This window comes from Malaclemys terrapin, chromosome 10 (genome assembly GCF_027887155.1).
Source record: "Malaclemys terrapin pileata isolate rMalTer1 chromosome 10, rMalTer1.hap1, whole genome shotgun sequence".
Lineage (NCBI taxonomy): Eukaryota > Metazoa > Chordata > Testudines > Emydidae > Malaclemys > Malaclemys terrapin.
In genome coordinates, this window is record NC_071514.1 from 80,385,270 (window position 1) to 80,507,165 (window position 121,896).

Here is a 121,896-nt window from a genome sequence, read left to right on the forward strand (position 1 = left end):
ATAATTTCTCCCAGGTGGGATGCAATACAGAACCCTAAGTATTTCATTAGTGGATTGGGGGGGGAGGGGGGGGGATTGCCCATTTCTCCGGCAGTGATTTTCTGTGTATCTCGATTTCTTCCAGTACTTGGGATTTGATACAGAACCACCTTGAAAGCCTGAGATTTCCCTAATTTCTGGAGTCATCAAAGCAGGGAAATCACTAATCATCTTGAAAACAGATCTTGATCCAATGCAAATTAAAGACAATGAGACTCTTTCAATGGGTTTTGGAGCAGACTCATGGCAGGACATTGTCTCCAGACAGACTGCATTTATTACCAAGATATTGTCATTTTGCTGGGATTTTTGTGGGGGAGGGGAGGGTACAGGGCCACTGCAAATAAGAACAGAAAAGAGGTTGGTTCTCCGCATGGCGCGTTCAAGACAAGGTGTCTCAAATTGGGCACTGACTGGCTGAGGGAGCAGTGCTGCTGATTCTCATGAGACATGGTCTGTTTCTTACAGCTCCAGCCGCTCAAGTCATGTGAAACTATGAGACTCTCAGCTTTCATTTAAAAAAAAAAAAGTTTCTAGTCCTGAGGGTTAGGGATAAAATCTTAAAAACAAGACCCTAGTGTAGCCTAAAGATGCAAAAACCAGAAAGTAAATAAAACAACCCACATTTAAAAAAAAATCTCATGATTTTTAAGACAATCTCTTGATTTTTGAATGTTTGGGGTTGGCAGTACTGAGACAGTGACTTCAAGGGTGGCCCCTCTAACACAGAAGTGGTTGAGACTGTCTGAGTGGACCCCAGCTGTGGGGAACAGGCTTTACACAGCCACAGAGAGGCACCCTGGAATTGGGGAACTAGACTCCAGAACTCTGTTTAGCTGGAGTAAACGGAGCGACTTGTGTCTGAGCTCGGCTCCTGCCTTTTGCTGCATCACACGATAATGTTCCAAGTGGATGGGAGTCGTGCAGATACTGCGTGCCATTCACCCACGTGTGGAAAGTTCTATTTTGAGGGGTTAAGCATTGGCTAGGCTCTTCATTGGCAACTAGTTCCAGCTGCTGCTTAACATTCCAGCCATGTGTACACAGACTGATTTCCTGACATCTCCTCCAAACTCTTCCCTACTGCAACTCCTGCCTTTTCCCCCAGGTTCCATGCAGTCTGGGTCCATTGTATTTTCTCCCAGCAAAGAATTAGCCCACTCCAGAAACTCAAACCCATCTTGGACTGCTCAGAAGTGGAAATGCTGTTTTCTTTCTAGGCTCTTCCTCTACTGACTGTGGGGCCCTTTGCTCTTTGGTGTGTGACAGTGAAGGACAGTCCCTTCTTTGATGCAAGGAGCTACATTATGATATAATCGAAGAGCCTGGAAGAACACAAGGCTAGGCAAGGAAGATGTGGAAGTACTTTGGAAGATACCACGGATGGAGATGGATGCACACTCACTCTACAAAGAAGCTTCAGAGTGATATCAAAAGCAGAAGTGCACTGTGTAGGCAAAACAGTGCCAGTCTACACTAGCACAGTCACAGTATTGTAGAGATAAGTTGTCTGCTAGAAAGAGGGCATTAGACATGCAGCATCCCTTCCAATAGCCTTCCAAAGCAATTCATATCTTCTTCCATAAAACTCCCTTCTACCACCTCCGATAAGTTCCTATTACATTTTGAATTCCCCGTCACAATTTCCTGGATAGGCCTCTTGCAAGCTGAGCGTTTTGCCAGCAATCCACAGTGTGCACAAAGCATCTGCAAGTTCGGCAGCCCATGGAGGTCATCCTCTGCCTGATTGAAACATGGAGGCAAGACCTTGCCCCTCATTTGGGCTGTTCTTCTAGCCCCCTGTACTTTGGTGACTCCAACCTGGCCACCCAAGACCTACTTTCAGTGAGTACTGCAGGTTCCAACCACCTTCCATTGGAGTCAATTCAAGTCTTGCTATTAATTTGTTGAAGGCTGGCTCTGGACTCTGCAAAAAAACCCACCCCAAATCTGCAGCAGTGAGTCTCAGAGCCTGGGGCTACAGACTCGGGTTCATGTTACAGTGTTAAACCTAGCAGTGGAGAGGTTCTTTCTCAGGCCGGAGACTGGGCTCTGGGACCCCCCACCTCCCCGGGTTTCAGAGCCTGAGCGCCAACTGGAGCAGAAACATCTACACTGCCATCGCATGAACCCCAGTCTGTAGACCCAGGCTCTGCCATGGGTCTGTTTTTGCAGCGTGGCTATACCCTGAGTGTTGGAAGACAGACACCTTGCACCCCACAGCAGACAAGTGCTAGCTTCCTGCATTGCTTATGCTACATGTGCAGGGTGTGTTGTTTCTTGTCAGCTCCCTGCTGTGTCAGTGATCAGACTGTGCAATGGCATATCTGCCTTGGGAGCTCACACGCTTCTAGTGCAGACCTGGGTGTCTGGGAAACAACAGAGCATCCACTGAGCATATGAGTTGCAAACTGACAGCTGCACCCCGCCAGGCAGGCCTTATTTCTTGTCTGAATTGGCAATTTGTTGTCTTGTGGCTTTCCAAGCTGGCAGTTTTAAGAGGCTATTGGCACCGAACTGAAGATTGCCACTGATTTATTCCGACTTACTCAGGCTTCGGTACAAGCAGCATGAGCTGCAAGTCAGGCTGCCCGGGAAACACAGGTTCAAACCCCAGCAGGGATGGCGGATCCCTCTAAGGCAGACAAAATGAGTTCTGTGTAGTTTACAGGGTGCAGCTCCTTAAGAACCAGGGTCCTGTCTGCTTTGTGTGAGCATTACAGAACCCCTGGCCCCTATTTGTAAGAGTATGGGGTTTGCCCCAGAACATTTTTCCTCTACCCATCTGCTGTGCTCTGCATCTGCTGGCCATAATCCTCCACCCCAGAGGTGGCTGCATTTCAATGATGATGGATGTATAGTTTGTAAAGCACTTTAGGCAAGGGCACAGGAAACTTTGTAGAAGTGTGTGTGTGTGTGGGGAGGGGGCAAAGCTAAAGTGCCTCCTCCCTCTCCATGGCTGGCTGCTCTGGCAGTGAGCCAACTGCCCTCTCTTCTGGCACCATGGCAGCCCCTGGTGGGCGAAAGGTGTAATTGCAGCACCTCCCCAGGATAATCAATTATTCTGCGGGGGGAGGGGGGCGGGAAATCTGCAGGGGACATGAATTCTGTGCTTATGTTTCTTTCGTTAAAAAGTGGGGGGGTAGCATGGCCCCCTGGTCCCCTTTCCCGGTTCCAGCACCAGTGGCATTGGGGTAAAAGGCACTAAAGTATTATAAGTTAGCATTTATATTGTGGTAGTGCCCACAGGTGAATGAGGTCGGGGCCCCATTGTGCAAGGTGGTGTACGTACTTAGAGTAAGAGTAAGCGCTTACAATCTAAACATGTAGACTCTTATTAAATTGCATCTGAAGGGACACACTCCTGGGGGGACTGTGTTTAGGACTCAAATAGGTCTTCTGCCTGGAAGCATGCTGAGTTGCTCTCTCTTTTGTTTATTGGTTCCCATCCGGGGAGTGAGGGATAGCGCTGGGTGTGAACAGGAGTGACAGTCACTGACAATTCAAAGCTCAGAGCACGACCCAAGTGAAATTCAATACACTTTTTTATCATTAACAAACACATCAAAGGGACTTACCTACTGTAGCTAAATGTTGGCGCATAAGGAAGTCACACATGCTGCGATCAATAGCTCAGTGCTTTTAATTTCCATAAGTAGGTAGGTAAACTCATGTTTATTAACAAAGCACACAATGCCGGCCACAGCTTTTGTGGGGCTAAACAGCATTTAACTCAATGGCATCCCCACAAACTTGAAAAATTATTCCGTGACCTTAGACTTGGGTGTTGTCAGCAGCAAAGGTCGGTTGGGGAATGTAGCAAAGACTCTACCTGTTGCCTCGGGTGATCAGATGTTCTGAAATTAGGGGCTTTGTCTTATATGTGCAATTATCCCGCCCTGCCCCACCCCCGGAAAAAAAAGTGTCCCAATTTTTCACACTTGCTACCTGGTCACGCTATCCCCTGGCCAGATGGGATACTGCAGAGGCTGGGAGTTGTGAAGGAGCCAGGGAGATGGGTGAGATCTACCTCGTCTTGCTGCGTAAGTCTTAAAAAAAATTGGCCTCAGCAGAGCTTGGTGAATTTTTTTGGTGAATTTGCCCAAAAATAATTGTTTCGGGGCAGTGAAATTATTCATGAATTTGGGTTAAATGTAGCCAATAGTTTTAGCCATAACCCCCCACCCCCACCCCCGAAAAAAACCAACCAACAATAAACCTGGAAACATTGAACTGTTTCATTCTGACATTTTCAAACCAAAACGCTTCACAATTTCACTTAGCAAATGTTGATTCGAATCGACCTTCGAAATGTTTTGTTTGACCAATATGAATTTGTTTTTCCATTTTGTTTTGGCAGGAAAAAAATGTGGGAAACATTTCAGTTTTGGTTCGAAACGAAGCGATTTTCTTTGTCCAGTTTGGCCCCCAAACCAAAAAATCAATTCTTTGCTCTCTCCAATCATCAGTCCTCCAGAAAACATTGGCAAGTAGGAGAAGCCCTCTTGGGTGCTTAGCACTTGGGTGCGACGGCCTCAGTGTAAGGTGGTGGATTTTTTCTTTGGCCCAGTCATCTTTCTAGCTGGAAAGGGACAGCTGATAACTTAGGTCACTGTCTAGCATCCTCCTTCCCAGCCCCCGTTTATCAGCGCTGCCTCCCTACCCTTTGTATGGAGAGGAAACACACGCCCACTTGTCCTGGGTGGAGAGCCACAGGTAACTAAAGAGTTTTTTAGGAGTGCTGGCGAGATTGGCGCCAACGAGACACACGCAGTGTGACTCACCACCGTCGGTTTGCAAGTGGTGGCGCATGGATGAGGCTGGGATATTGAAGGGACACCAGGTAGTACAGTGCGGGGCAGGAGCTGGTTATGGTAACGTATCTCAGCGTCAAAGAGATACGTTACCATAACCAGCTATGTTATGGTTATGGTATGTTCAGTATAAGAACGGCCACACTGGGTCAGCCCGGTGGTCCATCTAGCCCAGCATCCTGTCTCTGACAGTGGCCACTGCCAGCGCTTTAGGGGGAGTGTGCAGAACAGGGCAGTTCTGGAGAGATCCACTCCCATTTCCCCTCTCGGCTGCTGGCAGTCAGAGATTCAGGGTCCCCCCGAGCGTGGGTTTGCATCTTTTGACCATGTTGGCAATAGCAACATGAACGTATCTAATTCTCTGACTGCCCAAGGCCCTCTTGGAACTGGGACTCCCAAAGGGTGCAGCCCAGCTGCTGGGAGCTCTAGTGTAGACAAGGCCCAGATGCACTTAGTACTTTTCCCACTATGTTACCGCGCCCTAGGAACCTGCTCGTGCATGACATTGTCACTCAGGACCCTTTCCCATGAAACTGAAGGTGCAGAGACTGGCTCCTCATTTGCAGGAGGGCTCACCAACATGGGCCACGTGCTGGTATTAACGCCATAGAGACGCAACAGCACAGCTGTTTGCACGGCACATGGATAGCAGAAGCAATGTACCTTGATTTGTTCTGTCTCCCGTAACCAGAGGCTTTATACCTACCTGGTTATAAGCGATGCACTGAATGAAACCAGTTCACATGAGCCTCACCTAGTTAGACTGCTGGGACAGTGGTTATGCAGGACCGATTGTTTAGAAATAACATTCGCTATTGTGCTGTGGTGATTAGAAGAATGGCTCAGTGTCCGTCTGACAGCAGGGTGGGAGGCATTAACATGTACCAGAGCTGTACCCAGAATTGTCCCTTCTGTTTGCTTTAAAAGCATGGCAGCCTACCTGGGATTAGGGAGAAAATGTCACCTGTAACCAGAGACACCCTGAGCAAAGTACAGCCCTCCCTGAAATCTAGGGCATGGAGAGCAGGGAGCCGGCTGCCAAGGATTCAAGCAGGTTCCTGCGGAAATATCAGCTGCTACCAATGGAACATCTCAGAAACAAAGCCCTTCAAAGGACAGAAGTAGCATACCAGGGCGCATCAACCTCACCACTACGAGACAGTGCCAGGGGCTGCACGGGCCAGGGTCTCAGAAGACTATATTACAGACTTAGACGTGTCACTTGTCTGCCCCACGTCCTTTGCCTCGCCCCCCACTGCCTACAGATAGCTGAGGAGGTTGGAGCCAGGACAGGAGTTAGGCTTAAGCTCCGGGTTTGAGCGCAGCTTGCTGGTAGGGTTTGGGGGTTGAGTTCAAGGTCAAAGCAGGGCGAGAGTTTTGGGATCTGAGTTCGGCTCAGGGCTAGAGTTTGGGGTTTGAGTTTCGGTTGAGTCAGGGCCAGGGTTGGGGTTTGAAGAATCCAAATCTCACCAGCAGTTCTTGCAAGATTGGTAGCCCCAAAGGATGTACCTATCGCAACCAGAAAACTGGCCCCTACAGCTTGGAACCGCACCATTGGAACGGAGTCTGAGCTCAGAAGGTGGCTTCAAATTGTTCTTCCCCACTTTCCAAAGCTCAAAGGACTCCGGATTCAAGACACTGGCCTTCACCCAGCTCAGCTGGGCACGTGGCTGCTAGGAGGCTCCATCATTGCGTTGTGCTCGTTTTCCATCGGCGCAGTTCTAACTTACCAGCGTCTTTGCGGACTTTTCTGTGCTGTTGGCGTCAACCATTCCAGCAGCAACCTCTGTTCTTCAAAGCCCGCCTGCCATACCAGGCCTCCCCTTCTCATGGCCTTTGTAATGGAGCAAAGCCCAGCAACAGGCCGTGTTTAATCTCAAGACTTTCTCATGGAGACGGGGTGGCTGTGGTTTTAGAAAGGAAATAAAAGAGAGGGGACCCCCCCGCTTCTTGCTGTGACTTTCCTTCCCCAAACACACAGGTATGGAAATGGTCACGGTCATTCAGTTCCTCCATGTCTTTTCCATCCTCACCTACCAGCCTACTCAAGGCATCAGGATTTACAAAGTGTGTCTGATTTACTTTCCAGGGGTCAGCCACAACGTCCGTTCCTATGGCTGGGGCTGGGGAACGTCTTCCGCCAGCAGAGTGTGAGAATACCCCCATCAGTGCTGGGCAGGCCAGTCTAATGAGACCATGTCTAGCTTCAGTGGTACAGAGCTCAAGGCCTTGAAGGAGGAGGAAGACGGCACCAGCTGGACAGAGATTGGAAAGCAACTCGCCCTTCGCTGCAGTGGCTCAACTCAGTGGCCAGCTATTTGAAAGAGCAAACACATTCCAAGCTCATCCACCAACTCGATGAAACAGAAATTGGCTCAAATAAATAAACAAACCCTCTACGTGCCTCAAAACCCCCCAAGCCTCTCAACACTAGCGACAAACTAGGATAAAAGTCTGAAACGCAAAACCCTCCAACCTGATCTAGGATTCTGTCCCTTCTGTGCCAGCTGAAGAACAATCCGATCTCCATACTCTACCCTGTGTGTCTAAGGAGGCAGATAGATAAATCAGTTTATGGATTGATTTGGCCGGGCAGGAAACTTATCAGGTGTATTGCAATTTCACAGAGCACTGGGGGATTTGTGTTGTCTGACACATCCCGCTAATGCAGTGTTTCCCAAAGTGTGAGTGTACTCCTCTTGGGGGGGGAGGGGGGCATGAAGGACTAGCTGTGGGTGTGTGGCTAGAGTCTCAATTGTTCCAGAGTCACTTTAAAAAAATGAAAATTGAAAGTCTCTCTCTCTTATGATGGCAAAGGAAAACGTGTAAATGTGAAGCACGCGTAATGTGAAGCAGTGATGTTTGCTTGAGTTTGCAGAGAGCCTGAAACAACAGATATGAGGTGAGAAGTGCTCCATTCATCTCAATGGGTGTTGACTCCGATGCCAATGATGATAGTTAACAGTACTGATATTTAAAGTATTTCACTGCTCATCACAGCGTGTAAGAAAGGAGAGTAAGGATCATCTATCCCAGTAGCTCCTTAAGTGGAAGGAGCATGAAGGACTAGCTGGGGAGGATGATGCAGCAACTGAAATGCACAGGCCTTTAACAACACATGGCAGGGTTGTGGGATGGAGCAGGGCACTTCCCATCCAAGTACTGACCTACCCTGTTTCCCCGAAAATAAGACAGTGTCTTATATTAATTTTTGCTCCCAAAGACGCGCTAGGTCTTATTTTCAGGGGATGTCTTATTTTTCAGAAATGAAAAATGCCTTATTATCGGTGGATGCCTTATTATCGGGGAGGTCTTATTATCGGGGGGATGCCTTATATTACAACGAGAGGCAAAACTGTAAGTAGGCCTTATTTTCGGAGGATGTCTTATTTTCGGGGAAACAGGGTAGCCTGTCCTTACTTAGCTTGGCTGGTGAGATCAGAGCAAATGGGGATGTGGATGTGGGACTCAAATGGAACTTTCTGCTCAAGCTGGGGCGATTCTGGGATTTATCAGGTGCCTTCCAGGCACTCAGCTGATTCTCAGGGTAGGTGGGAGGTACAGAGGACAAGAACAGGGGATCTGAGGGGAACAATCTGTTCCTTCCCACTCTTGGGCTGCCATTAGACCGAGTCAGCCGTGCCCCACCGAGACCATCCAGTTGTGATAGGATAATAGGGCATGTCCCACATCAGTGGGGAAGGTGGTGGCATTTCTTGGCCTGTGCTGGATGGGGTGAATGGCTGCATTTTCTTCACCCAGCTGAGCTTCCCACAAGAGGGCATCATCTTGTACTAACACAGCTGGTGCTACTGGCCCCTTCGCTCCAATGCAAAGCCGATGGAACACTACCAAGGAGGAAATGTGGCGGGTCAGTTTTCTTCCTGAAAATTTCCTCTTTTTGTAGGTCCCTTATGACATCAAGGTAGGTGGGGGTAATGGTTCGTAGACTTCCACGAGCCCAACGCCTGTGCTGGAGAACGAGGAGTGATTCAAGTACGCCTTGATGTGGCTGCAGTCTGTGGAGTCCCCTTGCAGACACCTTGGCATAACGGGATTATCGTGTCCTGGGGAGACGAAGGATTCCCTCCGAAGCAGCTGAGGTTCCCATCTTTCGCTATTTATTTACAGCCACAAAACAATATCCCTGCATGTAGTTAACTGCGTGTCAGTGTTGCTACCGACCCTCTGACTCCAGTGAAATTCATCGGCAAGAGGCAAACATCCAGGCAGCTGATCTGCCAATGAATGCTACTTGGAAGATGAATTTCCTTCCTCTCCCAGACATTCCCGTGCTGATTTACACCGGTGCCTGTTCTTGACAGGGGACTCGGGGAGTTAATGGGAAGCGAAATGGCCAGAGCGAAGCCTGGCACTTTGATTCTTTCCCGGATAATGTACTGGCTGTGCTCAGCTGAGTGGGATGGCTGAAGAGTGTCTCAGTCAGAGATCCTTGGTGGCCTTTAATATTTAGCACAGAACAGCGCATAGAGCTGATGTATTTGCAGCCTCTAAAGGAACACTCTGTGCTGGGGGAGCTTCGAACAGCAGGAACTTTCTGAAAGTCTCTTGCTGAGTGTGGCGGGTCACTCCGGCGCATGCCACTGCCACCAAACTACCTGTGCTGGTAGTCCCGAGCCCCGGGACCTGCCCGTAACTCACAGCTGGTGGCACAGCAGCAACACAACTGCTTAGCAGCACTGCCCTGGCCGCTTGGAACTTCACGCCACCATCAAGGGTGGAATTCAGATCCTCCCGCTCCAAAAGCACTGGCCAAAGCAGAATCTGCAATAACTTGTGAGCAATATAAGGCCGATGAGGCATGACTGAGCAGTGCTTACGCCAGCCAACAGAGAAAAGGAATAGAACATAACATAAGAACGGCCCTACTGGGTCAGACCAAAGGTCCATCGAGCCCAGTATCCTGTCTTCTGACAGTGGCCAATGCCAGGTGCCCCAGAGGGAATGAACAGAACAGGTAATCATCAAGTGATCCATCCCCTGTCGCACATTCCCAGCTTCTGGCGAACAAACATGCACACTTGACTGTTTCAATACAGATTATACCAGTGGTTCTCTACCCACAGGCCGCTTCCCAATCAGCACACAGCTTCAGCCCATGTGACATCCTCAGGACCATACAGGTAGTATATATATTGTGTGGCTGCGGCCCATAGAACACAGAGAGAGCTGCATATGCGGCCCACAATGGTCAATAGGATGAGAACCACTGGATTATACCCTAGGTGAAATCCCAACACCGCCCAGCAATTTGCTGCTGTCCATTTACTTTCTTAATAGGGATTCAAATATGAACCCATTGTGCTGATCAGCCTACAACAACCACACCCCCTGTGAACAACAGGAAAATGGTCTCCAGGAATCCAGGCTCTGTAGTTATTGTTCTTTTTCAATCATTTTCCCAGGCTGGGATATTAGTTCTTATGAGAAAATTTAATGGACTGGGAAGAACGGATGGAAATCAAGGAACAGTGGATAGCAGGGCAAGCCTGGTTGGAATCAGATGTGGGAGTGACTGTTTCCTATAGATCAGGGAGCCCAAGGGTCTCCTATGAAAATGGTGTTTTCAGGCATTGATTAGGAGATGCAGGTTAGCCCAGGGTTTTAATTATGAGGTTCTGAAAGTTCCCACAACCAAACAAACCTGAGATTCCTGGCCACAAACCACTTCCTGTGCAACACTTAAAGGTGGCTGAAAGACACACAATGTGGGCCGGGTGTGTTTACACAAAAGCCTCTTTCCTTTATCCACATTTCTTTGTCGGTGTTTGTATAAGAAATTTCCCCTGTAGTTGTGGTCTGGGGCCCGGGAAACGGTTCATGTACAAAGGAGCTAAGTGGCACTGGCCTGCTTAGGAGATCATTAGTTAGCCAATGGGAGTTGCGTTGACAATGGAACGGCCAATGAAGGGTCCAAAACAAAACTGCAGATCTAGGATCCGGATCGCTCCCTGATGAGCAGAACCAGAATCCTAGATCCCTGCATTCTGGGACTTGTAGATTCAAAAACTGGATCCCAGTGTGAACCTCCCCGGCTTTCCCAAGTGGCAAACTCAGATCCGAGCTCGGCTCAGACCCAGGGTTTTGGTTTGGGCCCATCTCTGATAATGACTTTACCTTATGGTTCCTTAGTCGAGTGCATTGTCACTCCCTGCCGTGCTGGGGATCTTGTTGTGGGTAGAATTGTTCAGAACTGATCTCTCCTGGCGCAGAGAACACGCCAATACTTTTGCCTACGCAGGAGGATTTCTCTCTTAATAAAGCTGTTACGGCTGCATCTCCCTCAGCTTGGAAGCCGCGTGGTCTAGTGGACTAAAACACGGGTCACTATCAGGGACTCCTAATTTCTAGTCTACCACTGACTCACTGTCTGACCGTTGGCAAGACCTGTCACTTTGTTGTGCTTCAGTTTCCCCGAGATCCTGACCCACAACCTGACTCCTAGGGGAGATATAAGGAGGAATTAGCTAATGTTGGTGCAGAGTCTTGGAGCTAACATGCAGTCGAGCTGGGCAAACAGCGGGAAGCATTCATTTCCCTCTGGCCTCTCAAATACTATTACTGCAAGTACAGCCGTGCTGTGGGGCAGCACATGGTGTGCTGCAGAGTAAATGCTACTTCTTTTTAAACCATTTTCCACTCGTGCCAGTTCAGATGAGACGATCAGGGTTTATTTACCTTGAAGCCCATGTTTATTCTTCTAAGGTCTGCACTGGCTAACAGTGTTTGTTTAAGGTGGCGAATGCCTGATAGCCCTCCCTCCCAATGCCAGCTCAGTCTAAGCAATGCAGCTTGCGGGGGCAAAAGCAAACATTAGCAACTGATCACACGTGCCCCAGAGCTGATAGGAAGGGCTTGGAGGTCAGTCTTTGGTTTTCAGAACAACACGCCGTCACCTGAAGTGAAAGGACTGTAGGTTAGCGCCTCAGCAGATGCCAGGTGCCTCTGATCCCTGAATAAATAGTCACGCCGTAGCAGAGCTGGGCCCACCACGCCAGTTCAACCCTCAGGGGACATTCGGGCCAGGAATGAAACGTTGTGGTTCACCTTGCCTCTCCTGATGTTTGTTGTAGGGGAGAGACAGGAGACAACCTCACTAACTCTAATGGGGAGGCTTGTATTGAGGCTGCTGGACACAACCCAACCCTGGGTTGTTCTCCAAGACTTACTAAACAAACACCTCCTGTGCAGTTTAAGATCAACCACACAGCATCTCCCTAAGTCCTAGCCTGGCCTTTGAGGTCATGGAAGGGACTGGAGCCCACATGACACTTACCTTTGAGTGGCACGATCAGCTGCTTTGGTCGCTCAAATCTAAACAAATAAAGTGGAAGTTTCCACTGTGGGATTCAAGACTTGGAAAGACGTGTCTTCTTATGTGAGTAACCAGGTTGGGACTTTGTCACCCAGGAGCAATTCAATACTATTTCATTCTCTCAGACAAGCTGTATTACCCCATAGCACCCTTTTGTTTACCGTGGTAGAGGTTGTATCTGCACAATCTGAATGGTGCTCTTGGGGAGTAACAGAGCTTCAGTAGGGCTCAATCCAGCCCATAGGAGCCTGAGCAAACGAACCCTGATTTTTATGAGCAGCTGATTCAGAATAATTATGCTCTGAATGAACAGAACTGAACGGGCAGCTACACAGACGGCCTTTGCCATTACACTGCTCGCCCCAAGCTGAGGAGGATCAGGGCTCCACTCACGAACCTCTTTCTGACACGTGCGTACGTCAAGGTTTTTCTGTTGTTGCTGGGCAGCAAAGAGGCGTGGGGGGCTCTTCTTGTGTATTGCCTTGGAACTATCGTGGCCTATCGTCTCTGCTTTGCCAAAGGGCTCCCCTTGAAGGACAGTGTGCCCTGGTGCATCCATGCAAGATGTGTCCCATGCTGCTGGAATGGTTAAGTGCAGCCGCAGTAAAGCAGAACCCAGCTATACAAGCACCTTTCATGCAACCCCCACTCACCCCATCCTCTGGAAATGGGTTATGTCCCCTCGAGTGTCTCATTTCCCCTAATCGAGTCCATGCCTTAGTCAGATAAGTGGGGACACTGGGATCAGCCCACAGGAGTCCCATTAACGGCCATGGGACTCCGGGGCCCTTTCCCATGGCATGGGCAATTTATCCCTTGGGTGACACAAACCTACCCAAATCCAGCGCTCCAAAGATAAGGCTGAACCCAAGATCGGGCACCTCAAACTCAGCTTACCTCATTGTGCCAATAAACCATGCCAATGCTGTCCCCCTCCACCCCCCGCCCCATGGGAGCGAAATCAGCCCTGTTGGTCTCACTAAGGCTCCTATCTAGGCATCATTCATTTCACCAGAGTTGCATCAATTCGCACCAGGGTGGAGTCGGACTCGGGATCAGCAATGTTGTGCATGATTTCTTGGGGCTTCCTCATTCACTTGGTACCGAGGGGTCATTTCACTCGCTGATGCTCAGAATGAAATTTCATTGCAAAGCACAACAGATGTGCTGACCAGACGTTGGCTGACATGGATCTGTGCAACAAGGGGGCCATTCATAAATAGTCAGGCAAGCTTGTCAATTACCATCCAGCCAGGTTCAACGTTAAAAGAGACTCCTGGAAGTCAGCGATGGAAAAGACCTATTACCTACCCAGGGAGGAGATACCTGAGACTACACCTGATCTTAGCTCCAAAGAGCTGAGAAGCTCTTTAATCTAGCAGATGAAGGCAGAGCAAGGTCCAGAGGCTGGCCAGTAACATTGAAGCTGGAAATAATTAACAGCAAAGGTGATTAACCACTAGAATGAATTGCCAAGAGAGGTGTTGGATTCTCCATCATTTGAAGCTTTCAAATGAAGCCGAGATGTCTTTCTAACAGAGATGCTGGAGTTCAACCACAAATTGTTGAACTCCATGCATCCGACAAAGTGGGCATTCACCCACGAAAGCTTATGCTCCAATACATCTGTTAGTCTTAAAGGTGCCACAGGACTCTCTGTTGCTTTTTATAGATCCAGACTAACACGGCTACCCCTTTGATACTTGACACAAATTGTTGGACGCTCTGCAGGAGTTATTGGGTGAATTGCTTCAGCCTGTGTTATGCAGGAGCTCAGACAAAGTGCCCAAACATCTACCAAATCTATTAGGTGATCTAATCCATCCCCAAGTTATTGAAAGATTGTTCCCTTCCAGTTGTGTTTTCTAGCACTTTATCCAATCTAGTTCTAAGTAGGTTTCCCCACTGATGGAGGAAATAACTACTGGCTCCTACTGGGTGGTTTTCATGGCGAGAACTAGGCTGCCAGACGCAGAGATGATGTCAAACCAGTACTTTCAACGTCTTAGAAATACTGCGCTAGTTCATCAGAGAGGAGTTAAAGCTTTCCCTGAAAGTCAAACATTGTCCACAAATTCTAAAGGGAGCCTTTGTATTTTTTTTTTCCACTGTGGCCTTCGTAGTAAAGGATATTCCACCCAAGTCACACCTGAGTTTCCCATGCAGGTACCCATGGAATCTAAGCGATAACTTCTATGGAAAAAGAGACAAACCTTGGATCCCAATCAGAATTTTGTTATAACACAACCTTTAGCCTCATTTTTTTTAAAGGAGTAAAGCAGATGGCTATGAATTACCAACGGACTTTTGCAAAACCCAGATTCACAGCAGGCAAAACTAGTTCCAAACATACAGCAGAGTATATTAGTAGATGGCAACTGCCATTAGATGAGGTAGTAAAAAACAGGACACGTTTAGCATAAACCAGACAAATCTTATGTCCCCGTTTTTGGACAAAATTGGTGCATGACTGATATGTAAAAATGGGGAAGCATCAAAGTAGCTGGATTTTGATTTAAAATGGGCTAATGGAAGGGTGGAAGTAGTTTTGCAAAACCTCAAACAGGGCTGGTTCTGACTGAGGTCCAACCCCCTCACCCCAACTTTTAGAATATTCTGATTTTAAATCATAATTAAATCTGTTTGTAAACAATTTTCAAGCAAAACTAAAGTGAGAATGCTATCATTTTGCACTGTAGTAAAGGACCTTTTGCATGAATGGAGGGTAATGGTCAGAGTGGGGGTGAGCAGGGTGGTGTACACAATCACACTCTGCCCACAAACCCATGCTCCTCCCACGAACCTAGAGTAGCTGAATATTTCTCTTCAAGTAGTCAGCAAAAAAGAAAAAAAAAAAGAAAAGTTAAAGTGACATTATTAGGTTTCAGAGTCAACACTCCCAAAGAGCCAAATAGGACAGCTCAGCTCTCTCAGAACTAGTGTTTCAGACTGTTCATTAGCAGATTCAGGAAGACGGCACTGCAACAGATATCAGTACAGTAGCCTTTGCAACCAGAAGGATTTGTAACTAATTTAAGGGGGAAAAAAGGAGAGACGTAAGCTTAGCTTCTGCTGAAACTGATGGGAGAATCCGGTCCTTTGTAGCTAGCGTCAGCATACTTTCCCCATCGGACTGCTGCATGGGGGTGACACCACAGAGGGGTAAAGCAACAAAAGAAAAAAAAAATACAGAGAAGGAATGGTAAGGATTCCAGCCAGGATTTGTAGGTGAAAAACAAAATGTCTACCGTATATTTAAAAGTCAAGAAAGGGAAGTACTGGGTAATTGGTGTAAGACATCAGGTATAGCCTGGGACAGGAAAGATCATGGAAAGAAGCTGAATGTTAAATGTAGTAACAAAGCCATGGTGGAGAGTGGCAGGAGCAGTGCATTTAGACATTGGGTGGGGCTTGGGTTTTTGGGGGTTTTTTTTGGTGGTGGTGGGGTCAGGCCTTGAAGATCTTAGTTGTGCAAAGCAATCTAAGCAACTAGGGGCCTGATTCTCCACACACTGACTCTGGTGTAAGCTCAGACTCACGCTACTGAAGCTAACGGAGCTACACCACTACTACGAGATCAGACTTGGCCCTCGGGCTGTCCAACTGGGAAAGAGGTTTCATAGTTCAGTGCACAGACTCCAATTTTAACTGACCCAATGGTAGCGCTGGTCTCAAGCTGTAAGACTTGGCTCTGGGTCTTGAATAGCCCAGAAGATCAGGACTGTCAGGTATCATTAGCATCCCTGTTATTGAGATGCAAATGAGTAACCGGAAGCTGGCTAATTACGCACTCCGTCCAGGGGCCCTTCTGCTTCAGGACCTTTCCCCACCCACAGCCCAGCATCCCAGCTATGCCCCTGAGCCAGCCCTACAGCGCTGCAGGAATTCTCAGCAAGACAGGAGCAACTGTCCCCTCTCTGCTCTAGGGAAGCGCCTGGCGGGGGTGCTCGGCCACACCCTCCGTCCAGCACAAGCCCCACATCGTGGGAAGGGGTTCACCATCAACAGGGCTCTGTCTCCACCTCTCAGGCGCTGGCTGTTCCTGTCCCCCATTTGCCATTCTGCACCCAGGCAGCGCGGTCCCTTTGCTCTGCCTAAACTCAGACAAAGTCTTCCAGAGTGAGCGGGTGGGGGAGCAGCCCAGGCACCAGGCCCCTGCTCTGCCTTGTGCTCTAAGCTGGCCTGCACCCCAGCTCGGCTCTTTCTTTCCTTCCCTCTCACTCACCCACTCCCAAACTGTCCCTGTTCACGAAGGTCCCTGTTCTTATATGTAGCAAACTAGGCCTCATTTTCCCACCTAGTCCCTCCCCTGGCGTGCACAACTCTATGGAGTTAAACATGGAGCAGGCCCAAACCTCCTCTCTTTATAGCCTGCAGGTGTGCGGCACAGTCAAGGGGCAGGAGGGAGTGACTCAGTGAGAGGGATGGCCTCTCCTCAGAGCAATGGACCGCACCTGCCTGGGATGGGGGACGGCAGGCAGCACAGGTGGGGTCTATCGGCTCCGCCCCACAGTGACTGGTGGCGAGTTAATCAAGGCCTGCCCCGCTGTTGATTGCTATTGTACCTATCACACTGCCAGATGCCTCGCAAGAGTTAGCAAGCTTAAAATGCAGCTTGGTGCAATGGCCCAGTTCCACCTCCTTCCCCCAAAACAGCAAAGAGCCCAGCGCACTGCTCTTTGGCTTTCCCCGAGGGCCACTCCCCCTAGCATTTCTCTTCCGCCTCTCTATAAACCATGGTGCTCTCTGCGTGCAGATCTGGTCACTCCATCTCTAAAAAAGATATATTGGCATTGGAAAAGGTTCAGAAAAGGGCAACAAAAATGATGAGGGGGTTTGGAACGGCTGCCGTATGAGGAGAGATTAATAAGACTGGGACTTTTCAGCTTGGAAAAGAGACGACTAAGGGGGGATATGATCGAGAGCTATAAAATCATGACTGGTGTGGAGAAAGTAAATAAGGAAGTGTTATTTACTCCTTCTCATAACACAAGAACTAGGGGTCACCAAATGAAATTAATAGGCAACAAACAAACAAAAGGAAGTATTTTTTCACACAACGCACAGTCAACCTGTGGAACTCCTTGCTAGAGGATGTTGTGAAGACCAAGACTATAACAGGATTCAAAAAAGAACTAGATAAGTTCCTGGAGGATAGGTCCAGGATTGGCAGGGATGCAAAACCATCCTCTGAAGTGTCCTTAGCCTCTGCGTGTCCCCCACTCTGTTTTCATCTAAAGAAAACTCTGAATTATGATTCCTTGAGACTAAGCTCCTCTGGTTTCATCCTGAGCTTACCCCTGTTCTACCCAGAGTCTCTCCACTGACTGCTGCAGGGGGCTGTTGAAGGTATTTCTCTGTATGGAGATGCTGCCCTGAGGCCCAAATCAGGATCAGGGGTCCCACTGCGTGGCGTGCTGCACAAACACACAAGCAAGGGCTGCCCCTGCCCCAGCGTTTGTACTGGCTCAGAGGAGATTGTGCAATCCTGTCTCCCAAGGGTGAGCACTGACACGACCGGCCCCACTGACGTGACCCCAGGACTAGGGTAAGGGTTTGTCTATGCAGCAACTAGACACCTGTGGCTGGCCCGTGCCAGTCGACGGGGGCTCGCTGGGTTCGGGCTGCAGGGCTGTTTCATTGCTGTGTAAACTTCTGGGCACCCTGCGAGGTGGGAGGGTCCCAGCGCTTGGACTCTAGCTCGAGGCCCAAAGTCTACACAGCAATAAAACAGCCCCACAGCCCGAGTCGGCTGACCCAGGCCAGCAACCGATGTCTAGTTGCTGAGTGCCCAATGGCAAGAATAGAGGTTACGTGATCTAACCCTTCCCGGGGATGAAGTGACAAGAGGACAGTACAGCACTGAACACTCTGGGGCCCTGGTTTATCACTAAAGCTCCCGGGCACAATGGCCTAGATCCTCAAAGGGATTTAGGCTCCTAACTCCAGTGGTTTCAACAGGGGCTAAATAACCTTTGAGGATCTAGGCCTATGATGATACAAATAAATAATAACCAGGCCCTATCTTCATTCTAGTTAGATGTTTACTTCTTAGGAAGGAATCTTTTCATTTGAAAACACTAACAATCCATCCGCAAACGTGGGATTGTTTATATCAGTTACTTGAAGCCACAACAAGCAGCTCTGACATAAATCTTCTGCATAAAATAATGTATCTTCTCCTCATTGGTTGCTATGGGTACAGGGCCACTTTACCATCTGACTGTAAACATTAGCTGTGAAGGGGATGTGGAAACTTTGCTAAAAATAAAATACGATGCAAAAGTCTTTATAGAATATCAGGGTTGGAAGGGACCTCGGAAGGTCATCTGGTCCAACCCCCTGCTCAAAGCAGGACCAATCCCCAACTAAATCCCCAAGTCAAGGAGTGAACTCACAATCCTGGGTTTAGCAGGCCAATGCTCAAATCACTGAGCTATCCCTCCCCCTTTATAAAGAAGGTTGCTGACAAAGAAGAATCCCCCCGACATAATGGTTTTGAAACTCAAACAGAAATGCAGCGTCCGCAAGACAGATTGGATGCAAACAACGTTTTGATTCAAAAATGGATTTAATTCTCTTTTGGTAACATCAGGGCAGTGACGTATAAAGGCTGAACGGAGCAAATCACAACCATGCAAAAGCTACGGCACGGCCCACTATTTTACAGGGGTGGACTCAAGAGGAGGAAACAGAAGCACCAACAGGTGACACATGGTCTGGCAGAGTTTGGGGGTTTCATTTTATTTGCAGAAAAATCAGCATTTGTGCCATGGCAATTTCCCCCCTCCTTCCTGGCACCCGCGCAAAGGTTCCCGGATGCTGGAGCCAGTTCAGAAGGTAAAAGCGAAGAGAGGTGGGGAGTTTCAGAGACGTGAAGTGAAATGTGCAGAGGAAATAAATCAGGTGGATGTTGGACTGTTTGGGTGCAACTGAGAGAAGAAATCCAGGGGGGGAAACAAGGGTGGCGGCAGACAATACAGGGAATAAGAGGACGACTGGAATTTACTAAGGACAGTCTCATGCTCAGTTATACCAAGCGTTGCCGTTCTTTCCAGCCAACGATTTCAGTGCTTTACCAACACTACTTAATACTCACAACAATGCTGGGCTGTGGGTCAGATTATTACTTCCAATGCACAAATGGGGATGCGGAGGTATGGAGAGATTAAGTGACTTTCCTGAGATCATGGAGTGGGTCAGTGGTGTCCTAGGAACCCAGGAGTTCTAACTCCCAATCTCTAATTTTAACTCCAATTCCTTTCAATAACAACGCAAGCTCCCCTTCGCGCGGCTTTCCATTCCCTCGCTAAAACGGACTCTTCCCATGGCTTTCTTCTCAGAGTGCCTCTAACCATCACAGGAGTCCATAAACATCGTTCACTCAGGCTGGGAGCTTTAACCCTTCGCCATGCCCATTCAGAATGAATTCGAACCCTACTATCTTTTGAATAACTAGACACAAGGGCTAGGATTTCAATCCCTGGTGTGCAGAGGGGATGGCTGAATGGCTCAATGCTAATGAAAACAATAGGGAAGAAAGAAAAATAACCTAAAACGCCCGCAGCGGGAGAGAGATGAAAAGATCATTAGCATTGGCGACGCTTTGTGTGCAGTGGGGAAGGTGGTGAGGAATGCAGGCTCTCTGCAAAAAAGGACTGGAAGAAAAATGGAACATTCCTCATGCGGCACTGTGCTTCGGCAACACTGTCTGAGGTCATTTGCTTCATCCAGGGTACAACATTTTGTAGCAGAGAGGAGAGAGAGAGAGAGAGAGAGAGAGTGTGTGTGTGAGTGAGAGAGAGAAGGAAGAGGGGGGTCTGATGAGCTTTCACGCTGCACAGCAAACCCCGCCTGCGCTTTGATCAAGCACCAAACAAGTGCCGCTGTCCCTGCACCGCCATCAAATCACTCCTGTCAATAAACATGTAGCAAGTCAGTGAGTGGAACAAAAAGACATGGGGCATGAGCCAGTCGAAAGGCAGCTCAGTAGAGACTACAGTGAATCAGGGCTCGATTCTTTGCAGGGACCCTTGTTCGGAGAGACCCAGTGCCCTGCCATGGCACCTTGCAGCCCAGCATCTCAAAACACTTTCCGCACGTTAATTTAAATTAAGCCTCACCAAAGCCCTGTGAGGGTAGGGTCAGCGTTACCGATGGGAGGCACAGGCCACGATTGCACCTGCAGCTCTCCTAGACTTCAACTGGAGTTACGGGGGCTCAACAATTCTAACAACGGAGCCCTAAGGCCCAGATCTTCAAGGGTAATTAGATGCCTAACGTCCACTGAGCGAGTGGCAGAGCTCAGGCACTCAGGAGCCCCAACTGCCAGCCCCTTGAGTTACCCCCCAGACAACACTGCCATCTTCCCTTTTCGGAGGTGCCCGCATTATTTCCCCCTGGTGAAATACGCTCATTGCACGGTGCTTCCGCTCGCCCTGCTCCCCTAGGAACATGATCCCAGTTCACAGTGCTTTGCAGACACCTCCCTTCCTTCTCCGTGGCTGGTTCAAAGACGGCAGAGCGCCTCCTTCCGTGGGACACCAGCTGATCCACGAGGATGGAGCTTCTGCCCCCACTGACTGGTGGAGTCATGATGTATTTCACGCTCCTTCACAATAGAGGCTATTTGCAAAGTCACCACAGGATTCAGAGAAAGCGGGATGCCTGCCAAAGTCCGAGGTGTCGACTTTACAAGCAAACGGTGCAATTACAGCTCATGCCTAGATTAAATGCACCGTATTAAAAGTGCAGAGTGTTAGCTGAATACTTCGGACATCAATACTGTACAGCCTTTTGAAAGTCACTCTACTTAACAGTCTCATTCCAGGGACATCTGCATGAAAGATTAGGTGGAACAGGTGACTGCTGTCCTGAGAAACTATTTACAAATGTCCCCCCGGGGCCCTGTTTACTACTTCATGGGCCCTTTAATTAGAAAATACAGCTGGGCTTTGTTTTGCTGGGGTTTGTTTTGTTTTGTTTTGTTGGTTTCTAAAAACTGGTTTTGCTTCCTTCCAAGATGGGTGGGAGAAAGGTTGAAAGGTGCTGCATGGTAGTCCTCTGAGCTAATCTCCTTCTTCTTGGCTACTTTCTTTGTGTATCTGCTGCAGCTTTTGTGAGCCAGGGCAAAAGGAGGAGACACAAAGGGTAGACTGAGCCACACAGAACTCCTGGGTCCCGGCAAGTGCTTTTAGCTCTCTTATTCTGGCTGTTTCTCTGATTGTTACAACTGCCGTGGTATAATTCGTTGGCAGGATGGGGTTGGTTTGGCTAATTAGCAAGATACATTTCAAAGGGGAATTCTTTGGAGAACCGGTTCTTGCATGGTTCCTTTTGGCTGCGATGAGGCATGCTTTGTAGGACCAGTGGCAGGTCAAATCTGATGCGCATTGATGCTAGAGAGTAGGCTGGAAGCTTAAGAGGGCTTTGGCCAAGACTGGCAAAAGTGACTAGTGATTTTGAATGCCCAACTTGAGGCACTTTGATGGGGCCCGATGGCCACTCAGCACTTCCTGATCATTAGTCCTCTGAAGATGTCTCACTCTGGCCATCCAAAAATTGTGGCCTCCAAAATCATTAGTCACTTTTGAAAATCTTGACCAAATTTTGGTGAATTTAAGACTAGCAAAAGGTGCAATGGCAGTAACTGTGCGTGCAGACCAGCCAGGTACTTGCCCAAGCCTTTTTGCACAGGCCTTTACACGTGCAAGTCTAAAAATCAGACCGCTTGGGCTAAATTTTCATAACACAAGCATGTGCAAATGTGTGTCTGGAATGACCTGATTTCCACTTGCAATGAGGCAGTCAGGCATGGCTTTACCTGGTTTGCATGTCCACAATGCAGGCTCACAGAGCACGTGTGCACTTTTGCACAATCGCACCTGTTACATTTGAACCCTGGCCTCATGCAGTAGCCGGGTTTTTCTTGCGGCTTTATAGAGGTTAAACGTTTAACTTCAAGGTTCCCTGCCGGTTTTGCCTTTCTTTCACGTTCAAGCCTATAATCAAAACACTTTCGTCTTGGCTGTTTTGGAACCAACTGGGAGGTGGGAACAAAACTCATTGTGAAGAAACCCTCCTAGCTGGGTTTTGTGGGGGTTTGAAGTTCAAAATCTCTTGAGAACTAGAGAGAGGGATTAGAAAGAGTCAGCGAATGCAAAGCTTGGGGAAGGGCATAATTAGAAGTCAGGCTGAGTTCTCGTATCCCGTCAAAGCGCAGGTGGATGGCCCAGCAGACCGACTCCCCTTATTGAAATCACCCGGCTCTTGCGCTCTCCTCAGTACTCTGCAAACACACCATCTGCTGCTATTTGTCCTTTGCCGCCTTCTGTTTCTGCTGATAGATTTCTTCCGTGAAGGGTCTAGTGGGGGTGGGGAAAGGTAGAAAAAAATTCAAGACAACTATGTGCCATTCAACTGATACCATGATCTCTGCTCCTGTCCCCTCTTAACACCTCGAGATCAGGGAGACTCTGCTTTGGAACAAGAAACAATACAGCAGTCCGGGTAATTCCCATACCTCTCGGCTGGAATGCGGCTGTGTGGGTGGCACTCTCTAATGCACTGACTTTGTAGGTATGTGTACTATACTACTCACCCTTAGTGGCTGGGCCTGCGGAGAGAGTATGGGACCTGCTACTAGCATCAGCTAACCAAGTTCTCCTTTAGCCTTTGTTTTAGGAGCAAGATTCCAGCCCCTTCTCCCCGTGTGTGAGTCATCTAGTGATTGTGACTGTTGCCTGCAGCATGCAAGTCTGTGACAAAACAAGGCCCAGGGTGTCGATGTAGTTTTAAGCCCCCTGCACCCCCGTAGGTGCTTTGCAAAGGTGCCCCTCGCTGCCTTAGGGGAGGCTGCCAGCTCCCTCTGCAGCAGGCTCAGTTATGTCTCCCTGCAGCTACCGCTGATGTGTGCAAAGGGGGAATGGACAATGACAGCCAGAGACAAGACTTGGAGGTCTTTAAAATCCATCCAGCTTTAATGACAGCTCCTAAGACCACCCACCCTGGGAAATACCCAGAATCCCTGACTGTGGGGAGGCAGGAGGCTCACCCCGTAGGGAGACAAATGAGACTGGTTCCAAGCGCAGAGCCTGGGCTATGTTCTCACTGCAGGCATATTCCTGCCCTAAAGCCTGCTGTCTAGTCCCAGAAGGATCACCCCAGGGGAATGGTGATCCTCTGGTGGCACAGAGTGGGCACAAGGGCTCCTACACAACCCTCTCCCGACTGCTAGTGTAGCTTGGGAAGCAGGGTGTGGCCGAAATACTATCACGTGCTATGCCAACCCTGGGCTTTTCAGCCGCTTTGGAACACTGACTGCTGACGTAAATGAGAGCAGTCCTCAAGGCTGCTCTAACCTGGTGCAGGCGGACTGGCTCTGCCCAGAGCCGCAGCAGGATGAGGGCAGCTCAGAGGTGAGCTCTAAGCCCCCTTTGTTTGCACATACTCTGGCTCAAGCTGTGGGCAATGTGGCGAAAGGAGGATCTCGCCCTTTAAATCTATTCTCGCTCCCCTTCAAGACAAAAATGAAAGTAAAGAAAAATGAACAACTAAGTGGGAAACAAAACTTCAGGGCACTAAGCCCCTCGCTTTTCAGGCTCTCTCTTATTCATCAAAAGCAAACGCCCAACCTCCCATTTTCATCCTTTGCAGATCGCCTTTAAGGGCATTTGAAATATGTGTCACTGCTAAAGTACAATTGAGGCCTCTGGTGGATATTCCAGGCAGTCACGTTCACCATGTGCCTGGAGAGTGCAGTGCAAAAAATCAGAGGAGCCCAGAAAAGGAATTACAGAATGCAAACTAGTTTTTGCAGTGCACAGTCAAGTTATCCACTCTACTCCCGTGGACTTCTTTATTGTCGTTACCGTGTAAATTCAAGACAGAGACGGCCATTAAAAATATCTAATCTCCTTTTTCCTTAGGAGCCGTCTTAAAACCTGAATCTGTCCATTATCAAGGTGACTGAACAAAAATAAACATTCTTTTTCTCCATGGTGGGCTAAGTGGAATAACTTTTCCATTGGGACTCCGGCTTTATCTCGAATTATTTTATCCTGTGCTCTTGAAAAGCTACTTACCCCTCATACAGCATTGCAATCATATAAGAAACCGCCACTACAGCTGTCAGTAAAAGGCCAGCTGGGCTCGCATGCCTGTTTTCAAAAGAGAGAAGCGAAAGGTCAGGTAAGTCAATGGGTTTACGTAACGTGGTTTAGTAAGTGAAATGGGATGATGTGCTCCATGAGAGCAGGCCCGTCTTAAATAAACAACGGGCAAGAGTTATTGTTTTGTATTGAATGTAAACTTAGACAGATGTCACTTGGCAAAGGTTATTTCCTGACCAGCTTCTTTCAGGTCTAACTATGCCGGTGCTAATAGCGCTGCTGCTTGGAAGAGAAGTCCTGACATTATAAGGCCATCTGAGAGCTGAAAACTCCGTTACGTAAGACTGGGCCCGGCGCCCCGGCACCATAAAGGAAATGTCTGATGCACACAGACCCAGGAGGGAAGAAGCTCCTGGGAGGTGAAATACCGCTAGTGTGTACAGGACACGTGGAAATGACGGCCAGACCAACCTAAGGACATTTGCTCCCAAGGATGGCACTGAACTACCGAACTGAAATGGTTAGAACACAGGCTGATGGCATGGGTGTAACATAGGACACCCAGGGCCTTTCTAAACCCACTCTATTGTGTGGCTCTATTCTAGCAGTTACAACAAACTGTCATGAATTAGGAAGGTCCCATTCAGTCACTTAGCCCTGGTCTACACTGGGCGGGGGTGTGGGGGTGGGGGAACCAATCTAAGTTACACAACTTCAGCTACGCGAATAACGTAGCTGAAGTCGACGTACTTAGATCTAGTCACCGCGGTGAGTCGACGGCTGACGCTCCCATTGACTCTGCCTGCGCCTCTTGCAACAGTGGAGTACAGGAGTCGACGGGAGAGCGCTCGGGGGGTCGATTTATCACGTCTAGACTAGATGTGATAAATCGACCCCCGCTGGATCGATCGCTGCCCGCCGATCCAGCGGGTTGTATGACACATCCTTAGAATGGGATTTTCCAAAGCACCTATGTGACTTAGGAGCACAAGTCCCACGGAAAGGAACAAAGGTATTTGTGTTCCTAAATCACTTAGGCACCTTTGAAATGCCCCTCCCTAATCTCTCTGTGCCTCAGCCTTGCCCGTTTAGATTGTAAGCTCTTCAGGGCAGGGACAGTCTGTCATTATGTGTCCATACACCCCCAGCACAAAGGGGCTCTGATCTGAGTCTAGGTGCTACAGCAAAACACTTAAATGATAATAAAAGCAGAACCTTGATTTTACGAACACCAGTCTTACAAATGACCAGTTGTCTGGGCCATTTTTCCTGATGGTGAACACAAAAAAAGAAATCACATCACGAAAGTGGCGTTGGTGAAGAACAAGTAAAATCCCTTCACGTCCTGATGCCTTATTGGAAATCCCTTTGCAATGGTGTGAAGGACAAGAAGAAAGTGATGCTATGCACCAAACCTACTGTAATTCCATGGTGGAGTAATTCAAAAAACCTCTCCACTGGGACTCAGATTGTCTTTAAGTATTTTATCCTCTGCTCTTGAAAAGCTGTTCGCCACTCATACAGCATTGCAATCATGCTACAGCTGGCAGCTGTAATTTTGAGGTGTTACATGTTATGACCTTTCTGATTTTATGAGCTCCTCAATCCCCAGGGTATCAAATAAGAGTTCTACTGTCATATCCTGTCTGTGTGTGGGGGGGGGGGGGGGGGGGAGGGAAGGGGTGTGTGTTTAAAGATGCTGTAGTCCTGATGAATTTCAATCAGCCAGCTTGCCACAAAACCCTTGATGAAAGAAAGCCCAGCGAGGTAAGATTCTAGCTTTGCCTATCTGCCCTAACAAAATGGATGATCATATTCTGCTGGGACCCAACATTACTGTTTGGGATTCATCTCTTCTTTCATTACAATTGCTGCATCATGAAACTTCACGTCTCCTGGCAACTGACAATCTTATTATGATAACTGATAGAGGTGACAATGGCCCAGGGAGTTGTAAACAGGCTATTTCAAAATCCATGTAAGTGAAGACAGATCAGTCAACCACCTTTGTTCCATTGCTCCTTCAAGTTAAAGCAGGCTTTACAAGGGGACCAGTGGGTTTTGTTAGATCCCCCTTACTGCCACTTCTTTCTTATGCCCATCAAAATGGATCATGTGAGTACTGTACAGCCAGATGAACCTCACCTCCAAATCTGCCCACCCAAGAGTTTCAACCTATTGGTCCCCCCATCAAATAAAGGTTGATGTGTATTACAGGAGAGACAGCAGTGAATCATGGGATTCTTTCTAGCTGTTAAGTCACACGTGTAGGAGGGCAGAGTAGAGAGTAGAGGCACACTGTCACCACCCATATAAATTGCATGAGTATTCTTAAAGGATGTGAGACCTGATCTGGATAGATTGTAAGCTCTTGAGGTTGGGAGCTTAGCTTCTGACTTGTCTGTAAAACTCCTAGCATGCTTTTGGTACTACAGTAACAACAACATAATGTTTCAAATGTGATATTCTGCAGTTCCATCAGGGATCGGAAAGCTGTGACTAACTGCTGGGAAAGGACAGTGGTGGGCATGAAAAAGGCCAGATCATCAGCATAGCATCACTGACAGTCAACACGGCTATGGTGCTCTATCGCAGCGGGGGATCTGCCCCAAAGCTGAACCTGAGTCTTCCACAAACACGTCCCAAAATAAACGGCTCGTCAGTCTGGTTCTCCTCCGACACCGCTTGAATTTAAACACGGATGTTCGGAACTTTTTGTTTACCCTCAGTTTATCAGTGGGGAGCCTGTTCTTCTAGAAAACTCAGCTCCTGCCGGCATGTTGCAGATTCTACAGCCAACAGAGTTGCCGTTCAAGGTGGCTGTCAGCTTTGCTTTGTACGTTTAGTGAACGGGGACCAAGAAATGATTGTGTTTGTGTTTAAATCCATTTAGAAATGTTTTAGTTAAAGGAGAACACGGTCAATTTCCCCCTTCCAGCTGGAGCTGAGCTTTCTCCTTCAGAAATGGGTCACCATGCAGAGATAAATGAATGAATGACGTTCACAGCAGCACCTGATAGCAGCCAGTTATTGTAATATTAGATTGTAGGGCTGCACATGCCATTCAAACAAGCAAAGCTGGGTACATCAGACACCCAGCCCGTGAAAGGTGGTGGGGATTTTTTTTTTTTATATTGGGATCACGGATAGTGAGGCAAGAGAGTTGGAACTGAAGTATTCCAGTCACCTCTGGATCCAGAAATTTTTTTGCTGCATGTAGTGAACTGCAGCAGTCCAATCTGCGACTGTTTACTTGAACCTAGGACTTAAGAAGACAACGGCTGAAAGACCAGGCCCTTTGAAATCAATGGGAGTTTTGCTGCTGACTTCTATAGGTATGTCTACACTGCAATCAAGGCGTGACTGCAGCATGTGTAGATATATCCAAGCTAACTGTGATGGAACAAGCTTGAATCACAATAGACAGGAAGCTGCGGCAAGTGATTATTCCCCTCTGTTCGGCACTGGTGAGGCCACACCTGGAGTATTGCGTCCAGTTTTGGGCCCCCCACTACAGAAGGGATGTGGACAAATTGGAGAGAGTCCAGCGGAGGGCAATGAAAATGATCAGGGGGCTGGGGCACATGACTTACGAGGAGAGGCTGAGGGAACTGGGGTTATTTAGTCTGCAGAAGAGAAGAGTGAGGGGGGATTTGATAGCAGCCTTCATCCACCTGAAGGGGGGTTCCAAAGAGGATGGAGCTCAGCTGTTCTCAGTGATGGCAGATGACAGAACAAGGAGCAATGGCTCAAGTTGCAGTGGGGGAGGCCTAGGTTGGATATTAGGAAACACTATTTCACTAGGAAGGCAGTGAAGCACTGGAATGGGTTCCCTAGGGAGGTGGTGGAATCTCTTTCCTTAGAGGTTTTTAAGGCCCTGGCTGGGATGATTTAGTTGGGGATTGGTCCTGCCTTGAGCAGGGTCTTGGACTAGATGACCTCCTGTGGTCTCTTCCAACCCTAATCTTCGATGATTCTATGAACACAGGTGCTCCCATGGGCTAGCCACTCAAGTACAAACCCAGGGTCCTGGGTGGGCTTGTACGACCCGTGCTGCCACGTTTTCACTGCGATTGTCATTTGAGCGAGCTACATCAAAACTAGCCTGAGGCTGCCTACATGTGTTGCGGTCACAGGTCTGACTGCAGTGTCAACACGCCCTCCGCATGCTGACCCTCAGCAGAGTAGGCTGGCTACGGTGTTCAAAACAGGGTGGCTAACATTAGGCTCCCAAGTCCATATTTAGGCACCTAAATCAGTTACAATTGGCAGCTGCAGGGTGCGTGGCCCTACTGACGATCAAGCCACGGATTTAGGGGCTGAAATAGGGATTTAGGGGGCTAACTTCAGGCCCCCCCTCTTTTGAAAAATCACAGCCTCGGTGTCAATCAATCTGGGAGTAAGACAGCTGCTGTGTCCATCAAAACTATTCTTCGTGCTTGTCAGAGCGGGGTCCCGTCTCTTCTCCGTCGGGAAAGACACCACACTCGACTGCGTGTGCGTGGCACTACTGAATCTGAGAACACGACAGAGGTCAGGGAGAAGAAGAATCAAAAGCAAGGCGGAAGAGCTCCCACCGCTTCTCCATCTCACGTTAGAGACTGTCCAATGGTAACGATGCAAACTCAGCCTGTGGCAGTCTATAAACCAGCGTTATGAATAGTCAAACAGCCTCTGCACCCTGCTTGCTGTTCAGGGCTGAAGAGATAAGTGTAATTTACTCATCTCCAGCCTTGACTATATTTTCCTCCTTGTTGACTGCGCAGACAAGTGGCAATTGCTCCCTTCTTGTTAATTAAAGGGGGGAAGAAAAGGTCACGAAAGCAATTTGTCTGGCAAGCGTTCGTGCATAGAATCTGCAGAAAGAGAGACTCTGTCCTCAGAGAGACTGACAGGGACGGTGGGCAAACCAGGATCGCAAGATGCAGCGGTAGCCAGGCAGGATGTCAGCGTGACAGCTGCCCTCTTGGCTAACAAACCAGGGATTGAACCGGGGACTTCCAGAGCTAAAAGCACAAGCTGCTGCAGCTTGAGTTTAAGAGATCAGGCTTCACAGACTTCTATCCTCTGCAGGTCAGACACAACAGGGGGCCAGTAACACACACTCACCAATGGGCTAGGTGTGTCAGAAACACAGCTGCCTTTCCAGAAAGGCCAGCGTTACGCAGGAGGTCAGACGTAGGCTATGTCTACATTACAGAGTCCTGCTGGGTCGCTCAGGGCCATGAAGAGCTGTGATCTCTGACCGACATCAGTGTGCGGGCAGAAGTCCCATGGGCAGAGGCAGTTATACTAGCAAACTTTACGGGTGTAGCTTGTTTAGTTTGGGGGGCGGGACTGCCAAGATATCTGCGTCCACCCTAGGAGTGCTTTGCCAGGCTAGTATGGTGGTACTCCTCTACTGGTCAAGTGTCCTAGTGTAGACGTGGCCTCCATGATCACAATGGTCCCTTCTGGCCTTAAAAATCTATGAAACGCACCAGTCTAGAGGCTGAAGTCCAGGGCCGGCTCTAGCATTTTTGCCGCCCCAAACAGCGCAAAAAAAAAAAAAAGGTGCGATCGCGGCGGCAGCTCTACCGCCGCTTCATTCTACTGCGGCAATTCGGCGGCAGGTCCTTTGCTCCCAAAGGGAGTGACAGCCCCGCCGCCAAATTGCCGCCGAAAGGGCCGGACGTGCCGCCCCCCTCTTCATTGGCCGCCCCAGGCACCTGCTTGCTTAGGCTGGTGCCTGGAGCCGGCCCTGCTGAAGTCTCAGCCCCAGCAAAGCCACGAGTTCATTTATTGAACTGGGGACTGAGATACATGCTGGACACCACCCCAAACACAGTACGGTATGAGGAGGGGAAGGAGAGCTTTTGGCATCTGAGAAGAGGGAGGTGGCTCCAGCCCCAGGGGCCATTGAGTAAGGCCCGGAGAAGAGATGAGATGAAGACAGCAGTTAGCGAGGTGATTGGGGAGAATGCGGGTAGGAGGAACAGGAGGGAGTGAAGTGCAGAAAGCTGACACATCCCCAAAATACGGGGCTTCCCAAGACCTCGCTAACTGTCTATCTGGGCATTCATACCTTGCCCATCACCATGGCATCTGACCGCCTGCCTGGGAGCATAGCTGCAGACTCAGCAGTCATACAGATTCAGGACTGAATTTACAATGGTGGCCCGAAGTTCTAGTCGGGGGGAGGGTTGTTCTCTCGCAGGTTGGACAGACACCCCGATGCTGCTTCCAGATTGGCCAGCTACAGCCACACGAGGCTCAGGGCTTGTCTACAGGAACATTTAGGTCGTGGCAAGCTGAGGTGTGAATTGACCCTGCTCTAGCCAGCCACCCACTAACTGTCTGTGGGCACTCTGGTGACGCACATTAAGAGTTTGATAATGTGCTTTGATCTAGTCCTGGTTCAAAGAGGACTAAATCAAAGCACATTAACAAACTCTTAACACACACTAGCAGGGTTCACTTGGATAGTTATCAGAGTAGTTAGTGAGCAGCAGGCTACTGTGGGGTAGATTCGCACCCTAGCTTGCTGCGACCTACTTGTTCCTGTAGACAAGCTCTCTATCTCTAGCCCAGTGGTTCCCAAACTTTAACAACCTGTGAACCCCTTTCACTAAAATGTCAAGTCTTGTGAACCCCCTCTTAAAAATGAATATTTCCAGGGATTTTCTCCTTTACCTGAGTATAAATTATAAAAGGCAAATCTCAGAAATATAAAATGTGTTTTTGTGACATGCTTATTACACACTATGTATTATTAATTATTATTTATTATTACAGTATTTTTATTGCATTATGAAAACGGCTACACTCTTCCAAGATCTCACTTTCGTAGCTTGTATCACTTTGAATAAGCCTGTTATAAGACAAGGCTGCTATGTTTCATCAAGGAGTATGGGATGTGAAACAACATGAAGGATTTAAGAAGCCAACTCAAAGAGTTCCTCCTACACAAGCATTCAGGTCTTGAGCAGTCCAGGCAAACAACACACGTTACAACAAAGCTTAAACTTGTTCTTCATAATAATTTTAAAAACAATACTAGCTGCCTATTTAATTTTAAAAACAGCAAAAAATATCAACCTTCAAGACTCCTTATAAGAAATGGAAAGGGAGGTGAAGTCTCCCCAGTGTGATAGATCTGCTTGCTTTGATTTGCTTAGTTCTTGGAAGTCTAGGGGCTCCAGGCTGTTGGCCCCACGCTGCCTGGGATCCCTAGAGACAGCTCTGTCCGCGATTAGGGAATTTTTCCCCAAGAACCCCCTGTAACATTTCACGAACCCTCAGGGGTTCACGAACCCCAGTTTGGGAACCACTGCTCTAGCCCCATCCCCAGAATCACCTCCTCCTCTAATAATGCCCTGGGGGAATGAAGAGGCTCTTGTGATTCTGACTGTAAACCCTGGTAAAGCACTGGGTTGTAACCAGGTCTAGCTGAGGTCTAGCTCATTCCTGATTGCTATAGCTACAGATTGATTTCCATAGATCAACAGCCTTATATCATACTATAATATCATTACACTATCATACTTATAGCATTAGAATCCCCCCAACTCCCCCCGCCCATTAGGATTATGTGGCAGCTTCCCCACCCCTCAACCCCATATTAATACATGCTTGTTCAAGTCTCCTTATTGATTCATATCAGAGGGAACAAATTTGTATGATCATTTGTTGACAACGAGAGCTCTAATGGTATCAGGTGGCTGCAGTTCCAGCACTGATTTACAAGGCTTGTCACCATGTGTTAAAACATTTCACTTTAAAAGGATACACAAAACATTCCCTAAATAATTAACGCTTCATTTACATGGCTGCTTGACTCAGGCATCAAAAAGCTACAATGGGGAAGTTACACAGTTCCTATTGAAAGCTTAACAGATTTATGTGGTAACAGAAGGGTGAGATGCTATAAATATAGGTAGTATGTTTTGGCTTCTGTAATGTAGGAATTGTCACTTGAGTCCCTAGGCTGGACTGTACCCAGGGCCGGCTCCAGGGTTTTTGCCACCCCAAGCGGCGGAAAAAAAAGCCGCGATCGCGATCCGCGGCAGCTCCACCGCGCCGCTTTCTTCTTCTTCGGCGGCAATTTGGCGGCAGGTCCTTCCCTCTGCCAAATTGCCGTCGAAGAGCCCGACGTGCCGCCCCTTCCCCTTGGCCGCCCCAAGCACCTGCTTGCTGAGCTGGTGCCTGGAGCCGGCCCTGACTGTACCAACCTAATGTACTTGGGTTACTTTTTGAGCCACTGATTATCAGCAGTAACAAGACTTGTTGGTTTGAGCAACTTTAGAAAGAAAGCTAACTGACAATACTAAAAAAATCAAGCAGACTCTGCTAGTCACTCTATTGTACAGCTGGACAAAACCTTTCAGATTAACCCTTCCCCCCCCCACCCCCACCCCCCGGAAAAAGGAAGAGTTGGGTCAACTGAAAGATTTTGCAAATTTGTCAAATTGTTTCAATAAAAAAACCTAACCAATGAAATAAGCAAAAATCCTCCAAAAATCTAAACGACTTTTCATTCTGACACTTGGAAACCAAACGTTTCAATTTTTCAATTCAAAACACCTTTTTGTTTTAAAATTTGCTTTCGTTTTATAAAAAAAGAAACTTGAAAAATGAAACATTTCGTTTTCGGTTGGACAAAACGATTTGTTTGACACAAAATGATTTTTTCTCCCCCCCCAGTTTGCAGGGGAAAAAATGATCATTTTTTGTTTGGGGTCAACTCGAAACCATTATTTTTCCATGATTTTTTTGAGCAGCCAGCAAACCATAAAATCAGTTATTTTCCTAGCTCTAGCCTATTATGTCTATGATAGGGATTTCAATCTGCTGGGCTGTTATGTTATGATTTCTATTACACATCTACCTGAAAATAGTGGGTCTGTACTCAGCCATGTGTCCCCTGCCGCTCTCCGTGCTACCGCACTACACTGTTATTTATACTCTCGCTAGCTTGATGACAGCTAGTGCGTGTGCATGTACCTGAGCAGGGGAATCACACCCCTACCCTCATCCCAAGCCTCTGCCTGAGAGACTGGGCACAAAATGCCAGCATCCACCCACCTAAGCAGGCCGGGCTGAGGAGTCAAAGCAGAGCTGGTGGGAATTTTTCAACAAAACAGTTGGAAAAGGCCACTTTGTCCAAACCAAAACTTTATGCAGGACTGTAGGAGTTTCTTGGGTCCAGGACGGTATTTCTGGTCTAAGCCCCAGAGAGCTAACAGCCCAGAGTTAGGGCATTCCCCTGGTATGTGGGAGATCCAGGTTCAAGAGCAGGGACTTAACCCCCGAGTCTCCCATCCCCCAGGTGAGTGCCTGGAGCAACGAGCTGTTCTGGGATCTCTCTCTCCCCCCCATGGAAAATATCAGGTCGTCTCAGTTTTGTCCCAGTGCAGAACAGGAATAAGTTTAGAAATAACAAATTCTTTTGCAGGAAGGGAAGTCACCACCTGCCCAGCTCAAAGTCAGAGAGCCCCATGCTCTCCCCCAAGGGAAAGTCAGTTTGCATCGCAATCGAAGAGCTAGCTCTGAGAGGCAGTGACTGCGGCTCTGGACTGGGAGTCAGGAGGCCGGGGCTCTATTTCCAGCTCTGCTGCAGGATCTTGGGGGGGTCACCTGTCCTCCCTTTGCCCATTTTCCTTTATGTGCTGCGTCAATTTAGATTGAAAGCGCTTTGGGAAAAGGACCGAGTCTGATTCATGTGCCTCTCTATGGTACCTATCACAATGGAGTCCCGCTCAGAGTTTGGTCTCTAGGCACCGCTGTCATGCGAATAATAATTAAGGTCTCTTGCATAGCAACTCTTTGCTACAGATACCTCAGAATCTTGGACGGAGGTCCTAGGAGAAGAGAACAATCCGAAGATGGCCAAGTCTGTGTATGTAACAAGGACAGAGGGGAACGTAGACCCTTCCCATGGTGAAGATGGTTGTATTTCATGCATTGGGTTTGCACATCTTCAGAGACACCGTAATCAGCACAAAACGGAGGTGACGTTTGTACAGTGCTCTTCACCCTCATCCTTCAGTTTTCTGCAGAGCCTTGTACTCAAAGGGCCAAATCTTCCAAGGGCCTCCACTTCTGCACACAGGTTATCCGTGTGTACCCATTCGTGTGCGCAAAGTCTTCATGGGCATGTGCAACTCAGATAGCTGTATTTCAAACAGCCTGACGGTAGGGTGACCAGATGTCCTGATTTTATAGGGACAGTCCTGATATTTGGGGCTTTGTCTTATATAGGCTCCTATTACCCCTGCCCCGTCCTGATTTTTCACACTTGCTGTCTGGTCACCCTACCTGATGGGCATGTGCATTTTGCTTACACAGATCGCTACGGGTGCCATCTGAGGCTGCTTTGAAAGCTGGCATCCCCCAAATCCTCAAAAAACCTAGAAAAGGCCACGGGACCTGTCATGCTGCCTCTTTGGAGTGTTAATTCTATTTGGACTTTTCACTCCCAGTCTCTCCCAAACACTCCGAGGAGTCCATTGGGTTAACTGACTGCCCTGGCATCTCCAAAATCCTGAAAAAAAATGAGAAAAGGCCACTGACGGCCCTGGCTTCCAAGTCCCTCCATGTTCAATTCTGATTTCCATTTCAATGGAAATGACTGGGAGACATAATTTAGTGTGTGCCCAACTGGTGTCACACCAACAGGCCTGTTAACTGCTGCTATATTTCTAGGCTCCTCTTTGGATCCACATAGAGGACGCCTGCCATTTCTCCAGCCTTCAGAGAGATTCCTTGTCCCAGCTTTGAAATCCTGCACCCACACCGCTCAGTCCTGTGCCTGCTTCCATTTACTCCTCCTGGATACGCTGCACGGCTCTGTCGGCGCCTTATCCGTCTTTATTCTATGGAGTCATTAAGAAGCATCAGCAGCTTATCAAGTTCCCATTAGCAGCTAATTAAAAGAGCAGAAATTGTAACCGAGAAGGCTTGTGTCAGTGTGCGGGGGAGAGGGGGATGCGTCATATGACTGGACACTGTCGCTTTCTCAAAATTAAGGGCGTGTACTTGCTGGAAGATACGCTGACAATCATCCATGACACACCTCGTAAAATCATCTATAACTCAGGCACTCATAAATACAGTCTGTCTTATGTGACACATGCTGCATGTACAATCAAGCCCTTAGTCTTCAGGTTCCGGTGGGCCACCTTTTAAAGACCATACGATAGGATAATTAACCACTACCAAATATTTTTAGGAAGGTGAGGGTGTCTCCTAGGGTTACCATTCGTCTGGATTCCCCCGGACTTGTCCGGCTTTTTGAGCTAAAAATAGCGTCCGGGGGTAATCTGTAAATGTCCGGACTTCCCCCTCCATGCCGAGCGCGCGCGGCTAACAGGGCAGCCGGCCGGATGGTCCCACTTACATGGGGCTCCGACAGCCAGAGAGAGCCCCTCCTCCGCTTCCCCTGCAGCAGAGATCACTCCCTCCCTCCATTCGCAGATCGCCTCCCGCAGTCTGGAGCTCCTCCGCCGCTCCTCCTCCCCTGCTGCCCAGCGTGCCGGGACGAGCTGCAGGGTAAGGGGGTCAGAGGGTCGGAGAAGGGGCAGGGAGGTTCTGGATGGGGCAATCAAGAGATGGGGGGGGGCTTTCTGGGGGTGTGTGGATAAGGTTTTGGGCAGTCAGGGTACAGGTAGGGTCCTGGGGGGGCAGTTAGGGTGGGGGGGCTCTTAGAAGGGGGCAGTTAGGGGACAAGGAACAGGGAGGCTTAGGTAGGGGGTGGGGCTCTGGAGGGCAGTTAGGAGCAGGGGTCCCAGGAGGGGGCAGTCAGGGGACAAGGAGCGGGGGAGAGGGGTTGGGAGTTCTGGGGGCGGGGCTGTCAGGGGGCAGGGTTGGGGAGAGGGATGGGATTTAGATGGGTCGGGAGCTCTGGGGGGGGCTGTCAGGGGGTGGGGAGTGGTTGGATGGGGCGTGGGAGTCCCAGGGGTCTGTCTGGGGGTGGGGGGGTGGATAAGGGTTGGGGCAGTCAGGGTACAGGTAGGGGGTAGGGTCCTAGGGGGCCAGTTAGGATGGGGGGAGGGTCTCAGGAGGGGGCAGTCAGGGGACAAGAGGCAGGGAGGCTTAGATAGGGGGTGGAGTCCTGGGGGGCAGTTAGGGGCAGGGGTCCCAGGAGGGGGCAGTCAGGGGACAAGGAGCGGGGGGAGGGTTGGGGGTTCTGAGGGGGGCGGGAAGTGGGAGGGAGTGGAAGGGGCAGGGGCGCGGCTAGGCCAGGACGGGGGCAGGGCTAGGGCGGGGCTCCTCCCGTCCTCTTTTTTGCTTGCTGAAATATAACCACCCTAGTGTCTCCCTACATCTCTATAACACTCAGATTTCAAAGGCCTGGTCTGCACTAAAAGCAACTTGTTTCCATTCATCATTTATAGGGGCAGCCTTTTCAGATAGCCCTCAAGCAAACTACTGCTTCCACTTAGCAATGGGACTGCTTGCACTGCATAAGTAAAGCATGTGCGTAACTGGAGAATCAGGACCTACATTGCCGAGAATCAAGCTAAGCAACATACAAAACCGATGAGACTGCTCTCTGCTTCTGACAGACGACCACCCTGGAGATGGAGCCGAGGCTGCAGTAGCTCTGCAAAGTCTAATTCGTTTCCGAAGAGACCCGGAAATGTTTAAGTTGATTTTAAAAAGACTCTTTACAGCTGAGCTCTCTTCTCGACTCTGTCATGTGGCTCTCCCCTGCATCCTTTTCATGGGCTGTGCCCTGGGCCGTCCTTAGGATTTATGGTGCCCTAGGCGGGATTATTAAACTGGTGCCCCTATGCCCGACTTGCTCTTAGCAACACAAACATAAGCTTACGGTATTGGAAAACTTGCCACATGCACTTTATTAAAAACAGTTTAACTTAATTAAGCCCACTGTAATGCTGATGGACTCTACTTGCACTAACGAAGTAGCACTATAGAAAAAATTCTGATTTATTGACAGAATGATGCAAATAATATAATTTTTTAAATGTGTCAACATTTTATTGGAAATTTCTATGAAGAGGTATTGAAACAAGGATTTGTTTTTCATTAAAAGCAATCTTTCTGGCTTTTTTGGCTGCAAAATCAGTAATAATGTCATCGTATGATAAAGACAAAGCGATGCCTTGTTCGATTGCAAGAATAGCAAGCGTTCCTGACTCATTGTAGAACGGAGATAGTTTTTAATGAGCTTTAGTTTTGAGAAACTCCGTTCTCCTGATGCTACTGTTACAGGAATTGTCAGTAGAATACAAGTAGCCATGTACACATTAAGATATATGTCAATAAGTTTGCTGGTATGAATAAACTGTACAATGTCCATCACCGATTTTGCATGTGGCAACATTGATGACAATGTAGTCAATTCTTCGTACAGTTCAATCAAAACTATCACCGTGCTTCAGGAGGCTCTCTAGGTTCTTGCACTTTGTCATTTGCTGCTCTTGTTTTCCTATTTCGGTGAATTTAATTCTGTCATACAAAAATCCAAACTGTTCATGGTTTACTCGTAAGGTATGAAACCTTTCATCAACGGCAGATATTGCTTTATCCATCACAACAGTACAAAATTCAACCTCAAATTTCTTTTCTTGATCGTCTATGGGCTCATCTGCTCCTTCATATTCCGCTTGCTGTTTTTTCCTTGAAACTCATGTCACGTTCGGACATGGAAATTTTGGTTCTACACCGAGTGCCTGTGCAAGCTCTCTTGCTGTAACCTGTGCTTCTTTGAATCCATTTTCTCTGTATTTCACTAAAAAGTCTCGTGTGTTTTTAGTAAGGTAAGTTTTGAATCAAGCTGCATCATTGGACTCTGCATTATTTTGCTTACACTTGAGGTTATAACAAGAATGGCATACCAAATTACGACAGATATTAGAAATTTGAAACTGGATATTTCAGAGGCCAATGACTGTGCTTCACTTTTAGCTTTTGGATCTCTGGCTTCTTCCGAAACAGCAACCAGTGCTTCGTAAACTTCCTCACATTGATATCTCAACGTTTTTGCACTTTCTACTCTGCTTTCCCAGCGTCTCTCAGATAGAGGCTTAATGGTAATACCATTGACATGTGCTTTGAATATTTGCCATGGTTGAGTGGATGCTGAAAAGAGCACGTAAACCAAAAAAAAAAAAAGGAATAGCTTTTACAGAAGACTTGGCCATATCACACAAAATCAAATTAAGGCTGTGGCATGCACACGGAACAAAAAAGACTTGTTTTTGTTGCACACCAGAAATGCATCCTCTCATATTGGCACCACTATCATAGTCCTCTAATACTCATTACAGAGAATCCTATTCATTTTAGTTCATCAAGGAGAGCTTGAAGAAGTCCAAAACCTGTAGTGTCCTCTACTTCTAAAAATGTGATAAATGATTCCTTAATTGTAATCTGTGCTGAATCACTAATGTCAACAAATCTCACTACTAATGACGTCTGTTCTTGATGATTTATGTCTGGAGTGCAATCTAGAATTATTTTGCCAAAGTAACCAATGAAACAATTTTGTCTCTCACTTTATCACTCATTAGCATGATCAGTTCATTTTGAATTCTTGGTCCCAAACAGTGGTCACGTATTTCATTTTCAGTTACTCTTCGGAGAAGTTCACTCATCGCTGTGTCAAATTTTCCCAGCAGTTGTACAAGGCCCAAAAAATTGCCATTTTTGGGCTGCAATAATTTCTCAACGCTTCCTCTAAAAGCAAGATTGTTTGTTGATAGATACTCAACAATAGATAATAGAGTTTCAAGAACACGATGCCAATGCTGCTTCTCTGACTCCAGCAATTTTTGATTTGGGGCATCAAGAGTTGTCTGATTTTTTAACCTTACACTCAACTCACCCCACTTGTGCATACTTTCAATGTGGTGTTGTGCCTTTTCATGTTGCGGTAATGTGTGACCACGATTTTTCCAATCATTAATACCCATGGTTGTTATCTTAAAATTGCAACTACACCTCTACCTCGATATAACGCTACCTGATATAACACAAATTCGGATATAACGTGGTAAAGCAGTGCTCTGGGGGGGGCCCGCGCACTCTGGTGGATCAAAGCAAGTTCGATATAATGCGGTTTCACCTATAACGCGGTAAGATTTTTTGGCTCCCGAGGACAGCGTTATATCGAGGTAGAGGTGTACCGAAAATCTTGCATGGGAAACAAAATACAGCATTCTTGCATTTAGAGTACACAAGCCACCCTCTGTTGACAATTTCACTGTTAGAAAGTCTTTTGTAATAATTGTTTTCTGTGAATTTCCTACCTCTAATGTCTTTAGGATATTCAAGAGCTTTTATTCTCACAGGGCTTTTCTCAAGTATAATGGCAGGTAATTCATTGTTTAAAGATTGCGGCCATGCGCCAGTGTCATCTATATCCCATGCTAGTACAGTTTCAACTGTTGTAATTTCTTGTTTTGTATCTGCATCTGTTTCAAATTATTGTTCTGTGTGTTGTTGCGTTTCTTGAGCTTCGTCTGCATAAAAATTTTCTTCGGCAGTTACTTGATGATCTTGATCAGGGTTTCTCAAACTGGGGTCGTTGCTTGTGTAGGGAAAGCGGGCTGGGCCAATGGGAGCTGCTGAAAGCGGCGCGGGCTGAGGGACATACTGGCCGCTGCTTCCAGCAGCTCCCATTGGTCCGGAGCAGCGATCCGTGGCCAGTGGGAGCCGCGATCGGCCAGACCTGCGGACACGGCAGGTAAACAAACTGGTCTGCCCCGGCCTGCCAGGGGCTTTCCCTACACAAGTGGCGACCCCAGTTTGAGAAACCCTGTTCTTGATCAACTTTGTGGTTTTCATGACGTACAATCTTAAGTATAGAACCCTTCTGTGCTTGTATAGCTAATCCTATTTCATCTTTCCATTTCCTTTTTTGTGACCTGGAAAGTTGTTTTTGATAAGACATAACTTCTAAGAGTGTTTTCTAAAGAAATAACTGTTTACCTTATTGTCAGATTATCAGAAATATTATTTAAAATAACTAATATAGGATAGCTTGTGACCTTGAGCTAGTGTGAAGACACCTCACAAGACGCTCCACCCTGAATGAGACGCAGTAGAGTTGGAAACCCATGTCATTTTTACAAAGCCACTTTTTAGTTTTAAATGCATAGTGGGCATCAATGTTAGTTACAACTCTATATCAACCTTCTACTGTAAATAGATCAATAGCATTATCCAGTTTAATAAGGTGGGTTTCCAAGCAGTGGGAAAATATAACCCTAGTTTTATTCCTAGGTAAAGCACACAGTGACCAAAATGAAGTCAGCACAGAATCATCTCATCTAGATTAAGGTAGCACAGAAATGTTACAGAAGTCCTATTGTGCCTTATTTTTGTTTGGAAAGATGTTAGCAAGAACATTTTGGGCACTGCCAGAAAGACACGATAAATCACTGCCTCTAAAGTTCCATCAGAAACTGACATTTTCACAGCTCTAGCATGATCTGCTGCACAGATTCTTCACAAGGAAATGTCCCTGGCCTTTTTAACTCATATTAACCATGTATTTACTTTATGAAAGTTGGCAAAACATTGTGAAAACGTAAGACATTGGCTGCCCAACCTCTGGGCTGGCAAAAGCTATACTGACTCACTGGGGAAAAAAGCAAGAGAATCTTAGTACAACATATGGTCACTCTAGACACTAGTAAGGAGATGAGCATATTACATTTGTTGGAGGGCTCTATTCAGCAGTAACAGGGCTATAGGAAAGCCAGTCAATTTTTTTGTTTCTCTAATGAAAACTGGCCCACTCCCTGCCTCAAACCAAACCTGTCACAAATAACTGTCAACAACTTAATTTTCTGTTTTTGGCTCAGATATTGATTTTTTTAAAAATATATTGAAATTGGATTCAGGATTGTTAGCAAGGATTTTTGGCAAACAAAGTTGTTAAATGACAATCTAAATAGCAACACAGTCCTGCTTTCATGCTTGGGTCACCCCCAGCCTGCTGGTCCAACAGCTGCAGGAGAGGAGGAGATAGATAGAAAGCTGCGGGACCCCAAAATCCACCTCTTGGGGTCTAGAGTAGCAACAGCAGCAGCAAACCCTCAGGTCTGATCACACACCACTGGGTGCCACCGACAGCACCACAGACCATGGTGAAGTTAGCACAGCATCTGATCTCAGGGATGGGCCACCCACAGAGCCACAGCAACTCATCCTGCCCTGCGCAGCTCCCCCAGATGAGATGGATCGCTGCCAGCCCGGGGGAAAGATGCGCTCCCCAGCTAGGGTGACCAGTTGTCCTGATTTTATAGGGCCAGTCCCGATATTTGGGGCTTTGTCTTATATAGGCACCAATTACCCCCCACCTAGGATGACCAGACAGCAAGTGTGAAAAATCAGGACGGGGGGAGGGTAATAGGAGCCTATATAAGAAAAAGACCCCAAAATTGGGACTGTTCCTATAAAAGTGGGACATCTCTCACCCTACCCCAATCCCCTGCCCTGATTTTTCACACATGCTATCTGGTCACCCTATCCCCAGCCCAGCCAGCTGTGTGTGAGCATTCCAATCCAGCCCTGTTGCTTGGGCTGTCTGCTGAGGAAGTGAGACACTTTCATTTTCACTTCCTCCGCATACAGCCGGGCAGCAACTCACCCAACCAAGCCCTCAGGGGCGGCTCTATGTTTTTGCCGCCCCAAGCATGGCAGGCAGGCGGCTTTTTGTGGCGCGCCTGTGGGCGGTCTGTTGGTCATGCGGATTCGGCAGCATGGCTGCGGGAGGTCCACCGGTGCCGTGCCAGCGGCATCCCCACCTCTGAATTGCCACCGAAGCCGCGGGACCAGCGGACCTCCCGCAGACACGCCGCCGAAAGCCGCCTGCCTGCCGCCCTCACAGCGTCCGGCAGGCCGCCCCCCGCGGCTTATCGCCCCAGGCACGCACTTGCTGCGCTGGTGCCTGGAGCCGCCCTTCCAAGCCCTGCCGGAGGGGAGTGGGGAGAGAGGGGTGCTCCGTGGGGAGGTGGGGAGGAGAAACAGGGGGTAGTCCAGGGGGAGGGGGAGAATGCACGTTATGGGGGGCAACAAAGGATACTGCCAGAGCCAGCCAGCCTGCCTCACCTCACGCCGGGGGAGAGAGTCACACTCACAGGTAAGTTCCTTCCCCCACCCCTTCCTAAAGATCCCAGCAACCAATCCCTCAGACTGTGCTGCAGACAGCGCATTCGGCTCTCTCTAGGACCCAACCCTACTCTTACATGCTCCACTGCTTCCCCTCCGTCCTGGCTCCTGGCAGAGTGGTGCCCCAGACATACTGGTGCCCTATGCAGCTGCCTATGGCTAAGGGCGGCCCTGGCTGCGCCCAGGAGCGGCATCTGGGTTGCGTCTTCCTGTTGGAGCTCCTACCAGTGCTGGCTCTGTTGCATCTTCTGCACCTGGTCCCCCTTGCTAGCTCCCGCCAACGTAATTCCCATTGCATTGCGTGCACTGATCCGGTATGCAGAGCTCTCACCAACAACATCCCCACTGCATCACCTGTGGAGAGCGCTCCCTCTGACACCATCTCCAGTACACAGTCTTCACTCTTTTGAGACCCAAACCATGTCCCATCAATTTCAACAAGAGTTGGATCAGCCCCTCTGAACAGAGCTCTCCCTGATCTCAATGGGCAGCCCAGGTGCAAAATGTACAGTAGAGAAGCACACAAGAGAGAAGACTTGTGTCTCAGTTACACCAGTACAATGTACATTAAAGGCAGAAAATGAAGAAACAGGGCTTTATATAGTCATAAAATCACCAAATTAGTTTCTGTTTTGTCGTACTCCTGCGTGGCAGGTACAGTCACAAATAATAAATAGCTTGTGATGTTGTATGGATCTGAGTTCCCGATGTAAAGTTGTGGTGGTTGTCGTTTGCTACTGGGCAACTAAAATTAAATGCAATATTACACGAAAACCACTTCAAACTTAGAATACAGCACAGAGCATATCGTTCATTAGTTGCCAGAATACATACTATTCAATCCCCCCCCCCCCCAATCAGTCTATTAAACTTTGTTATGCTACCCAAGGAGTGTTCTTGCAAGGTTCCCCTAGTCCTCGTCATTTTTTTTTTAAAAGGTAATTATTGGACCATACTGATTCTCAGTGTCAATTGCTTGGCTTCTGTAGAGTTACGCCAGGAAGACATTTGGCCCTGGATGTTGATTTTTCCATTCTGCAGAGTCTGCCAAGGACTCCGCACTGCAGAAGAGCAGATGCCAAGGTTTTGCCTTTCTAGAATGTGGAGATTATTTATTTTGCTCAAATTAGTGCTAAATATAGCCACGGTTTACAAGTGATTTTTGTGATTGTGGGGTAATACTTGGCAAATTAAAAGCCAGAATGCATGGCATTTTCCCTTCACTGCCAGATCGTCCCCACAGTTTAGAACATTTAGATAATTTCCCGTCGTGAGCTTTTACCTATGCCACCTCTCCAGGATGTTGGGAGTAACTTTAATGAGCCACCTCCACATCGTCTTTCCGCAGAAACGACTCAGTAAATAGTTCCACCACTTTCATGTGTAATATATCCGCCCGGCATGGCTGCTCATGTCTCCCCCTAGTGGCTGGCCACAATACCTAGAGCCGCCTGGGGTTCTGGAACAATCCCACCCTGAAGGAGATCTCCTCTGTCTCCAGAGATAGTCTGCCATTGTGCTCCTGGTAGGAATACTGCTGTCAGTTTCAGCCCCACAAAACGGCAGCTGGCACAAGAGCCATCCAGCACTGCAAGGCAGGATGGCTCCAGGCGGGCCTCCTCACGCTTCTCATGGTTTTTCTGAGGAGCACAAGGCAGTAGCTAATGCTTGCTCCCTCTTGCATCATACATGCTCAACAGTTGGGAACTCCAAGGACATGGTGTGCATTGTCTTAGTGGACCTCCTAGCCCTCTCTGGAGAGATCCCTCCCTGCTTCTTACATGGGTGAAAGAGACTCCTCACATCCTTCCCTACTCCTCCCTGAGTATCAGTAACAGGACAAGGCAGGATTTCACCTACACACCAAGGAGCGTGTAATAACCAAGTGGCACTTATGGGCCAGATCCTGCAAAGCGGCAAATGCCCTCCCCAGCTAACTTGGCCAGCATGTCACGAGATCAGCCCTAAATCAGACCCAGTGAACACTGCCACTGAGCCTAGAGAACGATGAAATAACAGGGTGAAGGGGTTGTGGCCCACGACTGCCCGGAGCTGTACTCACATGATGGACCAGCCGAGGTAGCAGGCAGTGCTGCCCCAGTACATGGGATTGTCCATTACATTAAACGGGAAGCTTGTCACTTTCTCCTCCTTCAGGATGCCAAAGTAATCGCCTATGAACAATAAAAAGAGTTTCTTGTTAAATATTGATCAAGCACCCCAGAGGGTCACTGGGAGGCAGCAGGGTCTCCAGGGGAGCTGGGTCATTACACACCTCACTGGTCTAAGCTATCTGAGATCTCTCCTCTCCACTCTGCTGCCTTCTTTGCAGTTTGCACAGCCCTTACCCAGCTCCCTCACTGCCCAGTTTTTCATCTCCGCTCTAACAGAACCAACCTCATCACAATGTACTGAGCTGGTATTATTTTGGTAGGGGAAGGAGGCACTGGGTTTCCTCTGCAATCCCTTTTCCACCCTCTTGTCAGGCCAAGGAGGGGTGGAATTGGAGAAGGGTCAGAAAAGGTGTCAAGTATCATGGGGTAGCCGTGTTAGTCTGTATCTACAAAAACAACAAGGAGTCTGGTGGCACCTTAAAGACTAACAGATTTATTTGGGCATAAGCTTTCGTGGGTAAAAACCTCACTTCTTCGGATGCATCCGAAGAAGTGAGGTCAGAAAAGGGTAACAAAAATTATTAGGGGTATGGAACGGCTTCCATATGAGGAGAGATTAATAAGACTGGGACTTTTCAGCTTGGAAAAGAGACGACTAAGGTGGGATATGATAGCGGTCTATAAAATCATGACTAGTGTGGAGAAAGTAGATAAGGAAGGGTTGTTTACTACTTCTCATAACACTAGAACTAGGGGTCACCAAATGAAATTAGTAGGCAGCAGGTTTAAAACAAACAAAAGGAAGTATTTTTTCACACAACACAGTCAGTCAGTCTGTAGAACTCCTTGCCACAGGATATTGTGAAGGCCAAGACTATAACAGGGTTCAAAAAAGAACTAGAAGTTCCTGGAGGATAGGTCCGTCAATGGCTATTAGTCAGGATGGGCAGGGATGGTGTCCCTGGCCTCTGTTTGCCAGAAGCTGGGAATGGGCAACAGGGGATGGATCACTTGATGATTACCTGTTCTGTTCATTCCCTCTGGAGCACCTGGCATTGGCCATGGTTGGAAGACAGGATACTGGGCTAGATGGACCTTTGGTCTGACCCAGAGTAGCCGTTCTTATGTTCAAGTCCTCTAGGTTGATTATATATATATATATATATATATATATATATATATATTATACCCGACATTTATAGGATTAAGAATAGCATCTGCAGTGACATTACATGGGATGAAAACCACAAGAGCAATTAATGTTTAGGCTTCTGGGGATCACCAGCTGCAGGTCAGGAAGAACTTGACCCCCTTGACACAATAGTGCAGAACTGCATGTTTTATGAGAATTGTCAGTTCCTAGGAAGGATGCAGTATTAGTCACTGCCAGAGATATTGTCAGTGCTTAGACACCATGATGGTAAAATACCTTAGAAATGTGATAGATAGACAGAAAGAACAAGTCCAGATGGACCATTGAACTGTTCTGATATGGCAATTTCTGTGGTTTTTATATCACTAAACTTCACATCTTCATAACATCTTGAAATTAATAATTATAAAAGTGCATTAACAACCCTCAGTGATGTATTTTATTTCCTGCAGTTTATATGCGAGAAAATTAACGGACTAACTTTTCTCCTCTGAAGACTTGGTTACAAATGGTCTCAGATGAGTCCCGTCTGGATATTTAGCCACCCCACAATGTCATCACACAATGGGACATGGCGGACGACATTTGCTCCTGAGAGTCACCTGAACTGGAACAGTACTGGAGCTGCAGGTCAGTTTTTAGGTACATTGGTGAGGACCACGGTGGGGAGCAGGACAAGAGAGAATTTCGCAGCTCAGGCTCCATCTTAGGGTTTTATATTGCCACCCATCACTGAAATACCTGATGTGTATTGACTATGCATGAGTGCAGGGAAGCCTACACTGTACCTGTCTCTAGTGAGGGCTTAGCAGGCTCGCACTTGCATAAGCCACTACTATTCAGGAAGTCCACAAAGAAAACCCAACGCTCTAAGTTCCATTTTGCCCGGGATCAGAGCTGTAATACAGCATTCTTAGGGCTTTCCTTTCAAGCATCTACCATACACTTTTCAATGCCATGGCAGGACGGATGCATTGGGCCAAAATCATGCTGGATGTAACTCCACGAAAGCGTCTCAAGCCCTAACTGCAGCACCTCCCGATGCAAGTCTGACCCAGCTCTTGAAGCCCATAGTGAGATCAGGGATGATTCTGGCCCACTGAGATAGATGCTGGAACAAGGCGTGCTGCTGCGCCTCTTGGCTTGAAGTGCTTTTCATCATATACAGTTTACAGTTTAAAGAACGAGGAGTACTTGTGGCACCTTAGAGGCTAACAAATTTATTTGGGCATAAGCTTTCGTGGGCTAAAACCCACTTCATCGGATGCATGCAGTGGAAAATACAGTAGGAAGATATATATACACAGAGAACACGAAAAAATGGGTGTTGCCATACCAACTATAACGAGAGTAATCAACTAAGATGGGCTATTATCAGCAGGAGAAAAAAACTTTTGTAGTGATAATCAGGACTAATAATAATCAAACTATTTCCAACAGTTGACAAGAAGGTGTGAGTAACAGTTGGGGGGGGGGAGGAATTAGCATGGGAAAATAGAAGAACAGGAGTACTTGTGGCACCTTAGAGACTAACAAATTTATTAGAGCATAAGCTTTTGTGGACTACAGCCCACTTCAGAGCTTATGCTCTAATAAATTTGTTAGTCTCTAAGGTGCCACAAGTACTCCTGTTCTTCTTTTTGCAGATACAGACTAACACCGCTGCTACTCTGAAATCTGTCATGGGAAAATAGTTTTACTTTGTGTAATGACCCATCCACTCCCAGTCTTTATTCAAGCCTAATTTAATGGTGCCCAGTTTGCAAATTAATTCCAATTCAGCAGTTTCTCGTTGGAGTCTGTTTTTGACGTTTTTTTGTTGGCGTATTGCATCTTTTAGGTCTGTACTTGAGTGACCAGGGAGGTTGAAGTGTTCTCCGACGGGTTTGGTTCAATGGCTCTCAGCGCCCCCACTATACACATTGCTCCAGCACCCCCGCCCACTGATTTTAAAGCTGCATGTTCAGTAACAGCTGACTGGGAAAGGAAACACATGAAAGCAGAAATACTTAACTGGAAAAAAAATATTCCTGGGGGAGAATGGTCAATGTGTATCTCAAGATGCTATAATGATCAGAATAATCACCACCCAACGTCATCACACCGTGTCACGCTGATCTCTTAGCTCGGATAATGCCTCACGATTTCAACGATAACTCACTTGGTTAGGGACATGATTATGGTTGTGTGTGACGATGATGAAAAGCTTTCAGAGCTGTCAGATCCAATCAGCACAGGTGAGCACTGACACAGCTCTCTTACACCGCTATCTTATGGTGACTCCTCCATATCGCTTTGAAAACAGACTGGAAAGAAAATGGCATGCAAAGCAAAGCTTGAATTGCTTCTAAGTTTTATTTTGGGATACAGAAGGGAATGCAGGGTTATCGCTCATGTGGGACCTTAAAATGTGTGTGTTGGGGGGGGAGGGGGGAGGAGAATGTTTGTTGTATATATGGAAGCGCTGAAGAACATAATCTCCTAGAAAGAAATCCAGTGTTACTTGCCTCCAGAGAAGTGGGACAGAGCGATACTCCAGCAAGAGTGAAGTAGAATCAAAGCCTCAACTTGCATCACGTGCAGACTGCAATATGGGTTACAGCAAGATCTCCGCTTGGAGCGAATGAAGGACTAAATGAAAAAATGATTTCAGGGTAACGGGCTTGTCTTCCTCAGGGAAATTGACTGGAATAGTTATTGCAGAATAGCTTCCCATGTGGACCCTATTCCAGAATAAAAACGGCTTTATTCCGCCAGAATAATTAGCACACTGCCAAGACTCAAGGTGGGGAGCTATTCCGCTATAGCTGTTCTGGTCAATTTCCCCACGTAGACAAGGCCTAAGGGCTGGACAGTACATGGCAGCCTGTCTGATCACACATTGACCTCAGGCACATCCCAGAAACTTTAATGTAGGAATCGGTCAGATTTTGGAACCGGTATCTGAAATGCTTTGTTGGTTCCACCTCCAACACATCTCTCCTCATTCAGGGCCCTGATATGGGAGGAAATTTCACTCCTACATGGCTTAATATGCTTATTTGTTTTGCAAATTAAGGCACAATTAAGCTTCTGTTGCTGGCCATCAGGGCAGAGAAGCAACATCGTTAATCAGAATAAAACAGGCCGGAGCATGATTAGACCTGGGAGGCAGGACTCCTGTGTCCTATTCCCAGTGCTGTCACTGACTCACTCTGAGACCTTTGGCAAGCCACATAATCTCTGGGCTTTAGTAGAATAATAATAATAATAATAATCATAATACTTCCATAGCTCCCAAGAGTGTAGTGGGCTTAATGTACATTTGTAAAGTGCTTGGAGATCCTCCGATAAAAAGCACTATAGGAGGGCAAGCCATTATCATTATTATTGTTGTTATTACCTGGATCGTGCTGCACTTTCCTTGGCCTCACACAGTGCAAAACATTTGCTTCCAAGATTAAACAGCTCCTGTCCAATTAGATGGCTTTGGCTATATGCGACTAAGTGTAATAATTGCCTGGTACAAATGTTATACATTTGAGCTGTTCTCTTAGTTGCTTGGCAATCATCTTCTGAGTCACTTCTATAGACTGTGTTGAAATGCTCCGGGCTTCACCACAAATACCACTGATATCGTATGTCCTGCTACATATATGCCATGGACTCAATTCCTGCACCTTCTTTGGGTGTATCCAGGTGCAAAACACTTTTTCTTACCCTCCTGTCTTTGTACTTGGCTGTCAATGCCTCCATTCATTGCACAACGCTAGCTCCTCCAAAGGTCAACAGCAAAAAAATGCACCTATCTTGCTGGCACTGGCTTATCGGTAGAGTTATGCCTTGTAGGGGCCGCAGTGCATAGATCTCCAAGGAGGCAAATGCTGCATAATTTGCGAATCCCTGTTCCAAACAAATAAACACACACGCAGCCCCGTGAGTTTGAGGAGCCTGTTATTAACATTCCTCAGGCCTGCACCGCCGCTCAATGGGAGCTCTGACCTAAATCATCACAGTTAAAAAACAAAAGGAAAAATACCTTGAATACCCTTCTTCAAAAGCAAGCCAAGTCCTAGGAAAAACAAACAGGCATTCATTTTGGCCAGCCTGAATGATGACATCCTGCAGCAAAAAATACCACAGGCGTGGCTTTTAAAACATAAGAATGGCCATACTGGATCAGACCAATGGTCCATCTAGCCCAGTATCCTGTCTCTCAGAGCAGCTAGTGCTAGAGACTTCAGAGGGAATGAACAGAACAGGGCAACGCTTCCCTATTCACTTTCTCCGCACCATTCACGATTGTCTAGACCTCTATCATATTCCTCCCTTAGTCTTTTCTAAACCTGCCTCCTTTTAGGGCCTGCAAAATTATATCCGCCTTTTGTCTGGTCTGACAGCAAAGGCTGTCTTACTATGTGTATGTACAGCGCCTTGCACAATGGGGCCGTGATCGCAGATGGGACCTCTAGGCACTGTCATAGTACAGATAAATAATAATGTGCCTGCAAATACCCACGCATACAAATAAGGAGAACTAGACATGCCTTGAATCGGGGCATCTCTCTAAATCTACATTGGCACTTGCATCTATTTGCTCCCGCAAATTCATTTGTTTACCGTTGACTATTAAAGTAAATTTGGGCTGCTATTAATGGAGGCAACAACATATGCCGACTCCCTGCACAACTCTGCTAAGCAAAGCATGTTCTTTGTCACAGGGCCACAGCGAATCAATTCCATTGCCCTGCTTTCAAACTAATTCTTACTGCACTAAGAGGCTTGAAGCTTTGTGGAGAAAAGCCTCTGGTCTGCAGCTGAATACTTCATACAGAGGAAGGCAAAGGCAAAGAAAGCTTCCAGCAATGCCATGTTGCTTGTACTGGGAGCTTCTGGAGAAGGTAAATGCTTTTGCTGCACGGGTATGTTTTATCTTTGGCAGGGACAAATCACAATGGAGATGAAGTCTGAGTACGGAGGCTAAATCAATGGCAGCGCTGATAATGGGAAGAGAGCGAGCGTCTGCCGACCCTTGAAACAAGTAACAAATCAAAGATTAGAATGTGCATGGTGCAGAAAGGAAAAACAAATCTAAGAACACTGAATGGACCATTTCAGCTAAGAAGCTTTTAGTCAATATCAGTGATGTAGCAATCTCTGCAGTCCAAGATAGCCTTTCCCAACACAATACTGTCCTCCCTCAGCCTGGCAACACTTTACAAAGGGGGGCTCATGGGCTAAAATCTTAGATCCAAACATCTTCCCCCTCGCCCCCCAAAAAATGGGAAAGATGAACCTGATGGCATATGAAATTAATGAACCAAATGACATTAATAGGCAGCAGGTCTAAAACAAACAAAAGGAAGTATTTTTTCCACACAACACACAGTCAACTTGTGGAACTCCTTGCCAGAGGATGTTGTGAAGGCCAAGACTATAACAGGGTTCAAAAAAGAACTAGATAAGTTCCTGGAGGATAGGTCCATTAATGGCTATTAGCCAGGATAGGCAGGAGTGGTGTCCATAACCTCTGTTTGTCAAAGCCTGGGAATGGGTGACAGGGGATGGATCACTTGATTACCTGTTCTGTTCATTCCCTCTGGGGAACCTGGCATTGGCCACTGTCGGAAGACAGGATACCGGGCTAGATGGACCTTTGGTCTGACCCAATATGGCCGTTCTTATGTATCTCAATTTTATAAATGGCCCTGGGTCTTGCTAATGGGCTATATCTAAACCCCAGAAATTTAGACTCAAACTGTGGGGTGTTTAGGAGCTTGTCTGATCTCTGGCTCAGATACTTCCCAGATTCTAGGTAAATGTCATTTCTAATATCTCTAATAAAATAATATCTCCCCACATTGGAAATCAGTTGCATTGCCTCCAAGTCCCTAGGAAGCCTTCTGCTAGGGCTGTGCCAGTGTTCAATGGGGCTCAGATCTCAGGTTTCACTCCAGGTTTCTCCCTTTAATGAACAATAATAGGATGGTAGAGATTATGAGACTTGGGGGCACCAATCTGGATGGACGAAGAACTTGATGGAACCTTTTCCCAATCTCAGACTGAACTTCTTGTGACTATTTTGAGATTGGAAATAAGTCTGGTTTGTTGTTTTCATAGCTATGATTTTTATATATATTTGGTGCTTCTGCAGTTCCTGGTTTAAGCCAAAAGTGGAAGCAAAAATCCCAAGATGGGGGCAGTTTTTGCAGCATTTCCAGCTGGAACAATGCCAATATCACCTGGTCATCTCAGGGGCAGATCTGGTAAGATTTCCAGCCAAAGGGGAGTGGAGAAGCTTTACATAACAATAAATAACCCTAGTTCTTATAAAGCACTTTTCTTCAGAAGAGATCAAAGTGCATTATAAAGGAGGTAGGACATGTTACATGTGGGGAAACGAAGATGCAGGGAGACGTGACTTGTCCAAGGTCACCCAGCAGGCCAGTGGCCAAACTGGTTCTCTAACCACTAGGCAACACTGCTTCTCTTCAAGCCCTGAAACCTCTGGTGGACTGTCCACTGGAGCATCTCTTTCTCTGAGGGTGAAATTTACCCCTGTGCTGAGTGTCCGCACAAGCCCTGGGCACCACTTGAGTCTCGAGGAAGCCCCCAAAATTGGGAACAGTCTTTTCTCAGTAAGTTGGAGGTTGGGATCTGCAGTCTTGGTTGGGGCTTCCAGCTCCTATGTTCATCGGAAAGAATTCAAGGTGTCCGTCCACCCTATAGGGGTTATTTTGGATCTCTGTGGTTCAAGAGCAGTTTAGTATATACACCTCTGCCTCGATATAACGCTGTCCTTGGGAGCCAAAAAATCTTACCGCGTTATATCGAACTTGCTTTGATCCACTGGAGTGCGCAGCCCCCCCGGAGCGCTGCTTTACTGCATTATATCCGAATTCGTGTTATATCGGGTCGTGTTATATCGAGGTAGAGGTGTATATGTGTAGATAAATCTCTGATAATTTTCATATCACTTTACATTGTGCCTCTTCATATAACCTTGTGGTGGGTCTACCTACGTGTGACCTCTGTTTTCATGGGACTTTGTATCAAAGCCTCATTTAGAAACTTTGCATTGCCCTTGGTAGAATATTATAGCCCCTAAGGATAGAATAAGATAGAAGAAAAATTTCTTTTTGCTAGCAGTAGAACAAGAGCTCTCCCCCCCCACTCTTAATCAATTGCCCTGTTGAATGAATGAGGTGTGAATGAGCAAGGCATGGAAGGCAGCACCTCCAGACAGCCTCAACTGTTGGAGAGGGGCTGGAAGCCAGACCCAAGGACAATAAAACGTGTCAAGTGGGCTCATTAAAGACAAGCAGACATACCCACGGCCTCGGGGGTTAGAAGCAAGCACCTTCTTTTGGAAACACCCTCTTTGCAGCATTGGGACAACACTCAAAAGAAAGCAGCACAAAGGACCAATGGACACAGACACAGAGTTTGAATCTGGTATAGATTTGCATAAGAGGAAAGCTGCTATAAAAGTGAGGTGTCTTGCAGAGGACCCCGGGTCTCGTCTTGTCAACATGGGAGCATCGATCCGGATCGGCAGAAGCCCGGCTCCACCCCCTCCTCCATCTAACTCACCTGGCCAGTGAAGTTAAGGGGAGCAACTAATTGGTAACAACAAGACGGAGTGTGTTTGTGTGTGTGTGTGAGTGTAAGTGTAATATATTATATGCATATAATACAGTGTTAATGAATACATGTATTACTAATAAATGTGGCGTTCTGCCTTATTCCCCCTGAAAAGATCCTGTGCAGTACTTTAAGTACAACATATGTCAGGCTTTCTACAGCCTCCTCTGGAAACCTCCTCTGCTTTAGCTCGCTATAAAGCCTCACTACCACTGCTTCTCTGTAGAGACTAATAAGTTTCAATGTAACCCACCTGACAGCGTTTGGTCAAGTTGGGTTTACTTGCAACCATGGTCAATGCTTTCCTTGCTGGAAGGTATAATGCATAGACGGGAGAGAGATGGACTGAAAAATACACTCCTTCCCTCATGCAAAAAATCCCATTACCTCATTTAAGGCAACTATCCACCACTATGCATGTCAGAAAATAGGGCAAACCGCACTGGAAGCAAACATTAAACTAGAATTCCAGCAAGTGTTTATAGCTCTGCAAATTGCTCCAATTGTGAAGGCACAATGAGGAAAGGAAATGCTGGTGAGCCAACCCCAGTGACCGCTGAGAAGAATTATTTTGTGAGCGGGAAAGAAAATGAAGCTGCATGAACTGAAATGAACAAACTCAACAGCCACAAAATGGAGCCTGGAACCAACACTGCTGGGTGGAAAATTGGGTGGCACAGAAAAACTTGTTTAGTGACTCATTGTTGTCCATATGCTCCAGCAGCTTAGCCTACATTGAAAAGGCAAAATGCGTTGCCATTTCTAAGCAATTTAAATGTATTATTTGAAGAGGCCAGTCCAGAAGCTATCTGCCTAGCCAGACACTTATATGGCCCCCATCATTGTAACAGAAGACAAAAGGAAACTTGATTTTGCTGAAGGGTTGAATCCTACTCCCGTACGTTTTCGCGGCCGTTGGGTGTTTCAGGCTTTCCTCTCCCTTGGATGTAACGCAATGACCTCATTCTTACGGCTCAAACACAGCTTTCCTAACCCAAAGCAAAATGTAGATCCCACCAGCGCTAGGGAACTCACCCTGCTTCTTTCTCAAAGATAAAGGTGCCCATAGTTTCAAGAAACAAGCAGAAATGCACACTCAAAAGATAGCTCCATAACTGAGAGGAAAAACATTTCCTTGCTGTCCTGAAGTGCCATATTTGGGGTCAGGAAGGAATTTTCCCCTGGGTCAGATTGGCAGAGACTCTGGGAGTTTTTCACCTTCCTCTGCAGTATGGGGGCAAAGGTCACTTGCGGGTTTAAACCAGTGTAAATGGTGGATTCTCTGTAGCGTGAAGTCCTTAAATTATGATTTGAGGACTTCAGTCACTCAGCCAGAGGTTAGGGGTCTATTACAGGAGTGGGTGGGTGAGGTTCTGTGGCCTGCAACGTGCAGGAGGTCAGACTAGATGATTATGATGGTCCCTAAAGTCTATGAGTCTCAAAAGAGAATAGCAGGGCTCCAGCACTGCACTTGTTATAGCTGGGTCTGCAGTAAAGTTCAAGTTGGTGGCACATAGCAGTAATTCTACTGCAGAGGTGAGTTCAGGGCCCTATAGAAACCAGTCTCAAGTCCATTTCCCTTCTGGGATGCTCTGTTTCAGTGGCACTGCTCATCCCTTCCCTATTCTCCCCTTGGACGACTGTCAATTCTTCTCCTTGGATTGTTCAGCTTTGTACATCTGAGGTCACCAGCACAAGCGATGTTCCCTCCATAGTCATGGCTGGGCAAAGGGCTTACCGTCTCATCCATGTCAAGAGAGTGTTACACCAAGCACAGAAATCTGACCAATTAGGGGAGTGGGATGTTTTTCCCCTGCTGAGTCGTGATAGCCTCTAAACCATAGAATCTCAGCTAGAATCCAATTTCATGGCAGAGGGAGCTTCTGAGGGTAGAGGTGAATATGCAATATTTGATCTAGGCTAGCCACTAATGTTAATAAATCCAAGATCTTCCTTCTTCCCTACCCATTTACACACAGAAGTAGTGGTCTAAGGGGAAAATTGGAGCCATGCAGAGAGAGTACTCCTCGCATTTCCACTGAATCTGACTCCTGTTTGTTTGTTTTTCCATGGAAATTCAAATCCAAAGGATCCGTTGAGTCAGCCATGACTCAGGTTCGATGGAACTAATTTGAGACCTGTCTAAATATCGGGAGTGTTAAACCCATTTGAATTCTAGAGTGACACCTGCTGGCTGAGTACTATGGGTTTTAGAGAGACAAGATGGGTGAGGTAAATATATCTCTTCTTCAGAGTCCTGTTTATCTAGGGACCTGAAGAAGAACTCCGTGTAAGTTCAAAAGCTTGGCTCTATCACCAACAGAAGTTGCTCCAATAAAAGAAATTACCTCACCCACCGTGTCTCTCTAGTATCCTGGGACCGATATGGCTACAACAACACTGCAAACTATTAATGGGCTCATATTTCCTGACCAAATAACCATATTTACACAGCGCCTGGACACAGGGAGGAGGGGAAATAAGGCCCCCAGGACTCTGGCTGTCTGGTTTCAAGGCTCTAGGTATCAGGAGTCAATTAGGGTCCCTCCATCTGGAAGAGGAAATTGTGAAGGAGGAGCTATTCACAAGGTGGCTGTCAGACAAATGCTGGTGGGAAGACAGTGAGTGCTGGGTGACCAACAAACATGGAGGACAATCTATTAAGGAATAAGGAAGCACTGACTAGTGGCCAGACTGTGCATTCTGGAGCCCTGGGTTTTATTCCTACTTGCAAGACCTCGGGCGAGTCAATACATCTCTCTGTCCCCTGGCTTCCCCCTTTGCAAAGTGGGAATGATCATTACCTCCCTTCTGATGGGGGAGGGGGAGCGGGCGGGGCAAAGATTTTCCAAAATGACTAAATTGCTTAGGTGCCTACATCCCATTTTTTTTTCGGAAGTGCCCAAGGCATTTAGGAACAGAATTCTCCTTGGAAGTCAATGCACATTTGAAAATTTTACCCAAGATCTTGAAAACTGGTCTCTTGTCTGCTCTCCCTGGGTCAGATAGCCAAGGTCATTAGTAGTTTTGGGTGGCTCGCTTCTCAGTTGAGGCACCTGAAAGGAACCTGAATTTCAGAATTGGTTGAGCACCCGTCCCCTCCCGGCGTCTCGAGCTGGACCGCCGAAAAAACAACAACAACCGAGCCATCCAAAATATCCAATCACCTTTGAAAAATACAGGCTAGATGCCCCCAGGACCACTTTCTGTGGCTACATCTACACCACGATTTAGGGGTGGGGTTTTCAACTCCCAGACCCGCAGTAGCTCAAGGAGAGCTAGCGTGGGTATAAATAGCAGTGGACAGTCAGTCGCACAGGCAGCAGGAGCCCGGCTTAGCTGTGCCAACTACCTACCTACAGGGTTCCGGATGGTTTGTAGTCGGCATGCTGGGAACAACACCCCTAGTTCATAGGGTAGACATGGTTTGTGAAAACTGCATCATGCGTGCCTGATGGCAGCCTTACCCAAAAACGTCCCGATGAATCCCAGTGCTAAAAAACTGGAGATGACGAACAAGAACCCTATTCCGAGAACAGCCAAGCCTGCGTAGTAGACATAGAGGCAATCCAGACCTTCCAGCTTCGGTTGGCTCCTCATGGCTTCCGTGAAACTGTGGGGGGAGGGAGGAGGGAAATAAAATGGAGACCTTTAGTTGCAGCATCTCTAACAGCTTTTCTGGCATTGGTGGGGAATAGAACGTGGAAAATAAATTTGGTAGAAAGACTCTTTTTTTCCCTTTCTGGAGCTAAGCTCAGAATACAGCTCGTCGGACGTGCTGATTACTTCCCGAGAAAAGCCAAATGTCAGAGGTTTATGAGCAATGAGCGCTGTGGCCGACAGTCATTTTTACTTGGAACCCAACACAGGGCTAAAAATAGTCGCATGTTTAAATGCATTTTGTGTCACGCACGTGAGCTTCTGGGAAAAAAAGTCACCTGCCTTGTCTACATTTACTGCTTCAGGCTGTAAAGCCTGACGGGAAGGCAGGACTTTTACAAGAATTAAGAGCTACAAAAGACCTGCGGGGTTATCTTGTCCATCCTCCCCTGTATGCCCTCAACAAAACATTTTGCAGTGTTAGACACAGGCTCAGGAATGGTTCACAGCTGGAATGTAAGATTAGAAATTCAAGAGGGAGGGTGGGTCTGGACTGGTGAAAAGACAGTGGGAAAATTCTTCCCAGAATATACTTGATACATGTAGCCTACAATAACTTCAAACAAGCACAGGTTTACAATTACATGTTGACTTTGACATTTAGGGTCCAATCCTCTATTGACTTACTACTGAGTGTAATACTTATGGCCCGATTGACTTAAAGGCTATGCCCAGGGGTGGGAGTTGGCAGGATCAGTCTCCCAGGCAGTACTGATAGAAAACATTTACATTTCAACGTGAGATAGTGCTATTATTAGGAAATGGAGAAAAGGAAAGAGGACTTGCAAGTTTATGCACATTATTTCTATGAAAATTGTTGCCATGTGAGGTCACCCTGGCTGCTGTAGAGTCCCGAGTAATGATTTTTACAAAGTGGTCCCTATGAGCTGTGCATGTGACACTGCTCCTATTCTGCGTAACTCCCTTCACTAACATATCCTTATGGCCCCAATTTCTGTGAGCGGACCGAGTACAACTTTATTCTTCCCATTCACTCTGATGTGGCCCTTAAACAGTCTTGCCAACTCCCACACTTTTATTGTGAATCTTGTGACAGTGGTGTGTTTCTTAAAGCCTCAGCTTCTGGAGTCATGTGATTACATGAGACTCATTTTTTTATTAAAATGAAAGCTGAAAGGTTCTAGTCTTCAGACTTGAAAATGTGAATACTTGAAAAACCAGAAGGCAAATAAAAAGAACCCAACGTTTATTGGGAATTTTTTAAGTCTCATGATTTTTAAACTGATCATATGACTTTTGGGGACTGAAATTATGGTTTTTGAACGCTTTTGAGTTTGGCAGTACCATTTAAATTAACCATGGCTGTTGTTTTCCTTTGCACAAAGAGCAAACTGTGCGTTCGTTTGTCTTTATATATTTATTTTTTATTTCAGACGAAGGAAAACAACCAACAAAGAAAGAACAAAGGTAAAGTATTCATGAGACGAGCAAGCACACAGTATCTAATTATAACATTCTGCTACTCAAACAGGTAGCTGACATTACAGCAGGCCTGGGAGGATTCTCTGTTTTAAAGGCACGGAATGACATCTCCTATCAGTTACATACCTACTTACATTCCCCACTCTCTTAACCATCCTAAACATACCCCTTTCTTGACACAAATAAACCAGCCTGCACAAGGGTCATGAGAGCAATCCCACAACTAGGCGGTGAAGCATTCACCACATCATTTTGAAAAGTCAATAGTTACCACTCTTGGGTGTGCACAGATGCATTCAACCCACTTCAGCTGTCTACAGCAGAATATCCATGGTGAGTCTGTTCGGCCCATGTGCTGCCCCAAAAGCACTTGGGACTGTACATGCCATAAACTAGCCGGCACAACACAGAGTTTCTCTTAAATTGCAAATGTGCATGAAAGGTAAGCAGGCCAGCCTCAGAGTGCGTGTTCTGACCCTCTGACTCCTTCTCCAAGCTATTTTGTCCCTCTTTCCCCCATTTGGTAAAGAAGCACAAGGCCATGTCTACACACAGACGTTACACCAATCGTTTTTTAAACTGATTTAAATTAGCCCATGCAAAAGGCTGTGTGGACACTGCCATTTCGGCTGAAACCAGGCCAGGCTTATTTTGGTTTAGTTTAAATTGATTCGTAATTGCTAGTTTAAGCTAAGCTGAAAAAAGACTGGCTTAAACTGAAACAACAGTATCCACACAGCTTTCTGCATCAGTTCAACACCACACCTGAAGTTAATCCAATGTAACTTCTTCATCTAGACAGGCCACTAGACATGGCTCCGTCAGGCTCCTGCTAAGGGGGCTCCTTGTGTAGGGTTACCATACGTCCGGATTTTCCCGGACATGTCCGGCTTTTGGGGGCTCAAATCCCCGTCCAGGGGGAAATCCCCAAAAGCCGGACATGTCCGGGAAAATTGGGAGGGAGGGCTCGGCGGTGCTTGACCGGGGCCTCTGGGGCTGGGGTCGGCGGTGCGGGGCCGGGCCGGGGCCGGCGGTGCTCGGCAGGAGCAGGGAGTGCGGGGCCGGGGCCGGTGCGATGCCGGGCCGGGGTTGCGAGGCCGGGGGCACGGTGCCGGGCCGAGAGCCTGGGGCGCGGTGCCGGGACGGGGTCCAGAGTCGCGGGGCCGGGCCGGGCCGGGCGCTGGGGTCACGGGGCCGGGCCGGGAGCCAATGCCCCAGGGCCCGAGCCAAGCCGGGCGGGAGACGCCGGGGCCAGAGCCTCTTGGCCTGGGCCGGCCGCTGAAGGGAGCCGCTTGGCCAGGAGGGCTGGACTGAGCCGCGCCGCACCCTGCCCCAGCCTACCTGCTGCCTCCCTGTTTCAGGCTTCCCGCGAACATTTGATTCGCGGGAAGCAGGGGAGGGGGAGGAGCAGGGGGCGGAGCGTTCAGGGGAGGGGGCAGAGTTGGGGCGGGGCTGAGGGCAGGGAAGGGGCGGGGTTGGGGCGGGGCCGGGTCCCCATGGAGTGTCCTCCTTTTTAAAAACTAAAAGATGGTAACCCTATCCTTGTGCCAGTCAGATGGAGGTGCTCTTCCTACAGGGACATATCACACTGACTTCCCAGCCTTGCTGGAAAGTGGCTGATTCAGAAGTGAGGAACTGAGCTCAGAACCAACTCAGACTCCCCATAGAGCAGTATGTGCTCCCCTAACTATACATCTGTGTTGGGGGAAGGAGGGAGGCAAGGTGCCCATTTACTACCATGCTGTGATTTAAACAGCCCTGAATTAGCATTCAGATTTACTCTCCTATGCAAAAGAATCAGGTACACATCTGCAGATGGAACACACAAAGTGGTCAGTGGGCATCTTCTAACATTACAAGCTAACGCTTGTACCTTCACATATTGCATCTTATCATCTCTTCCGTCTTCTGCCGCTTTCATCTCCTTCCTGCTGTTCCGCACAGCTCAAGGTCACTCCAAAACTCTCTGCAATGGTTGCAATTATCTGACAGGCTGGTTACTCACACCCAGGTGGAAGGAGCAGTATTAGCGGGAGTACGTCAGCAAGTTACATCAAACAGAACATCTCAACCAGGTTTGTCATCTGCCAGATCAAATATTTTGCCCATGGCAGACAAAGGGAATAGGCCCGACAGAAAACATTATATGCAGCACCTCTTTCCACTTACAACCCGGGTGGAATATTTGTGTGCATAGATCCAAGAACGGCTCCTACCAAAGTCAATGCAAAAACTGCCACTGGCTTCAACCGCACCAGGATACGGCCGAGCAGCCGAAGCATGGCCCCGGGGCAGCTGGATCAAAGCAGGCTAGTAAGGCCGGGTGTGGCCAGTTTGTCTTAAATGATCTGCACAAACCTCAGAGTGAGACAAGGAGGAGGACAGCAAGAAAGGGACACAGCCCACAGCAAAGAGCAACCTCTTGTCATCTTGCCCGCTCACGCTCAGATGCTGCTCGCCTCAAACTAAAAGCACGTTTGCCTTAAGCAGAGTACTATACAGCCTATGCAAGCAACCCTCTAGGGATGCTGCAGGACTCTTCAGTCATGCAGATGTTTGCAGATTAGGTCGCTAATGTCTTTGCACAGCATTAAGGTAGGGTTACCATATTTTGTCCCTCCTAATGGAGGACACTCCCAGGGGCCCCGCCCATGCCCACGCCCCCGCCCCAACTCCGCCCCCTCCCAAAGTCTCCGCCCCCTCCCCTGCTTCCCGCGAACATTTAATTCGCGGGAAGCCTGAAGCAGGTAAGGGGGGTGTGGGGGGGAGGAGACGCGGCCCAGCCCAGCTCAGCCCAGGCTGGCTCCCCCGGCGGCTCCAGCCTGGGTCGGCTCGGGCCCTGGGGTGCCGGCCCCGGCCGACCACCCCCGGCGGCCCGGTGCACCCCCCGGCCCCCGGCTCCCCGATCCCGGCCCGACTCCCCGACCCGCGGGCCCGGCCCGGCTCCCAGCCCCGCGGGCCCGGCTCCCCGACCCCGGCCCGGCTCCCCGCGGGCCCGGCCCCCGGCCCCCCGACCCGGCCCCCCGACCTGGCTCCCCGACCCCGGCCCGGCTCCCCGCCCCGCGGGCCCGGCCCGGCTCCCCGACCCCAGCCCGGCTCCCCGCCCCGCGGGCCCGGCTCCCGGCCCGGCACCATGCCCCCGGCCCCGCACAAAGAGGCCCCGGCCGAGCCTCCCGATTTTCCCGGACATGCCCGGCTTTTGGGGATTTCCCCCCGGACGGGGATTTGAGCCCCCAAAAGCCGGACATGTCCGGGAAAATCCGGACGTATGGTAACCCTAATTAAGGGCCTGCCCCTTAGCTGCGCTAGGGCCTGTCTACACTGCTCTGGCAGGCAAAGAGGTATCAAAGTGGGCAGCAAAGATCCTCTCGGTGCAGGGAGCCTCTCTGGCCAGCGCAGAGCTAGTGTCAAGGCTCTGCATGTCTTACTCCCAGTCCCCAGCATAAAAGGTGCATTGGGAGCATGGCTAGAGCACACTGCACTAAGGCTATTCTCTGCTTCCTAAAGCTTACGTTACAGCAACCACAAGGTGGCTCTAACTTACACTGGGGACCCTGCGTGGCCCCAGAGTACAAGGAGCACAAAGATAGCTTAAAACACAAGGATGAGGGAACTGAGAATCAGACCTCAGGTCTTTCCAGCCACAGCCAGCAGGTGATGTGGTTTGTTTTGGCAGGGTCTGCCCCTCCCTTACCGTTATCTCCAAATGATCTCAACCTTTCTTTTCATGCGCGGATACTCATGCAAACATCAGTTCCTCTAATCAGCATGTCTGCTTGGTCCCCTGGTGTTTAGCTTACAGCTCAGAGGGACGTGTTTGCACTGAGATAATGGACTGTCTTCCCCTGTAGTAAAGTTTTATATCTTCCTACACAGAATCTCTGTTTGCATTATACATGATGACCACAGGACTTTTCTGAATTGGTAAATAAACCTTTTAAGCATTTATTAACTTGCGCCATGACAATCGACACACAGCCTTCAGCAACTCTAATCATTTTTGCATCTATGACATGACGTTGGCAGCTGCAAGACAATCTTATCGCACTATCCGGTACCCTTGTTGTGTGGGTAAGGCACCAGCCAATCACCCTTCATTTGGATGAAAGAAAAGTAGTAGATGCATCATTAAAATGACCCTTTTAACATACATCTCTGCAATGCTCCTTGCACCATTTGTCTTGGATGTGTCAACTTTACAGTACCAGCCCAGTGTCCTACCAAAGCACCATGTAATCTGTTACGAGGAGGAGACAATTAACTCCATGCTGTGTCCAGATAGGTTTGAAATCCATTGCAAATAGGAACCCTATGACCCTTCTTGCTGTAAACGCCATGATCTGAGAACTTCCCCCTATTTCATGCAGTCAGGGCAGGGAAGGAGGGTGGACCACCACTGAAGTGGGCCCTGGGCATGACCCCAAAGCACATGCATTGAGGCCCAGATCCACTGACCTAACAGCCGTCTACCTATCTACTGTGTGCATTTCTAAAGCCCGGATCACCGTGGGATCCAAGCACCTGACCGATCAAAAGGATTAAGACGTCACTACTGCTTTTTGATGGAAGAACATGTTCTGTGGCACTGCTTGGATGGCACGGGAGAGGAAGCTGCATCCCTGGGCCACTTTTCAGCAACTCTTATAAAGGGAAGGTCTGTGTACAGAGGTGAGTTTTGCATTGCACTCTGGGAGTGGTGAGGTCTCAGCTGACTCTGGCAGAAGGTCGCGCACAGCTAAGGACCCTCCATAAAGAATGCCCTGTCTCAGCCCCCAAGAAGATCCATCCTGGGCTCTGCCAGCTGCAGCCTACTTGTAGATCAGAGCACACTCAGTGCAGCCTAATGCAAGAAACTGTCTGGACTGTCCCAGTGGATCGCAAGCTGTAGTCCGTGGAGCAGTGATGCACTGACTGGGGGTATACAAAGTGCTGGCAGGTCTCCTGGTTCCGGCTTCTTCTTGTTTCCACCTGCCCGACTGCATTTCCAAAAGCCAAGCCTGAGACATTAAATACTTCCCCAATTTTAATTTTTCCATACAAAGAATTGCTGCGGGGGGGAGGGGTTGGTGGATTGCATCGGGGTCTGGCCAACTAGGACCACCTACTGGCCTGCTTCCCTGCTAACTCTGCTGCTAGGCAACTAATAGGCCCAGCTGCACTGATCTGGAACTGTCTGATTAATCGCAGCACCTGCCTGGCTGCAGGGCCAGCAGCCTGGTTTATAAGCCCAGCAGCAACAGCACAGCACTAGCTGCTCAACGTGCTCCTGGCCTGCTCCAGTCCCAGCCCGTCTGTACCTGCCCCTTCCCTAGCCCCCACCTCTGTCCTGACTTCAAACTCCCAGCTCTGAACCTCAGTTACGCCTCCTGATCGCCATTCCAGTTAACCCCTTGGCTCCACTTCAGGACTGCCCCTTGAATTCAGCTCTAACTCAGAGGCCTGACGCTTGCTCCAACCATTAGGCAAGACTGCCCACAACTTGATCGTTGTCAGGTTGCACAATTGCAAGTGGGAGGTGAGTTGTCCATGAGTCAGTCTCCGAAGATGTGGTCACCGTGGTGGGAAAGGTTTCCGGAACTCCTTGCCTAGCCCACAGATGTCCTTACAAATGAACCCTACCATAAGAAAGCAACATGTGCAACCAACTGATTAGAGTGTATTACAGTCCCCCCAGCCCTCCCATGCCTGATCAGCACAGGATAGGAGTCTGTTATAGCCACAGCTAGTGAGCACTGGTTCAGCAGCCGCTCCTCCTTTTAGTTCTAGTTCAATCTCTGCTGTGTCAGCCAAGATGGTGGCTGTCACATAGGCAGATGTGCTAGAGGGGGATTATTTGACTGTTTCAATAAACAGAAAAAAGAATTTGGGGTCAGGAAGGAATTCCCCCCCCGGGGCAGATTGGCAGAGACCCTGGGGGTTTTACACCTTCCTCTGCAGCATGGGGCATGGGTCACTTTCAGTTTTAAATTAGTTTAAATGGTGGACTCTCTGTAACTTGACGTCTTTAAACCATGATTGAGGGCTTCAGTAACTCAGCCAGAGGTGAGGGGTCTATTACAGGAGTGGGTGGGTGAGGTTCTGGGGGTGCAACGTGCAGGTGGTCAGACTAGATGGTCCCTTCTGACCTTAAAGTCTCTGAGTCTATAAAACTGAAGGCACTCTCCAATAAACTTCGGTCTGGAGAGGCTGCATAGAGTACAAAGAAACAGTGCTGCACAACACGTTTCTATAGGTTGTTATGGATGGGGGGTTTTAAATTAAGAGCCCAAGGTAACAGACCCAGTTCTCCCCACCTGTTCTCTTAAGAGAGACAAGCTCATTGAGATGACCCATCTGTTGCTCTGCACGCGACGCTAACTTTGTGAGCTAAAACAAATGGACTAGAAATAAACTAACAAACGAGGTGTGAAATTGCAGAGACTAAAGCCCATGAAGGTGGGAATGATTTTCAAACTTGTGCCGGACCAGGGGTACAAAGACATCGAAAGCACGAATACAGCTGGTTTCGGCTTATGAGAAAGGAAGGTCTCTCCTATAGGTTGCAGAAGGGAATCCAGCCAGGTACAGAGGGAACAAACACCGAGATTGTCAAGAATAGAAGCCTGAAGCTAGGCTCCTAAATCCCTATTTAGGCTAGTGAAATCAGTGAGCTGATTTTCAAAAGGGCCTCAGCACTCCCTGTTGATCAGGCCAGCCCCCTGAACTGCACTCAGAAACCACCTGGAAGCCTGTACAGTCTCCAGAGCAGAACTGCAACATGATGCTCCGGGCGTGTGACTCTCCACCAGTTAACTGGGCACTGAAATCTGCACTAGTTGAATCTTCAGGTCTGACTAGGGTGACCAGACAGCAACTGTGGAAAAAACAGGACAGGGGGTGAGGGGTAATCGGCGCCTATATCGGAAAAAGTCCCCAAAAATGGGACTGTCTCTATAAAAATGGGACATCTGGTCATCCTAGGTCTGACCCCATGGAGCTGCAGTAATAGCCCTGTGCGAGCACCTTCTTTTGGAAGATCTCCAGGGCCTGGTCAAGAAGGCTGGGTTGCTGCTGTGAGAATGAGCACTCCCCACTATCTGCCCCACAAATTTTAGCCACCCTCTCAAAACAGAGAGCTAATAATGGTCGTGAAACAACTGGACAAAGGACGGCAGAGAGCATCACCAGAGGATGTCTCTGCACGATCGAGCAAGATTTTTAATAACTGGAAAGTCTAGGCAGAAGTGGGAGGTTATTTAGGGAGATTATGCAAGCTTTTCTTCCCTGACAAAGGTTTCAGGTGCAGCAAATATGGAAGCGGCTGTAATGATACTGACACTGAGTCTGCTATTCACAGAGCAGTCCTACTACACAGGAATAATTAGACTGGCAGCGAGCGCTCCTCTCAGTCAACGGGGGCCGATTGTGGTAGAAGATCCAATAATTCACTAGCAGTGAATGCTGCGACCAGCAGCGTCACAATAGCAGACGGTTTCTTCCTGCCTTTACCATCAACAACTCCTTTGTCCATCATTTTCTTCCCAGCTTCTTCTCACTGATAACTACTTAATGTTTCTAACAGCATCTGCCTGCATATTATTTAGGTCAGTATGTAACTCCTCCCGGGGGGTGTTGACAATCGCAGCCCACAAGCCCATTCATATCTACTATTTCTACAAGGAACCCTAAAAAAAAAAAAAATAATAAGGTCTCTTTTCGTTAAAGTTTGCTCCCCTTGTTTGTTTGACAGCACTGTGTATACAGACAGCTTCTCTGTTTTGCTGGCAGTCAGTTGCACTTCCTATCTCATGCCCTAGCACAACAAAATTGGGACAGATATTGCAACCCGCATACAGTAGTTTTGGGGGAATATATTGTATTAAGGTTATGAATGGTTTATGTATCACTGCGGGCCAGGGATTGTACACAGCAACAGGGGGGGAAAAGGGTTGTTTTTAGCTCCTCCAGGAACTCAAAACAGTGGGGGGTGATTAAGGTGAATCACGCAGGTTGTAAATGCCTCCTGAGAGGTACCTCACCCTGGGGATTCTTGCATAGACTGGTTCCAACTGAGCTTTCCACAGACCAGTAGCCAAAGAGAGGGCTTTCAGCATAAAAGGGCTGTGTTTAAACCAACTCAGGGCCTTTTTCCTGATCCAGGCAATGGACAGGACCTCCGGTTAAAGGGTCGTCCCAACCCGTGGGACTGGAAAGATTCTGGCCTCCTCGAGTTCCATAAGACACCTCTGGTAAGCATGTACCATGCGTCTAGGAACTTAGAATTTTTTTTTAATGTTTTCTCTGTGATGCTTTCACGTTAAGAACAAAGATGCTGGCTCAGAAAGAGCCGTAGGGTAACTTGTAACTGCAGGCGATGCACTGTTCATAGCGCTCGGAGAGAAAGCAAAGCACAGCCACTGGTTGTTAGGTAGTTTGGCTTGCTAGGCATCCTGCAGGATAATGCAGCCTTAAACCCTCCCAGCCAGGAAAAAGACAGATGAGAGTCTCCACTCAAGAGGGGTGATGGCGGGGAGCACAGGTGCCGACCCCCGCTCAGCCCCAGGTCCCATCTCCACTCCACCCCTTCCCCCAATGCCTGACCCCTGCCCTGCCTCTTCCCACCCCCTCCCTGAGCGCACCCTGTCCCAACTCCTCCCCCTCCCTCCCAGCACCTCCTGCACGCCGCAGAACAGCTGTTCCGCGGCGTGCAGGAGGCGTGGGGTGGGAGGAGGAGGAGGAGTTGATCGCCGCGGGCTGCCGGCAGGTGGGAGGCACTGGTGGGGGGAGCTTGGCAGCCGGTGGGTGCTAAACACCCGCTAATTTTTTTCCGTGGGTGCTCCAGCCCTGGAGCACCCACGGAGCCGGCACCTATGGCAGGGAGATAGAAACCTTAAGTGGGTACCTTTGAGGGACCACGGAGAGGGAATACAGGTGCAGGTACCCTGAAGTGTGGCAGACATCACTCTCTCATGTCCTGCTCTAGGAGGTGCATTCAGCGCTCCTGGATACTGTTCCCCCAAACCTTGCAAGACTGTATTTTACCAGCAACGGCAGCAGGGGAGGAGCAAAAGCCTTATCAAATGTGTCTGTCAGAGGAATTTTAAATACTCCTGCCCAGTGCTCTTTAAAGGGACATGTATTTTTAAAAAGTAGCCCATTTAAAAGAAATTCAAGTTGACAGTGTCTGTTTAAATGATACCACAGGGCCCAATGTTAGATCATCTGATTCCCCCCAGGTTATTCATTCACACCCGGGGTGGATCATGAATCATCAGCACTTCCAGCAGTGACAAATTATCAACCTACTTCTCAGAGAAAATCACCTGCATCGGAGACGGCTTCTCAGGAAAGCAGGAACCGCGTACGAGACGTCGGCCCAATAACACATCTCTTTGAATTCAGCCCGCTCGCAACAGGAAGTCCTAAAAGCAGGGCAGGAAAAGAGAGGCCTCCCTTCCATGCCCTTCTTGGGCAATGAGAGAGCAGAGAGCAGCTGGGGCACCTGCCTACCAAGACGGTCAGTGTGCCCTTTGAGAGCGAGATAGACCATCCCCCTGCAATCCAACCCGGGCTTAAGAAACAATCACTCAATGCAACCATCCTCTCCCTAGTGTCTAACCTCCCATTCCTGAACTAGCTCATTGAGCAGCTCGCCAAGGCTCACCTCCAGCTCTATCTAGACACGGCCAATATCCTGGACTTCTCCCGATCAGCCCAGGGCATGGAGCGGAGCTGGCACTGATGGCACGGGATTTCTCCTCTGGCCATGGGCATCCAATACTCATTGCTAGACTTCTTAGCAGCATTTGAGATGGTCAATTATGCAACCCCGCTGTCCTGCCTGAAAGACGTGGCAGGGGTTGGCAAGATCCCATTGGGATGGCTTCATTCTCCTGGAACTGTCAAGTTCAGGTGAGAAACTCCAGCGTGCAGGAGACAGGGCTCGACAACTGGCTCACAGATCTGGAACTCCTTCCCAGAAGACATCAAGATGGCCAGGAACCTTAGTGCCAGCAGAGGAAAATGTAAACCCTACTTACTTTGCCCAGCCCCCACACCATAACACTGCATCCAAAAATAAATCACAACACAAACCACCAAAATCCGGCCTCTGATAGCCAGAGAAGTCTCTCTCTTTAGGTGTGCATGTTCACTTCATAACTTTGGGAGGTGCTCAGATACCATGGTGATGGTCACGGCATAGAAACCAAGAGTGAGAGAGGAAAGTAACTGGGACTTTAGCATACATATTCAGAAAGCACTGCAAAAAGAGAAACTAGAGGGATCAGGTGACAGCACTGGAGGGAGACTGTACTGAGTCCACACAGGGGAAAGATATGAACAATTAGGCAAATACACTGGAGAGTCATTTTAGACATAAATTAAGAGGAGAATAAAGGCTTGTCAAGTCAGGCACTCTTAGGATAAATGCTGCAAACCTCTGGGGCGGCCAAACAACAGAAGATCAGAAAAGATTTTTACAGGTAAGAGAGGCCCTGCGAGAACAAAGAACTTTGATCATGGAGAATTTTAATCTAACGGCAATAACAATTGCACAAAAGCAATTAATTCTCTTACGCAGTTTGCTAAACAGTTCCCTTGGTCAAAGGCCCTCCTGAAGCCATTTCCAAGAAATGAGCTGAGTTTGATAAAGAAGGTTCCAGATAGGAAGCACCTACTGTCTAAGGTGCACAATATATTTAGACCCAAGATATTCATTTCCAACTCCACTGAAGACACACAAGGCTCTCGTTGCTTTTCATTGTCCTCTCTTGTCCAGTGCAGCAAGATTTATTTCCAAGACTGAAGGAAAAGCGAACACGCTGCAAAGCTTTATTTTAACCGCTTGTGCTTTCTCCAGGGATGCTCTGTTCCCTCCCCCTAGCTCTGAGAGAGTCTTTTAAAACTGCAGTTAAAATAAAAAACCGCAGCTATTGAAAAAATTAACACCTGGTGGAGTCCACAGTTCATTCTTGCTCACAGACACCACTTACCCACATAAGACATTTGATGGATTTGTTTGTTAAATGGCTAGCATTACAGTCTCAACCTGACACCTGAAACCACCACCAAAACCCCCCAAACCACAAGATGTTCTCTTTTGGCTTCACTAACCACCGCCAAAGATTCTGGACTAGGAACCTGCCCTGTAATTTATTTAATGCATGAGGCACAGTTCGCTCTTTACTAGTTAGATTGGCTCTGCCACGCTGAAGCAGACATGACTCAGAAAAAGAAAAGAAAGGAACAGCCAATGAACCAGCAAGACAGGGTTTTGCAGTCACTTTCCTGACATAATCAGCTGTTGAGATTACAGCATCTCCATTAGGCAACGGGGCACTGCTTCTGTTTTCACAATACAGGTTCGTTGCTCTTTTGCCATCTGTGCTCTGTAGTCTTTTGAGCTTGCTGATGTCTTTATATGTGCAGGGGCCAGGAATGAGGATTGAAGGCCATCATAACTTATCCGATTTTGAGCAAAGAAACAAAGGTCAGCATTTTCACTAGGGCCCTGCAATGCTGAAAGCAGGCTCATTTTGGAGAAGTGATGGCTCTTAACAAAACTCATCTGCACACATCACCACCATTCTGACCCCACAGCTCTCGCTATTCAAGATTACCCGGCAGAGATCTATGTTTGGACTAGGGCAACTTTTGAACCTACTTTGGTACCAACTGAATGCAGAGGTTAAAATCAAAACCACACACATACAAAAACATGGTCATCTTGGGAAGCAATGCAAATTAAAAAAAAAAATTACTACAAGAGTAGGTCACTTAAGATGGACTTGATCCAGTGGATAAGTCCATGAGTCATGAAACTGGGTTGCTGCCGATGACCTGCTGTGTGACCTTGGCCAAGTAACTGCATCTTTCTGTGCCTCAGTTTACCTCCTCTGCAAACCAGTGATGACACTTACTCGCTTTTGTAAAGTGCTTTGAGATTTTCAGATGAAGAGCACTATATAAATGCTACGTATTATTGCATAATTGGACAGAGACATACATTAGTCCAGTGTAACATTAGTGATATCCAGTAACTCGGCTGTCCCATAGCTGGGTCTTCACTCAGGGATATAAAGCCAGGCACTTCCTTCAAGCCTTTACTATGACCTGCGTGGTGATTTGGGGACTGTGTCTAGGTACTGCTTATGAATTCTAGGTGATAGTGGGAACTCCCTATGTATCTGTGTCAGACTGAAAACTCTATTTTGATTGTGAGGCTAGCCTTTGCCTCCATATTGAGCTAAAATCCACAGAAGGTAACAGGAGAAATTCTTGCACCCAGCACAAGGCTAGCAATAACAAGGTCGTTAAACTTTGACAATCGTCCATTCAACTAGAGCACTTGGGGACAAAGAGATGGCTGCCACCAGGGCCGGCTCCAGCTCTTTTGCCGCCCCAAGCGGCGAAGCGAAAAAAAGATAAAGCCCTGATCGGCGGCAGCTCAGCCACACCCCTTCGTTCTTCGGCGGCAGGTCCTTCGCTCCGAGAGGGACTGAGGGACCCGCCGCCGAATTGCCGCCGAAGACCCGGACGTGCCGCCCCTTTCCACTGGCCGCCCCAAGCACCTGCTTCCTTCACTGGTGCCAGCAGCCGGTCCTGCCTGCCACTCAGGCCCAGGTTTTCAAGTCTGAACTCCAGAGGGGGAAGCTACCTAAGCAACGGATCACTTGGAGAGGGATGCTGATCATTTGATGAGGCTGATTAGAGGATCACTGAACAAAGGGGACAGGAGGTCATAAAAGAGAGAGTCTTTCACCATTTTGAGAGCACGAGTGGAAGGGCATTGACTATAGGGTCAGAGTGAGAGACTCCGTCATTCAGAGGAGAAGCGATGAACTGGGGGAAAAGGATCCTAGACACCCGACAGGACTCTGACCTAAGCCCAAAGAGTGCTCACAAGAAGAGCGGTGAGGAAACTGAGGCTGGGAAACGCATGTAGGCATCTCTTATTTTTGTCTGGATCTGTTTATTTATTTTTTGTACTATCTAAAGTAAAGAGTAATTGTGTTCAGAACCGCTGCAAAGCGCACGTGTGGGCCTGTTTGCTTTACCTCTCACGGCCCCTGAAGAGTTAAATTGCAAAGTGCCCATACAGTTGGAGCCCGAGGAGGGGGTGTGCTCAAGCTACTGGGGAATCTAAGGGGTCAGCACTGGTCCTGGGGCAGGGCTGGGGAGAGGAGAAGAAATAGGGGACAACTGTAGTGAGGCCCCAGTTCAGGCCCCCACCATGTCTATAATGTGTAAATACAGTGAAATGGGAGGGGTGGCCCTGTGAACATGAGATACTACGGTCTCAAATTTCTCTCAATGGGCCTGCCTGGGAGCCTAGAACAGCTGGGCTGTGGAACCCAATTTCCTTGAAGGGGTAACAGACAGAAAGCCTGTGCCTATGTGCCAGAGAAGCCAGGGGAAAGATAGTGCTGCAGTCTAAGGGAAGGTTAGGAGCGTGCCGGACTAGCGTATGGGACCCGAACAACAGCCTGGTGAGTGTCCACAAAGGGAGCTCTGCCCAGGCTGTGCATGCCAGTGGTCAAGCCATGCCAACAAGTTTAGTAGCTGGCACAGCCTCTGAAAACGTGGAGTACTCCACCTCTGAACTGGCTGTTGTGCGTGTCAAAAACCAGATCATACTGCATCCCAGAAAGCCGGCAACCAGCTCAACTGTGAAACTGGTTGGTGAGACCGTTCCCCTGTGAAATCCAGACTTATCTCCGTATTACATAAGCCGAATACACACATGACATTTTTTATTGCCTTAAATTCAATTATGGTCTAAACTAATTACAAGCTTCCCTACATGAGTTTCAGCAACGTGCGGTGGCCGTGAGGAATACAGGAGAGTGGGGGACAGCAGGCAGTGTCATTTCTAAGAAGCAAAATCTGTTGAAACCATGTACGAATTCCACTCAGATTTTTATGCCATTGAAATTATCTGAAGTACTAACAACCCATTAGCTCTGACCCTGGCATAACTGAATCTGGGAATTTAGTTCAGACCCATCTTTAATTACCGCGCTGCAGCTAAAGTGACTCTAATCTATCAACTCCTAGACAAAATGTGGCAAGGGGGACATCTGTAAGAATGTGTGTGTTACCTTCACTGAACTAGCATTTAAGGACATATTACCATAATGGACAGTATCTCATCCATTCTATATTATTAGCTAACATAGGCATTATCAAGGCAGATCTCAGAAAAGAGTTTAAACACCCTGCTTGCTAAATGCACAGGTAATCCCCACTCTTCTACACAGGAAATACTGTAACTTTTAATGAGTATGCATAGATTTGTTTCCTCTGGTCCTGAAGATTAAAAAATGCCTACAGCACCAGCTGTACATGCACTGTACTGTGCAAACAGATCACGATGAAGACCCTCCAATCATTCCAGTACGAAATCAGTTAGGGTAAATAACCTTAAGAGAGAGCAGAACAAGAAAACATGATGCTTCAAGGCTGCTAACAGAGATCATTTGATTCTAGTAATTAAACACAAAGCGGATTCTGCTTTCCTCCATTTGTTTCAATACAGAATTCAAAACTTACCCTCCACACACGCATCCCAACCCATTGGTGAAAGGTGCTAGATGGATATCCTCTAGCCAGGCAACAGGGACGAGACAGACCACAACAGTGTGAGCTTCCCTAATCATCCTGCCTTTCCAGTGCATCTCAGTCCTAACCTAGAGGGATCATCTCTAAGAGCAAGAGGGTTTCTCATTCGCCATGCCATTCTTTGACTTTTCAGGTGACATTACCAGAGAGGAAGGCTGGTCCAATGATTAAAGGGCTAGCCGCAGATTTAGAAGACATGGGTTCAGTTCCCTGCTGTGCCCTTGGGCAATTTGCTTAGTCTCTTTGTGCCTCAGTTTCCCATCAGCAAAATGGGTGTATAGGACTGGAGCATAGGCAGTCTTGCCTAGGGGTCACGGCTGGGCTGGTGTCACCGAGTCAAGAACGGCCATGAGGCAGCAGGTGAACAGGGATCAGAGTAACTGCTAGCGCTGGGCTCAAAAGACCAGGGTCAGAGACCAGAGATCAGAAAGCGAGGCAATGCAAGGTCTAGAGCTGCAGCAAGCCAGAATGGCTGCATGGTTGCCCAGACAACTTCCCGGGGCACCCGCCAGGGTTCAATAGTAAGCGTGGGTCACACTGCAATTAAACACCCGCAACTGGCCCACGTCAGCTGACTCGGGCTCAGGCGAAGGGGCTGTTTCACTGCAGTGTAGACATTCCGACCCAGGCTGGATCCCAGGCTCTGGGACCCCATAAGTGGGGAGGGTCGCCACGCCTAATCTCCACGGTGTTCCTTGGATGTGGCTCTACACGGCCTCCTGGTGGCAACATGGGAACCTCGGCTGCCCCAGGCGCCTCAGACCTGGGTTCTAGTGCTACAAGGGGGATAATAGCACCACCCTGTTGGGAAGTGCTTGAATACTGTGGCAACAGAGACCACATAAGTACTTAAAATAGCTCAGGGGAGGCTTTCAAAGGCAGTGGGATTTGGGCACTTCACTCCCATAGGTTCCTTCAAATGTCCCAGCCTTAACGTCCATTTTATCAGGGATCTTTGCCACTGAGAGAGAGGCCACCAACTCATTTAACGCGCTGCAGTTGGATGAAAGGTGCTGCATACCCAGGGTCGTCCCTAGGGGTTGGCGGGGCCTGGGACATAGGCGCACAGTTTCTAATCTGCCAGGGGCATGCTCCCCTCCACTCCACCCCATCCCCACCCTGCTTCTTTCTGCCCCCGCCCACCTCTTCCTGCCCCCACCCCTTCCCCACCCAGTTCCTTCCCCTCCCCCGAGCACGCTGCGCCCCCTTTCCTCCCCCCCCCCCAGCACCTTCTGATGCCGCGAAACATCTGATCTGCGGCAGGTGGTAGGCGCTGAGAGGGAGTGGGAGGTGCTGATTGGCAGGGCCCACTGGCAGGCACGAGGTGCTAGGGGGAGGTTCTGGTAGGGGGGCTCCTACTCGCCTCCCCCCCCCGCCCACCGCTCTCCTCCTCGCCGTCTGCCCACCCACCTCCCCAGCCCCCTTCCTGCTCACCTCCCCATTCGCCTCCTCAGCCCACCCGCCTCCCACCTCACCTCCTCACCCGCCTCCTCACAATTTTTTCGAAGTGCGGCCCCCTCCCAAAGCGCGGGGCCTGGGGCGGTCACCCCAATTCGCCATACCCCAGGGGTATCTCTGTGCATACCTGCCAAGGACCCAAGCGTGAGTTATTCTTTACACCACTAAAGCATGTAAAGTGCACCATGGGTGTTTTCCAAACACCAAGGAAGCCCCCGCCCCGGAGAGTTGGTGCTTTATTTTGGGGTTTTTTTTTTAAACAGATGGATACATTGAGAAGTTAAGCAACTTGTCAAGGATCAAACAGCGTGGCAGTGGCAGGGCTTGGGAGAGCACACAGCTCTCCAGCTACCCAATCCACTGCTCCTTCTCAACGCAACTTCATGTAATCACATGTTCGTAACTTGGACTGGATTCCAACCAGTGAGTGAAAGGTAAAAAGCTCCATATTGCTAAATGCCCGGCCCATGGACATGCCTCCCAAATGAACAACATCTAACATGATATGAAAGGATTCCTTTCAGCCTAGCAGGGTGGGTTGTTTCCTATTAGGCATCTAAGCTCTCACAAAGTCCTTATATTTCTCCAGTTAAGCATTTCAATCGCAGGCAGAATTTATTGAAATATTTCAGCATTAAGCCTCCATGTGATTAGATTATAAAATCTTTTAATTGGAGGCAGCTGAGAAATAAAGGAAGCTAAAAATGCTTCAACAATCCTACCAGGAAAGGAAGCATCACGCCGGCACATACTCTATGTATCTGGGTCTATTTAGTCAGCTGCAGTAGCAGATGTACTAAAGAAGCAACTTCAGATTTAAATACATATAGAGCCACAAAGACCATGGATGTAAACTTTGTGGGCCGAATTTTCCATTGCATTGCCTTTTTATGCTGCTCCACTGGGAAGGGAGTGGATAAAATTGGGCCACCTCTCCCTGCAATGCCCCCTTGGACCCAGCACTGTGCAGGGGAGAAACTCTGGGGACACTAGGACCCAGCTGGTGTCATCTCCCCAATTCTGCCATTTCAAATCTAGCCCAGGCTGCTGGTCCCCCAAAGTTGATACAACCTACGTGGTGACCCATGGGAAATAAGTTGGTGATCTCAGCCAGCAGCGCCTAGTCGACCTGCATTCAGATCACAGAGCCAGAAGCACCTTTGTTTGGACTCGGAGTCTCCTCAGAAAGACCCTCTCAGAGAGAATGAAGGTCTTGCTGGGGCAGTATGGGAAAACCTTGTCCAGGCAATGCCTATGCCACACCTGTTCTGCGCCTGCAAGACTTTACTCTCCAAACACCAGCAGTCCGGCATCTTTGGCCAGTATCCAGTTCATGAAATAGTAATATAGAAAATAAAACTTACAAGGAACTGTATAATGCTCTTTTTAAAAATAATCTGCTAGTTATCAATCACAATCAGGTCAGTGGAAAGACATAAGAAATCTATTGATCTTACATATGTATAGGGTTAGGGCCCCCTTATCGTAGTATCTGAACACAATTTTTAATGAATTTACCCTCACATGCCCCCTGGGAGGCAGGGCAGGACTGTTGGCTCAGGTGTACAAACAGGGAACTGAGACCCAAAGCCCAGACCCCAGGCTTGTACTCAAACCACTGGGCCATCCCTTTTCTCTGTAGAACAGGGATACAAAGCAAGAACGTCTGAACCTCAGTGACTGATACAGTTAAATGAGGCCACCTTGAAATATTTCTGATTTTCCTATTTACTCCCCACCCTTCCCGCCTTGGAAATAGACATATTTTTGTTTCCTTCTTTGATTTTATTTTTACCTTAGTTGCGGCAAAAAAAGGGGGCTGGGCTTGGCTCCGAAATTTGGTGGGTTTGGCATAATAGGCAAATGGCTTTTCAAAGGGAGGTGGGGCAGGATGTAGCCAGCCCTGTTTCCATAGTCACTAGCCCGATCCCTGCTTTAACCTGAAGTGATAAAATAGGCTCCTTACCAATGGCTCCGTATAAAGTTAAGCAGCAGGATGACAGCGCCCAGGCAGTAACATGCAGTATATGGAGAGCCACAGACTCTACTGAGAACTCGGGTTTTGTGTTCCCATCTTGCTACCTAAACGAACAAAAAACAAAGGGCGTTTGAGGCAGAGAGACATGTTGCGGTTATTTATTTTAGTGCTGACAATGCTACTCCCGTAATAGACACAGCCTTTTGACAAGAACTAAAAAGTACCGGAAGCGGAATGATCATTCAAGAATTGATTAGAAAGGAGCAGAAGATATTGAACGGACTTGGCTTAAATAGAACACATTAGAGAACACCCCTTTCTAAATTCTGTAACCCTCTCGGGAGCTACCTTAAACCCCAGTAGTGTATACATTTTTCCATCAGGTTAGAACCTCAATGACTTGTTCACAGGGAAGCCAGGAATGGACAGTCTAAAATACACTAGCCAGGACTGTTGCTACTGTGTAGAGCGGGGAAAATATTAAGGTAGTATTTTCTTTTTCTGCTGTTCCTTGTTCATGCCAATCCTTCCATACTTTCTCAGTTCTTTTGCCCTGGATCAGATAAGCCATGGCCAAATTTACAACAATTCCTTGCCTGCTCCCATACTTTATTTTGGCTTTTGAAGCCATAAGAAGATACAAACTCCAGGCCTCACAAGCTAAAACTCTTGTCACTAGAGGAGAGAGGCAGTGCTGAGTGACTGAGTTAGGTCACATGAAGTGAGCTTGTACATCTGGACTTGGGCTGTGCAAAGGAAAACACAAGCAGTCAAGAGGAGGAAATTCAGGTTGTACAGTTTCCCCTCCCAGTTCTGGCACCTGACTCTGTTCTAAAGCCCACTGAAGTCAATGGGAATTTTTCCACTGACTTCAAAGGCTCTGTATTGGGCCCCGACCCTGCTGAGGTATCGCTCCCACAGGTTGATCCTCTGCAGGGTAATTCGAGACGGAGTTCAGTGATCTGATGCCAGATATACATTTTATTTCAAACTCCTGTGAACCTATAGATTCCTTAAATGACAGATACACACTGGTTTACCTCTGCACGTCCATTGTGCCTTTGCCTATTTGTGATTCCCAGTTTTAATCACTGGGGTCTGGTCTATTCTCCTGTGTCATCTTTGTCCATTGCTATCTAGGACCATTACATGATAGAAGAGATTTAGAAAACATGATCTATAAGAAAAGGTTGAAAGAATTGGGCATGTTTAGTCCAGAGAAGGCTGAGGGGGGACATGATAACAGTCTCCAAATAGGTAAAGGGTTATAGAATCATAGAATATCAGGGTTGGAAGGGACCCCAGGAGGTCATCTAGTCCAACCCCCTGCTCAAAGCAGGACCAATCCCCAGACAGATTTTTGCCCCAGATCCCTAAATGGCCCCCTCAAGGATTGAACTCAAAACCCTGGGTTTAGCAGGCCAATGCGCAAACCACTGTTGTAAAGAGGATGGTGATCAAGTGTTCTCCATGTCCAACAAGGGTAAAACAAGAAGGAATCGGCTTAGCTTACAGCCAGGAAGATTTAGGTTGGATATTAGGAAAAACTCTCTCACTATAAGGATAGTTAAGCACTAGAACAGGTTACATGGGAGGTTGTGGAATCCCCATCATTGGAAGCTTTTAAGAACAGGTTAGACAAACACTTGTCAGGGATAATCTAGCTATTTAGTGTCGGTCTACACTTAAAATGATACAGCAGGACAGCTGCTTTGTTGTAGTGCTTCAGTGTAGACAGTACAGCAATGGGAGGGGTTCTCCCGTCACAATCCACCTCCTGGGTCGGCAGAAGAATTCTTCCATTGACCTGGCACTGCCTACAGCAGGGGTTAGGTTGGCATAGCTACATCTCTCGGGGTGTGAATTTTTCACAATGCTGAAAGACGTAATTATGCCAATATAAGTTGCAGTGTAGACCAGCCTTTAATCTTGACTCTGCACACAGGGATGGAGTTAAGGATCTCTTGACCCTAGATGATCCTTCCAGCCCTACAGGTCCAAGATTCTATTATATGTTTTTTGTTAGTAATGGTTCTGTATTCATTCACGCGCAGCCACACATGCACAGTGTATCCCTGGACGATGAATTAACACCCAGTATAGCACATTCTGTTTTCAATTTCCAATGATTTCTGAGGCAGCACAGATGCAATGAGGCTGTATAGACAAACAGACGGCAGGATCCCCAGCCCAAAGATCTTACGATCTAAAGAGCATTGCCCCTGACTCACCTGGGAATTCATCAATGAATCACCAATGGGAATTTTTTCCAGTGACTTTGACAGAATTTGGATCAGGCCCACACACACAGGATTGGCACCTGCCCGATCCACGAACATACAGATAACGGTGTGTTTGCGAAGTGGCTACAGCTATGTCAGTGGCACATTTAGGACCAAATTCACCTGTAAAAAGGGAATGCCGCGCCATTGATTTCCACCAAGTTTCACCAGGGCTGAACATGGCCCGCCTTGCATGTGTCTTGTAACTCCATCTACGTATATATTCTAGGTGTATTTGATAAATGAACAGTTCTTAGAAGCAGAGAGGAGGGAATTTGGAAGGCAATGCTGATCCAAAAGCACAAAGTGCGACCTCTTGCGAGTGAGGCAGACTTTGCCAGGCGAAGAGATGCACCACTCAGATAAGCAGGGCACCAGTTTTGCATGCCAAGAGTTGATTCAATTAGTTATGCAACGATTGTCCTGAAATTACAGCTCCACTAATGACTGAGAAATCAGATTTATAGTCTCTTGCTTGCTGGTATAAATAGTTTGTATTTTAAATTGAATTTAAAGCATAGTGCGTCACGCTGCTGCTAAAAAGGGATCTGCTGTTTGAATCTGTCCAAGGAAGAAACAAGGTCGGATGAGTTACCGCCTTTTGAATTTTTTTTTAAAAAAGGGACCACAACAGATGATTGAGTCATGGGGGGAATGTAGCTATATGTTGGTAATTTATGCAAATTTCCTAATACTGATGCTTTTGGGGATTGGTCCTGCTTTGAGCAGGGGGTTGGACTAGATGACCTCCTGAGGTCCCTTCCAACACTGATATTCTATGATTTCAATGGGAATTATTCTGGCTGCACTCAATTGGACTGTGACTTGAGGCTTATTTTGGAAGCTTTTAACACATCCACAGAGTACTTCACCCAGGGAGTAGGTCAAATGCAAATCGGGACACACACTTTTCCTACAGCGCCTAGATTGGCACGGCTGCCCCTGCTGGATCAGAGTGGAGTGCATCAATTAGTCTCTCCTGAAACACAAATCTTTGGAGGTCCACCAAGGTGACCGCGGTGGTCCCTTCTGGCCTTTACAAAACAAAAAACCCCTCTGCATCTTTGATACATTTTCAATGAATTTCAGCTGAGAACGAACACCCAACTGGTAGATTTCAAACTCTTCAAAGTAGAGATTGTCTCTCGCTATGTGTTTGCACATCGCCTAGCACATTGGAGCCCCACCCAATTGTGTTGGGGGCCTCTAGGTGCTACCCCACTCCAAATAATAAATGATACAAACCACAAAAATTAACGTGAAGTGATTTGGAGTATACTAGATGACTATTACTTCGATAGCCCCTCCTCCTGCTGTCCAGATACCTCAGCAATACGGGGGTACGGAGTGGCTAGAAGGATCTTAAAAGTGCATTAATTGCACAAATTCTCTGCTGCCAGGCCCTCTTTTACTTCGCTGCAGTCACAACCGCAAAGAATCTGACCCTACAGCTATAGTATCACAGTGCCCGTGTGAGGGCGGTAGCGAAGTCTTACAGATTGAATAAGGGGTTTTGTGACTTGCCCAAAAGTCACACAACAAAAGCTTGGGTGTAGACAACAAAATCCAGGTCTCCTCAAATTTAGGGTGACCTTGCTGTGTCACTCTGGGGGGGTGTGTGAAAAATTCACACCCCTGAGAGACAGATTTAAGCCAACCTAAGCCCCGCTGTAGACAGGTCAATGGAAGAATTTAGCTACCGCCTCTCGGAGCGGTGGATTTATTACAGAGATGGAAGAACCTCTTCCGTCACTGTGATGAGTGTCTAAACCAGGGGCGCCAGAACAGGGGAGGTCAGGGGGCCAGGGCCCTCCCACTTTTTACCAGCCATAAGGGCGAGCAACGCAGGGAGAGGGTGGAGAGGAGTCTTGGGGGAAAATGGGCAGCATGAGGGCAGGACCCTTGGGGAGAGGAGCCGTGTGAGAGCAGGGGCTTGGGGAGAGGTGGGGTGTGGAGAGCAGGGCCTTGGGGGCAGCGCAGTGGGGGTGAGGCCTCAGAGGGAATGGGTGGCGCTGTGAGGGCAGGGCCTCAGGGGCAGGTGCCTGAACCGTGTTGCGGCCCCACACACACACTTTTAGGGTACTTCCTCCGCTCCTGGTCTAAACTATAGCTGCACAACCGCAGCGCTTCTCGTGGAAACATAGGCCAAGACTTTCACTACTGGTAAAGCTTCCCCTGCTCTTGACAAGTCCAGTGATGACCGAACGTTATTTGTGTAACATTTTTCAACACTCAGAATAAAAATAATTCAGTAGAAGTCTCTTGAAAGCCTGCTCTAGGGACCCATGTACCCTGTGTCATTTCTTGTTAAACTTTTTTACATTGACTAGAATAGCTTGCCGACGCTACAAGTAATCCAATGTTTCTCACAAGCCATGATTCATACTCGATTTGAGCCCTTTCCCAGCGATTTGTACAAATGCTCAAAACACAAGTAAAGGAAACAAACACACACCTCAAAGGGCTTGTTTCTGAACAAGAAATTGATTTGGATTGCCTGGTCTTTTATAGGTGCAAAAATCTTATAGCATTTATTTCATAGAATCATAGACTATCAGGGTTGGAAGGGATCTCAGGAGGTCATCTAGTCCCACCCCCTGCTCAAAGCAGGACCAATCTCCAACTAAATCATTTAATTTGAGCAGGCCTGTAAAAATCAGATTACAAATGTGACATCCACTTCAAAAGCAGCTTCAGCTCTCAAATTTGCTTAAACATTTAATCTACTGGAAATGCTATTTATTGCTTTGTGTGCACCACGGACAATATCCTTTCATTAATATTTAGTGTTTGTTCCAGGGAAATGGATTTTATTCCATCATCCAAGCGAGCTGACTTTTAAATGTGTTACATTTTAATTTGCTCAGCCCCGGCTTTGAAATAGAGGCTTGGTTCTATTTTGTGTGACTCCATTTTTATATTTGGTTTACCATAGATGTACAGCATGAAACCAGATGCCTCTGAGCCTGAGAGATCTTTGGCATCTCTATGCTAATCCAGCTGTCTAGGTCCTTATCTGACCCCCCTTTCCACAGTATCAGAGCCCCTCACGATCATTAGTGAATTTAGCCTTACAATGCACCTATGAGGTAAGGAAGGATTAGCATTGTGTAGAAGCGACTACATCAATGCAAACTAGGTACCTTTAAGTTCACACCAGGAGGGTTTACATGGGGCAACCAGACTGCAACACAGTACAGCACTCTACAGTTCACATCCCCATAGTCCAGACTGCGGTGCCTTGTAGACGAGGCCCAAGTGACTTGTCCAAAGCCGCACAGGGAGCATGTGCCAGAGCTGGGAAGTAAACCCAGATATCCTGAGACCGGAGTTCGGTGCTTTCACTCCAAAGCCACCCTGATGCCCATAAAGGACAGATGGGATGGCCTGTGTGTTTTAACGTGTTCTCCCATGGCGCGTAGGAAGCACCCTGTCCCGCTTGCAGAGGTGTGCTCCAGCACACGGCACATGTAAGGAAAGGGGTGCCGGGATCTGTGGGTGTTCCTGAGCTGGTCTCCAATTCATTCTGCCCCTTTACCTGGGCTTAGGGGAGGAAGAGTGAAGGGGGAGGATTTGTCCCTAGACCTAGCGTATATTGCATCATTCACTGGCATGAGGAACTCTACCTACGTGGTGTTTAGGAAACAAGACACCAAGAACTCTTTTCACACCAGCAGAGGGGCCGTCCAGCTGACAGGCAGGTAAAACAAGCATAATTAGCATGATGTGAGTGTCATTAACATAATTTGTGATAACAAAAGGTTGTGAAGGGTTATTAAACTTCATGTTTCAGGCCATTCTCTAACTAGTAGACCCCAGGATGAGACCCAGTGGGACGGGGGAGCAAATCACCCCACAACTGCCAGCTGCAGGGTTCTTACACCTTCCTTCGAAGCATCTGGTGCTGCCATTGTCGGAGACAGGACATTGGGCTAGATGGACTTTGGTTCTGATCCAGTTTGGCAACTCCTAGGCTCCTAAGCTGTAGTCAGTGCGACGGAGTTAAAATTAGCAGAAGATCTACTGAGGGCTAGCCGCTCTTAGGTGGGTTAGCCCCAAAGAGAGGCAAAGGAGAGGGTTTGGGGGGTGGGATGCAGAGTGTCCTGCCGAACTCAAGGATCCTAGGGGATCTGCCAAAGATCAGAGCCACGCTGCCTCCAAGCCCCCCAGCGGTAGGGGAGCACAATCCCAGAAGTCATGCTGCCCGCTGGCAGATGTCATTCATGGATGGATTTAGTCTGTGGCAAGTGAACCCACAGGAGTCACGGCAGACTAAGTCCACTCTGACTTCCATATGGTTAGAGGGGAAGGCAGAAACATCTCTTTATGGGCCCAATCTTCTGGGCCCTGCTACCTACACTGCGCAGGAGCAGAGGGCAGCATAGCATCTGAGTTGATCCTTGTAAATTAATAAAATCCTTGCAACTCTACCATAAGACCCCTAGCAAGGCACGGTTTGCTTGCCTGTACATCACCTGCACATAGCTCGTGAGTATCTGGCATTATCTTGCTCATAAGTCAAACACAAGACTTCAGTGCAAATCTGGGAGAAGGAATCAAGCCACCTGTCTGTGCTTGTGCTTTTTGTGGCCTAGAGAACGCCTATATCTGGCCATTCTGAACCCCCAAATCGCATGTGTGCTATGACAACAAACACTGATTTCTGCTGGATGGTTTTCTTGAATAATTCATTCCCCACCACCCCCCCAGAGTCTAGAGGATCCAATGAATCAGCACATAGAATCATAGAAGATGAGGTCCCTTCCAACCCTAAGGAGGTCATCTAGTCCAATCCCCGCTCAAAGCAGGACCAACACCAACTAAATCATCTCAGCCAGGGCTTTGTCAAGCCGGGCCTTAAAAACCTCTAAGGATGGAGATTCCACCACCTCCCTAGGGGACCCATTCCAGTGCTTCACCACCCTTCTAGTGAAATAGTTTTTCCTAATATCCAACCTAGACCTCCCCATTGCAACTTGAGACCATTGCTCCTTGTTCTGTCATCTGCCATCACTGAGAACAGCTGAGCTCCATCCTCTTTGGAACCTCCCTTCAAGTAGTTGAAGGCTGCTATCAAATCCCCCCTCACTCTTCTCTTCTGCAGACTAAACAAGCCCAGTTCCCTCAGCCTCTCCTCATAAGTCACGTGCTCCAGCCCCCTGATTTTTGTTGCCCTCCGCAGGACTCTCTCCAATTTGTCCACATCCCTTCTGTAGTGGGGGGCCTAAAACTGGAGGCGGTACTCCAGATGTGGCCTCACCAGTGCCGAATAGAGGGGAATAATCACTTCCCTCAATCTGCTGGCAATGCTCCTACTAATGCAGCCCAATATGCCATTAGCCGTCTTGGTAACAAGGACACACTGCTGACTCATATCCAGCTTCTCGTCCACTGTAATCCCCAGGTCCTTTTCTGCAGAACTGCCACTTAGCCAGTCGGTCCCCAGCCTGTAGCCATGCATGGGATTCTTCCTTCCTAAGTGCCAGGACTCTGCACTTGTCCTTGTTGAACCTCATCAGATTTCTTTTGGCCCAATCCTCCAATTTGTCTAGGTCACTCTAGACCCTATCCCTACCCTCCACATGCTTTTCTCAAATGGCTGCTGGACTAAGAGAGGAAACGGGGCGTATAACCCATAACCACCCAGCAACAAACAGTGGTAAGTAGATGTCCACAGTAGGTCGGATTATATTTAGCCATGACTGTTACTGTGGACTGCATTAATAAATCACCCCACATGGTATCACTTAACTGATCCGACACCAATTCCCTCCCCTTGGACTTGTTCACTGACAAGGCCCGGCGGGCACACTTTCACGTAACTGAAGAAGGATTTGAGAATGAAATGGATACTCAGCCAGGACTGGACATTACTAATCCCTGGATGTTGTCAAAGTGACAGCTGTCTGCCGTGAGGGAATGGAAGCATTAGCAACGCTTTAACGAGACATCATTGGCAGCGGGAGACTCAACCAGCAGGAGCTCTTCTAAGTCTCTATCTACATTCATCACAGTTTGTGCCTACGACATCACCTGCACCCTCACACCAGGGGGTGTTCTCATCCATCGGCAAGAGTTCTGAAGGCATTTACTACCCTGCCATCAGGACTCAAGTTCCATTGTCAGCAAGAACGTGATCAGCAGAAGCTCTGGGCAGTCAAGGCAAGAAAAAAAAAAGAATAGAAAAAAAACGCAAATTAATTTGTACAACCTGGTAATTGTAGCTGCTATCTGTATGAAATCTCTAATGAGTTTATTTAAATATGTTCTCCGTGCAGATCATACAGGAATTATCAAGGTGTTTCTGCAGATGAGATATTGCCATGCAATTTTCGACGGACCAAGTGCTGATTAGGAGACATTAATTAGCTGCTTAAACAGTACTTGACTTGCTGTTACAATTAGCCATCATCTCACCTCAACAGTATTCCATAGTATAGTAGAAGAATAAACATCAAGAGCCCATCTGAGGGTCTGGTTTTCTGAATTAATCTTTCGGATTAAGACCATTCCCTTTTAGGTGCACGTCTGTCTCCCCCGGTGCCACTGAAAGAATGGACGCGAGAGGAAAAGAGCCAGATTGCCTTGAATGAAAGAGGGAGTTCATGTCCCTCTGACTTTCTAAAGGGACATCAGCTTTTCCAGCTCATCAGATACAAATGACCGGTCTTCACCTCTTCCCCAGCCCCCGTCGACCCTTGTGCACTGCTGAGCGTCAACTCCCAACCCTGCCTCGTCAACCATGCCAGTCTTTACCATTCAGCAGTCCCACGCTTCCTCTAACGCAGAGGTGGGCAAACTTTTTGGCCCGAGGGCCACATCGGGGTTGTGAAACTGTATGGAGGGCCGGGTAGGGAAAGCTGTGCCTCCCCAGACTGGCCCCCGCCCCCTCCCACTTCCCACCCCCTGACTGCCCCTCTCAGAGCCCCCAACCCATCCAGTCCCCCCCGTTCCTTGTCCCCTGACCGCCACCCCGGGACCCCGCCCCCTATCCAACCTCCCCCCCCCCATCCTCTGACTGCCCCGACCCCTAGCCACACCCCCGCTCCCTGACAGGTCCGCCGGGACTTCCACGCCGATCCAACCCCCCCCCATTCCCCATCCCCTGATTGCCCCCCCCCGAACCTCCACACCATGCTCCCTGTCCCCTGACCACCCCCCGGAACTCCCTGCCCCTAACCATCCCCCAGGACCCCATCCCCTATCCAACCGCCCCCTGCTCCCTGTCCCCTGACTGCCCCCACAACCCCCTGCCCCTTATCCACCCTCCCACTCCCCGCCCCCTTACCATGCCATTCAGAGCAGCAGGACTGGCTTATTGGAAAGCCTGGGAGGTGGGCGGGCGCAAGCCGCACAAGCCGCGCAGCCCGGCAGGAGCAGCAGGTCAAAGTGCTCCAGCGTGGCTGCAGAGGAGGGGGAACAGCAGGAAAGGGGCCGGAGGCTGGCTTCCCCGGCCAGGAGCTCAGGGGCCGGGCAGGATGGTCCCGTGGGCTGGATGTGGCCTGCGGGCCGTCGTTTGCCCACCTCTGCTCTACCGCCTGCATCCTTTCTCCCATGCTACCCCTTATGCACAGGCGGTGCTCCCCATAAACACCTGCAAAGCCACTACAGTATCACCCTCCAAGTCTCTTATTAGAGCTCACCTCTACTGCAAGGCCTACATAACACTGAATGACAGCTAGGCAACTGCTGTTCTACCACTGTTGATCACAGTCATCTCACGGTTACCTTGTGGGCCCCACGGGTTCGTTGAATCCACCTGTTGTCTCTTGTCTTAGCCTTAGATTCTAAGGTCCTGGGGTCAGGAATTGTCATTTCATGGCGTGTTTACCGTGCCTAGCTCAATGGGACTCTCCTCCATGACTGGGGCTGCTAATGCAATGCAAATATCGACTAATAATGCCATTGAAAAATTAAGAATTAAAAGTAGTTTCAGAAGATCCAACTGCCCCTCAGTTCTGCCCACCCCAGATAACTTTTGTGCCTTCGCAACCACATTTTCTTTATCAGCAACTATTTCCCCCCTCGCCCGTTACGGTGTGAAAGAGCCACCCCAAAGCACAGGGGAAATGGGCAAACTATGACCCCAGTCCCGTAATGGCACCTGCTGGCGCAGCTCCTGCTGCAAACGGGTAGCGGCACAGCAGTAAACCTGAATTTCCATTTTACTGGCTGCCAAATATGTCCAGGCCTTGAACTGCGTGGGCAGAGGTCTGCGTAGAGTAGAACCTTACCCTTCTTGCAAGTAAGGGTATCAGAATCTGGCCCCAAGCAAACAGAAGAGTTTGTTGAGGGGAAATGCACACATGGCAAACGAAGTGAGCTCTGAGACTTGTCATCACAATGAGGACACTGCGAAGTCCAGGTGTGGGTGGGCCAGGGAAGTGGAAGAGCCAAACCAAATTTAGAAAATTCACTCTCCATAAACAGGGGGCTGGGGGCATGGAAAGAAGGGTTAGGTATTTTGTTTCCATTGGCCATTCCAAATACTCCGGGCATCGCTGCCAAGCAGAGGGAGCACTCTGACCTGCTGCCATGCCAAGGCCATTCCCAGAAACGCCAACTCACAGAGGCCACGAAGACAAAGTGCTTCTCCATTCCCAGGATCGATCAGAGGGTTTTTGATAAATCCAGGATGATCCATCCTGTCTTCCAGCACCCTTGAGGAAGCCCCCACCAGCTGATCTCAGACTAATAGGTTCTGCTCGTGTCTTCAGCTGCTAAAAGCTATTTAATTGCTTCCCTCCTGCGCAGAGTCAAATAGCAGCTCTGTACTGCAAGTCTTTTCTGTAGCGGCCAGGTGGTCAATGACAGACAGCAATGAGCTGGCAATGGATTTCTAAAAGAGCTTTTTAAAAATAAAAGAATAAATCTATGCAGCAATTTTAGTCAAGAATCTTCCACTAGCAGCTAGTGGATCACCAGCTTCCAACCCACGCAACTTACCCAAAAAAAGAGCAAATTAAAACATTTCTCACGGTGTTATGTGTCAAGTGAATGGTCTGATTTAGAGTGTCAGGACCTCTGGGCTGGAGAGCTCGTCTTTTTACACATGCTGTGTGTATGCCAATACTACTAATAATTAGGTATAAAATCTACCATAGCAAAATTCACGTGGTCACATTTCACAGTGAAAAGTGTAATTCCCAGTAGCTTGATAGGACATACGACCGTCCCTTCTTATTTTCCATTCATGGCATTATCCAGCAACGAATCGGAGTAATCAACTTTTATTATGCAATTAGTATACGGTTTTTGTTTGGTTTTACTTCTAGGGTTTAACAGTCATGCAAAATATAGGCCATTCTGTTCAGGAAGCTGGCTGGCTTTGTGATTACAGCATCAGACTAGATCCTGGAAGATCTGGGCTTTGTTTCTGACTCTGACAAGTCCAAGGTTAAACAAGAAGGCTAACCCAATCAAGCCCTCTGTTTTCCAGATTCCCCTTTATGGATGATGAGACTTAACTCATTAATATTTGTAAACAGTTTCGAGATTCTCAGGTGGAAGCTGCTGGTCCAATTGCCGCTGAAGTCAAGGGAGGTTATTCCATTGGCTTTATTCGTCTTTGGATCAGGCCCTGAGGGATTTTTTTTTTTTTTTTCAGCCAAAAGAAACAGCAGTGGAGAGTTCACACATGTGGTAGCATTTCCTAGCCTCGTAAAATGGCACATGAATGATCAGTTTACTAATTCTTGTCTCCACTAGAATTTAACCAGCAGGTGAAGAAACAGTTTCACATAGAAAATAAGGATCTGCAGAATTCCTGTGAGAGCAGGTGAGAATCCAAGGAAGGACATGAGAGACACTAGCACCTGAGAAAACTGAAGAAGAGAAATCCCAGTAAACAGCAGACTTATCAAGGGTTTTTTATGCAAAAATCAAGATTGTGTATGTGTCTTGTTGGGAGAGATGCTTGGCCTAGCAGCCGGAGCAGCTCTGGCCCTAAACTTTGCTGGAATTTTGACCAGGTTTTTGGGTCTCATTTTCCCAGTTGAAGATACTAGCACATCTGTGTTGAAAGGGTTTAGAATGACTTCCTAAGCACCAGCTGCTGTTAATACAATATCCCACGCTGAAAATGGCAATTTAAGTACTAGAAATTAAATGGTTTTCTCTGGTGTCTCTTCTGCAAAGAGCTTGGTGCGTGTTAGATACTAGAGAAGTCATTTGGGGCTGGTGTCAGATCTTCAACAACAAGGACAGAGTAAGACTACTCTGTTATTTAAAAGGGGTAAAATCAATACTAGAAAAAGCTGGGTTAATTGAACAATGCATAAGTTTAGCCTAAAGAAACTATCTCCAGCGAATGTAATTGGACTGAAACGACATAGGTCACCTCGGTTTAATAGCCTTGAGCTGGGGAAACAAAACAGTTCTTCAGGTAAACAGAGAAGGGTTTCATAAGGACTAGAGTGTAGTTTACCTCGGAGTAGTCTTTTGAGATTACTTCCACACGCGCCTTTTACCTTAAATCCACCCATGATAAATAGCCTGATAATAATTTCATTTCTCTAATAGTGTTTACGTGATTTCTGGTGATGGAAGTCCCATCTCATTAGCCCGTTGCAATAAAAACAAGCCCCGCTCAATGTTCTCTAAAGCAGCGTAAGTTTGTAAATGTTCCATGAGCCGAATCCTCTTCCGCTTTAGCAAAAAACAAATGACGCGGAATATAATCTCACATTCACTAGCAATTTCCATCACAAAAATCTGAACAGTGGCTCTTCAAAGCAGAGAGCCCATTGTTTGCATAACAGGATCCAAGCTGAAGATAGACAGATTCAAATTGTAAATAAGGCTTAATTTAAAAAACCAACAACATTGCAGGTAATTAACCATTGGAACAGCTTCCCAAGGGAGGTGGTGGAGTCTTTAAATCCAGACTGCGTGTCTTTCTACAAGATATGCTCTAGCTAGATGTTATTGGACTCAATGGAAGAATTACAGGGTGAGGGTCTCTGGCCTGTGCCGGGCTGGAGGTCACACTAGATCAGGGGTCGGCAACCTTTCAGAAGTGGCATGCCAAGTCTTCATTTATTCACTCTGATTTAAGGTTTCGTGTGCCAGTAATACATTTTAACGTTTTTAGAAGGTCTCTTTCTATAAGTCTATAATATAGAACTAAACTATTGTTGTATGTAAAGTAAATAAGGTTTTTTAAAATGTTTAAGAAGCTTAATTTAAAATTAAATTAAAATACAGAGACCCCCGGACCAGTGGCCAGGACCCAGGCAGTGTGAGTGCCAATGAAAATCAGCTCGCGTGCCGCCTTCGGCACACGAGCCATAGGTTGCCTACCCCTGAATGATTGCAATGGTCCCTTCTGGCTTTAGATGCTACAAAATGCTACAAAAATATTAATTGATCCACCACACCCTAGGGGAGGTGGAAAGCTATTCTGAACTCCCACTTTAAGGTGTGGCACAGACAGGCCAAGTTCCTTGGCCAAGATCATATTATGTGGCAGAAACAGAGTACATGATATAATGGAGGAGTTCTGGGCTCCCAGTCCTGTGTTTAAGTCACCAGACCGCATTGCTAAAATACACTGAATACCCACTTCACTCCCTCTACAACCACAAGCAGAGTCTCTTGGAGTAAACACAAAGCCAGCTGCAGAAACTTATCTTCCTCAACCAGTATGAGAGAGCAAAGGAATGGGCCCAGATGGAGCAGGTGGACGGGGTTCAGGGAATGTATCAATATTTGGGGTTTGTACCAGAGGCAACCTGGAAGAATACTAGTCCTAGGGCTAGCTGGAGGTTACTTATTTCAGTTATTCCTAGGACAGAAAGTGACAGATGTTTGTTTAATGGAATTTTGCCCAACTTTTTTTTTTTGGGGGGGGGGGGGGGGGGGGGGGACGACACTGACTTTCAGTTTCAGCAACTTTGATTTGTGCACAACTTCATTTTATTTACAACTCTAATTAAATGGTTACGTCTGCATACTAACTCCCACAACCCTGTATTTTCCCATTTTTTGATGCAAAAGCCATTTTCACCCCCAAATACAGGCCCGTTTTTCCTTGCAAAATTCAGAGACCAGGCTCATTCTCAAATCCATAACAAAAGGACAAAGGAGGGGGAGGGGATTTTCAGGTGGTTTAGAATACTGTGCTCATCTCTCAACCTGAATTTCCTTTCATACAAGCCAATTTACGTTCCAAAGAATTGGAATGACTGGAAGGGTTGTGATGGCCATTTTTAAATCAAGATTGAACTAGAGCATGTCTTTTAGAAAACCATCCAAACAGGAATTAATTTGGGGAATTCCTATGGCTGATGTTAGACAAGAGGTCAGACTAGATGATCGTAGTGGTCCCTTCCAGCCTTAGAAGAATACATTTTTGGGAGAAAAAAATATCAAAATCACTGTTACCATTTCAGTGCTGCTAACAAATGTTAAGGGCAGAGCAGAATATCTGTCCCTAAACCTCTGAAAGCACCTGGCTTCGGGCTAGATTACAAAAGTCAGCAGAACTATTTGTTTTAATATAAATTCACCCTTCCCCACGTTGGTGAACCTATCTAGCCCACAGAGTTTACATTGCAGAACAATGTTCAGAATCACTCGCACACGGGTTATCAGAGATCTTACTGCATCATGTTGCCCTCTCACCTCATCCTCTTTACCAATGACATCACCCTCGGCAGCTTATTTGACCACCTCTTTTTTAAGCTTAACTGGGTTTGTTTCCATGCCAACCTCTCTGCACAGAGCATTCTTCCTGAGCCAGTGCACAAAGTCACATCCCTCTCCTGGTTTAGGCCATGATTCACCGAAGGAAGTGCCTAAGTCTTATTGAAGTCAATGGGATTTAAAGAGATGCCTACATGCTTTACTGAAACAGGCCTTATCTCTACTCTGAAGATCCACTTCTACTGTGACATCTACAAAAGTTACTCAACAATGATATTTACAGATCCTAGATAGAATCGAAACCAAGTTTCTTTGCTTCAACATGTGATGTATTAGTATTCACCAAGGAACCACGTTAATTTACTTATGACACCTCTCCTCTAGAGACCTTCCCTCCTATCCTGTCCCCCCAGCTCCATTGTGACATTTCTGAAATCAGACCCTGATCCTGACATCTGGGCCACATGGGCAGAATCGAGCCCATGGGATGGAATCCCTCTGAAGTCAATGGTGGGGCCCAGATGGAATCAACTGCAGGAATGGGGCCCTAGATTTTGGGGGGCTTGTTCATGTCTTTTTATATTGTGAGGCACCTATCACACTTTTGGATGCTGTCAAATAATAAATGCAAATCTGTAACCAACCTACTCCCGCAGTAGCAATTAATATTGGTCAAATATAATTAGGGGGTTTGGCTATACTAAAAATGGTCAACAGCACTTGGCAAATGCACCCACCTAACAAACGTATCTGACTGGCCAAATCTCCATTGAGGCATCCGCAGAAACAGTAAGTATTTTAACCATCTGCCAATCTTTTAAAAGTTGCATTATCAATAGGTGTCACAGTGTTTTAGTGACTGAGCTCTGGAATCACTTCTAGCCAGTTTTGAAAGGTCAAGTGGTTCCAGGTGTAATAGAAATGAAGCAATCTGAGGAATCTGACATTTATTAAATCCTCTTATCATTGCTCTAGTAAGGCATGAGAACTAACTTGAGTTGCTTCTTGTTCTTCCATAGGACATTGCAACATACCACGGTGGTTCCTCTGACGCAACATGACATTAGGGGTTGCAAAAGGGTCCAATCTTGCCACCTTTGCTCATGCTGAGTTGTACCTCACTGTGCAAGTAGCTTGGAATCCGGTTAATTTCTGACTTCCCTCTTCATTCACCTGAAAATTTAGGTTGGGGAGATGGACCGGCCAAGATGTCAAGTAGGACAATAGTTAAAGATTCAGAAGAAGATGATAGCCCTTCCAACATGCTCCGCTAATGGGTGGGGGAAGGGACAACCTGGAGGTTTTGGAGAAACTATAACATAAGCTTCTCAAACTGCAAACACATCAACATCCATCCATCCCATTATGGCCAAACAAGGAAAAACCAAACCAAACCATGCCAAATCTTCAGCTGGACATAGAATCATAGAACTGGAAGGGACCTTGAGAGGTCATCTAGTCCTGCCATGAGTGCACGGGACAGGACTAAGTATTATCTAGTTCTCAAACTGGGGGTCGGGACCCCTCAGAGGGTCACGAGATTCTTACATGGGGGGTCATGAGCTGTCAGCCTCCACCCCAAACCCTGCTTTGCCTCCAGCATTTATAATAGTGTTAAATATAAAAAAATGAGGTTTTAAATTAATGGGAGGGGGTCCACATTCAGAGGCTTGCTATGTAAAAGGGACCACCAGCACAAAAGTTTGAGAATCACTTATCTAGACCATTCCTGAAAGGTGTTTGTCTAACCTGCTCTTAAAAATCTCCACTGATGGAGATTCCACAACTTCCCTAGGCAATTTATTCCAGTGCTTAACCACGCTGATAGTTAGGAAGTTTTTCCTAATGCCCAACCTAAACCTTCCTTGCTGCAATTTAAGCCCATTGCTTCTTGTCCTATCCTCAGCGGTTAAGAAAAACAACTTTTCTCCCTCCTCCTTGTAACAACCTTTTAGGTACTTGAAAATTGTTATCATGTCCCCCTCTCAGTCTTCTCTTCTCCAGCCCAACCACACCCAATTGTTATCAATCTTCCCTCATAGGTCATGTTTTCCAGACCTTGAATCATTTTTGTTGCTCTTCTCTGGACTCTCTCCAATTTGTCTACATCTTTCCTGAAATGTGGTGCCCAGAACTGGACACAAATACTCCACTTAAGGCCTAATCAGAGCAGAGTAGAGCAGAAGTATTACTTATGGTGTCTTGCTTACAACACTCCTGCCAATACATCTCAGAATTATGTTAGCTTTTTTTGCAACAGCATTACACAGTTGACTCATATTTAGCTTATGGTCCCCTATGGCCCCCATATCCCTTTCCGCAGTACTCCTTCCTAGGCAGTCATTTCCCATTTTGTATGTGTGCAACTAATTGTTCCTTCCTAAGTGGAGTACTTTGCATTTACCCTTATTGAATTTCATCCTATTTACTTCAGACCATTTCTCCAGTTTGTCCAGATCATTTTGAATGTTAATCCTACCCTCCAAAGCACTTGCAACCCCTCCCAGCTTGGTATCATCTGCAAACTTTATAAGTGTATTCTCTAGGCCATTATCTAAATCATTGATGAAGATATTGAACAGAACTGGACTCAGAACTGATCCCTGCGGAACCCCACTCCTTATGCTGTTCCAGCATGACTGTGAACCACTGATAACTGCTCTCTGGGAACAGTTTTCCAACCGGTTTTGCACCCACCTTATAGTAGTTCCATCTAGGTTGCATTTCCCTAGTTGGTTTATGAGACGGTAATGCGACACAGCATCAAAAGCTTTATTAAAGTCAAGGTATACCACATTTACTGCTTCCCCCCAGCCACAAGGCTCGTTACCCTGTGAAAGAAGGCTATCAGGTCAGTTTGACACGATTTTTTTCTTGACAAATCCATGCTGTTACTTATCACCTTATCTTCTAGATGTTTGCAAACTGATTGCTTAATTATTTGCTTCATTATCTTTCCAGGTACAGAAGTTAAGCTGACTGGTCTGTAATTCCCTGGATTGTCCTTATTTCCCTTTTTATAGATGGACACTATATTTGCCCTATTCCAGTCATCTGGAATCGCTCCCGTCTTCCATGACTTTTCAAAAATAATTGCTAAATGCTCTGATATTTCCTCAGTCAGCCCCTTGAGAATTCTAGGATGCATTTAATCAGGCCCTGGTAACTTGAAGACATCTAATTTGTCTAAGTAATTTTTAACTTGTTCTTTCCCTATTTTAGCCGCTTCTGATCCTACCTCATTTTCACTGGTATTCACTATGTTAGACGTCCAATCACCGCCCACCTTCTTGGTGAAAACTGAAACAAAGAAGTCATTAAGCACCTCTGCCATTTCCACATTTTCTGTTATTGTTTTTTCCCCTTCATTGAGTAATGGTCCTACCTGGTCTTTGATCTTCCTCTTGCTTCTAATATTATTTGTAGAATGTTTTCTTGTTACCCTTTACATCTCCAGCTAGTTTGATCTCATTTTGTGCCTTGGCCTTTCTAATTTTGTCCCTACATACTTGGGTTATTTGTTTATATTCATCCTTTGTAAATTTGACACGTTGGTTTTCAAACCTAAACAGGACTTTGCAATTTGTCTCCCCTAATTGTTCTGCTTAGATTCCAGCTCTGCCCACCTCATTAGCCACACAGTCGAATTCAATACTAAATCGGGATCATTCCTGTTGCTACCTACTGTGCAGGCAGGGGTTGTTTTCATCTCTTGCGAAGTCCATCGTCTCCTCAGCAAGTAAAAATTACAATCCTCAGCCAGTGGCTGATTACATTAGGAACTGTGTTGCTATCCCTAAACAGCCCGGATGGCATGATTAGTATGCCAAGTACACATCTCAACAAGCCTGAGCCTTGCTCACCCGTAATATGGTACCTAATGTTCTCCATTAGCATCTCTCTTTTCAATGCAGAGAGTGTCCTGCAGCAGTTTGTAATTAGGCACAACAGTTAATTGGACAGGAAACAATTAAAGGTGTTGTATACATTGAGCAGTTACAACGCTCGGGGTGTCAAACGTTGAAATGTAAAATAAAAAACCCAATACACCCCCATAATAGAAACCAAAGCAAAAAAAAACCTGCAATGAAAGGAAATGATTGAAGATTAGCCTGTAATTAATTTTGCAGTCTCTTTCCTGTTTATTTCAATGTCACATTCTCAAAATGACACACCAACATATATTCAGTGCTATGCAAATCATAGATCTTCATTAAATGTAATGACACCCCTGGGTCGATCATTTGTTGGGACTGAATGTGGGACCTGTGGATCGAAAAGGGTTAATTTCTACAGCTTGTGCTAAAGGATAAAGACTATTAATTTAGAGGCAAGAGCACCACTCATTAATCTCTATACATGGCCTAACCACTAGAGGGGGACAAAGAACTGCACTGTGTTAGCGCACTTCGCACAGGTCTCTAGAAATGAGACTGCAACAAGGGGAATGGTCTTCTCGATGAGTGTGCTGCAGACATGAATTTCAGCCTGGCCCTGCACCCAAGCACAAGCTGAGTAAATCAGGCACAGAGGAGACTAGATGCACTGAAAAGCCCAGAGAATAACTCAGATGTGTGTGTTTTTAAAGCTTATACTGTATTATGAAATTTCTATGGGGTATCAGGGGGAAAACTTGGGTCTTTAGGAGGAATCAGAATGTGGCCTGGAGAACCAGGAAAGGAATTTAACACTCCAGAGAGTAACTGAAGGCAGCATGCAGGCAGCTATCAGAGAAACATCCAGATTGACATCACTGGTGGAGTGGAGAGGCCTGCAGTGACACAGTAACAGAAAGCGCAAGGGCTGTGAAGGGCTTTGTGTATCCACACAGCACTAAACTCCTGCCCCAGCATGCACTGTTCTCTCGGGGAGCAGTCTTTTCTTTGGCTGTTCCGAAGCCCTGGTCAGGACGATAAAAGGAACACACCTAGTGACGAATGGGGTACCTTATCGCCTGTGAGCATATGCAAAGTGTGGCCCAGTTCACAGCAAGTCACACAGTTCTGCTGAAGTGAGGGGAAAAAACCCATTTGCCAGCTAGTCCCCTTGAGGGCGGAAGCTAAATCAGCATTCATTTCCTTGGGTGCTATCCTCAGGAGCCTCTGCAATCAATAATGTAGCTATGGAAGTGCAGTCCTTTGCTGACTACAGCCTTAATCTGCAGCATAGGTCTAGCAGAAAGAACAAGGGGGGAAAATGATGTTTAGAATCCTGTGCATACATTTCAATAGGGCAAAATAATCAGATTAAAAACAAATTCGAAGGGAAACGAATTCTTTTATGCCATCGTTCGTTTCAGTCTGCGGACTACTTCTCTGCATTGCAAATGAGAGCTCATAACAAGTTCACCCTTATGGACACTTTGTACTTGGCGTAAGCTCTCCCAAAGGGTGCTAAGGGGAAAAGGGGGGGGGGGGGGAAAACCAACCTCAGAGTACAAAACCAGAGAGAAATCTAATACCCCTTCACAAAGAAGTGAGAGTTAATTTGAAAAGAGTACTGATTGTATTGGCTTCACTCGACTGAGCACAAAATTCGGCTAGAGGGTTTCTGATTCTCTCTCTGTACAACCACAGTTCAAAATATCATGTTCCATGTTCCATGGTAACTTATACTTTGGAACATTTCCCATGGATCTTTGAGGACAAGAATGTTTATGATTTTGCTGTCATCTGAAAGGCCAACAATAGATAAGGACAATTTGATCTTTATCTAATACAGGGAGTGCAGCATTCTGTTCTTCTGTCCTTGGGGATGAGATGTTCAAACTCCACAACATAACAAGCAGGAGACTAGCTCAGAAAAGGTCTTTTTTTTTTTTTTTTTTGAACTTCTTTTTCAAAGGCATTGCAGAAATAATTGGACTTGCCTTACTTTTTTCATAATGGTTCTTCGTAATGGAATCATTACTGGACTCCAAAGGAGCTAGTGCAATGCGAGTGAATATTGGGGGGGAGAGCTGCTTTTTAGACAACTGCAAAAAAGAATCCAAAGAGCTAAGTACCTAAGTAGATTGGAAAAGGAGTGACGGGGATAAAGAAACAGGTATATTTTGAGCACTGGGATCTTTATAGCAGACACCAGCGTTAGCCTGCACGCACTTATATGTGTATGCTCAATGCAAGAAATATAACTCAAAAAATCAGAAACTTTGAGAGTCTTTAATAGAAATAATGATCTGCTTGCATAGGAGTTTATTCTCATTTTATAGCATGGGTGTTTCATGCTAAGGGCAGCAGCGGACATAAATCCCTTGTATGAAGTCTAAGAATGTTAAACAGGAGATGGTCTTTTTCCTTCACACATTTTTATCGGAGGAGCATGTCTGGCAAATGGATAGGAGAGCTTTACATGTGGAACAATTTTTGCAAGGATTCACACCATAAATTTACTACACTACACAAAACCGATAGAGCACAGTCAATGGACAAACTCAGGATCTGTTAGTCTTTAAGGTGCCACCAGACTCTTTGTTGTTTTTGTAGATACAGACTAACACGGCTACCCCCCGATACTTGTCAGGATGGGCACATTATAAAGAAATGCTGAGTTGACAAACACATATGCAGTTGACTTATTATGCATAGAAAACTATCATGGCTGGAAGCATCAAACTTGGAGGACAAGATTCAAGCAGATTCTGCTTTCGGTTACACTGGTATAAAACTGGCATAACAGAGCCCCCACTGAAGTCCATAGATTTATGTTAATGTAAATGAAAGAAGAATCTGACCTTCTCACTCAATACTCTCATTTCATGGTCTGTGTACCTCCAAACTTATCTCATTGCAGAGTGTGGAATGGTCTAGAATGTCATTAGCTGTATCCATGATTTCAAATGAAAAGCCACTATATTTCTGAAATGTGGCCAGCAAAGCGATGTCATTAAGCAGAACCTGGAGTTTTAGTAGTATTAGTGCATTTCTACAGATGCACTAGAAATAAACTGTATGTCAGAAGTGCACATCAAGGGCTGCCTATGTAGCTAGATCTTGACATACAAGACCATATGTGACATTATTGACATGAACTGTGACTGTATAGATCATTTTTGCAACCAAGGTCCTATAGTTGCAACAAATCTTGTACAAAGGCGGTCAAGTAAGATGTCTATGAAAAGGTTATAATTTGCTGGTTATGATTATGCTGTCTGTATGTGTGTATCATTTTTGTATTTGACGTTATAAATATTGGCTATGTACTTGTATCTCAATGTGTTTGATTCTAAGTAGCATTAGTGAAGCATTTGGTCAAATTCTTGAGAAAGGAATTTTCAGATTGGGCACTCAATCAAGAAACACTTAACTGACAGTGGACCTTGGGGGACTCCAATCCACGAATGTCCCCAGGGAGGCTTTTCATATAAGGTAGCATGTGAGCAATGGCTGCTCTACCTGTAAAGAACTGAGTCATGCATGGACATGTGACTTGCCCATGTGACCCCAAACTCCACCTGGCTGCGATTTTCCACAGTAAGAACAAAGGGGTCCTTCCAAATGACAAAGAATATAAAAGGCCCTGGAAGCCCCTCCATTTTGTCTTCAATCCTGCTTCTTACCTCTGGAGGAACTTTGCTACACTGAAGCTCTAAACAAAGGACTGAATGACCCATCCCAGCTGCGGATGTGCGCCAAAAGACTTGATTTGTACCTGCAGTTTATTCCATCACTGCTACAAGCCTGAAGCAAGAACTTTGCCATTGCTGTAGGTAATTGATTCCTTTAACCAAGTTTAGCTCTCATCTAGATTTCTTTCTTTTTATGAATAAACCTTTAGATTCTAAAGAATTGGCAACAGCGTGATTTGTGGGTAAGATCGGACTTGAATATTGACTTGGGTCTGGGGCTTCGTCCTTTGGGATTGGGAGAACCTTATTTCCTTCTGCTGGGGTATTGGTTTTCATAACCATTCATCCCCCTAAGGAGTGGTGCTGGTGGTAATACAAGGGAACTGGAGTATCCAAGGGTTGCTTGTGGGACTTCTGGTTAGCCAGTGGGGTAAAACCGAAGTTCTCTATTTGGCTGGCTTGCCTTGGGCTGTGACTGCCCTGCTCTAAGCAATTTGTCCTGAATTGATACTCTCAGTTGTGTCCCTCCGAAGGCCACGTTGTTACACCAGAACAACTCCAAAATACAAGCTATTTAGGAGGAAATGAACACACTAAGAAGTCAACTTTTTGTGAAACCAAGTGTTCCCAACCAGCTCCGGGCATGAAAACTTTTAGTGGCTCACTCTAATTTGTTCTGGGCTATTGGGTCAGTGAATATGAAAGAGCCACCAAGTACATCATTATTCTGGAGCACATTACTATTTACTAAGTCAGCAATTCATGGTACGAGCCCTTGCTTACTAATGATTAGGAATTCCTAGATCCTTCAACGAGATCACAGCTTCAAAGCCAGTGTCCAAGCTTCCCGTCTATGCCGCTGCAGCACGTGCAAGTTGCTCGCTTTACTTTCTGAGCAATTCCATCTCTGGAAAACACTTGAGAAAATTTTGGAACAATATTAGTTCCAGTTCATTTGCCAGCCTTGAGAGTTAAATGACTGGATATCCAGTCATTCAAAGAAAAAAAAACTGATAAAAATACATCTGAAAGGTCACTTACTAGGAACAGCTCACAGTTAAGAGTGAAATCTAATTTGGGGAAGGTACAGTAATCCCATTTTGAATACAAGTGGCTGTGTTAGCTGCAAAGCAACCTGAACAAGCATTAACCTACTTCTGCCCCCTTTCAGGGACATCTATTGTAGCGGTGACATTCATGATGGAAATGGGAGGGAAATGTATTCTTCCTGTGTGGGATATAATCCCACATATATATATGTTGCAATTTTCTCCCCACAATAGTTGGACATTAAGATAGAGCAGTGGTTCCCAAACTAGGGTTCGTGAAATGTTACAGGGGGTTCTCGGGAAAACATTCCCTAATGGCGGACAGAGCTGTCCCTAGAGACCCCGGACAGCACGGGGCCAGCAGCCTGAAGCCCCTGGACTTCCAAGAGCTAAGCAGATCAAAGCAAGCATGTCTATCACACTGAGGAGATTTAAACTTCAAGACTCCTTAGAAGAAATGGAAAGGGAGGTGGATATTTTTTGCTGTTTTTAAAATTAAATAGGCAGCTAGTCTTGTTTTTAAAATTATTATGAAGAACAAGTTTAAGCTTTGTTGTAACGTGCATTATTTGCCAGGACTGCTCAAGACCTGAATGTTTGTGTAGGAGGAATTCTGAGTTAGCTTCTTAAATACCTTCCTGCTATTTCATATCGGATACTCCTTGATGAAACATAGGAGCCTGGTCTTATAACAGGCTTATTCAAAGTGACACAAGCTACGAAAGTGAGATCTTGGAAGAGTGTGGCCATTTTCATAATGTAATAAAAATACTGTAACGATAAATAATTAATAAATAGTGTGTAATAAGCATGTCAAAAAACCAAATTTTATATTTCCAAGATCACTGCTTTTATCATTTATACTCCGGTAAAGGAGAAAATCCCTGGAAATATTCATTTTTAGGAGGGGGTTCGCGCGACTTGACATTTTAGTGAAAGGGGTTTCCAGGTTGTTAAAGTCTGGGAACCACTGAGATAGAGCATCTTTATTACCAAAGATGGGTCTGCACCCAAACCTTCAATCCCAACTCTAGGGCTATTTGAAATCCAAACCCAGATCTGAATTTAACAGATACAGTGGGAACTGCAGATCTGAAATCAACCCCACTTCCTCCCCACTCCCCCATCCTCCCCAGTTCTGAATTTTGTAGATTTATTGTCTGCTGCTGAAGACCACATGGTCATGTGTCTTCTAGATGTGGCGTTGTCCCGACAGGCATCAAGACTCCATAAGGTCCTGTTCTCCAAGGACAAGGAATCTTCAGCCCACCAGAATAACTGGGAAGAAACTCAGTTTCCTGACGCCATAAATAGTTTCCCCAGCATAGATAAGAATGGGGCATAGGAAGCCAAGAGTAAGTAGCAAATGCAGGCAGAACTCTTGAACACAGGGGGTGATCAATGCACAAAACAGGTCAAACCTTAGGTGCATTTATACCCAAATGTAGATGAAGCATTTACCCATCTCTTCTGCTTCTCTAGCTTGCTTTGATGTTCCTCCACATATCTCCTAATTTAACCAATGAAGGCAAAGAACTTGCCTTCCAACCACCAGTCACATCCTTTTTGGAATGGGCACCTGGGGAAGTCTTCTGGACAGAGCGCTTCTTCCTGCTGTGAGCAGAGCTACTCTCCCAATCATAGTGCCCTTAGCGTCAAATGTTAAACCCTAGAGGACCAGCTAGCCACCCTACGCCTTCAGCCACTCCAGGCAAGTTCTGCATGTGCAATGCTCCAGTGCAAATCAATGGGAGCTGTGTATTCATAGATTGATTATAAAGGCAGAAGGGATCATTGTGATCCACTTATCTGCCCTTCTGTTTAATACAGGCCATAGGACTTCCCTGAATTAAAACCTGTTACAACAGGATGGAGAGAATTCACCAAACAGCCCTTGGTAAGTTGGTCCAATGGTGAATGTCTCTCACTGCTAAAAAGCTGCACCTGATTTCCTGTCTGAATTTGTCTAACTTCAACTCCCAGACATTGGATCTGGTTATACCTGGCTCTGCTAGACTGAAGAGCTAATTAACAAATTTCCGTTCCCCATGTAGGTGCTAAGAGACCATGACCTTCCCCTTCTCTTTGATAACCTAAATCGATGGAGTTCCTTGAGTCTTTCACTACAAGGCATCTTTTCTAACCCTTTAACGTATGTGCATCAAAGGTAGAATTCACCTCGTGGTTGCTGGGGAAGTGAGCAAAGCAAAGACCACAGATTAGTTCAAGGGATGCATACATTTGCTTCTGAAAAAGGGCAGGGAAAGACCAGGAAGGTGGCCCTAAAGGATCATCTGAAGAGCAACACTTGGGCCAGAGGAACTTTCCTGTTCCTAAAAACACTTCTGTACTTTTATGACACAGAGACAGCACAGTTACATTGTGGATCTGATCTTAGGTTTCATGACTCCCCACCCACTCACCCACATATGGGAGCAGTGCCCCATTCTGGGGGAAAGGATGCCACACTTGGAAAGTGAGAAAGCTTACATCATACATTTGCTGACTGGGTCTTTAGTATTTTTATTGAACAATCTGAATTCCTGGTACTCACATGCCACAAGGCTGGCGATGCCTGGTGAGTGAAATTCACAACCCCGTGCGCAAAGCAAGAGTAACAGGTTGTGGGAGGTGGTGTTACACTGGTTTTGCAGGGAATGGAAAGAGTATCTGGTCCAACATCTCTCAAGGGATTTCTGACCCTGCTTGCCAGACCCTTCCCCTCCTTCAGCTCATAGGCCAGAGGTGGGCAAACTATGGCCCGCGGGACCCTCCTGCCTGGTCCCTGAGCTCCTGGCCTGGGAGGCTAGCCCCCGGCCCCTCCCCTGCTGTTCCCCCTTCCCCGCAGCCTCAGCTCACTGCGCCACCAGCGCAATGCTCTGGGTGGCGGGGCTGCAAGCTCTTGCCAGGCAGCGCCGCTGCAGAGCCAAGGCCTGACCTGGTGCTCTGTGCTGCGCGGTGGTGTGGCTGGGTCCAGCCGGGCGACATGGCTGCCTGTCCTGGTGCTCTGGGCGGTGCAGCTGTAGCACCACCAGCCACTAGTGCTCCAGGCAGCGCGGTAAGGGGGCAGGGATGGTGAGATAGTGGGCAGGGAAGTTCAGGGTGGTGGTCAGGGGGAGGGGGTGAGGATAGGGGTTGGGGCGGTCAGAGGGCAGGGAATGGGGGGGCAGTCAGGAAGGAGAGGGGAGGTTGGATGGGGCAGCAAGTCTGGGGGCGGTCATGGGACAGGGAGTGGGGGGGAGGTTGGATGGGGCAGGAGTCCCGGGGGGGCTGTCAGGGAGTGAGAAGGGGGGGTCGCATAGGGGGTGGGGGGCCAAGCCACGCCTGGCTGTTTGTGGGGGCACAGACTCCCCTAACTCTGGCCCTCCATACAATTTCAGAAACCCGATGTGGCCTCAGGCTAAAAAGTTTGCCCGCCCTGTCATAGACTAACCCATGCCCACAAAATACCGGTCAACTCATACAACACAACCGACTTTACAAACAAAACAAACTTGTTCTGGAAAGGAATGAGGGTCGTATCGTTAATCTAACAAAACCTGGAGCTGTCAATTTAAAAGTGTTTTCCCAGCGCCGCTCTCTCTCTCTCTCTCTGGTACTTACATGGCCCCCCAATCACTGTAGTATCCGACTGCACGGCACTCTCAGAAAGTGACTTGTAACTAGTCATGAGAATGGCAGATGTCCAGAAGCCATGTAGTCACATACTACAGTGATGGAGGCCATATAAGTACAAGAGGGAAGGAAAACAGGGACCGGAGGGAAGACGCATGCACATCTTAACTGGGACAAGGTTCCTAATGGATACCAGGACTCTGTGCCCAACAAATGCAGTTGTCATCCAAGCACTAAACAGCTACCTCATTTCACACACAATACAACATGAATACACTAAACTTTTGTCGAGTGTCATCTTAAGCTACTTATTTCATCAGAGAAACAATGGTAAAGAAAAAGGAGACAGAGAAAGGTAGAGACCAGTATATTTTATTATCTCTTTTCCACTGAGCTCAAGAACTTGGTAACAAATATACTTCAGGGTTCATCAATGGGGAAAAGTTTCAGTACACAGGACTTTTTTCAAAATGGGGGGGGGGGGGATCTTGTTGCTTCAGCGCCCCCTGCTGACCAACTTCAGAAATTACACGGGCTGGCTCCAAAACAAGGCCAGTCCATTCGTCCTGCTACAAAAGACCTAATTCCGGAAAGGGTAAAATCAGGGAGATGCCTCAGGAATGGCAGGAATCCCACCAGCTAAAGGGAAGCCTGAGAAAACGACTATCGGGCAACTGTCTAGTTCTTGTGTCGTCAAAGTAATTCATGCCTTAGCAACAGAAGTTTAAGTAGTACAGTAAACGCATCATCATCAGACTCCGCACTTACATAGCGTCTGGCACTTGACGCTCTCAATGCACTTTATCATTCAGTGTCATTACCTACATTTTACACATGAAGCACAGAGGGGCTAAGTGGTTGCCGAAGGTCACGTAGCAAGTCGATTGCACAGACTAGGAACAGAAATCAAGATTCCTGGGGTGAAATGCTGGCCCCATTTTGCCACTGACTTTAGCTTGCATTGATTTCAATGGGGTCAGTCCCCTATGCTAACAAACTAGACCACCCTGCCTCCCAACTTATTAAGAAGAGCACAATGGGCCAAATTCTGCCTCTTGGTGTAGGCAGGTTCAATTCCATTGACTTCAGTGGACCTGCCGCCTCTCACACCCAGTCTGCATTAAAATAGCAAAAGACAGGAGTAAAAAAGGCTGACAGGTGGCCAGTATCTCAAACCAATGAGCCTAAGAAGAATTCAGGAGTCTCAGAATTAAGGCACAGAAAAGCTATAGTCTGGCTGGAGACATGATCACAGAGTTCTACCTGTGAGGCTACAATGGTGTAATCTTGGTGGCTACTTTTGCTGTTTTAGCCCCCCCTTCCCCCCACCTCCTCGCTCAAAGCAGTAATGGAGCTGGCAGCCAGATCTGAAGCGCTGCAGAATTGTCAGACTCCAGCGGGAGCTGAGGCCGCACAGCGCCTCTGCAAATCAGCACAGGTGGTGTGTATATTAATTTGTAAATCAAAAGCAACTAAGCAAGAATAGCCTGAGTTTGGAGCCGCGCATTTCTCTTCCAACAAAGAAGCCGCCCGCTTCCCAACCAAGCGGGATCGGAGATTCTAGTTCTTCTGCTAAGCAAATGACGGAGCTGGCAGCACGTAAGGCTCACAGCCAAACACAAAGTGCCTGTGAATCAGAAGGTGAAATCTGAAAAGCCAGCAGCATGTGGCGACTGGACGGGAAAGGTTTCAGAGTAGCAGCCGTGTTAGTCTGTATCCGCAAAAAGAACAGGAGTACTTGTGGCATCTTAGAGACTAACACATTTATTTGAGCATAAGCTTTCGTGGGCTACAGCCCACTTCATCGGATGCATGTAGTGGGCTGTAGCACTACATGGATCCGATGAAGTCTCAAACCATTAGACACCCGCAGAGACCCTAAGGTACAGTGCGCATCTCTTCCCAGGGCGCCAATGGAAGTGGACCCCTCAAGCTTGCTTTGTAAAATGTTCCCCCCCCACAGGCTTCTCCATCTAAAATATGTAAATGGACAAAACCAGACTTTCAGCTGGTGCCGCAGGATTCTAGACCATAAAACGATGCCGTTTCCGTTGCAAAATGAAAGGCGTTTCTCCTTCCTTTCACCGTTTCCTTTCTTCTGGGCATGCTTCTAATTATCTTAGCATTTTCTTTAAAAAAAATAGAATCCTGTAGAAAACTTGCAGCACCTTTTGTTAACGGCGTCGAATGGCCCAGATTCTTACGATGGTGGGATACACAGGAGGGTGCGGTGGTTACGGTGCTAATCTGGAACCAGGGCCGGCTCCAGCTTTTTTGCCGCCCCTGCTTCCTTTGCGGGTGCCTGCCCTGTCTGGGACCTACAAAACCAGGATTCAGTTCACTGCTCTGCCAAACAGCAGACGCATTAATTGGGGCACGCCTACCTTACAGCTGGGCGCGTGCTTCCTGGGGCAGGGAGACAGATAGGCACCAGCATCCTCAAAAGGGCAGCAGTGGCAGATGGGGCTAGCTGCCCGAGTGCAATCACACGGACTCCCTGGTTATGTACATGGGTGGCTAGCATGAGCCGCTGCCCAGGCCACACCGCTATTTTTAGCAGGCAGGTCTATCTACCTGGGCTAGGAAACACTCCCAGCTACTCTCATTGACATGCCCACGGTCACTAGAGACACAAGGTTGGTGAGGTAAATGAATTCCGTGTGGCTTGAAAGCTTGTCTCTTTCACCAACAGAAGTTGGTCCAATAAAAGATATTACCTCGCCCACCTCGTCTCTCTAATATCCGGATACCAACACAGCTACATTTGCCCAAGGTCACACAGGGAGTCTGTAGCCTGGCCTGCACCTAAAACATAGGGTGACCTAGCTACGTTGCTCAGAGGTGTGAAAGAGCGTAGTTAAGCCAAGCTAAGGCCCAGCATTCATGCTAGCTCGTGAGGGGATGGCGACAGAAAACCCCCTTCGGTCACTGTTGCGAGTGTCCACACTACAGCAGCCTAGTTGCAGCCGTAGCACTCGTAGTGTAGCCATAACCTGCGGCAGTACAGAAAAGTGAACCCTGCTCTCCAGTGGTTTGAGCACTGGCCTGCTAAACCCAGGGTTGTGAGTTCAATCCTTAAGGGGGGCCATTTAGGGATCTGGGGGGGAAAAAAAAAATCTGTCTGGGGATTGGTCCTGCTTTGAGCAGGGGGTTGGACTAGATGACCTCCTGACGTCCCTTCCAATCCTGATAGTCTACGAGTCTAAATCCCAGCTAGCACCTTGACCACTGAGCCATCCCTCCTCTCATACACAAACTGTAAAAATCTGAGCCATTCGAAGTATTTAACAACGGATGCTGCATGTTTTCTAGAGGATTTAAAACAAAAAAACAAAAAACGGCCCAAGATACTTAATGTACAGAGGAAAGGAAATAATAGGAAAGAGAAACACTCTTCCCCTCTGCCAATTGTATTTGGACAACTGGTACTGCTTTGTCTCAAGATGACAAGTCTCCCAACTGTGTCACTGAATACAGTAGGATGAGTTGTGACCCAGATTTTAGTGCTTGTTGTACGTATCAGAGCCGGTGCATAGATGCTGAAACTCTAAATTTAGCTGCTAAAACAGGTGCGCTGGCACAGACAAAGAACGTTACAGTCCTGACAATCGAGATCCTGGGGTGTTTTGTTATGAGTTAGCCAAGATGATAGAGGTCACATACTTGCAACAAGCATTACGCAGCATTGTCTCAACCTTCACTCCTACCCAGGTGGAAAGTACCACAAATCCACTATGGTTTGACTAGCCACACAGATAAAAATCACTAGTAACTTTTACTTGGTCCTGCCATGAGTTGTAGGAGATGAAGACAATTATCACGGCCTGCTTTGAAAGGCTGATGATGATGATTTTGTCATTCTTTGTGTTGGGAGAGAATTGCATAACGTATGAGACCTTGAGCTGGGACACATTGTGAAAACAGATGTCAGCATGGATTTGAGACTCCATCATCGAATTTCCCTCAATAAAGAAATGCCTCACCACTCTATTGGCCCGCAAATGTACCTTTCAGACCCTTATTAGATTTGACAACCTCTACATGCCCAAGCACATAATAATCACAGGTGTACAGCAGCTTCCATAAGAAGATCTCAAAGCACTTTCCTAAGGTGGGTGAACATTATTATCCCTAATTTTACAAAACAGAGGAAGCGGGGATTTTCAAAGTAGCCCAAGGTACTCGAGTTCCAGTGAATTTCAATGGGATCTGGGCATCTAACTTCCTTTGGCCCCTTTGAAAATCCAAGTCTGTGACTTTTGAGAGACTTGCCCAAGGTGGGACTAGAACCCCTGGCCACAATTTTCCAAGTTGACTATTGGTTCTGGGTGCCCAACTCAAGACACATTAAAGGGGCCTGATTTTCACAAAACACTGAGCAACCACCCCTCTGACAGTAGGGCCCTTCTAAGGTGCCTCAAGTCAGGCACCCAAAATGACTAGCCGCTTTACAAAACGTAGGTCGTATCACCTAATTCCCAGTCCCATGTAGTAACCACTACATACCATCACTGGCCCCCCAATAAAAATGCACAAGGAAGTCAGTTATATGAAGCAGAAGCTCCAGCGTGTCCCATATTTCCTTCCCATTCTTCTCTTGGATTCTGACTCAGAATCACAGCACATAACAGCTCATTTCATAATGGTCAACAGCAGGCGGTACACCGGAGGTGACGGATGGGGGAAAAAAACTATATATCACTGCAAGAACATGTCCAAGTTTAGTCCACAAGCAACATAACTGTGCCCAACAGGTGGCCATAGTCGGCTTTTAATTGGGATGGCTTTTTAAGTTTTCATCCATCTGGCTACCAGAACAGGGAGAAGCAGCTGTGGATGCAGAAAGGATAGACGATATGAGCCAAATGCATCCTTGGTGCATCTCCTTTGACTTCCAGTGGAGATACACCAGGAGCAGATTTGTCCCTATACATTTTATGGGATTCTATGTTAGAGGCGTGTTCTCTGTGTGTGTGTCTGTCTGTCTCTCTCTCTCTCTCACACACACACACACACACACACAAAATGGGTATTTACACAGACTTATGCTTACAGGAACAAATGCCTATCACACACACCTGGTGTTATAACACAAAGAAGGTGGCCAGCTGCCGTCTGATTGCTGTCATGAAAGCACACGCAGCCCAAATACAGAAGGACTAAGTATCAAGACCAAGGATGAAATCCGGTGCCCACTAAAGTCAGTGGGAGTTCTGCTATTGATTGCAGTGGGGCCAGGATGGCATCCCAAGCCTTTATTCTAACACACTGCAATGCAAAGATGGAAAACCCAGGGCAACCACTGCAAGAAATTGTACAGGAAGAAATTCAGTGAGACAGGCAAAATGAGTCACTCAAAATAAATTGGTGCACCCAATCGCTAAGTCACCTTCTAACCACAACGTCGGTATTTTAAACACACAAGCGGCCCTTTGGCCAGCATCCCGCTATGTACGGAGCGCAGACTGCGTACTTGGCACTGTACAGAGAAACAGGCCTTGCACCAAGGATCTTGCAATCTAGCGCAGACACAGACAAAACAATTCAGACACATAGTACATTGGGTGCTGGTACAGAAATCAAAGAGATCATTATTGACAGGCTTTGCAGGAGTGGCCTTCGGGGAGGAATGAGGAAGAAAGGCAGGTGGTTTGGTGCGTGAAGGGGGGCTGGCGGCATGGAAGAAGGCAAAGAAAAGTCTGGCAGGGGAGGATACAAAGAAAGGGGGCTGGGAAGGGCAAAGGCAGAGTCAGTATCCAGCTGTTGTCAAACACTTAGATTGGAAGCTCTTTGGGGCAGGGACCCTCTTCTTATTCTGTATTTGTATAGTGCCAAGCACAATGCGGGCCTGGCGCATTACTAGGGCACCTGGGTACTACAGCAAGACAAACAAATGGGAATCAGGTTCCATTTCTAAGCCTATTTGTTTTACTAATGTAAGAAGACACAAAGGTGAATCCAGAAGTGGTGCCATTAGTTGCAACTCCATTGAAGCCAATAGCACTGCGCCCCCTTACAGCAGGCCTGAACTGAGTCCAAAGTGCTCCTAAACTTGCCAGGCAAGTCTTTTGAGCACTATCGTCCCAGGCTGGGATTTTCAAAGCAGCCTAAGGGAGTTAGTGGCCCAAGTCCCGCTGGAAGTCAGTAGGAGTTGGGTACCTTAGGCCTCCATCGAAAATCTCAGCCTAAGCATTCAGTCATCATGGCAACGACTACTACAGAAAACCCTCAGACAGGTCACGTTCCCAGACAGAATACACTGTGATAACACACAGGAGCGTTAGTTACTGGATATTACTGCCCAGAAATAAGCAAGCACAATATTTAAGCCCCATCTCATGGCAACACTGAGTATGTAGTGCCCGGTGAGGTGGAAGTACATGGATCCACGTAGAGACTGGGGCGTGGGCAGTCAGGCCTAGCGGACGAAACAGGGGCTGGAACCCAGGAAACAAAGGGTACATCTACACTACAGGGGGGAGTCGATTTAAGAGACGCAAATTCAGCTACGTGAATAGCGTAGCTGAATTCGACGTATCGCAGCCGACTTACCCCGCTGTGAGGACGGCGGCAAAATCGACTTCTGCAGCTTCCTGTCGACGGCGCTTACTCCCACCTCCGCTGGTGGAGTAAGAGCGTCGATTCGGGGATCGATTGTCGCATCCCCACGGGACGCAAAAAATCGATCCCCGAGAGGTCGATTTCTACCCACCGATTCAGGCGGGTAGTGTAGACCTAGCCAAAGTCAGAGTCAGAACCCAAGCTAGGGTCAGGCTGATACCAAGAGTCAAGGCTGCGGTCGGGGTCAGGAGTCACGCCAAAGGTTGAGCCAGAATCAGGGTCAGGAAGGAGTCACACTGAGGGTCGGGACTGGAGTCAGACAGCCATGCCATGGGTCAAGCCAGACTCAGGAACCAGAGGGCAGTGCCGGGTCAAGCCAAAGCCAGAGTGCGAGTCAGACAGCAGTGCCAAAGGTCAAACAGGAGTCAGGGAACAGTACCAGGGTCAAACCAGAGCCAGTGTAGCAACAGATCCAGAGTCCACCCAGCTGCTCAGACAACTTCCTGTGCCTCTATCTGGTTTAAGTAGTGCATCTGGGCCAGTTGCTGGGGCTGGAGCCTCTGATGGGCCAGAGTTCTGCTAGCCCTCTTCCCTGCTGGTGCCAGAGAGCCGTCGGTTAGCGGTGATGGTCTGGGTACCACTTGGGAACCCGCCAGAGCTGGATTCGAGACACGCAATCCCTCATGATACATTCCAGAGCAGCATTAGCAGCGAGCAGAGACGTGTAAATCAGCTGGCCATCTGCAGCAGAGCGGTAGATAGCAACAGCCCCTTCAGATCCCCTGCACCCGAAGAAATACCCAATTCCAAACACCTATGTTTGGCTCCTTTTTACGGATCCATTCTTCGCCCTCCCGCTGCTACCAGAAAGAGACCCTCCACATTTTGCCTGCAGTGCCACCTATTGGTAAAGACAAAGTGGTTCAGGTTGTTAGAACGGACCCAGAAAAAGCACTTGAAGTTTCTGCCGGTACATCTCCTCTCTCTTTTCTTTAAGAGCAGACAAGCTGGTGAGACAAAACTATGTTCGTTCTTTAGCCATCCCTCAAGGTATTCACAAACATTCCGAGAGTCAGAAATCCGAACCCTCAGGAATCCTAGCCAGCAAACTCAAAAACAAAACAAGAACATGGAGAATTTTTTCCTCCCCCCCCCCTTTTTTTTTTAAATGAAGTTTTCCTCTAGAGTTCATGTTTTCCAAACAGACCAGAGTCTGAATATTTTTGGAGGTGGTGAGGATTATGCTAAATAAGGATTCCAATAAGGAATTCATGTGGCATATTCATTTTTGAGATACAGACACAACTAGACTTTTTAAATGAATGACCTGAAAAATTAGGGAACTAAACGTGAATAGAACTCCAGCCATTTTGATTTGAACTGCCTTAATTTTTCCTGGATGCCCAATTGAGACACTTTAAGGAGCCTGGATATTCTGAAAATGCTAAGAACCTTCATGCTGAAAATCAGGCTCCTTAGGGCAGCTCAAGTTGGGCATCCAAAAATCAGGGCACCTAAAATCACTCGTCACTTTTGAAAACCTTGGTCAAAATTCCACTTTGAGTTGAATTTCCATAAATGTTTCCCAGACAGAAACATCCCTCCACTGACTTCACTGGAGCTACAATAATTTGTATTAGCTGAGGATTTGCCCCTAGATGTACCCAGGGAGAAAGTAGTCAAGACACATGGCTTATAGTCAGACATGGGTTCTAGTCCCTGCTCTGCAAAGACTTGCCGTGTGACCTTCTAAAATAGGGATATTAACAATAATACCTCCCTATCTGATAAGGGTGTTGTGAAATTAAAATTCATTAATGCCTATTAGCACTGGAATGGGGTCCCTAGGGAGGTGGTGGAATATCCTTTCTTAGAGGTTTTTAAGGTCAGGCTGGACGAAGCCCTTACTGGGATGATTTAGTTGGGGATTGGTCCTGCTTTGAGCAGGGGGTTGGACTAGATGACCTCCTGAGGTCCCTTCCAACCTGATCTTCTATGATTCTATTAAGAGTTTTGTGATCCTGGGATGGACGGTGCTTATCACACTGCGGGTGCCACCGGGCCTAACACAACAACAGCTACCAATGTTGGTTTCGTGCATTCAGCCATGGCCGGGATCCGTGAGCACTGAGTTATGGCCTCTGCAAAAAAACGGTTGCTCTTTGCTGGACTTCAGGAGATGACGGAAAGCGTGTTTACTTGGTTTAGTCTTTCATTGATTGTTTTGTTTCCTTAATGCCCCATGACTTGATTGTCAACATATTTTTGGCAGCAGCAGCGGGTGACTTATCTAACAGCTCATCCTGGGTGGCTAATGCAGTTTATGTTTTTATATTTGTAACTATTAGGGCCTGGCTGCCATGATGATAGGTGCTGTATAAAGGACTGAATAATGTTTATCATTTCCTCTTGCTCACCTCCTGCTATGCACCTCCCAAGCCCCACTCCTAACTCCCCGCTCCATCCTTCTCCGGCTCATCTTCACACCTTCTGCGTTGTCTTTACACTTGGCATTGCCTCCCACTGCTCAGCAGTGCGCAGCCTTCCCTCTCTTCATTCAGATCCCCTCGGAAAATGCTCTGATGCAAAAGCCTTGATCTTCACCACCTCCCGACTGATCCTCCAGCCGGTGTCTTATACTTACCTCTACTCTACGGTCTGCATCTGATCCAGGGCCCAATCCTGCAGCCCTTACTAACGTGAGCCATCCACTGAAGTTAATTCAGGAGTTTTAAGGAATAACGGAACAGGCCCTTTGATTTAAGGAACCCACGACAGGGACGGTCTTCTTTGTATAGTGCCAGTGCACAATAAACAGGGACAAAAGGACATGCCAGAGACTTTCAGGTTGTAAGGCATTATTGCACATCTGCATCTCAAGGTATTAGAAGCGGCATTAATCGGTTTCTAAAGAGGGATCATGCCAACTTCCCAAGTAGCCCTTTTCACAGTAATTCAGCAGGAAACGCAGAGTTATTTGATACAATTGCCAAAGGCCATAGCAGCTGCAAATAGAACATGGTCCCTGAGCTTCCAAATTCCAGGGCATTCAATGACGTTAACTTCACTTAGTCAAAGGGGCCACATTCTGGTCTCTGTTTTGCAGATATTTATATCCGGAGTGGCTGTGCCGAAGTCAGGGAGTTATTCTCCAGTTTCACGCCAATGTAACAGAGAGACAATCTAGCTCTGGCAGGCTTAGGAGATGAAGCATTTTTGAAGTAACAAGAACAAAATGAAGATAAATCGTTACTGCATTTCCTCCTCTGTTTGGCCTCCTGTGGGGAAGAAATGTACCTAAGCAACGTAACTTAGCAATGGTCTAAGCAGCCCGCAACAGAACCAGGTGGGCAGACAGCGAGGCCTAGATCCTGCAACCTGCGACAGGGGGTGCAAGCAGAAGCAACACACAGGCATGTGTAAGGATAGCAACCTCCAGGCTGATGGGTAGTAAGTTTCAAGCCACTCTCCCTTATTCATAGAGTTCACGGGGGCAGGTTAGGGGCAAAGGGTGGGTGAGTCGCAGGCAGCACGAGCTTACATGTGATCCTCATTGTGCTAAAAGAAGGCATCAAGCTAAGCACTCCCTGATGCTCCTAGGCAGCAGTGCTCTCTTTACTGAATCAGGCCCATTTCGCTCCTGAACTGCAAGGCTGCGCTAGGCAGGCAAGTCTCTGCTTTACTCACCCCTTATTAATCGTGTGTTTCTAAGCACAGCTTTCCACACCTACACTGGGCACAATCCAACTCTCAGGGAGACAGCACTCAACTTGCATCACAGAGTCCACCCCACCCCATCGCAGCCCTCCCACGTTCCCAGCGCACTAAACACACCCTCAAGGGAGAAAAAGAAAGTCCAGGGCTGAAAATCCTCCAAGCTTCTACTAAGAAAAAAAGACGCCAACTATCAGGTGGAATCATTAGAGACAAAACGACCAGTAGGGAAACCAGGCCAAAGGCAGTCACTGCCCCCGATGGCATCCAAAATGAACAACCAAGTTAATATCTATTGGCTTGGGAATGGATAGCACTTAAGTTCCCTCTAAACCGCGCAGTCACACAGCCGCCTATCAAGGGCCGCGCAGGCGCTCAGGACCACGGCGCGGAGAGGCGCCTGTCCCCAGGTGCCGTTGCAGGAAGTCCTCTCTCCCCGCTCCGCCCACACCCCAACCCTCTGCCCCAGCCGGGAGCCCCCTCCCACATTCCGAACCCCTCAGCCTCACCCCCGCCACACATGACCTTCATATTGGTGAACATCGCAAAATTCATTCCGCACATGCATGGGAAAAGATAGAGGGAACATTGGATAGCACACTTACCACGTTCCAGAAAAGCGGGTTAAAAGCAATGCAAAGGACAGCGGCAGCGAAGGTGGAATCGGTCAGTTTGACATAGCCGAGCAGCAGCGTCATGGCTGAGGAATCAACCTGCAGGAAAGGAACAAAGTCAGCAGGGGCGTCCATCTCGCATCGTCACTAGCTAGCTTCTAGATTGCGTCTTTTAGAAAGCGGACTACAGCGTGTTTAGCAAGAGGCTCATGGGAAGGGTAAATCAGATTCTTCCAGCAACTGAGTCTACTGCAGTATATTCCTGCTGTATAAATGTCTGTAGTCCTAACACGGTGCGTTCTGGTCCCATGAGCTCCCACAAGCTAAGCAGGGTTGGAGTGGAGACCTCCAACGGACATTCAAGGAAACTTACAGTACAGTAGAAGGCACCTCCGGGCTGGGGGCCACTAACGGATGCTCTGCTGCTGGAAGCACCAATAAAAGAGATAAAGGTTGAAATAATGAAGAACCCACGGCTTATTTATTTTGGTAAGAGGGGCCCATTATCGCCAGTGTCCTGCTGAAATGTGAACTCTGACATTGCATTCTAGATTCCCTCCCAAGTGTCAGATGGATATAGTATTCTTCTTCACTTCCTGTCCTAAACTGTGGCAAAGCATTACTGTGCCATGTGTAACCCCAGAACTGGCTTCAGTGGCACTGGTGGACGAATCCTTTTGCTGCCCCCGAGGGACGTTGGGAAGATATGCAAAGTGCTTTGTGGCATTAGGATGCTAGGTTCTAAAGACGAACAGCGTGTGACTAATACCAAATCTCCTGCCCTTGACTAGATTACTGAGTGCTTCTGAGAATCAGGCCACAAGTGCTTGCCAGACCGGTAGAAGTTGCAAGCGCTCAGAGACAAGGGCATCAACCACTTCCATCCTGTAGATTTCTCATCTTGACTCAGACACAACTAAACGTGTTTAAGGGGGAGGGGTGGTATTTGGGTAGGCACCACAAGTGGGTTTAGTGGGGGGAAATCCAAATGTGTTTCTGAGGCAAATAAAAGGAGATGGTATTTCATAGTGTCTCAACTCACTGCCAGAGAGGAAAGGTGGTCTTGTGGTTAAAACTGGACTGAGACTCCAGAGATTTGGATTCAGTTCCCACTTCTGCCACAGACTTCCTGTGTGACCTGGTAGTCACTACCCCAACTCCACAGAAGGAAAACCTGAGGGCTGAAGTGGGAATTATACCAACCTGCCTCTCCAAGTGTCTGGAGGATAAATTCATCCATGTTTGCGAGTAGAGCGGATCAGGATCTTTTGAGCAAGACATTTTTCATCAAAAAAAAAAAAAAAAAAAAGGGGGGGGGGGGAGGCCTTTTTTGAAAGAGAAAATTGTCAATATTTTCTGTAAAAAAAAAAAAAAAAAACCTCTTCCCACCTTTATTCCCCCACCCCAATTTTTTTTTTTTTAAATTGAAAACAGCTCAATTTGGGGGTTAGCAAAACCAAAACATTCTGCAAACCACTTTGAAAAACAGTTCAGAACAAAAAACCTGCGAAATGGGTCCGTTTCAAACAGTTCTGAAGCTAAAAGCACTTCAAGCCGTCAAAGGTTTTCACGTTTTGAACCACTCTGTTGGTGAGGCACTGAGATACCATGGTGAAGGAGGGGCCACACAACAACTAGATGGGAGCTCCAACTGGAGTCGGATCCTCAGAGCCAACATCTCAGATCCCACCGTGCAAGTAATACCAATATTTAAATGAGAGCAATGACTGAAAGAGGATTCTTCCCTGAAGGGTTCGCAGTGCATCAAGCATGAAATAGCTTCATCTCGCACACACAGAGAAAGGAGCTCACGCGCACTCCCGACCTCCTCATGGGTCCTCTGAATTATCTGGAATTGCAGTGCGATCTGTGAAGAGCTGGGCCATTAGATCAAATGCAATTTATTTACAGCTCAACCCCGTTTTTGCAAGGCAAAAGCACCGCAGAGAACTGAATTCTCTCACACCTCAGGAATCCATTCCCACATTGTGCTCTTTTAGCAACCTTTCCGTGCTTTTCGCTTTAAAGCTAGAATTACACAAGCTATTTCACAGGGCGTCTTTCAGATGCTTTACAACCACGGACAAATGGGGAATTACTAAATCCAGGGGGAGGCCACAAGGGTGCACTTACACAGAGTGTTTCTGAAAATGACTAGTGCTTGGAAGGAGCTACAGTAGGGTGACCAGATAGCAAGTGTGAAAAATCAGCATTGGGTGGGGAGGGGGGGAAAAAACAGGTGCCTATATAAGACAAAGCCCCAAATATCAGGACTGTCCCTACAAAATCAGGACATCTGGTCACCCTAAACTACAGGAATAGCTCACACAAGGCCTGATCCGGCCCTTCCTTGCCCAGAAGGAACTCCCAGTGGAGGCTCAGGCCTATACTGGATACCAAGAACTACCTAATATCCATCCCTTATTCTCCATTCCCACTGCAACCCTCCTATCATGCCTTGACTCTCATCATCCTGCAGGCTTCTGTACATCTAATTTCTCTCTCCACACCCCCAGCATATACAAAATACTGTGAGTAAACCCATCTTCCTCTCCCCTCTACCAGCTAGGCCTCGCCTTTCAGGCCACGTTCCAACATCTCACTGTCACATTCCAGGCATCAGGTCTGCTGCATTACTGCCAGCACATCTTCCTTCCTCCTAACTCCTACCAGCAAGCTGCACTCCATGTCAACCACCATCTGCCGTTCCTTTCCAAGCCTCCTTGCTGCCCCGATAAGTTCAGATCCATGGGACCAGAACCTGCGGCGCCTGGGACAACTGGCGTTCCTGCATCACCACTGGAGGCCATGCAGAGCACTATGGAAGTTAGGCATCCCAGGAAGTACTGCCCAAAGGATCAGAGCGACAGCACCCTGTGGCCTTCTGACTGGCCCATGTTCTCTATTTAACCCTGGAGGCTGGCCCCAGGACGTTGTCTGGGTAACCATGCAGAGGTCTGGCTTGCTATGAGTCCACATCTCTGGTCTCCAACCCAAGCCTGACTTGGGCCCTGACCCTTGCCTATCAATCCTAGCTCTAGCGATTACTGTATGGTGGCCAGGTCCCCCGTTTTCCACCGGAAAGTCCAGTCGAAAAGGGGACCTGACAGTGTCCAGTCAGACCTACTGACCGGACACCCAAAGTCCGTTTACTGCGAGCGGGGGAGGCGCCAGATCATCACCCGCGCCAGCCCCTACTCAGCCAGGGCTGCCTCCTACCTTCATCGGGTGGTTGCAGCTCCCAGCCCCGGCTTTGCAGGCAAGTCCCTCCTGACCTGGGCGGGGGGAGGAGGGGGATGGAAAAGCAGAGAATGATTGGGGCAGGGAGAAAAAGGCAGGGCAGGGGTAGGTCCTCGGGGGGGAGGAAGACGGGGGGCAGGGGAGGTTCTAGCACTCCTGCTGGAGTGTCCAGTTTTTAAATATTACCAAGTTGGCATCCCTAGATTACTGTGATCCCTGCTTGTTGATTACTGCCTCGTGGCGGTCCTTGACTTGTGGTCACTAGGCCAGACCAGCTACACTCTGGTCCCTGACAATCCCTTGGTTAGATTTCCTCCTTTCAGTCAAGTGTCTCCTTAAAAGACAAGAATTCTCAGCATTACCCAATGGTCCATCTTCTAATAATCCAATGCACAACATGTCTGGACTGTATGGACTGTACCTAATTTAAATTCTAACCCTTTGGGGCAGGGGCAGGGACTTTCTCCCCCATTTCGTACAGCACTGAGCATCCTGTCAGTACCTAACAAGCAACATCCTGGTTTGTTGACCTATTAACTCATTGCCAGTAACATCATTGATAGGAGACTGAATTTCTTTTCTCCTCCTGAGCCAATCAAATTCACTGCAGCCAGCATGAAACAGATTTGGCTGTGCTTTCGCAGGCAAAGGGGGAACTCATTAGGATGGTGTCTCTCCAAGGGGTTTGTAGTGTTATGAAATTAAAACAAACGCAGCACAATCTGAACTCGGCACAACATCAGTCACTAAGTAACTGTATGTGTAAGACAAGAAAGACTCCTCTCAGCAAGAGGGCCGTTCACTTCCCTCCAAAAGATAGCACAAGAAATCACAGTCCCTGGGGGACTTGCAAAGGGGCGCTCTAAAAAGGGGGGATAGAAGAGTTGAAACACGGCCTAGATTATATTATGTCTCCTCCAAAGGCCTGGATCAAGACCAGGACCCCGTTGTGTTAGGCGCTGTACAGACACAGGCCCTGATCCAGCATCAGACCGTGCACTGTACAAACACAGGGGGCACTCTTGCAATGGGTCACTGCATTGATGTCAGCGAGGCTGCCCGTAGACTCAGCAGTCCATCCATTGTAGGATCATGGCCCCAGAGGTAGAGATGGTCCCTGCCTTGATGAATTTACAATTTAAAAAGGCAAATATCATCGAGAGGATAGGGGAAGAGGATCACATTTTTGCACACGTGCTATTCTTTATTTTGTTTAGTAATTACACAGATAAGTAACAGCTTTCCCCAGTTGCTCCTCAGCCAAGCCACTGGATATTTTTTTTGTAAACATTACGCTTGGAGTCACACTCCAGTTATAGGAGCGTTGGAAAAACCAGATAAGCTAAATGGAGTGGATTCTCAGTGCCCATCTAAAGCGACCTTGCTCGGACTCTGATTCTACTCCCATTGGGCTCGACCGTCTAAGTAATTTATAAAGACAATGGTATCGAAAATATACCCAGTGGACCACATTCAGCCCTGGAACAGATGGAAGTACCTCCACTGAAGTTAAGGGAGTTCCACCTGCTTTACACCAGGGCTTCATCTGACCGAATATATCCAGGTAAATATTGGAACTGGCACCCTAAAAGGTCACTGAAATAAAGGATGAAATAATATGTCACTAGCTTCGTAGGCAATGAAAATACCGCGACTACTCACGAATATATCTATGCACGGGGAAGAACTAAATATACCCTGGAGATTTCTTCCAACACAAATAAATATGAAAGCAGACACACAAACTATTATACTAGTTTGCTAAAGCCAGAGTGTAGCATTCACCAGACGCATGTCGGTTTGTTTTCAGCATAGTTTGATGAAGTTACATATGATTTGTGTGACACAGCTCTCTTGCTTTCACATTTTTGCTCATCTTTACAACAATCCAAGTTACAGCATGCCCCTGTCTGCAGCAATATGGGGTTCCGACCATCCTGCAAGGTACCGAGAGCCCCCAAACAACACTCACCAGAATCAGCAGGATGGCCTAGAACAGCTGAGAAAACAGCCTCCCCCTCCTCCCTGCTTTGATTCACAATACAGAGCAAAGCAGCTGCAAGAATTACAATGTAAACACAAGACGGGATACTCTGCCAAAATGTGCTCAGATCATTTTAGGAATGTTCAATCCTCCTAAGCCACTGACATCTGCAATAGTCCCCCACCTAAACCCCCATGCTAAGAGCAATGCTGCCATACAAATTATTATTAAACTCTGCAGAAAGACTTCTGAAAGATACAATAAATAACTTGGCCATTAATGGCTTAGTTGTAACTGCCAGTGCACTGATAGCAAAAGCAAACTTTGTGAGGTCAGCATAACCCCAAAGCAGCAGCTAATAGCTGATAAAGGCCCTTTCCCTCCACCGCCTCCCACTAAAGCGGAGCTGGTCCCTAGCCCTGCACTAATTTCAATGGAATAATGGGCAGGGGTAGGGAGGAGAGGGGGAGGAGGAGATATTTATCAGTGCAGCTCTGCACAGAACATAAGAATGCTTATGGATGACACTATTTGGGTATGTTAGTGTCAGGTCATAACTACGATTTCCTACAGTCAGATTCTGTTGTGCAAAACAGTCCTGTTAACACAGCTGCCTCTTGTGTGAGGTGTGGGAAGGGAACTGCCCCTGATTTGACCTATTCATCCCTAAATCAGGAAGCAAAAACGGAAATGCACTGACAAATTAACTGCCTCACCCTGCACCTGGATGAGAGTCAGAGAGAGAGAGAGTGAGTGAGTGAGTGTGTGTGTGCACGCTAACTGCCTCACCCCACTCCTGGGTGAGAGGGTGTGTGTGGGGGGGCGGTGTCAATGTTACAGACTAGGGAAGCTGGTTAATGCACACGATTAGCTGCTCTCTAAACCCTAGTTTTAAATCCTAGCGAATGAACGCATGCCTCACGCCTCCCCACACAGACACACACACACACACAAAACCACTGAACAAATGAACAGCAAAATTTGCAACCAATACCTTGCTATAATCCAAATTACTCAGTCCTCCACAGCAGTCCAAGTGGGATGGCAAAGCACGGCCCGCCAGCATTCAAAGTTCAGCTTATCTCCTAAGCTGACCAGCCCCTGAGCATTTTATAACCTGTCTGGACACAAACCATCCCCAGGCTGCGGGTGAGGGGCATTCAATGGAACCTCTGGACACCCTCACCCCCTGATCAGCTGTGGCAGCCCTTCCCCCAGCAAGCACCCAGCCCTGCTTCCTGGTTACCACTTTAAACCCTGCCAGGGCATTCTGGGAAGTGTAGTTTCCTACACCCAGGTCTCCCAGCTGCTTCTCCGCAGAGAACTACAAGGCCCAGAGGACGCAGGGCGGCTGAGTGCTTGGCAAAAGCCTCCTGACTCAGAGGAGCATGCTCCCCTTGGTTAGAGCCACTGGCCCCAGGTGCCTCTAAGGTGCCACAAGGACTCCTGGTTGTTTTTGCTGATACAGACTAACACGGCTACCCCTCTGAAACCTGGCCCCAGGGAGTCGGGCCAGGGCAGGATGGGAATTAATTTGCAAATCACTGACCTTTTTTAGTACGGTGCCACCTTCTGCCGGCTGGAGGGGTTTGGTGAGGCCGGCTCGGTGGGGCTCCAGCAGGGCAAGGCTGCACTGGACTTCGCCCTGTAGTTAGGCAGTTGTCCAGCTGCGTGGCGGTCACAACCAGTGCCAGAGAGGAGGGGGCAGATCGATCGGTCCTTCCCAAAGTCTGCAGCCGAGCTGGGGCTTTCATCCCTTTTTATCACAGTCAGCTCAGGAGAGGGACCGTGCCTCCGAACGTACACACATGGGACCTAGTCCGACGGGGCCGATCCTGATTGGCGCCCTTCCACAACACAAGAGGGTTGATCCTGTGAGGTGACCACCCCCTCCACTCATATTGATTTCAAGGGTTGCTGTGGTTGGCTCTCAGCCCCTCCCAGGGCACAACTGGGGCCTGATCTGGTGGTTTTATATGCAGGGCCAGCCTTATGTTTTGCAAGACCCCATGCATAGGCGCGGACTCCAGGGCTGGAGCACCCACAGGGAAAAATTAGCGGGTGCTCCACACCCACCTGCAGCCAAGCTCCCCCCTCCTTACCTCCTTACCCCCACCACTGAGCGCACTGCATCCCTGCTGCTCCCCCTCCCTCCCAGTGCTTCCCTCCCCCC

General features: G+C 47.5%; 1 protein-coding gene across 3 annotated transcripts; it reads right to left on the reverse strand.

Annotated features, from left to right (window-relative positions):
* Nucleotides 1-18,741: 18,741 nt before the first annotated feature.
* On the reverse strand, nucleotides 18,742-121,426 carry PEMT (phosphatidylethanolamine N-methyltransferase). Of its 3 annotated transcripts, none has more exons than XM_054041990.1 (7): nucleotides 121,273-121,426; nucleotides 114,491-114,598; nucleotides 76,441-76,556; nucleotides 56,780-56,925; nucleotides 44,485-44,596; nucleotides 24,273-24,347; nucleotides 18,742-22,553 (listed from the first exon to the last, which is right to left on the reverse strand). In XM_054041990.1, exons 2-7 carry the CDS (start codon nucleotides 114,581-114,583, stop codon nucleotides 22,499-22,501), a joined length of 597 nt encoding a protein of 198 aa, XP_053897965.1. In that variant the 5' UTR covers nucleotides 114,584-114,598; nucleotides 121,273-121,426; the 3' UTR covers nucleotides 18,742-22,498. The 3 variants fall into 3 exon arrangements, with proteins under 3 accessions (XP_053897965.1, XP_053897964.1, XP_053897966.1); XM_054041989.1 differs by lacking the exon at nucleotides 121,273-121,426 and adding an exon at nucleotides 120,718-120,941; XM_054041991.1 differs by lacking the exon at nucleotides 121,273-121,426 and adding an exon at nucleotides 117,926-118,046.
* Nucleotides 121,427-121,896: the final 470 nt, after the last annotated feature.

What these genes read in the sequence shown, in the direction of transcription:
- PEMT (XM_054041989.1), bottom strand. Translation starts at nt 120,789, where the DNA reads ATGCTGGCGGGCCGTGCTTTGCCATCCCACTTGGACTGCTGTGGAGGA. An exon ending in AACTTTATACGGAGCCATTG is followed by an intron (nt 56,926 to 76,440) that starts GTAAGGAGCCTA and finishes CTCCCCCCACAG; the next exon opens with TTTCACGGAAGCCATGAGGA. An exon ending in ATTCATCGGGACGTTTTTGG is followed by an intron (nt 44,597 to 56,779) that starts GTAAGGCTGCCA and finishes TATTGTTCATAG; the next exon opens with GCGATTACTTTGGCATCCTG.